Source organism: Bos indicus, chromosome 6, assembly GCF_029378745.1.
Source record: "Bos indicus isolate NIAB-ARS_2022 breed Sahiwal x Tharparkar chromosome 6, NIAB-ARS_B.indTharparkar_mat_pri_1.0, whole genome shotgun sequence".
NCBI classification, from domain to species: Eukaryota; Metazoa; Chordata; class Mammalia; order Artiodactyla; family Bovidae; genus Bos; species Bos indicus.
In genome coordinates this window covers 117719900-117858033 of record NC_091765.1, presented here as the reverse complement: position 1 = coordinate 117858033, position 138134 = coordinate 117719900, and the positions used below count along the sequence as shown (strand labels likewise).

The 138134-nt window shown below is 57.1% G+C and overlaps 4 protein-coding genes, 2 long non-coding RNA genes and 1 pseudogene across 19 annotated transcripts in view; 3 read left to right on the top strand and 4 right to left on the bottom strand.

Annotated features, from left to right (window-relative positions):
* IDUA (alpha-L-iduronidase) overlaps window positions 1-1871 on the top strand; it is a 15373-nt gene extending 13502 nt beyond the window's left edge. For 6 of the 12 annotated variants that reach the window (XM_070791964.1, XM_070791963.1, XM_070791965.1 and 3 more), the window contains 2 exons: window positions 321-421; window positions 543-1871. In XM_070791964.1, the coding sequence (XP_070648065.1) occupies window positions 321-421; window positions 543-1094 (653 nt within the window). In that variant the 3' untranslated portion in view covers window positions 1095-1871. Of the gene's footprint in view, window positions 1-320; window positions 422-542 lie in introns of those variants that run through there. The other 6 variants (XM_070791968.1, XM_019963168.2, XM_019963166.2 and 3 more) reach the window with 3 other exon arrangements.
* Window positions 1872-15684: 13813 nt separating this feature from the next.
* Window positions 15685-28802, top strand: FGFRL1 (fibroblast growth factor receptor like 1). Of its 2 annotated transcripts, XM_070791960.1 has the most exons (7): window positions 15688-15970; window positions 16551-16642; window positions 24733-25005; window positions 26079-26159; window positions 26256-26540; window positions 26626-26979; window positions 27107-28802. In XM_070791960.1, exons 2-7 carry the CDS (start codon window positions 16567-16569, stop codon window positions 27541-27543), a joined length of 1506 nt encoding a protein of 501 aa, XP_070648061.1. In that variant the 5' UTR covers window positions 15688-15970; window positions 16551-16566; the 3' UTR covers window positions 27544-28802. The 2 variants fall into 2 exon arrangements, with proteins under 2 accessions (XP_070648062.1, XP_070648061.1); XM_070791961.1 differs by lacking the exon at window positions 26079-26159 and having other exon boundaries at window positions 15685-15970.
* A 20998-nt stretch (window positions 28803-49800) lies between these two features.
* Window positions 49801-74614, bottom strand: RNF212 (ring finger protein 212). 2 transcript variants are annotated; one of them, XM_070791958.1, is made up of 12 exons: window positions 74460-74614; window positions 72095-72156; window positions 69849-69923; window positions 66797-66853; window positions 65882-65940; window positions 65037-65089; window positions 64889-64952; window positions 64047-64092; window positions 62570-62702; window positions 51506-51575; window positions 50386-50507; window positions 49801-50304 (listed from the first exon to the last, which is right to left on the bottom strand). In XM_070791958.1, exons 1-12 carry the CDS (start codon window positions 74566-74568, stop codon window positions 50192-50194), a joined length of 963 nt encoding a protein of 320 aa, XP_070648059.1. In that variant the 5' UTR covers window positions 74569-74614; the 3' UTR covers window positions 49801-50191. The 2 variants fall into 2 exon arrangements, with proteins under 2 accessions (XP_070648059.1, XP_070648060.1); XM_070791959.1 differs by having other exon boundaries at window positions 49803-50304; window positions 62570-62633; window positions 74460-74610.
* On the bottom strand, window positions 55312-62478 carry LOC139183705 (bleomycin hydrolase pseudogene; annotated as a pseudogene).
* A 2427-nt stretch (window positions 74615-77041) lies between the features above and the next one.
* On the bottom strand, window positions 77042-101108 carry LOC139183704 (uncharacterized). Its single transcript, XR_011567329.1, has 5 exons — window positions 100977-101108; window positions 93447-93547; window positions 79013-79138; window positions 78170-78316; window positions 77042-77143 (listed from the first exon to the last, which is right to left on the bottom strand). It is a non-coding gene; the product is annotated as an uncharacterized lncRNA (long non-coding RNA).
* Window positions 101109-101415: 307 nt separating this feature from the next.
* On the top strand, window positions 101416-111638 carry LOC139183703 (uncharacterized). The gene is made up of 2 exons (XR_011567328.1): window positions 101416-102801; window positions 107325-111638. It is a non-coding gene; the product is annotated as an uncharacterized lncRNA (long non-coding RNA).
* A 6278-nt stretch (window positions 111639-117916) lies between these two features.
* On the bottom strand, window positions 117917-121582 carry SPON2 (spondin 2). Its single transcript, XM_019963172.2, has 6 exons — window positions 121349-121582; window positions 120749-120974; window positions 119881-120104; window positions 119597-119788; window positions 119305-119479; window positions 117917-118234 (listed from the first exon to the last, which is right to left on the bottom strand). Exons 2-6 carry the CDS (start codon window positions 120969-120971, stop codon window positions 118050-118052), a joined length of 999 nt encoding a protein of 332 aa, XP_019818731.2. The 5' UTR covers window positions 120972-120974; window positions 121349-121582; the 3' UTR covers window positions 117917-118049.
* Between the last annotated feature and the right edge of the window lie 16552 nt (window positions 121583-138134).

Genomic DNA, 138134 nt, shown 5'->3' with positions numbered 1-138134 from the left:
CCTCAGCCCCCAAGTCCTCCCCGCTGCAGGGCCCCAGCGCCCCTCGGACTGCTCCCGGCAGGATATGCCCCTGTCCCCCACACTCACCTGCCTCCACTGTTGGCACCAAGGCCCATGGCTCTGCGCCTGTCTGATGTCGTAGGGTAGGGGCGCCTTCAGGGGACCAGCCTGGGACACTTGTGTTCCAGCTCTCTGCTCCCAGCCAGGGTGGCCGTCGTCACTGCAGGGAGAGTGTTCAGAGCCTGGGAGGGGGAGGGAAGGGCTCTGGGCCTGCCCTTTCTGCAGCCCCCTGGACCCCAGCCCTGGTCTGACCTCCCCAGGTGCCTGTGGACCTACGAGATCCAGTTCTGCCCGGAGGGTGGGGTGTTCGCTCCCATCAGCAGGAAGCCTTCGACTTTTAACCTGTTCGTGTTCAGCCCAGGTGTGCCCACCACCTCAGCACAATCCCTGGGGGGAGTGGGGTGGTCCAGGGCCTTTTGACACCTGGAGTTTGGGGGGATAAGGGGTTCAGGCTACAGACAGGCATGTACCTCTGTCCGCAGACACAGCTGTGGTCTCCGGCTCCTATCGGGTTTGTGCTGTGGACTACTGGGCCCGGCCAGGCCCCTTCTCCAGCCCCGTGCGGTACCTGGAGGCCCCTGCCTCTTGAGGGCCTCTGCTGCCCAGCGACTGGGCCTGTGCTGACCGTGAGCCTGGGCGGCCAGGAGCCAGGCTGGGCCCAACTGCCAACAGCCTGCCAGCCAGTCCTCCCTTCTGTTGGTCTCCTCCCACCCCTCACTCACCCCTTAAAGTGCTTTACGACTCACAGTCTCGGGGACAGCCTTCACGGTGGGCACTGGGGACGCGCGGCCTGGCTGGAGCACGGCCATCCCCGCCGGCCCACCCGAGGCCTCTGCCCACCCGTGGGAGCAGGACTCCGCTCGGCTGGGATGCAGACAAGTGTTGAGTTGGAGTGCCCGCCCTGCCTGTCTGGGGTCTCCGCTGTCACCACTGGCTGTAGTGAGCCCACCGTGTCCCCTGGAGGGCGGGACCTGAGGCTCTGCCGGAGGGGGTGGCCTGGGGCAGACAGAGCCCAGAAGAGTCACTCTTCCTGAGGCCCAGCCAGACTGCCCCCTGGACCCGCCGGCGGGGCTTTCCAGGCTGCCTGGGCCAGACTGTCCAGCGGAGAGAGGCTGACAGCGTCCACTCCACGGCCATCTGGGCTGCTTATCTGGCCCCGAGAGGAAACAGATGGCATGTCCAGACGAGGACACCCTAGGGGCCGTGGACGGACGTGTGGGCAGAGGGCAGGGAAGCCACAGGGGTGGTGCAGAACCCTGGGGCTCCTCCCCACCTCACCTGCATCCCAGGACAGATGGAGCCCGCAGGGCAAGGTGTGGAGAGGCCCCCGGTGAGGAGAGGAGCGCCCCCAGCAGAAGTGGGCCCGACCCCTGCCCCCGCCATCTGCTGCCCTCCCAGAGCCGCCTCGGCTCGGGGGGCGGGGGGCAGTGCAGGCCTGGCTGAGCAGATGGAAGGCAAGGTCTGGTCGTCCCCCGAACCGCTCTGAACCTGCTGCCCCGTCCACACGAAGCACACGGGTATCCGGGCCCACCAGTTGCCTTATCCTGGGCAAGGGTTTTGGTTTGGCCATTCTCCATGTGAACCCCAAGATCAGCGCCCATCCCCCTGCCTCAGGGCTTGGTGCCCAGGGCCCCACTGTTACCAGTCGCCTTTTTAAAGGCTCCCACTCCAAACAGCACTCACATTCCAAGGTCCTGGGGGTAAGGATGTCAGTGTTTGAACTGGGGGAGGCAGTTTACCTGCAGCAAGCCCTGACCCTGTTCTCTGTGGTGGGAACACCTAACCCCAGCATTAAAGCAGCCTCTTCTCCACTTGCTGGCTCGGTGGCCTGAGCACCCCAACCGTCAGGGGCCATCTCAGCTCTCAGCATCCTGGGAGGGGTACCGGGCTCCCGGGTTCCTTTCTCAGACACCGTGCGCCCCACCTAGCCTCCAGGGAGCAGAGATCACCCCCTGCCTGTCCTTCTAGGCCCAGAGCAATGGCCCAGGCTCCTCCTCAGTCTCCCGGCAGGAGCCCGCTGCCGCCTGGCTGCCGGGAAGAGGGCACCTCCTTCGGAGACAGTTGTGGCTCCGCAGCCATCAGTGGGGATTTGGCCCTGGCCCCTGGGTCTCATTGGGACGGTCAAGCCCTGGCTGTCTCCAGGGGCAAGTCACCATCTCCACTTGGACCGTGGCTGGGGTGCCATCAAACAGCCCCAAGCTGCGGGCATGTCCTTACTCTCTGACCATGTTTTGGTCCTTGCTGGTTCGGGGTTGGGCTGGGAGCCAGGCTGGGAGTTCTGGAAGGCCACGTCCTGGGCCCCTGCACAGTCTTCATCATCCTTGCTGCCATGGCCGTCGCGCACGTGTGCCGTGGAACGGCCCGCGACGGCAAGAGGCTGCCCTGTCCGGCGGCAGGGGTCCCTCCCTGGACCCGTGCGGCCTTCCTGCAGGACGCAGAGCCCTCTCTGCCCCCCTCCCCAGGCGTTTGTCCCCAGGTGTCTCGTCTTCGTCATCCTGAGTCTGGCCCGCTGGGCGTGGCCTGCTGGAGCCAGACTTGCGCCTCGGTCCTGCTGCTGGTGGGCGTGCCCTCGGACCACCCTCCAGGGCCGCTGGAGGCTCCCAGAGCGGGCCCACGTGGCGGGCAGCCTCCGGGTCACACTTCCTGCTTCCAGACACACGGGGCCCAGGCTCTGGACGCATGCTGCGGGCACTGGCTTCTCACTGGCCTTGGGGTCGTGCTCCTCTGTAAATGCGGCTGGAACCGCCCCGGAGCGGCTTCTCGAGAGCAGAGTCGGTCCTGACCGATGAGGAGGCAGCTGTGTTCCGGGATGCTGGGTCCTGGACGAGAGCACTTGCGGGGGGTCAGCCTCAGATGCTCCTGCCAGCAGGGCCCTTGCGGGCCATCCACCCACAGGCGGGACCTGTGTCGTCCCTGGCCAGCAGGCTTGTGGGCCAGGGGACGGGTCAGAACGGCACGTGTACATGCAGTATCTGCTGCACCCCACCCCGAGCCCCAGCAAGTGCTGGGCTCCCAGAAGTGGTGCTAGAGCAGGAGAGCACCCCCACTTACACAGGACACCCCGGCACGGCCAGTACCCCACATTCAGGGACACTGCAACACTGACAGTACCCCACCTTCATGGACACCCCAACCCTTCCAGTACTCCACCTTCAGGGACACCCCAACACTGCCAGTACCCCACCTTCACGGACACCCCAACACTGCCAGTACACCACCTTCAAGGACACCCCAACACTGCCAGTACCCCACCTTCAGGGACACCCCAACACTGCCAGCACCCCACCTTCACGGACACCCCAACACTGCCAGTACCCCACCTTCACGGACACCCCAACACTGCCAGTACCCCACCTTCACGGACACCCCAACACTGCCAGTACCCCACCTTCACGGACACCCCAACACTGCCAGTACACCACCTTCAAGGACACCCCAACACTGCCAGTACCCCACCTTCACGGACACCCCAACACTGCCAGTACCCCACCTTCACGGACACCCCAACACTGCCAGTACCCCACCTTCAGGGACACCCCAACACTGCCAGCACCCCACCTTCACAGACACCCCAGCACTGCCAGCACCCCTGCCTCTACAGGATGCCCCAACACTGCCAGTACCCCACCTTCAAGGACACCCCAACACTGCCAGTACCTCCACCTTCAAGGACACCCCAACCCTTCCAGTACCCCACCTTCACGGACACCCCAACACTGCCAGTACCTCCACCTTCAAGGACACCCCAACCCTTCCAGTACCCCACCTTCATGGACACCCCAACACTGCCAGTACCCCGCCTTCACGGACACCCCAACCCTTCCAGTACCCCGCCTCCACAGGACACCCCAACACTGCCAGTACCCCACCTTCAGGACACCCCAACACTGCCAGTACCTCCACCTTCAAGGACACCCCAACACTGCCAGTACCTCCACCTTCACGGACACCCCAACACTGCCAGTACCCCACCTTCACGGACACCCCAACACTGCCAGCACCCCCGCCTCTACAGGACACCCCAACACTGCCAGTACTCCACCTTCAAGGACATCCCAACACTGCCAGTACCCCACCTTACGGACACCCCAACACTCCCAGTACCCTGCCTCCACAGGACACCCCAACACTGCCAGTACCCCACCTTCAAGGACACCCCGGCACGGCCAGCCCTCGGACTGCAGACTCCCCTGGAGTCACCCGGACTCTCACGGGGCTCACTTACCTCCACCTCCCTCGGGAGGACCGGCCTCCAGGGTGCGTATCATCGCTCCGCCGCCCTGATGGGCATAATGCCATTGAGATCCCTGGACTGAATGAATGAAGACATCGGGAGAGGTGGTGCCAGCAGGTAAGCTCTGATGGTGAGTTACCATGCTGGCCACCTGAGGGCTTTGCTGGTCTCGTCACGAGGGCTGAGAAGCAAGCACTTGCCAGTCAGCTGCATATCAGTGCCACGGGCTGTGAGTTAGTCCAGTAAAGGTGCATGTCCAGGTGTCAGCTGATGGGTGTTGCCACGGGTTACACTGTGATCATGGGTTACCCACACCTGTCTGGCAAGTGACACGGGGACCAGAGGAGTCCCTCAGTCACATGTCCTCAGTTTCTAATGTGGCACCTAATCACTGTTCCCAACGTGGCTGGCAGGCCTGGGGGCTTCCACGGTACACCCCCTCCTCCAGCCAGGGGGCCATGGGGGAACTGCCGCTGGCTGAGTATGGACACCCCAGCCTATGTTCTGGGGAGACAGGGATGCCCAAGGGAAGGGCTGCACCCCATGGGCTCAGAGATTCAGGCCAGAGCCCCGTCTGACCGGCACCGGCGGTTTTCAGGAATGTGGCTTTGCCTCTAGTCAGAGCCGTCGTCCGGGAGCCCCCAGGATGTCTGAGGGTTCCCCTCCGTTGGACGGTCACTGGGTGCCTCGGGTGCCCCTCCCACAGCTGGGGGCGCAGGCTCCTGACTGCATGGGCACCCAGCCTTCCCTCCATAGAGGCTCTGGGTCCCGGATGCAGTTTCAGAGCCCCGCCCACAGACCTACAGCCTCCTGCTGCCTGTGCCTTAAGCAGCACCTCAGAAGGTGCCCGTGTGTCTCTTTGCTCAGGGCTCTGCATGTAATCGGCCTTCTCACCTTTGCCAAGGGCCCCAGGAGCCCACGGCCTCACACGCTCACATGTGTGAGTCACCTGGGGGCTTGGCAAAGGTGGTCTGACTCTGGTCTGTCTGGGATGGGGTCCCAGACTGCATTTCCAACCACCCTGGGTGCTCTTCGTCCTGGGGAGCAGGAGACCCCAGAGGGTCCCCTGCAGAGGTGGGCACTACCCCCCCAGGCAGGAAAGAGGAAGAATGGGCTGCCCACGGACCTGTGACCTCGGACCCCAGCCTTAGGCACCTTCCTGGTGTGCCACCAGACACCCAGGGGTGACCTGGGCCCAGCACAGGAAGGGGGGCAGTGGGCCCCCTGCGAGCAGGGGTCGGGGCCCTTCTTGGGGCCTCTGGGGATGAGGGGCTGTAGGGGAGGCAGCCTGGTGCCCTCGCCCATGACCCTGAGAGGGCCCCGGGCTGTGTGGGCAGCGGGGTGCATAGATGAGGTCCAGCCCTTTGCTGTGATGGGACCTCCCCAGAATGAGAGTCCTGAGCGCAGCGGCTGGGGTTCATGTGCCTACCTCCGCCTACACATTACCGTGCAGGAGACCAGCTGTCTTCTGGGCACTGGGGCAGAATCCCCCTGCAGCCTCCTGGTCAAGGGGCCCCACCTGGGTCGGCACAGGATGCTGGGAGCAGCCCCTCCTTGCCCAAGGTAAAGTGAGTGGCGGGCACCCCTGCTGCAAGAAGAGGCCATGGATGCCAGCATTGACTCAGCCCTCGCCCCCAGACTGCCACATGGCAGGCTAGTGATGGTGGCCGGCCAGGCTTCCCCACCAGGGAGGCTGCTCCACCCAACAGAGCTGGCAGGACGGGCTGGCATGACCAGTGTCCTGCTCTGACTTTGGGGGTTCGGAGGTGCCCATCTGCAGGAGTGGGGCCCAATCTTGGCAGGGGCGCTGGTCAGCCCGGCTGGCGGGACTCGCTTGGCCTGCAGTCCTGCCCAGCAGCCACATCCAGCAACTCCAGTCCCGTCCTATAACCACCCGCTGTGAAGCAGGCCTGGGTCATGTCAACACCCCGTGAGCTCCTGTGGGGCAGCTCACCCTCTGGGCGGACCTTAGGTCAAAGCTTCGACCAGGGGCCACCCTTCCAAGCTCGCCCACGCCTACGGTGTCCGTCTGAGTCACCAGCAACACACCGGTGTCCCCCAGGATGGAGGGTCCCTCCCACGAGGGTCTCAGTAGAGAAGGTGAAGCCAAAAAGAGGTCTTTGGAGCCTTTCAAAGTCTAGCTGATGTCACCCCATTTGGGTGTGATGCTCACTCCGCAGTTGCAGTCAGAGGGGCCACGCGTGTTGACTCCTGTGGCCTCGGCCACCCCCCAGGGCCCTCCATGGAGGGCTCTAGTCTGTCCAGCAGGTCAACCTGTTTGTTTTTTTTTTAATACCTTTATTATGGTAAAGTTGACACTATTTAAAGCATATGATTTGATAACTTTTGACCTATGTCCTTGACACTATGACCACAATCTGGACACTGGATGTTTCCCTCACCCCCAGGGGTCATCTCAGGCCCCCTCCCAGCACCCACACAGGCAGCCCCAACATCTGCCTCGATCGCTGCGGACCCCTGCCTCTTTCTAGAATGTGGTACAGACGCCACTGCATGGTACCCACATCTTTCCCACCAGCATGACTGCCTTGAGACTCACCTGCGTTGTGTCGACAGATGGTTCATGTTTTTATTGCTGTGTCTCTCCTCGTAGGGACCTGGAATGGTTGGCCCTGTGGCCTGTTGATGGACATTTGGGTGGTTCCCAGTCTGGGGGTATTACCAATAAAGCTGCCGTGAACATTTGCATGCAAATATTTGAGTGGACACGTATTAATACGTCCTTTCCTGTTGGGTAAATACCTATGAGTGGGAAGCAGGCCTGTCTACAGTTCATCAGGCATTCTGTCTAGCAGATCTAGCTCCTTAAATCTATTTCTCACTTCCACTGTATAATCATAAGGGATTTGATTTAGGTCATACCTGAATGGCCTAGTGGTTTTCCCCACTTTCTTCATTTTAAGTCTGAATTTGGCAATAAGGAGTTCATGATCTGAGCTACAGTCAGCTCCCGGTCTTGTTTTTGCTGACTGTATAGAGCTTCTCCATCTTTGGCTGCAAAGGATATAATCAATCTGATTTAGGTGTTGGCCATCTGGTGATGTCCATGTGTAGAGTCTTCTCTTGTGTTGTTGGAAGAGGGTGTTTGCTATGACCAGTGTGTTCTCATGGCAAAACTCTGTAGCGTTTGCCCTGCTTCATTCTGTACTCCAAGGCCAAATTTGCCTGTTACTCCAGGTGTTTCTTGACTTCCTACTTTTGCATTCCAGTCCCCTATAATGAAAAGGACATCTTTTTTGGGTGTTAGTTCTGAAAGGTCTTGTAGGTCTTCATAGAACCGTTCAACTTCAGCTTCTTCAGCATTACTGGTCGGGGCATAGACTTGGATTACTGTGATATTGAATGGTTTGCCTTGGAACCGAACAGAGATCATTCTGTCATTTTTGAGATTGCATCCTTGTACTGCATTTTGGACTCTTTTGTTGACCATGACGGCCACTCCATTTCTTCTGAGGGATTCCTGCCCGCAGTAGTAGATACAATGGTCATCTGAGTTAAATTCACCCATTCCAGTCCATCTTAGTTCACTGGTTCCTAGAATGTCGATGTTCATTCTTGCCATCTCCTGTTTGACCACTTCCAATTTCCCTTGATTCATGGACCTGACATTCCAGGTTCCTATGCAATACTGCTCTTTATAGCATCAGACTTTGCTTCTATCACCAGTCTCATCCACAACTGGGTGTTGTTTTCACTTTCGCTCCGTCCCTTCATTCTTTCTGGAGTTACTTTCCACTGATCTCCAGTAGCATATTGGGCACCTACCGAGCTGGGGAGGTCATCTCTCAGTGTCCTGTCTTTTTGCCTTTTCATATTGTTCATGGGGTGCTCAAGGCAAGAATGCTGAAGTGGTTTGCCATTGCCTTCTCCAGTGGACCATGTTTTGTCAGAACTCTCCATGACCAGTCTTGGGTGGCCCTACACGCATGGCTTAGTTTCATTGTGTTAGACAAGGCTGTGGTCCATGTGATTCGATTGGTTAGTTTTCTGTGATTGTGGTTTCAGTCTGCCCTCTGATGCCCTCTCTCAACGCCTACCGTCTTAGTGGGGTTTCTCTTACCTTGGACCTGGGGTAAAAAGAAATGAAAAAAAAAAAGAAAAAGAAATGCAAAAAAGCAAAATGGCTGCCTGAGGAGGCCCTACAGATAGCTGTGAAAAGAAGAGAAGCGAAAAGCAAAGGAGAAAAGGAAAGATATACCCATTTGAATGCAGAATTCCAAAGAATAGCAAGGAGAAGAAAGCCTTCCTAAGTGATCTGTGCAAATAAATAGAGGAAAATAATAGAATGGGAAAGACTAGAGATCTCTTCAAGAAAATTAGAGATACCAAGGGAACATTTCATGCAAAGATGGTCTCAATAAAGGACAGAAATGGTATGGACCTAACAGAAGCAGAAGATGTTAAGAAGAGGTGGCAAGAATACACAGAAGAACCATACAAAAAAGATCTTCATGACCCAGATAACCACGATGGTGTGATCACTCACCTCGAGCCAGACATCCTGGAATGTGAAGTCAAGTGGGCCTTAAGAAGCATCGCTACGAACAAAGCTAGTGGAGGTGATGGAATTCCAGTTGAGCTATTTCAAATCCTAAAAGATGATGCTCTGAAAGTGCTGCACTCAACATGTCAGCAAATTTGGAAAGCTCAGCAGTGACCACAGGACTGGAAAAGGTCAGTTTTCATTCCAGTCCCAAAGAAAGGCAATGCCAGAGAATGCTCAAACTACTGCACAATTGCACTCATCTCACACACTAGCAAAGTAATGCTCAAAATTCTCCAAGCCAGGATTCAGCAATACGTGAACCATGAACTTCCAAATGTTCAAGCTGGTTTTAGAAAAGGCAGAGGAACTGGAGATCAAATTGCCAACATCCACTGGACCATCAAAAAAATGAGAGAGTTCCAGAAAAACATATTTCTGCTTTATTGACTATGCCAAAGCCTTTGACTATGTGGATCACAATAATCTGTGGAAAACTCTGAGAAAGATGGGAATACCAGACCATCTGACCTGCCTCTTGAGAAATCTGTATGCAGGTCAGGAAGCAGCAATTAGAACTGGACATGGAACAACAGACTGGTTCCAAATCAGGAAAGGAGTATGTCAAGGCTGTATATTGTCACCCTGCTTATTTAACTTATATGCAGAGTACATCATGAGTAACACTGGGCTGGATAAAGCACAAGCTGGAATCAAGATTGCCAGGAGAAGTATCAATAACCTCAGATATGCAGATGACACCACCCTTATGGCAGAAAGTGAAGAGGAACTAAAAAGCCTCTTGATGAAAGTGAAAGAGGAGAGTGAAAAAGTTGGCTTAAAGTTCAACATTCAGAAAACTAAGATCATGGCATCTGGTCCCATCACTTCATGGGAAATAGATGGGGAAACAGTGGCTGACTTTATTTTTGGGGGCTCCAAAATCACTGGAGATGGTGATTGCAGCCATGAAATTAAAAGACACTTATTCCTTGGAAGGAAAGTTATGACCAACCTAGACAGCATATTAAAAAGCAGAGACATTATTTTGCTGACAAAGGTCTGTCTAGTCAAGGCTATGGTTTTTCCAGTGGTCATGTATGGATGTGAGAGTTGGACTGTAAAGAAAGCTGCGTGCCAAAGAGTTGATGCTTTTGAACTGTAGTGTTGGAGAAGACTCTTAAGAGTCCCTTGGACTACAAGGAGATCCAACCTAAAGTTTAAGAGTCCATCCTAAAAAAAAGAAAAAGAGTCCATCCTAAAGGAGATCAATCCTGAGTGTTCATTAGAAGGACTGATGCTGAAGCTGAAACACCAATATTTTGGCCACCTGATGAGAAGAACTGACTCATTTGAAAAGACCCTGATGCTGGGAAAGATTGAGGGCAGGAAGAGAAGGGGACGACAGAGGATGAGATGGTTGGATGGCATCACCGACTCAATGGACATGATTTTGGGTAAACTCCAGGAGTTGATGATGGACAGGGAGGCCTGGCGTGCTGCAGTCCGTGGGGTCGCAGAGAGTAGGACACGACTGAGCAACTGAACTGAACTGGGAAGCGGGCCATACGACTGATTAGATGTGTGCTCGGCTCTTTAAAACCTTGCTGATCCAGCTGTGTGTGTGCAGCTCACTGCTCCAAGGCCAATGGTGTTGAGTGCTGGGATGTCTCACCACCTTGCTATGTTCACCAATACTGTTCATCTTGGTGACTTTTTCTTGTCAATTCCATAGACTTGTTCCCATAGGTGATTGTGTCATTTACAGATCAAGACTTTACTTCTTTCTTCCCAGTCTGAACTGACTTGACCCTCTAGCATGATGCTGAGTGCCAGGGAAAGAGAAAACCCCAGGTCTGGCTCTGACATAAGTGGGGAACATCACTCTTTAACAGTCAAGTGTGATGGTAGCTGGAATGTTTCCGCAGATGCCTTTTGTGAGGTGGAGGAAGGCCTTGTCTTTGCCAGTTTGCTGAGAGGTTTTTTTTTTAAAATAACATCAGGACCAGGTGCTGGATTCCATCCAGAGCTTTTTCTGCATCTCTTGAGATAATCATGTTTTTTTTTCTGTTGATATGGTATGTTACAGTGACTGATTTTCAAATGTTAAACCAACTTTGCATCCTTGGATAAATCCCACCTGATCATCATATATTATCCTTTTTTTATATATATTGTTGGATTTGATTAAGCAACATTTAAGATGTTTTGCATCCGTGTTCATGCCTGATGGTGTTCTGTGGATTTCTGGATTTAGCATCATGGACGGAGTTGGGAGGTAGCCCCTCGTCTCCCCTTTTGGGAGTGTTTTCATAGAATGGGTGTTATTTCCTTCTTAAATGTTTTGTAGAATTTCTTGGTGAAGCCATGTGGGCCTGGTGTTTTCCTTGTGGGAAGGGTTCCAACTAAAAATTCAAATTATTTAATAAATATATTCAGATTTTCTATTTCTCCTAGAGTGAGCGGGGGTCTCTGCTCTGGCTGCTGGATGCAGGCGCTGTTCCTGCCTGCGGGCTCCCAGCCTTCAGGGAGGCTCTTCCCCAGCCTCCAATGCTTCCTGTCCACTCCTGGGCTGATCGGTCCTCAGCTGCAGCCTCCAGGCAGCCCTCTGTGGGCCCCTGGGGCACTGTCTGCACGGCTCTCTCCTCTCCATGACTCTGGCCCTTGAATGCCAGCCATCACGTTCTCCGGAACCGCCCTCCCTCTGGGCTCTGCCTGGGCCCCCTGGCCTGCTCTGGAAACCGCAGGGAGGGAGGGAGCGGTGACCCGTGACCCAGCTCTCGAGGATGGCCATCTCCTGTTGTCTGCTCCCGTCTTGGCTGCCGTCCCCAGCCAAGAGAGATCCAGGCTCGCTCTCTCTTTCTCTCTCACACATATATATATCTGAATTTTTAAAAATTATTTCTTTTTGGCCGCACTGGGTCTTTGTTGAGTCCCACGGGCCTTCTCTAGCTGTGGCAAGCGGGCTTCTCCCTGTGGTGGCTCTCCTGCTGTGGAGCACAGGCTCCGGGCTCCAGCAGCTGTGGTGTGGGGAGTCAGCAGCTGCAGCTCGCAGGCCCTAGAGGGCTCAGTGGTTGCGGTGCCCGGGCCTAGCTGCTCCAGCCCGTGGAATCTTCCGGGACCAGGGATTGAACCCGAGTCCCCTGCATTGGCAGGCGGGTTCTCATCCACTGCGCCACCAGGGGAGTATTCTGAATTTTTAAAGTTTAAATATTTTTTAACGTGCAGAGAGCATGTAACTCTGGTCCCTGTTGCTTCATGGGGAGCAGAAGCTCGTGTCAGGGCCCTCAGCTCCCTGGTGAGCACTTCCCATCCTCAGAGGTGATTCTCGGCCTCTACACCTGCTCCTGAGATGCCATTTCTCCAGGCTGTGGACCTGCCCTGTCTGCCCACCCTCACCTGTCCCAGCCTCTGGCACACAGCCAGGGCTCAGCTTGTCCTGGTGGAAAGAGGATGGTAAGAAGAGCAGCAGATTAATACCTCCTGGGGCTCGCTGTGTCCAGCAGGTGGGATATGGAAACTTGCAGTCCCCAAGATCATTCGACGAGGTCGGATTGCAGATGAGACGACTGAGACCAGGAGCTTAGCTAATTGCCCAGATCTCAGTTTTAAAAGTGTTCATATTCCGGGGCCAGTCTCACGGAGGGGGAGCGGGGGCCGCTGGTGGGAGGCCTCGGTGGAGGCGGCAGCTCGGGCAGCGCGCGCAGGCCGGTCTGGCGCCGCGTGGGGAGCGCCGCCTCCCAGGCGGAGAGGGAGGCCAAGGTCCGGGGTGGGGAGGGACTCGGGCGACCTCGCGGCCCACCGCGCCCCGAGCCTCCGCCAGGGGGCAGCGCCTCCCCGCGCAGAAGCCCTACCCGGCCGGGACCCTCGACCGCACCTGCGGCCGCTCCCCCGGCGAGACCCTTTCCCCCCGTCCACCTTATCCCCTCCGCGCACGGGGCCGCCTCGGCCACTTCCTGCTTCCGACACCCACCTCCCCACACCTGCTGCAGGCAGCCTCCCCGCTGTGTCAGCTCTGCACACCCTGTGACGTCTCCCCACAAACCTCCCCGCGCGGCCCTGCGTGGCGCCCCCAGGGCCCACCTGCCCGCTTTGTCCCAGGGCTCCTTTCTGCGATCCACCGCGCTGCCGCACCATCCTCGGGTAGGCGCTGAAAGCCCGCTCCTGGCTTCCTGCCCGCTGCTGCGGAGCCTGAGTCCCAGTTCAGCTGAGTTCAGTCGCTTGGTCGTGTCCAAAGTTCTGTGACACCATGGACTCCATGGACTGCAGCATGCCAGGCCTCCCTGTCCATCACCAACTCCCGGAGATTACCCAAACTCATATCCATTGAGTCGGTGATGCCGTCCAACCATCTCATCCTCTGTCGTCCCCCTCTCCTCCCACCTTCAGTCTTTCCCAGCATCAGGGTCTTTTCCAATGAGTCAGTTCTTCACATTGGGTGGCCAAAGTATTGGAGTTTCAGCTTCAGCATCAGCCCTTCCAATGAATACTCAGGACTGATTTCCTTTAGGATGGACTGGTTGGATCTCCTTGCAGTCCAAAGGACTCTCAAGAGTCTTCTCCAACACCACAGTTCAAAAGCATCAATTATTTGGTGCTCAGCTTTCTTGACAGTCCAACTCTCACATCCATATATGACTACTGGAAAAACCATAGCTTTGACTAGATGGGTCTTTGCAGGAGGACTACTCGGGTCTGCATCTGGGCCTCCACTCAGCATACAGGCAGGATGGTGAGCACCCAGCTCACCACCACCACCACCCCCCCACAAGGTGGGTGCCCTACAGGCCCAGAGACAGGATTGAGGAACCGCCTATCGCTGGCTTGGAAGGAGTGGGCAGCCTGGGTCTCCACAGGCTAAAACCCTGATGGCTCATACCCCCTCATCCAGCTCTCCTCTGCCCTGGGGATGCTGACCTGCAAGACCTCTCCAGTTCCAGTTTTCCCTGGAAGGCTTCCTGGAAGAGGGAACCCTAAGAGGAGAGCGCTTGTTCCGGAAAGGGTTCTCAGAGGAATAGCAGGAGCAGAGGTCCAGAGGGGCTTCGGGGAGTGCTACGGGGGAGTGGGGGTGGGACTGGGCAGGGCCCAGGCATCCAGGGCCTCCGGGCTGGTAGGGTTTGTGTTGAGGGCACTGGGGAGCCAGAGATGCATCAGGATTGTGTTTTTAAGTGATGAGTCTGGGACGTCCCTGGAGTCCAGTGGTTGAAAATCTGCCTGCCAATGTAGGGTGCGTGGATCACTGATCTGGGAAGACCCCACATGCTGTGGAGCAACTAAGCCCACGTGCCCCAAGTACTGAGCCCATGTGCCGCGATTACCGAAGCCTGCACACCTAGAGCCTGTGCTCCCGAGAGAAGCCGCCACAGTAAGTCTGCACACCCCCAGAAGAGTAGCCCCCACCAGCCACGGCTAGAAAAGCCCTCGCACAGCAATGAAGACCCAGCACAGCCAAAAAGGAAATTAATAAATTTAAAATATGTTTTTTAAAAATGATGATTCTCAATTTCAGTGACGGGACAGTGAAGGGGAAGCCAGGGGAGACTGGCCCAGTGATTCAGGCCAGTGAGCCTGGGTGTGGTCAGGTGATGGACGGAAGGGGGGCAGTCATGGGGGCCAGTGTATGTCGGTTGCTGAATAGGAAAGGGAAGGGCAGTGGGGCAAGGTGGAGAAGAGCCACAGGGCAGGGGCACGCTGCAGTGCGTGGTCCAGTCCCGGGCATCCCAAGTGCCGGGGAATCTTGGGTAAACTACTTGCTTTCTCCATGCCTGCATGTCTTCATCTGCACGGTGACAGCAAGACGTTTGACTGATTATGAGGATTAAAGGTGGTGCTGAGTTATTAATATCCTTGTGTTACCCTCACTGGGCTTCCCACCTGGTGCTAGAGGTAAAGAATCCACCTGCCAACGCAGGAGACCCAAGAGAGGCAGGTTTGATCCTTAGGTGGGGAAGATCCCCTGCAGTATGAAGGGCAACCCACTCCTGTCCTCTTGCCTGGGAAATCCCATGGACAGAAAAGTCTGGCGGGCTACAATCCAGACTCGGACACGACTGAGCGCACACGCACACCATCGCTAGCGGATAGGAGGCCGCAAACCGCCAGGTGGGCGGTGGGAACACGTCTGCTCTCCGTCAAGCCGATCTATGAGCCGAGGCGCCAGGGCGGGATCTCTGTACCCCACGTCATGCCCGACTTGGCTCTCCCTGGAGTCGCCTGGGGTCAGAGCGGGGTCTTGGATCTCCCCTCCGTTCCCGACGACCACCGGGGGGCTCAGATATCGGGACTCGGACTGCCCAACTGGAGCTCGATCAGGGACGACTCTAGAGGCGCGCGGGGGGCTGTTGGCCTGAGGTTGGGGGCTCGGATGCAGGCGCCAACGGGTGCAGGTGCGAGGTGGACGGTGCGGGACCAGGAGGTACGCGAGGCGGGGCTGGGCCGGGGCTGGGTGGGGGCGCAGTGTGCTGCCCCGGCCGCCAGCGGGTGGAAACAAGCCGGGGGTGAAGCCAGGGGCCTGAGGGGGAGAGGCGGACGGGCTGGGGCGTGGCCGCGCTCCGGGGAGCCGCCCCGCCCGCGGGCGTCCCGTACTGCTAGGGTTAAGGCCGCGAGCCAGGCGGTGGCGGGGCGGGCGCGCTCGCCGATTGGCAGAAAGTTCGGGCGCGGGGCGGGGCTCGGGGCGGGGAGCGGGGGCGGGGCGCGGCGGCCAGGACGAGCCGATTGGCGGGAAGTTCGAGCGCGGGGCGGGGCGCAAGGCGGGGCGCGGGGGCGGGTCGTGGGGGGCGGGGCGCGGGGGCCACGGCGCGCCGATTGGCGGGAAGTTGTGTCGGGGCGGGGCGCGCGGCGGGCTCGGCGCTCGCTCCGGGAGAGTTGACAAAGCCCCGCAGGGAAGGACGCCTCGCGGCGTGGCGCCCCGGGCCCCTCGCCCCGCCGCCCCGGGATCGCGGCCCCGGCCCGCGGACCGCCCTCGCCGCCCTCCTCGCCCCTCGCCCCGGCCCCGGCCCCCGATCCCCGCCCCGGCCCCAGCCCGAGCCGCCAGCGCGCAGGTAGCGCCGCCCCGTCCCGAGGCCGGGCCCGGGGGCGCGGGGCGGCGGGGTGCGGCGCCCGGGGCGGCAATGACCGCGCAGCGCGCCCCGCGGGCCCGGCCCTGAGCCCCGCCGCCCGCGAGCCCCGGCGAGGTGAGCCCCTCCGCGCGCCTCCGATTCCCGGGGCGGACTGGGAGGGCCGATTCCGAAGGGCCGGGGGCCGGGGCCGCGGGCGGGGGCGGGGGCCGAGCGTCCGGGTCCCCGCTCGGCGGCGAGGGGCCGCAGGCACCGGCACGCGCCGCCGCGGCTCCCGCCCGGCCCGAGGTCCTGCCCGCGCCCCGCCCCCGCCCCTGCACCCCACGTGGGCCCCCCCAACGCAAATTTGTCCGCTAATGGCGCAGGCGATTATCTGCGGGGCCGCCGGTGTTGTGTGTCCCGCGGGCAGGGCCCGAGTTACAAGCGCCAGGAATCCAGACGGTGTTTGGAGGGGGGGCGGGGGAGGTCGGTAATTAGTGTAAACCCTTTGTCTGCCTTTGATACCCACGGTTACCCTGCCGCCGCTTCCTCCGCCCGGAGCGCGCCAGGGAAGGCGGGGCGGCCCGCACCTCAGTTCCCCTCGTCCAGGGCCGGGGTGCTGGCGGCTCCGGGGCCCTCGGCCCAGGGGAGGGGGAGCGGGGCGGAAAACCAGCCCCCCCACCCGCACGCAAGTGCCCAGCCTTTGAATAACCCCCAGGTCCGCACTGGCCGAGATGACGCCGAGCCCCGCGTTAGTGCTGCCGCTGCTGCTGCTGCTGGGGGCCCTCCCGCCGGCCGCCGCCGCCCGAGGTGAGTGCTGGCGCCCAGCCCGGCGCCCCGGCCTCCGCCAGCGCCGCCCCTTTCCCTCAGGCCCTGAACTCTGCCACAGTGCCCGCCTGGCGCGCGTGCCTGCGCCCCGCCCCTGCTGGCCGCGCGCAGCCCGGCCCCTCACCCACTGGGCCCCCAGCTCACCCACGGGCCAGTGCAGCTCACGCGTCGGCCCCACACCCAAGGGGCTCCTCAGCTATCTGTGGGGCCTCCCCTCTCATCATGAGGTCCCCCAGATCACCCACAGGGTGATCTCACTGTGTGGGCTCCCCTAGCTCTGGCACGGGGTCCCACACTGGCTGGCAGGTTGGGCTCTGGCCCCAGTTCCCCTCAGAACACACACATCCACCCGCCGCTGCAGTTGAGGGCAGCCACTGATGGAGGATCCCTGGGCACTGGGCAATTTGGCCACAGTGGACCCAGTTAGGCCCCTGAAAACCTACAGAAACCCCCCGGTGGCCAGGGTCGGGTGTGGGGACAGTGGGGACCTTCTTGGTATGTGGGACTAACGACCCAGACCAGTGCGCTAGGCCTGCCCGTCTCCAAGAAGGTGCAGGGTTGGGGCCAGGGGACAGGACCCAGCACACGGGGTGGGAGTAAGGGCCTGTCTTAAGGCAGATGCTGAGACCACCTGCTTCAGGCACACAGTGCGTCCCTCAGCACGGCATGTGCCACAGTGGGGCCTGGACGCGGGCAAGAGGGCAGCCTCAGATGCCCCTGGAGGGACCCCTCCCCCAGCAAGTGGCGCCCTTGGCTGACGGGCGATGGGTGATGCGTGCCCATGGACTCCCACTGCCGTGTTCTGTGCTGGACTCCTTCAGCGAGGCGGGACCTGTGGCCAGGCCAGCCCTGTGGGTGTGTTGACCACTCAGGATTGTCCTTGCCCTGTCCACCAGTCCTCTGAGGCGTCGCACCCCGCCCCCGCCGCTGCCCCGCAGGCGCACCGAGCCCAAGCTGGCCTTATATGGCCACATTCGGGTGTGGGGTGGCGGGCGGCGGCCCAGGTGGGCCTCATGCCACGGTACCCCCCCGCCTGCCCTGCCGGGGACTGGCTGGCTCGCTTGAGGGTGGGGGCTGCCCAGGCGTGGCCGGGATGGCAGTGTGCAGGGTGCTGCGGACACTCGGGTCATGCCCAGCAAGGCTCCCCACCCCCGGGGCCAGCAGCTCGGCCTCCGATTGCTCTTTCGTCTGCTTGGACTCCCCCATCCCCGAACCTGCCTGTCCTCTGGCCACTTGGCCAGAGAGGCTTGGGAGGCCACTGGCCTGACCTGGCCACTGGCTGGAGCCTGAAGTGGAGGGGCGGGTGGCAGTGGGCCGTGGACGGCTGTGGGCAGCAGGGCCTGCCTTGGCACCGAGAGGTCCCCCAGGGGCTACACCCCTCTTGGTGCCCTTTGGCTGAGGCCTTGGGCTGCGTGCTGAGGGCCCTGGCGGCCGTGGGGAGGTGGGATCCGCTTTCCAAGGGCCAGGGCCTCTGTGGTTTCTGGTGGGGGGTGCTCTTCCTGAATCGTGTTGGCTTCTCCTCCAGGCCTGGACTGGAGGGCAGAGCCGTCTCAGGCCCTTCCCACTTGGCGCGTGAACAGGCTGAGTGTGGACCTTCTTCAGGCAGGCAAACCAGCGCAGAGAGAGTTTGGGTGGTTTTTTGAAGCCGCTTTCCCCGTGGTGTCACAATTTCTGGAATCAGTACATTTCTAGACTCAATATTTTTAAGGTTCCCCTTTTCCCAAAGTTTCACAATCTTGGTGGGTTAGTCTTAAGCTTTTTTTTTTTTTTCAAATTTGAAAAAAGACTTTGGCTTTCTCCGTTTCCACTTTACTTCTCAGTGTGAATTCGAGAGGCTCCGAATGAAGTGCCTTTTACAATTTACTTTGAAAGAAGTCATTTCAGGGTTTTCTGAGGAGTGCCACGTGTGGACTTTTCTGAGGATGGTGCAGTGGACGGTCTCTGAGCAGCTGGCCCTGAAGGCCCCTCTCCCTCCCCTGGACCTGGCCAGCGTGCCGGCCACCTTCCGCCTGTGGGATAGTGCAGACTTCAGGCCGACTTGCCTGGGGGCTGTGGTGGAAGGCTCTGCCAGGGCCTGTGAGTCCACAGGGAGGCGTTTGGCCGTCAGAAAGGCTGTGATATGTGTGCTGGTAGACCTCAGCGTCTGACCAGGCTGCGAGGGGCCTCCTCCTCGCCCCCCAGGCCCCTGCAGGTGGCACTGGCCAGTGTGCAGCCGGGCCAAGGTGGACTCACGGGAGCCCGGCCCCGGCTCTGCGAGGTGGACCTGGGCCAGCGGCCCACTTATGTCTTGTCTTCGGCCCCACTCCTGGAAAGAAAAATAAACCATTGCCCCCTCTGCAGGGAGGAGGGAGCGAAGAAAGTCGCCCTTGGCTGGGCCTGGAAGTGCTGCCTACCAGGCTCCGTCTCCAGTGCGCCAGGATCAATGGGCCCCCGAGTCCTCCTGGCTCTGCGGCGGCCCTAACGAGGGAGTTGCTGGTTTTCTCCAGCAGCAGCCCCAGCCTCTGGATCGGCTGGGCAGCCCAGGCCCCACAGACGTGCGGGGGAGGCGGGCGGAGGCCTCCCATCGTGGCCTGCTTTGCCCCATTCTGTGCCTCCATGGGTGACCGCAGCCTGGTGTGTCCGGGGGACAGCCTCAGTGAGCAGGTCAGCACGCAGAAGGAAGGGGTGCCCACCCCATGGACACTCTGTCCATTGCGGCCCCCCACTCTTCCTAGCGGTGGTCACGGGTGCTCCAGTAAGTACAGTCTGCCTTCTCTCAGGGCCCAAGGCGAGCAGGGGCCGCCGTCCTGTGGGTTTCACAGCCCAGGTCCCCTGGAGAGGCTCAGGTGTAACAGGGCCAGGTGGGATGGGCCTGGAAGGAGAGGTGGTCCTGGTCAGGTGAGGCGAGGAAGTCCTCCAGCGGTGGGAGTGTCGTGGGCAGAGGTGGGCAGCTCACCAGGGCCGGGGTGGGCATGGCGCCTTGGCCTAGCAGGGCAGGGCCCTTGGGTGGGGAAGGGCTGGGCTGGTCGGCTGAGGGGGGCGTCTGGGGGGTGGCCCACTGAGGCTTTGTGTGCTGGGGCCTCCATTCCCACCCTGTGCCCCGCCGAGTGGCTGGGGCAGGGCCTGGAGGCGGCATGCTGGGGTGGGGGGGCGCATGTCCGCACCGAGCACAGACTGGCCTGGGGGGGGGACTGGCCCAGGGTGGGGGTGCTTCTGGAGCTGTCCCCGAGCTGGAGCCAGGGCAGGGAGTTGCCCTAGCCTCGGGGCTGCCGAACCCCAGGGTTTCCCATCTTGGCAGGAAACACAAGTCCTCTTCTTCCTGCCGGGGAGTTTATTTTGTGTGAGATTTTCACAAGCTGTGTGCTGGATAACGGGGCCTGGGGAGCCGGCAGGGAGGAGGGAGGCCCCGGCTCCCGTGACACTGCCCCCGGGCGCCCTCGAGTCCAGGGCCGCCCCCGCCTGCGCAGCAGCCAGTCTGGGTCCTGGCTACACTGTGGGGCTGGTCCTGGAGCTCACCCTGAGGGTCCGGTGGCCCACCCCATGGCGTCCGGGGCCTGGGGGTGCCCAGTCTGGGTCACTCGGGCCTCAGAGCCTCGGGCCTTTCCTGGAGAAGCCGCTCAGACCTCAGTGGAGCGGACGTGGGACCCGGCCGGCTGCTGGGGGTTGGTCGTCTGCAGCTGTAGCCTAGAGACCCCGCGTTCGCCCTGAACACCTGGGGGCTCCAGGCTCGGGAAGGGTCCTCTCACCTCCTAGGCGACTGCCCCTGGGTGGTCTGGGCCCCGAAGCGCGTTACCCTGTCCGCTGCGTCCAGCAGGGCAGGCGTGGGAGGCCCCAGTGGACAAGGGCCCTCTCCGCCCTCTGACAGCTGGGAGCGCGTCTGTGAGGTGGCAGCGGGGGGCAGGCACGGGCAGGTTTGCAGGAGGGTCAGCACTGAGTCTGTGGACCCAGTGAGACCTTGACACTGCACCAGGGCTGCCCAGCGCTCAGCTGTGCCCCGGGCGGGTGCCCCGAGGGATGTGGCACCATCAGGGTGATGCTCTGGGCCCCCCACCGGGGTCCTGGGGGTGGTGAGGGTGAGGTAGAGGAGCCCTGAGGCTGGGCTTCCCCTGGAAGTGGAAGGGGCCCCTGGTGCCCACTCCCCTGCCGGGCGGCTGGGCAGTGGGTGGTGGGGACGCTCCCGCCGCCTTGCTCGGTGGGTCAGGCCGTCCCTTTGCCACGCCCAGAATGGCCTGGTTTCTCAGGCAACCACCTGTCCTGCGGGTCCTACCAGTTCCACTGTGGATCCTGTGGGTCCGGCCCCCGGGGCCGCCCCGGGCCAGCTGGAGAGCAGGAGCCTGTGTGCTTGTGCGGCTGTGCAGCGGTGCTGGGCGGGGGTCTGCCGGCCTCCTGGCAGCCACGTGGTGGTCCTCCCCTGTGCCCACCCCCTGCGCCGGGTGCTCCTGCCCTTCCCCTGGGGCCTCACCTCCCTGGGGAGGGTGCTGGGCCCAGAGCCTGGCACTCACCATGGGAAGCACCTCGTGTGTCCCACCCCCTAGACAGCCTACCGCACCAGCGTCCAGGCCGGCCCTGTGGGCCCGCCTCTGGGGCCCAGCCCCCTCCCCACCTGCTGGCTTAGCTGGTCCTGCACAGAGGATGGCAGCTCCCGACCGGCCAGGCCCACTGTGGTCAGCTTGATCCAACCCACCCGAACCTTGCCGCGGCCAGAGCATTCCTCAGGCTGGAAACCTGCGGGGCTTTGCGGGGCTTGCTGGGGACAGGGCTGCCCTGACGTGCAGGCTAGGGGCTCAGGCTCCATCTCCTTACCTGCTCTGAGGCCTCTGGCACCTGGGGCTTGGGGGAGGGCTGGTGTCTGGCTCACCCACCTTGAAGGTAGCTTAGGGTCGCAGGCCAGGGCCCACTGAGCACCCTGGGTGGCTGGGAGGGGTGAGGGCTGACCTTGGGGTTCCCCCGCTCCCCACGGCCAGGCCCCTGGCAGACTGTGAACAGAGCAGGGAGTGTGGATCCAGATGGAATGGCCAGGGCAGCTCACCCCACCCCAGGGGGGCAGAGGCCACGAGGCACGGGTGCTGCACTTCGGGGTGGCCCCCAGGCCCTATGATGATGACTTGGGGGGGTTTGGGGGGCTCCAGCTGGGGGTCCCTTCTCCATCTGCCCAGCACCTCTGCCCTGGGTTGCAGCGGGGTCTTGTTTTGGCAAACGTGGGGAAATGGAGCCCCCATCCAGGTGGGGGAGCTGCAAGCCTGGGGGTCTCTGGTGCTCAGAGGAGGGGGTCCGCACCCCCTCTTGGGGTGTGCGTCTGGGGGACAGTGTACGGGGGGCAGCATCGCAGCCGTGTGTGGCCCCAGCTCTGGGTCCCCAGTGGCTCAGGGGTGAAGAGTCCGCCTGCAATGCAGGAGACTCAGGGTTAGGGTTAGGATATTCCCTGGAGGAAGGCATGACACCCGACTCCAGCGTCTTCGCCTGGAAAAGCCCATGGTCAGGGGAGCCTGGCGGCCTACAGTCCGTGGGGTTGCAAAGAGTCCTACGGACTTAGCAACTGAAGCAACGCCCGAGCAGCTGCAGAGCTCGAGGAGGAGGAGGGAGAGGAGGAGGGGCTCTGCTCACTCTGCCCATGCCCGTGGTGCTCAGCCCGCGTCCTGGGTGAGACCCTGCCCAGCCTACCGCCTCCACACCCACTTTGCACCCTGCCTGTGCCCTGAACCTCCCAGCACCATGGCTCTGGGAGGTGCTAGGTTGGGGCTTCCTGGAGGCCACGCTCTAGGGAGGGGCGGCAGCTGGGCGGAGGGCCTGCGGGGAGCTGAGGGGCAGGGGCGGCCCCCCGGGCCCCACCCCCCACCAGGCCCTGCAGGGGCCCCCAGGTCCCCATGTGAGCCTCAGTTTCCCATGGCAGAGCATCAGGATGCCCCGTCCAGGTGGAACAACGGGGCTTGTGTTTCCTGGGCTAAATATAGAGCTGCTGCAGCCATGCTGGCGGCCAAAACCCCCAGGAGTCTGGGGGGCTGGGCCTCCCGCCTGTGAGCCTGCAGGGGTCTCTGCAGAGGCTGCGGGGCTGGCCAGGCGGAGCACAGGTGGGGGCGGGGCGGCCGCGCGGGAGGGGCTGTTTGCTTTGGGATGCGGCTGGCTCCGCAGGCCTCCGTGGGCACTGCCTCGTCCTCCTCCGCTCAGGCTGGCTTGCGGGGCCACACTTCCGGCCCATCTGGCGGTCACTGGGCCCCGTCCCTCCTCTCTGCAGTGACCCCGGGCAGCGTCCGCACCACCCGCGGTTGCCCCACTCCCCCTTCTGAAGGCCTCCTTCTGGGGGATGGGGAGGGCCCGCATGGTTGGGCCGGCCCCTTCTTTGCCACTGAGGCAGGCTGCTCAGGGTCTGGGGGTGTTGGCGAGGGCCCAGTGGTGCCTGCAGGTTGCGGTCGGGACAGGCAGAGCCCCAAGGGGGAGGCTTCGCATACACGTGTGTCTGTGTGGACACGTGTGGGTCCATGTGTGTGATCCTTGTGTCCAGGTGTCAGCCTGGGGGACCGGGGGCAGGCTGGGGGTACCCTCTTTGTCCTGCAGCCTGGGAGGCCCCTGGGGATGGTGGAATTTCAGGCAGTGACAGGTGGTGGACAGGGTCTGCCTGGGAATGAGGCTGGACCCTGGGCAGCCTGGTTGGGTCCTCCTGGGGTCCACTTGTCTGGGGCCTCCGATGCCCCCCCGCACTGTGAGCTGAGTGGGTGCCTGGGGGCGGGCCCTGTAGACTGCCAAGTCATTAGGGAGAGGTGGTCAGGGGAAGCATGAGGGCTGGCTGGCTGGGGCAACTAACTGCCTGGGGGGGGGTGCGGCCCCCCGAATAGGATCTCTGTCGCTCACACCCCGGTCCCCTGGAAGCAGAGCCTCGGGACCCCCTCCCCACTTGGGGCCCCAGAGAAGCTGAGCCCGGGGCCGTCAGCTCGTCCATCCCCAGGGGCACAGCCACCACCCTCCCTTGGCACCCCAGGCAGGGGCGACGGGGGTCCACGCCCTGCAAGGGCCCTGGGAGCCGCAGCGTCTGGGGGACCCACAGGAGCACTCTGGTTGCAAAGCAGCGGTGGAACCAGCTGGCAGCTGCGTGTTGAAGAAACACCAGCTGGTTATTGAAAACACATGCCGCCCCGGGCCCCGAACGATAGCGTCTCAGAGCAGCCGCGCCAGGCCGGCACCTCCGCGCAGTCAGAACACTCGGACGCGGCCCTCCTGGCCTGAGTGGCGGCCTCGAGGGGTGGAGGCACCTTCCAGTGGCTGGTGGCTGGAGTCCCGGGAGCCCAGCCCGGCCAAGCCCCTGAGAAGGGCAGCTGAGTGCCCACGGCTGCCTCTCCTGGTCTGGAGGGACAGCGGGTGGCTGCCCACGAGAGAGGCCCGAAGCCCCCGTGGTCTTCCCGTGGTGCTGGAGCTGCACATGGGCCCCGGCTCCGGGCCACAGGCACGGCGGGGCTGAGGGTCCCCTTGGAGGCAGCTCCGTAGCCTTGTGGTGTCCGCGGTGTCCTTCCCCCGGGCCGTCTCCTGTTGCCGTCTAGACCTGATCACCCCCATTGTGCCCACACTTGACCCTGGAGGAACTGAAGCTGGACCCAGGCCGGGGGATCAGGGACGGTCAAGGGCACCATGGCCTCAGCTCAGGACTCTGCCTTTTCCCACGGGAGAGAGTGGTCACCCATAGTTGGAGTGCCCAGCTGCTTGCCCTCTGACCCCAAGGCCTTGGTGACCTGGTGTGGCCTGGCTGGCAGCAGGGAGGCTCTTGTCCGGGCAGACAGACCTGGTTCAGTGTAGCCCAGGCACACACGGGCACAGATGCAGAGACACTCGCGTGTGCACACCCTGTCCGTGAGGGGCTGTCCTTACTGGTCTGTGCACATGAGTCCTGGGTGAGCCGGTCCTCCCGACTGTGTTCTGGCTCCTGTGCGAGAGCGCGCAGGGGCCCCCGTGGTCTGGGGGGGCAGGCAGGAGTCTCTGCATGGGGTCCTGGGTGGGCTCCCGGCAGGGACAGCCCTACCGCCAGCTCCTAGTGCCCACACTGCCTTTGCCCTGACCGGCCCGCTGCCAGTCCCCTCCTCCCTGACAGAGCCCTCTGACCCCCGCAGGGCCCCCGAGGATGGCGGACAAGGTGGTCCCGAGGCAGGTGGCCCGGCTGGGCCGCACGGTTCGGCTGCAGTGCCCCGTGGAGGGGGACCCGCCGCCACTGACCATGTGGACCAAGGACGGCCGGACAATCCACGGTGGCTGGAGCCGCTTCCGCGTGCTGCCCCAAGGGCTGAAGGTGAAAGAGGTGGAACCGGAGGACGCTGGTGCCTACGTGTGCAAGGCCACCAACGGCTTCGGGAGCCTCAGCGTCAACTACACGCTCATAGTGATGGGTCAGTGTCAGGTCTTTCGGCGCCGGCCGGGAGGCAGCACTTCCCGAGTGCCCACCGCCACCCCCCGTCCTGCCTGAACTTGACCACTGTCCCCAGGACCCGGGGGTCCCGCTGGCTGCCTCTAGTCCGGGACACCCCCAGCCCGGGCCTGCCTCCTCAGGCTGCACCTCGGGGAGGGGCCTTTCCTCCCGGCCTCTTCTCCCCCAGAGTTCTGCTGGCTTGAGGGGCCAGGGCTGGCTGGGAGACAGCAGGAGTGGGTGGGGGGCCCCTGCTCGCACCAAAGTGCAGCCTGGTGGGCCAGGCTGGCCGGTAGCCTTGGCGTCGGCCGTGACTTTGAGGCTCAGGTTTCCAAGTTCAGAGGGGCCGCTGGGAAGCAAGGGCCTTGTGTTCTCTGCCTCCGGGGCCCGGGCTTGGGGACTGGGCGGTGCCCCAGCAACACGCCCTTCACTCGCTGGTACCAGGCGCTGGCCCGGCCCTCCCCCACGGGCGCCGGAGCAGCACAAAGGAGGAGCCCGACCCACACACCCCACCGCTGGGTTTCCAGGGTGGGGTCCGAGAGCCGGGCCTTGGTCCTGGGCCCTGGAGGCGGCGGCTGTCCCGGGGAGGGGGCATTCCTCAGCATTCCCCGCCCCCCACCCAGGTCCCCTCTGGACTGTGGAATGGGAATACTGTGGGTGTCCCCCACCACGTCCTTTCAAAGGGGAGGATGACCAGGCGGTATGCGAGCCATGTCAGTTCACCGAGCCCTCGGCCCCTTGATGTGGGCTAGGGTTACTGCAGCTGCTGGCAGGCCCCGGCCCCCACCACCCCCAGGCCCTGCAGACCCCCGGGAGCCAGGGTGGGAGAGCCAGACCTCCGTCCCACCCACGCCTGGCGGGGTCACCTGCACCCAGGGAGTGGGCCGGGAGGCGGCTCCCGCCCAGCTGTCCCTGGGATTCTGAGCTGCGGGCGTGCATCCACGGCCTCCTGCTGGTGTGCTGGAGCCTCCAAGCTGGGCCTGGGGCTGGGGTCCATGCTGGGGTCTCACAGGGGCTACTGAGGCCCCTCTCACGTGCCCCGCCCGCCCCGCCCAGATGACACCAGTCCAGGAAGGGAGAGCCCCGGGCACGACAGCTCCTCTGGGGGCCAGGAAGACCCAGCCAGCAAGCAGTGGGGTGAGCAGAGGGGCGTCAGGTGGGCTGGGGGCTGGGCCTCACCGCTCCCCCGACCCTACCCGGCCCTCTGACCTCCACATCTCCCTCCCTCTTCAGCGCGGCCCCGCTTCACGCAGCCCTCCAAGATGAGGCGCCGCGTGATTGCGCGGCCCGTGGGCAGCTCCGTGCGGCTCAAGTGCGTGGCCAGCGGGCACCCGCGGCCCGACATCATGTGGATGAAGGATGACCAGGCCTTGACCCGCCCGGAGGCTGGCGAGCACAGGAAGAAAAAGTGGACGCTGAGCCTGAAGAACCTGCGCCCGGAGGACAGCGGCAGGTACACGTGCCGCGTGTCAAACCGCGCAGGCGCCATCAACGCCACCTACAAGGTGGACGTGATCCGTGAGTTCGGGCGGGGCCTGGGTGGGGCGAGGGCTGGGGGCGGGCTGCAGCCCCGGGGCCGCGCCCAACGCTTGTCCCTGCGCAGAGCGGACGCGCTCCAAGCCTGTGCTCACGGGCACGCACCCCGTGAACACGACGGTGGACTTCGGGGGCACGACATCCTTCCAGTGCAAAGTGCGCAGCGACGTGAAGCCGGTGATCCAGTGGCTGAAGCGCGTGGAGTACGGCGCCGAAGGCCGCTACAACTCCACCATCGACGTGGGCGGCCAGAAGTTCGTAGTGCTGCCCACCGGCGACGTGTGGTCGCGGCCTGACGGCTCCTACCTCAACAAGCTGCTCATCACGCGTGCACGCCAGGATGACGCGGGCATGTACATCTGCCTGGGTGCCAACACCATGGGCTACAGCTTCCGCAGCGCCTTCCTGACAGTGCTGCCCGGTGCGTGGGCCTCACCCCGCCCCCAGCGGGTCCCGCCCCGCCAGACCCCGCCCATGCGCACCAGCTGGGCTGTGGGGTGCCCGCGCCTGACGGTTCCCTCCCTGCCCCTCCTCGGTTTCTCCTACAGACCCAAAGCCACCAGGGCCGCCCGTGGCCCCCTCGTCCTCCACCACCAGCCTGCCGTGGCCGGTGGTCATCGGCATCCCGGCCGGCGCAGTCTTCATCGTGGGCACCGTGGTCCTGTGGCTCTGCCAGGCCAAGAAGAAGCCGTGCGCCCCGGCCCCCCCGGCGCCTGCACATCGCCCGCCCGCCACAGCCCGCGACCGCGGCGGGGATAAGGACCTGCCCGCCCCCGCCACCGTGGGCTCCGGCCCCGGAGTGGGGCTGTGTGAGGAGCTCGGGCCCCCGGCCGCCCCCCAGCACCTGCTGGGCCCCGGCTCGGCCACCGGCCCCAAGCTTTACCCCAAACTCTACACAGACACGCACACGCACACACACTCACACACACACTCACATGTGGAGGGCAAAGTCCACCAGCACCAGCACACCCACTACCACTGCTAGGGTGCCTCGGGCGGGCTCGTGGCGGCACGGCCAGCGGCAGGCTGGGGCCGTCTCCCCGTGCCCCATGAGGCGCACACACGTGGACGCGCGCGCACACAGACACACACAGTCAGACTCCATCTCCCCGTGCCCCGTGAGGCGCACACACGTGGACGCGTGCGCACACACAGACACACACACACACAGTCAGACTCCATCTCCCCGTGCCCCGTGAGGCGCACACACGTGGACGCGCGCGCACACACACACACACACAGTCAGACTCCATCTCCCCGTGCCCCGTGAGGCGCACACACGTGGACGCGCGCGCACACACACACACACAGTCAGACTCCATCTCCCCGTGCCCCGTGAGACGCACACACGTGGACGCACACATACACACGACATACCTCTGGACACACATAGACACACACACACTCACACACACACTCACATGTGCAGGGCGGAGTCCACCAGCACCAGCACACCCACTACCAGTGCTTGGGTGCCTCGGGTGGGCGTGCGGCAGCACCGCCAGCGGCAGGCTGGGGTGGAGGGCCACAGGGGAGGACAGACCGTGGGGCCATCTCCCCGTGCCCCGTGAGACGCACACACGTGGACGCGCGCGCACACACACACACGTACACGCAGACTGAGAAGCCTTTGGGAAGGCCTGTATTGTAACCGCAGTGCGCATGTGGCGACCGGCTAGCTCATGAAGGAATCCCTTGGCCCCGTGAGAAGGATTTCACGGAGGCCATGGTCACCCCCCCACCCTGGCCTGGCAGGAGATCTGAGAGGCACCCTGGCTTTGCAAACCAAAAACTCCGACCCCGTCCCCGCGCCTGCCTGCCCGTGTCCCTGCCCTGGCTATTTTTGCCACCACCTGTCCTGGTGTCCAGGAGTCCACCAGCACCCTGGAGGGGGTCGGGCGGGGCAGTCCTGGGCCCTGTCCTGAGCGGCTGGAGCCAGCGGGGGGTGACTTTTGTCCCACGCGGCCTCCCACTGCCAGAGAGGAGGGGCCTCTGATATTTATATTTAAGAAATTAAGATAATAATATTAATAATGATGAAAGGAGGGCTGGGCCACAGAGACTTGGCCTCTCCCGGGGCCCAGGACCCACCTGGCCTTGTGGCCATGCTGGATGTCCACCCTGGCCTGGGCACCCATCACCCCGTGGCCCCAGACCTCTGTAATTTTATATAGAGTTTGAGCTGAAGCTTCGTATATTTAATTTATTTTGTTAAACAAGAAAACGTGCATCCTTTTCCTCGAAGCTGGTGTTCTTCCTGTGTACGTGTGTGCACCTATATGCCGGGAGCCGCGTGGCCAGGCCGCAGGCTCGGGGCCCCCGGAACCCACCATCAGTGTCCTGGACGCTCACCTGTACGCGCGTCTTTGGCCAGTCCAAGTCTGGCTGGCTGGGGGTCTGCTCTCTGTACTGGTGTGGCCCCCCGCCCCCAGTCCTCACCGCAGGGCCCGTGCTCCTCCCGCCCCACATTCTGGGGCTCGCCTCATACCCTCGGTGGGCAGGTGGGCTGGGGGCTGCCGCAGGGCCCCACCCACCCTTGGTGGGGCAGCAGTGCCTCCCTCGACAGGGAGACAGGCTCTAACTCGCCTGCCGGCCAGCAGGCACAGCTTGGGCCACCCTGGCCCGCAGGTTCCGGAGCCTCTTAAGGAGGAGCACGAATAGCTTGTGGGATTTTCGCAAGGCCCCCAGCGGGACCACGGTGGCCAGCCGGCAGGAGGGGTGAGGCCAGCCTGATTCTGGTTCTCAGCACTTCAGGCCAGGAGCATGGGCCCCGCCTGATGCGTGGCTGGGTATCTTCCACCTGACCTGGAGGCTGGGCCTTCTTGTCTCCTCCATGTCCCCCTGCTGGGCTGCTGCCCACTTCCTCTCCCCGGCTCCGAGCTGGACCCCCGCCTCTGCTGCTGTCTCTCAGGCTTCAGTCCCCTCTCCCTCCTCTGCTGGGACCCCAGGCAGGGCAGGACGGGACCCCCTGTCCTCTTCAGTGCTGTGCCCCCAGCCTCTGGCCTCCCAAGGTGGACCGCACTCCTGTCTCTAAGGAGGCAGGGGCCGGCCCTGAGGGACCCCTCACCAAGCTCAGGCTGGATGACGGGGGCCACCCACAGCCCCAAGGGAGACCCAGGGCCTGGCTGCGGCGGGAAGCCGGGCGGCAGAGGGGGCTGCCGGTGGCCCACAGCTGGTGACCAAACAGATGTTCCCCAGACAGGACTGGCTGCAGCCGACGCCTGGCTGGGTTTCAGTCTGAGGGGGAGGGTGGAGAGAGAGGAGGCCCTGGGCAGTGGGGAGACCTCAGGCAGTGGGCCGTCTCTGGGTCATAGGAGTTGAGCTGCCCCCTCTCCAGCGTGCGGGCAGAGGGGCAGGTTCCTGGAGCGTGCGGTCCCTCGTAACCTCAGAGGAGACTCTGGGACCCCAGCCCTGTGCCCTTGGCCTGAGGCCGGTGCTTTCCACCTGGCTCATGGGGACCAGCCTCACCATCTGCCCCAGAGAAGGCGGGGGACTAACGACCTGGCCACCCTTAGGGCCTGTCTCAGCCTGAGAGGTCTGGTTCTCTGGAGACCAGTGTCCATCCCCCAACGCCCTTCCTGGAGAGAGGGCTGCTGGGGGGCTGGTCATTCTGTAGACCTGCTGGGGTGCCGGGAAGGGCATGGGGGCGGGGGTGGGGTCTGGACGACTAGACAGGTCCATCTGCATGGGGCTGGGCAGCCACCAAGAAGCCCAGCCCCGGATTACAGGCCGGCCACACCTTGGCGCTCAGAGTCCTCAGCCACGCCATCTCCCGCTTCCAGCTGTGAGGGGTGGGGGAGAGGCAGGAGGGCACCACATGGCCCCAGGACGCCCAGCATCCTTCTCTGGGGTGCCCCGCGCCTCTTGCGGGACTAAGGCTCCCAGGGCCGCCCTAACCGGGCGCGGAGTTATCCGGACTCACCTGCCTACCTGGGGCCTCTGGCCGGCCCCGCCCCCTGGGGACCCTGCGAGACCTGGGAGCCCCGAGTGGGCGGGGCGCCGGGGGACGGGGCGGGGCCGGTGGGAGCGCGAGTGGGAGGGGCCGATAGGAGCGCGAGTGGGAGAGGCCGGGCAGCGTGAGGGTAGGGTCCTGGGGCGAGAAGGGCCGAGGGTCTCGGAGTCAGGCCCGCTCCCGGGGTAGGGTCAGGGCTCCCGGGGTCGCACCAGGAGAGGCTCCGCGGCAGGGCTTTGCCTCTTGGGCGCTTGGGGGCCAAGCCTTGGTCCCCGCTGGCCCTCCACAGTTGCCCCTCCATAAATACCAAGGCCAGGACCTAAAATGTGCCCTTGGTCACAGGCAGAAAGACCAGCTAGCAGCCACCCATGATGCCATTGGGGTCCCAAACAGGAGCACAAAAGCTTCCCTACCCCCAGCTTCGTGAGTTCCCCGCGGGGTGGGAGTGGGCCCTGCACCTTGTCCTAGGAGGGTTCCAGTCTCGAGAAACAGGAGGGGGACCCAGCTGTGTTCTCCGTAATTCCCAGGCCAGACTGGGCCACCGGGACCAAAACCCCTGATATCCATGGCGGGGTTCTGGGTGCTGAGTAGGTGGGGGTCCCAGGAGGGTAGAGCCCCGGAGCCAGACCAGCACCTTCCCTGTGGCCTGGGCTGTGACAAGCTGTCTTCTTCAAACCTGCCAACTCGAAAGGGCAGCTCAAGCCCTGATGCCTGGGGGTGTGACTGGCCCTTCCCACCCCCACCCCTGCCTCCCAGCCGTCCCGGTTTCAAAGGGGCGGCTGAGAGCCTTCTGCAGCTGTCCCAGAGGGGGGACCCTGAGACCGATGTCCAGGGACCCGGCGACGCGGCAGGAGGGTGAAGATGGGGGAGTGTAGGGCCACACACCTGTGGGGCTCGGTCGGGAGGGCCTGGCAGGAGAGCAGAGCCTCGTCCGGGGGCCTGGCCAGGGGGCCTGGAACAGGAATGCAGGATGTAAGGCTCAGGAAAGGGGACAGGAACATGGGTCGTGGGTTCAGGACGTGGGACGAGGACACCCCGCACAGCACAGACTCACCCAGGGCTCGGGACGTGGGGCCAGAGACTGCAGGTGCCAGCCAGGTTGCCCAGCCTCCTGGGCAACACCGCATAGGGCTTGCAGGGGCCTGGGCCTGCTCAGGGGCCAGGGTGGGGTGGAGGGGCTGCGATGTCAAGGGGCTGAAAGGTGAGCGCCCAGACCCAGGGCACAGGCCAGAGACGCGGGGATCCCACAGGGTCAAGCCACCCGGGGCTGGGCGGGGCCAGGCAGCAGCCCTCATCACATGCCTGGGGCACCAGCCCCCCCATGCAGCCCTCCTGCGGGCAGTGGGCGGGGCCAAGGCTGCTCATCACGCGCAGGGGGCGGGGCCTGGCAGGAGGCTCCCTCTGCGCCGCTCTGACCTCACCCAGGGGTGGGACCCCGTCCTACTCAAGCACCCAGGGCTGACTGGGCTCAGGACCCTCAGGAGATGGGCCGGGCATCGGGGAGCCTGGGGCCAGGGGCTCTCCTGGGAGCCCTATAAAGGTCCATGCAGTCCTTCTCCCGATTCAACCCCCACCCTGCCAGTCCCACCTAGGTGCCCTCCCCATGCCCACCTTGACAAGCCCTCTTCAGTCTCGCCTTGGCTCAAGAGGCCTCTGCAGGCCGGTGATCCCCCTAGCCCAGCCACCCTGACTCCTGGACTGCTGCTGTCTGTGGAAGGAAGGATGGGCTTCCCAGCAGGCCACAGGTATTAGTGAGCCCAGGCGGGCAGATGGGAGTTCGTAGGGGTCCCCAGACTGGGGAATGTAGTGGCTGGGAAGGGGGCTCTGCCTCCCATGGGGCTTCTCCCGTGCAGACCCCTGGGGGGGCCCCCGATGGAGCTCTGGGTCGGCAGCTTCCAACGCCTTGTTCTGGCTGTGCTGCCTGGGGTCACCTGGAGCTGTGCCTGGAGGGCGCAAGAGCCCGCTGTCCAGGGCACCTCTGCTGGGCAGCAGCTGGCACCCTGGTCAGCTGCCTGCGCCCCTGGCATCGCTGACGTGAGGTATGGGAGCCTTGACACGGGGCTCGCACCAGCCCTGGGTGGCTGCGCCCATCCACCACATGGCTACTGCCAACTGGGCCTGGAGTCTCACACCCCCGCCCTGGCACCCCGGGAACTGGGCGAGGGCACTCGGCCAGCACTAGCTCTGCATCCGCTCCAGGGCGAAGGAGGCCCTGGGCCAGGGGCCTTCAGCGCACTCCTGCGTTTAGGGGTGCGGGCTGGCTCCTTGGGGGTCTTGTCTCTGGCGCCTGTCGGGGGTGGTGACACGTAGCGTTGCTGTCTGGCGCCATGGTCAGTGCTGAGATGTGCGGCCTCTCCTGCCTGCATCTGGGCTCAGTCCCACTCCGGCCTTGCCCGGGGCTGGCAGGCTTGCTCCCTCCCCTCTCCAGGGCTGCAGGGGTGAGGGCACCTCCAGAGGCTTCACCGATGCCCACCTCCTCCCCCACTGCACCTTCAAGACTCCGTGGAAGCTGAGCTCTGCAGGACCCACCAACTCCACAGACAAGCCCGGGGAGAGGGTACATGTGGGCCTGCCTCGGAGCAGCCTCAGGTTAGGATCCATCCCCGTGGGGGCTGGGATGAGACACACCCTTGGCCCCAGGGCCGGATGGAGGGACCAGTGAAGGGTCTGCAGCAGCCCCAGGTAAGGGTGGGGCGGGCCCAGCGCCCAGCACCCGGAAACTGTGTGCCCTGTCCCCCTTGCCCTGCAGCCACGGGGCGTCTGGCTCCGGGCCTGCAGGTGCGGATAGCTACCAGCAGCTAGCTGGAGGGGCCCCTTCTCCTGAGTCTCAGGGGTTGGGGAGAGCGTTCGTTTGGAGGAAAGGCTGAGCCATCCTTGTGTCCCCAGAGCGCCACCCCCGGGCCCTAGAGACCCTCGCAGAGAGGACACGCAGGGGTGTCTTGGCCCTGGTACTTGGGCTGTGCCCCCAGGAGCCACCATCTGCTTCTGTGGGCCCCAGTGATGGGGGCTCCATGCGGGGGTGGGGCAAGGACACCCCAGCGTCACCCTGATGGAGGCAGTGAAGGTGGGCTTCGGGGGGAGGCCCTGGGGAGCGTGGAGGCGCCCCACCCCTCCCGCTGACACTGTCCCCTCCCCGCACTCAGGATTCCTGACCTTCCTGGAACCTGGCAGTCTCTCTTGTGGGGCCCTGGGTTCCTGGGCTCTTGCTGGGATGCTGCCCCATCCCTCCTGCCCGTCCCTAGGTCTGCCCCAAGGTTGTCCCAGTGGGCTTTTCATGAAGTCCTGTGGCCTGCCCACTCCCTGCTGGGACCCACTCTCAGCCCCACTCTGGGGACCCGTCACTGGGTGTACAGCTCCAGCACAGAGGGCTGGTGCGGTGAGGGGCAGGGCAGGGGGCTCTCTGGGTCCCCGAGCCCTGCCTCCTGCCCTCGCCCTCTTCCGTCTCGTGGCGGGGACAGGGGTCTGCCGCCTCCAGGAGGACTGCAGTGTGGCCGAGAAGAGCGTGTAGCGGTCAGCAGCCGTGGCCTGGCCTGCCTCTGACCTCTGATGTGGGCTGGGACAGTGGGGGTCTGGGGTCACCACCGTATCCCCTTCCAGCCCTGGGCTGCAGGCCCCACCTTAACCCTCACCCTGCTCTCTGCCGCCTGGCAGCACCCCAGGCTGACCTCCCACCCAGCGCACATGAGCTGTCTTCTCAGGCAGCAGACCTTCCCATCTTGAGGCCCCAGGCAGCTCCCTGCCACTCTGACCCTCAGTCTCCTTCTCTGTGGCAGGGATGAGAGACCCCAGCCAGCAGGAGCCCCTGTTACTGCGTGGGTAGGAGGTTAGCGCAGGCCCGGGACCAGAGCACACGGAGTGGACCCGCCTGGACCGGGGCCCGGGGCGGGGCGGGGTGGGCTGGGGTGGCACCGGACTCCACAGAAGCAAATTCCTTCTTCCTTCACTTTTTCCTCTTTTTTTTTTTTCCACGTTCTTCCAAAAGCCGTCCTCTGCTGTTCATTCCTGGAGCCCCTCCAAGACCGTCGGCTCCAGCTCCACTCGTGGCCACAAAGCTCCTTTGATGGCAGAGGCGGGAGCTAAACCAGCAGTGGGGGAGGGGGCTGCGGGCCGGCGCGGCCTCAGGGTGCCTTCAGGGGGCAGGGCTGGGCCGGGGTGGGGGTGGGGACCCAGCAGGGACCCCAGCCCCGGGCTCAGCCTTGTTCCTGGCTGGGAGGATGGTGGCCCCTGAGCCCAGCACCCGCGGTTGAGGCGCCCTGGCTGTTCTCGGGGCGGCTGTGGGGGCCTTCGTGTCCACCTGGGTCTGCCGAGGGCGGGTGCCAGCCTGCTGGGAGGTCCGCGGCCGCAGGACCCTGTGCCTGGCTGACGGATGGAATGGCGTTTGCCTTGGATTGTCTGTCCTCTGCCAGTGTCTCCACCCACGGTCTGCGGGGCCCAGACGGGCACACAGCAGCACTCACTGAATGTGTGGAGAGAGGGGCTGTTGGCAGCAGAATGTCAGGGTGTGGTTCTTCTCCTTTCTGCCCTCTTGGAAACCGAGAGGCCTGGCCCCCCTTTTTGCCCCCCAGAAGCCAGCTCGGAGCGTTGGGCACCCTCAGTTGCCAGGGAGGCCTGGATGGGCCGCAGGGTGATGGGGAGTCACGGGCATCACAGGGCAAGGGGGTGCCGGGCTGGCCTGGGGCTGGACAGCCGCATGCCGTGGGCTGGTGATGGCAAGAGTCTGCACAGGAGGAGGCGCAGGGCAGGCACGGAGCTGCCTGGCTGCTGCCTCGGGGCTTCGGGCGGCCAGGGCGGGGAGGGTGGCAGGCCAGCTGGGTCCGGGACAGGCTGCCGGCTCCCGGGCTCCTGGGCCTGCGGCTGGTACCCGAGGCTGTCCGTGCACTGAGCCCTCGCAGCTTGGCCGGAGGACTCTCGCTTGGCTACAAACACAAACATCACCCCCGGGCCCCGCGGGGGCAGCGGCCGGGCGGGGAGCAGGCCCAGAACGAGGCACAATCCACCCTTTGTTCCCGAGGCCGCCCGGAGCCTGCGGGCCAAGAGGAAATGAGGCCGCGCCAGCCAGCAGCCCTCACGGCCAGGCCCCATGGACACCGGGCTGGGCCCGCAGAGGAGTGGAGGGGCCCTGGGGAGGGGCCCCGGGGAGGGCGCTGGCAGGGCTGAGCGGTGTGGACAGAGAGCCCGCACCCCCACCCTGCACGCCCACCAGAGAGGCCTGCCCTGTGCCCTGGGGAGGGCCATGGCCGGAGCATGTGTCCTGGAAAGGCCCTGCTCCGGGCTGAGGCTGGCCCGCTGGCGGCCTCCTTCCCCGCCAAAGGCCGCAGACAGGCGCTGGGTCTCTCCTGGCTGAGGGTGGACAGTGGGAGGCATGGCCTGACTGGCCAGGGACTGGCCCACGCCCCATCCCACCCCTCACCGCTTCCCAGAGCCCCCTGGACAGGACCGAGGGGACAGGGTCTGCAGTCCATCCCTGAAGCATTCGAGCTCTCCCTTCCCCCTGAGTGGGGCGGGCCTTGGGCTTAGAGTCCTGTCCCAGGCGGCCTGGGGCCCCTGATGGGAGCGTGTGCACACTTGTGCGTACTCTGTGTACACACGTGCAACTCTGCATGTGGGTGTGTGGGGCTTGGGGGCGCTCCCTCACATTTCCCTTCATCCACACACCCTTCCGAGAGGCCTCCTGGAGTCCTCGTTTGTAAGACTCCCTGGTGGGGGGGTCCCCTGGGGTCTCCAGCCAGGCCTGCAGCAGCGGGCCCCAGGCTGCCCCGTGTCTCTAACTCCGGAGCATTTCAGCCCCGCCTTAGCCTGTGCTGAGGCTGAAATGGGACCCAAGTCCCGCTTGTCTCTGAGATCTGCGTCTCCCCTGGGGAGGGCTGACTCCACCAGCCAGGCACCTGGCAGGGCCCACTTTCGTGCTCGCAGGCAGCGATCCCACCAGGCCCGACCCCACGGCGGGGGTGGCCTGGGGTCCCACCGGAGTGCCGGGCAGGAGCTCAAGGGGTGACATGCCTGCCTCAACTCAGGTCTGGGTGCTGGACCCTTGGGGTCCCCGCAGAGAGAGGGGGCCGTGGGGCAGGGGCTGTTGCCGTATCCCTGAGGCCCAGGCTCAGCCCGGCGGCCAGGGTGGGTCTGGGGGGTTCTCCTTCCCCCGACACCAGGCCCGCGTCCACTCCCGGGGTGCCGTCTGGGTCCCCAGCAGGGACGGAGCAACGGTGGAGGCCCTGCTCGGACTGGGGTCCTCGGGGGCGGGGGGCGGGGCTCTGAGGCCTGGGCGTCTGGCCCCGCCCTGCGACGTACACGCGCACGCCCGTGCGTGACGACCACGCCGGCCGGCGCGCTCGAGGGGCTGCGCGGACCCGCCTAGACCGCGAGCTGGGGGCCCTTCCTGGGGGTGGGCGGAGCCCGGCCCGAGGCTCGTGCCTTCCCGCAGCTCCGGGGAGCTTCGCCGTGTCCCAGCCCCAGCCCAGACCCCGGCTGCAGCGAACACCGGTGGGCCGTGCTGCCCCCAGCCCGGAGGATGCGGTTCTCCTGGGGCAGAGATGGGGCCGGGCCCGTGAAGCCGGGTCCCCAGCAGGCCTGGCCTCCGGCAGCTTCCTGCCCCAGTGTGGCCCCCGCTCGCCTCGACTGGGAGACGACCACAGCGTGGGGTCCCCGGCCGCCCCTCGCATCCGCCAGGGCCTCCCAGAGCGACACCCGCTCTGGCTACCGGGAATGCAGGGGTACCTCACACTCAGGACTAAGGAGTGTGGCCCCCACTTTAGAGGAGGAACTGCCCATACCACTTTCCCCAGAGTCCACGAGACGGTTGCCCAGCTGTGCCGGCCTGCTGCCCAGGCCCCTGCCACCCCCAAGCCCACCCACAGCCCCCTGGGCCTGGAGGGGACCTCAGTTCAGGTAAGGAGCCTGCAGGTCCCACGGTGCCCCAGGGCCCACCCCCGCAGGGGGCTGAGGGTGGTTTGTTGTTCTTCCTGGGAAGAGGTTGGGGCGGGAGGGGCCTGCCTCTGCCCGCCAGCTGCCCTGGAACCAGGGGCCCGCAGGCGGTACACGGGTGTGTCCAGCCCGTGGGGGTCTGTCCTCCAGGGCGTGTCTGTGTCAGGGGCCTGGGGCTCAGGGCCCAGGGCAGGTCGCAGCAGGCATCCCTGGGGGTGGGGTGATGGTGGTTCGTGGCCCCCACCCCTTTCCTCAGGTCCAGGTACCTAGAGAGCATGGTGGGGGGCGGGCAATAGGTCTGGAGGCCCAGGCTGTGGGAGGACCTCCCCTGGGTGTCGGGGGCTCCGCCCCGTGGCGGCCCCATAGCACCTGCCTTCGGGCCGGGTGGCCATAACGACCATCCTGCGTTTCCGTGGCTCAAGCCGACGCAGGTGGGGACGGCCGTTCCTCCAAGGAGGACAGGTGGGTGCAGGTGGGCCCAGCCTGGGGTGCCGGGAGGGCCATGGGAACTTGAGGGCAGCAGGCTCCAGGGCCTGGCTGTGGGGGTCAGGTGCCCGCGGTCAGCCTCGCGCTCCCAGACCGCCTGGGTGAGAACCGTCCGGCACCTCCTGGGGTCTGAGCTGGGAGGGCAGGGGGACTGGCTGCGGGGCTTCAGGGCCCCCTCCTGGCCCCGCGCCCACTGGCCTGGTGGGCAGCCCTGCCTCCCTCCCAAGCTGGGCTCCTGGCCGGTCAGGAGGCCAGGCACGGTAGCAGGACCCCCGCGGCAGGGCGGTGGACCGGCCTGGGGTGGCCCCTTAGCGGGCACCGGCCTCAGAAGCCGACGGCGTGAGCGGGAAGGTTCTGGGCTCACGTTACAATTTCCAGTGGAAAAACAGCCCCGTTTTGAATGCTGGCTCCAAGCTTTTAAAAAATTACAAATATATCCAGTTTCCTCACGTGCGCTCAGCTGGTGATGGCTGAGGCCCAGAGCGACCAGTGGAGGGCCCATTGGCAGGGCTGACCTGCAGCTCTGGGGAGACACCCCCTCGGCCTGGCCAAGGGGCCCTGGGGTGCAGGCCCATCCTGGAAAGTGGGGAGGCTGAGGCTGCGGTGGCCAGAGTTGCAGGGATGTCAGGAAGGGCCCTTCTGTCCTGCGGGGTTGTCCTCTGCTCAGGCCTTTGACGACTGCACCTGACCCCAGGTTGAGGGGCGGGAGCTCTGGGGGCCGCCGGCTCCCAGGGCCTCAGGGTGCGGGGCGGTGGGGCTGTTCCGGGACTCAGCGCTCTGTTGCCTGCCATGGCCATCGTCGGTGTGGAGGGGGCTGGGCTGGGTGCGCGCACACATGTCTGTACTCCCGTAAGTGTGTGTGTGGTGTGAGTCTGGGCATGTCTGCAGCTGCCCCCACACTCGGGTCAAGCCTGGACTTGGGCACAACAGGGTGAGCAGGTCTTCTGGGAGGGTGCAGAGGTCCTGGACTGCCTCTCTCTGCTGCCCTGGTCCCTGTGTATCCTCCACGCTAGATGTCCCCAAGCCGGGGAGGCGGGCCCTGCCCAGTGGCCTGTTTGCTTCGCAAAGCAGCAAACATCCTCGGTGCCATGTGGCCGCCCGTCCAGAAGTGCCACGGGGTCAGTGGGGACCCTTGCCTCCCCCGGCCACGTTCCTGGGTTCACGGAAGGCTCTTCCTGGTGCTAAAAACATCTGGAATCGCTTCCACGGGCTGGATTCGAGCTTCCTGCAATTGGAAATGGGGCTGTCTCCTTCAGGAGAGGAGGCTGGCGGGTCCGACCTCTCCCCTGCTGGCCGCACTGCCCGAAGGGTGCTCCCAGCTTGGCCGGTGTGGACAGGAAGCCGGCTCGGGTGGAAGTTCTCAGCCTCCAGTGGAGGCTCCTCTGGGCAGGAACTGGAGGTGGACCAGGGAGGCCCATTGCAAGCCTGGCCTTCGGCCCGGGGGAGCCACATGCCCCCGTGACCCTGCAGGGGCGTCTAGGAGCCGTGGTAACCCCAGATCCTCCCTGGAGTGGGGACAAGCGGAGTGGCTGGGGGGCCCAGCACCAGGGCACAAGCCAGGAAACCACAGCTGTGCTTCCTCACCGGGGACATGACGACCTCTGGGTTTACGCAGGAGCTGCAGATTCCAGCTCCACCAAAAAGAAAACAGACTCCTCGGCAAGGACGCGCCTCCCGCGTGGAGACCCGCTCACTCGAAAGCATCCACCTGGGGTGGTGTGGGGGAAGAGCCCTGAGGTGGAAGATGTGAAAGATGCGGAAGCCGGCTGCGATAGAGGAGGAGACGCCCAGAGGCGTCGGCTCGGGAGAAAGGTCCAGGAGGGCCTGGGCACTGACTGCCGCGGAGGACGTGGAGCGGGGGACGGGGAGGGCGTAGCGTGGGGGCCTCTCCTGGGCATCTGCCCGCGCCCACCAGGCTCCCTTCCTGCTGGCCTGACACTGGAGTCAGAGCCAAGTCACCTGAGGCCAGAAACAGCAGCTGCCCACCCGGTCCACATCCCCAGGACGGTGTACGGAGCCCCAGCCCCGCATCCGTGTGTCCCTCGGTCTGCCCAGCCCTGGCGCCGCCCCAGGGGCTTGGGGACAGCGTCGGGGGTGCCCGGGGTGGGGAGGGGTTCGCCTGACAGGGTCCTGGAGGTGCCAGAATCGGCCAGCAAAGCTGCCAGCTGGGTTCCTGGACGCAGTGACCCAGGCCGGTCACTCACATGCAGTGCCTGTGGCCGGAGCGTGTCCCGGGGCCACATCCTGTTGGCCCAGGTGGCTCTGGACACCAGGCGGGGTACCTTACCTGGGCAGGGTGCCGCCCAGCATAGGTGGTGGAGCTGGCCCAGCCCTGAGGCCACAGGGCAGCTCTGCGCCCCCCCACGGACCCCGCACCTGGTCCTGTCCTGGCTCCCGACCTGCTGCGCCTCCCGGTCAGCCCACCCCCCTGGGGGCGCCAGTCACCCCCATGCTGCTCTGGCTAGCGGCAGGGAGACTCAGCACGCCCATGGCCGGCCAGCCCCTCGCGGAGGCAGGGCAGAGTAGGGAGGTGGGTGGGGCAGCCCTGGCTTCTGGGCCTGGGCCGGGTTGGGGGGCGGGGCTTCTCCACGTCCAGTCGGGCTGCCTGGCCTGGCCTGCAGGCGGTGCTGCGCTCCCTGGTGGCAAGGCCACAGCTCTGGGGTCCTCTGCCGGATAAAACACATATTTCTGAAAACGGGTTGTGACCCCAGTTATGGGACTCTTCCTGCCCCTGCTGTGCTTCCGCGGCTGCACCTGGATCCTCTTCTGGGGGCCAGGTGCTTCCATGCGACAGCGGGAGTGCTGGCCAGGGGAGGCACTGGGCAGGCTGCGGGTGCCAGACCCCAAGTGCACGGGCGCCCTCTGCCAGGCCCCCGAGCAGTGCTGGTGCTGACTCTGCCATGGAAGGTGCTCAAGGGGAGTGAGGCTGAGCTGCCGCGTGGCCCTGGGCTGGGGGGCCGTACCGCCAGCCACCTGCAGCCAGAGGGCCGTGGACTGGTCCCCATCCTTCCTGAGGCCCGAGGGGTCCCGAGACCACCACCCTGATGAGTCTCAGCCGTTCTCTGCTCTAGACAGCACCTGAGCCGCCAAATCCAACTTGAGTCCCGCGGCATGAGCGCTGGTATGGCTGCCCAGTGCGTCCCTGCTGAGCGCGTCTGCAGGTCCTCGGGTCGGGTGGGCTCTTCTGAAAGTGGTTTTCCCGACAGAGAGGACGATGGTGGGAGAGAGGAGGGCTTTGCCCTCTGTGCCCCGTCCCGCCGCAGCCTTGCGGGAGTGCACTGCCTCTGGGGTCTGCCAGCCCCATCCAGCCCCTTCCAGTCGCCTGTGCCCACCTGGAGCACACTGGGCTTGTGGCTGCTGGCCCTGCCCGGCTCCTGGGAGCAGCTGTGCCTGCCTGTGCTGAAGGCCTGGGCCGTGAGTCCAGTGGGCACAGAGGTGACCACTAGTGACTCAGGGCCCTCAGCTGCCCTCCTGACTTGCATATCTGTGGTCCGTGCTCATCTCTGGGGCACCTCTCGTGGGACCCAGTGCTCTAGACGACACAGGAGCCACAGTCCCCCAGCCTCTGGGCCTGTGGCTGCCAGCCTGGCCCAGAAGCCATGGGCGGGGATGGCGCTGGGCTGGAGGGCGTTTTCCTCAGCAGGAGCATGTCCTGTGTGAGAACTCACAGGCACCCGCCATGGGGCAGGAGCAGGGCACCAGGAATGAAAGTTGCTGAGCACCTGGTTGCTGTGTCTAGAGAAATAAATTCGGTAACAAACAAGGTTTTGAGGCACAGAGTGAAAAGCCCTGGGAGGGGCCGGGGCAAACGTGTTGTTGGCCTGAGTCCAGCTGGTCCCCTTGTGTCCTGAGCGTGGCTGCACTGGGGTGCGTGGTCACTCAGCATGGCTGCCTGCCCCTGGACACTGCCAGCCACCAGATGCTGGGTTGGGCCCTGGCTCCAGAGCCAGCTAGGGCAGGCACCGAGCGTGGTCGAACGGTCACCCTGGGGGGTCCCTGGCCCCTCCTCAGGGGGCTGGCCGTCCGCCTCCCCAGCCCCACTGCCCATTGTCCCCTCCCTGGACCTCTGGGATCGGGGGCCACGGGGGTGGGGCCCTGAGACCACGGGCAGCTGAGGCACCGAGGGCTCCTATGGCCCCTCCAGACAGGCGCAGGCCTTGCTCCCCTGGCCAGCAGCCTTCCCTCCCACTTACGAAGGTGTCCCCAGAAGCAGGTATGTGACTGCACTCCACACGCACAGCCTAGGGCCCCACTGTCCATGTCGGTATAAGTTACATGGAGCCTTTCAAACTGTGAAAACATTGCTGTGTGTCAGCACCTTGAAGTAAATTTCGGCGTGCCTTCAGTTTATTACGGTAAACTCTACACTGGAAGGATGGATGCTGAAGCTGAAACTCCAAAACTTTGGCCACCTGATGCAAAGAACTGACTCATGGGAAAAGACCCCAATGCTGGGAAAGATTGAAGGCGGGAGGAGAAGGGGCAACAGAGGATGAGATGGTTGGATGGCATCACCGACTCGATGGACGTGAGTTTGAGTAAACTCCGGGCGTTGGTGATGGACAGGGAGGCCTGGCGTGCTGCAGTCCGTGGTGTTGCAAGGAGTTGGACATGACTTAGGGACTAAACTGAACTGAACTGAAGCTCTACATTTCACAAAATGTACTGCTGTAAGCATTTTAAAGTGTGCAGGCCCGAGGCCTCCGTCATGTCTCCAGTTCTGGGACGCTTTCTGCACCCCAGGCGTAAGCCCGACCAGCAACTCTGCTGCCCAACCCTGGCCCGGCCCTGCAGGGTCTTAGCGTGTGCCTGCTGTGTCTGCACGACACCCGCACCAGCTTCACGGTTGCGGTGGGTGAAGACGTGTGCTCAGTGTTTTGCTCGCTCTCTGTTCTGAATCACCGCTTTCTGTGTCTGCCCTAGGTGGGTCAGCTGGTGACATGTGCACTCGCTCTGCTTTGCTGTGTGCAGTGCCCGCCCCACACCATCCCGTGTGCCTGTCTGCACCAGGTGTCAGGAGGACCCCCAGCAGAGAGCGTATTACTGCAAGGCAGTGGCATCCCTGGAAGGTGAAGAGGCAGAGGGAGCCATGTAGAGCATGGATATGTGTCCACGTGGAACTTGTGTGTCCATGCAGAGCTTGTGTCCACGTGGAGCTCATCACCAGCTGGTGTGCCAGCCCTTGGTGCCTGGAAGCACGTGAGTGGTCCTCTCTCTGGACACCTGCACCGGCCACAAGAAAACGTCAGACGAAACTAGAATGAGAACCACTCTGCGTGAAAGACAGACCTGGGCAAACGTGTGCATGTGCAGACATGCAGGTGCATGCACAGATGCGTGTGTGCAGACATGTATGTGCGTGTGCAGACGCATGTGCATGCACAGATGTGCGTGTGCAGACATGCATGTGTGTCCACAGATGTGTGTGCATGTGCAGACGCATGTGCATGCACAGATGTGTGTGCGTGTGCAGACATGCATGTGTGTCCACAGACGTGTGTGCATGTGCAGACATGCATGTGTGTCCACAGACGTGTGTGCATGTGCAGACGCATGTGCATGCACAGATGTGCGTGTGCAGACATGCATGTGTGTCCACAAACGTGTGTGCGTGTGCAGACATGCACACACAGCCAGAGTGATGGAGCAGATGGACCCTGTCCACACGGAGCGCCCAGGGACAGTGTGGCGAGTCCTCTGCACCCGTCTTACGCTGTAGCTTTTCTGTGAGGGCCTGTCCACGTTGGAAGCTGAGCTGAAGCTCAACAGTGGGGCTGAGTAGACCTGGGGTGGTGACTGGCCTGCGTCCAGGTGGCTGGTGTCGGGAGCCTGGGGGACGCGTGCTCTCTCTGCAGCGGGGCTGGTGGCTGTGCCTAGATGCACACGAGCTGGGACGGCTGTCCGTCTCAGGCCTCTCCGGGTTTCGGACACTGGCTCATGTAGAAAGCAGTGGGGCCCCGTGTCTCCAGCCAGTGGTCACCCGGAGTGGGTGGTGAGCCCAACAGGCTGGCTGCCTGCCTTTACCGCCAGACCCTGGGTGTCGGGGGTCCCAAGATGCCAGCTCCCTCCCGCCACGTGTGTCCCGGCTCTGCGGCTCCCTGAACTCCACGCGGGAGCCTGGATTTACCACCGAAGAATTCCAGGAATTTCCTATTAGTCTGAAAAGAAAACCCCTTCAAGACCTCCTTCGTGGCTCTGAGGGGCGTGGAACGGCCCTGTGCTCTCGGAGGGGGCCATGAGTGCGGGGGTCGGCCCTGGGGGTGCCCAGCCTCCTGCCTGCTCCCCTGGGGCCGCCCGGGTTGGGCCGGGGGGCCTGGGGGCTCCTCTCCGGGGTTCACAGCCCCCTGGGCTTCCTGTCTGCCCCGAGGCCTTTGGACGGCTCTGTAAAGCTCCCTGAGGGCTGGCCCGGGCGCCCGGGCTGGCGGCAGTTCACTCACTGTGCCGGGAAATGGCGCTGCTCGGAACACTCTCTCACTCTGGAAAACACATCCAGCGACTGTAAATTATACGTAACTCGACGCTATTTGTTCATGGAAATTTTATGGCTAAAGTGAGGCTTCTGCCAGCCGTTCTCGGCTTTGTCTCAGACGGGTGATGCCCGGGACGCCTGACAGCAGCGGATCCTGGACCCCGGGGGCCGTGTGGGCGGAGGGGCTGGGACGCCCTCCAGGGGCAGCTCGCGGGGGTGGCAGGAGGGGCAGACGCTGGGCGCCCTCTGAGATCTCCCTGGGAGGGTGTTGCCTCAGAGGCACGTAGTATGCGATGCGCCTGTGAGCAGGGGGGCTGAGAGCAACGCCTGAACACAGAGAGCGGGGACACGAGTGCATCCCCAGGGGTGTCCCTGGGGGGGTCCCCGCTGTGGGCACGCCGCCCCTCCTGGCCCCGCTCTCTGACCTCCCCTGCTGACCGCTCAGGCCCCTGTGGGCCCTCCTCCCCTCTCGGCACCCCCCCACCAGCCCGACCCACACCAGAACCCCTGAATCCCGCCGTCCTGGGATGCCCCAGACCCTGCACGCCCCCGGGTTGTCTGCTGGCCCTTGCAGGGCACCCCGGCTGCGTCCCCGGGTCAGGGGCTTGAGGACCCTTGTGACCTGCGGGGGTCTCAGCCCGACGCCCCCACCCGCCCAGCCTGTGCACCCTTCTCCAGCCTCGTCCCGGGGGCGCCCCGTTGTGGGCACTGAGGACTGCGTGGCCGTGGTCCGACCGCCATGCTGTGGACGCCCCATGATGAGAGCAGCACAGCGAGTGGGGACGCAGCCCAGGGGAGCCACAGGACGGGCTCCCCACCAGCTGGCCCCAGGAGCCCCGCAGGGCGAGCCCAGGTTTTCACTAAATGCACAGCCAGTGACCTGACCCACTGAGCCAGCTTCTGAGGAAAGGACACTCTGGGAACATGCTGTGTTTCCAGCGTGGGTGAGGCGGCCGAACGCGCCTGAGCTGAAGTCAATCCAGATGCCAGAGGGGCCGCCGGAGAGGACACGCCTCCCACCTGCCATCCTGGGCGCAATGAACAGATTCAGTTCAGTTAGTCGCTCACTCATGTCTGACTCTGTGACCCCATGGACTGCAGCATGCCAGGCCTCCCTGTCCATCAACTCCTGGAGCTTGCTCAAACGCAAGTCCGTTGAGTCAGTGATGCCATCCATCCATCTCATCCTCTGTCGTCCCCTTTTCCTCCCGCCTTCAATCTTTCCCAGCATCAGGGTCTATTCCAGTGAGTCAGCTCTTTGCATCAGGTGGCCAAAGAATTGGAATTTCAGCTTCAACATCAGTCCTTCCAATGAACATTCAGGACTGATTTCCTTTGGGATGGGCTGATTGGATCTCCTTGCAGTCCAATGGACTCAAGAGTCTTCTCCAACACCACAGTTCAAAAGCATCAATTCTTCGGTACTCAGCTTTCTTTATAGTCCAACGCTCACATCTGTACATGACTACAGGAAAGATCGGAGAAGGCAATGGCACCCCACTCCAGTACTCTTGCTTAGAAAATCCCATGGATGGAGGAGCCTCGTAGGTTGCAGTCCATGGGGTCGCTAAGAGTCGGACACGACTGAGCGACTTCACTTTCATGCATTGGAGAAGGAAATGGCAACCCACTCCAGTGTTCTTGCCTGGAGAATCCCAGGGACAGGGCAGCCTGGTGGGCTGCCGTCTATGGGATTGCACAGAGTTGGACACGACTGAAGTGACAGCATAGCATAGCATACAGGAAAGATATAAACATCTGAATGCAGAGTTCCAAAGAATAGCAAGAAGAGATAAGAAAGCCTTCTTCAGCAATCAGTGCAAAGAAATAGAGGAAAACAACAGAATGGGACAGACTAGAGATCTCTTCAAGAAAATCAGAGATACCAAAGGAACATTTCATGCAAAGATGGGCTCGATAAAGGACAGAAATGGTAGGGACCTAACAGAAGCAGAAGATATTAAGAAGAGATGGCAAGAATACACAGAAGAACTGTAGAGAAAAGATCTTCACGACCCAGATAATCACGATGGCGTGATCACTGACCTAGAGCCAGACATCCTGGAATGTGAAGTCAAGTGGGCCTTAAGAAGCATCACTACGAACAAAGCTAGTGGAGTTAATAGAATTCCAGTTGAGCTATTCCAAATCCTGAAAGATGATGCTATGAAAGTGCTGCACTCAATATGCCAGCAAATTTGTAAAACTCAGCAGTGGCCACAGGACTGGAAAAGGTCAGTTTTCATTCCAATCCCAAAGGCAATGCCAGAGAATGCTCAAACTACCGCACAATTGCACTCATCTCACACGCTAGTAAAGTAATGCTTAAAATTCTCCAAGCCAGGCTTCAGCAATATGTGAACTGTGAACTTCCTGATGTTCAAGCTGGTTTTAGAAAAGGCAGAGGAACCAGAGATCAAATTGCCAACATCTGCTGGAACATGGAAAAAGCAAGAGAGTTCCAGAAAAACATCTATTTCTGCTTTATTGACTATGCCAAAGCCTTTGACTGTGTGGATCACAATAAACTGTGGAAAATTCTGAAAGAGATGGGAATACCAGACCACCTGATCTGCCTCTTGAGAAATTTGTATGCAGGTCAGGAAGCAACAGTTAGAACTGGACATGGAACAACAGACTGGTTCCAAATAGGAAAAGAAATACGTCAAGCCTGTATATTGTCACCCTGTTTATTTAACTTCTATGCAGAGTACATCATGAGAAACGCTGGGCTGGAAGAAGCACAAGCTGGAATCAAGATTGCCGGGAGAAAATCAATAAACTCGGATATGCAGATGACACCACCCTTATGGCAGAAAGTGAAGAGGAACTAAAAAGCCTCTTGATGAAAGTGAAAGAGGAGAGTGAAAAAGTTGGCTTAAAGCTCAACATTCAGAAAACGTAGATCATGGCATCCGGTCCCATCACTTCATGGGAAATAGATGGGGAAACAGGGGAAACAGTGTCAGACTTTATTTTTTTGGGCTCCAAAATCACTACAGATGGTGACTGCAGCCATGAAATTAAAAGACGCTTACTCCTTGGAAGGAAAGTTATGACCAACCTAGATAGCATATTCAAAAGCAGAAACATTACTTTGCCAACAAAGGTTTATCTAGTCAAGGCTATGGTTTTTCCAGTGGTCATGTATGGATGTGAGAGCTGGACTGTGAAGAAGGCTGAGCGCCAAAGAATTGATGCTTTTGAACTGTGGTGTTGGAGAAGACTCTTGAGAGTCCCTTGGACTGCAAGGAGATCCAACCAGTCCGTTCTGAAGGAGATCAGCCCTGGGATTTCTTTGGAAGGAATGATGCTAAAGCTGAAACTCCAGTACTTTGGCCACCTCATGCGAAGAGTTGACTCATTGGAAAAGACTCTGATGCTGGAAGGGATTGGGGGCAGGAGGAGAAGGGGACGACAGAGGATGAGATGACTGGATGGCATCACTGACTTGATGGACATGAGTCTGAGTGAACTCTGGGAGTTGGTGATGGACAGGGAGGCCTGGCGTGCTGCGATTCACGGCGTCGCAAAGAGTCGGACATGACTGAGCGACTGATCTGATCTGACAGGAAAAACCATAGGTTTGACTAGACGGCCCTTTGTTGGCAAAGGAGCGTGTGCATAGGCCTTATCTTGGAGTCAGAAGATGAGAAAGAAGGTAGTCACCGCAGCAGAAACACCGTCGGAGGCTGGCCGAGCATCCCCAGCCTGCTCCGTGGTCCTCTCTCTGCAGACCCAGCCTGGGGCACGGCTACGTCGCCGGCCTATCTTGTGGCTTGCCTTGCTTTCTTGCCTGAAGCTCTCGCAGGCTCCCTGCAGCCTGGAGGCAGCCCCCTTTCCTGGAAACGGGACCCACGTGGCGGGAGGTGACCCAGGAGGATGTAGTCTGAGCGGCCTGCTCACCCTGGACGGTTCCACTCGCTGGGAAGAGCAGCATTATTAACAGCAAGCTTCTCGAAGGAAAAGGGCAGTGACCAGCGGAGGCTCACTCTTCACTCTTCCCAAGCTGTCTCATGGACGGGGCTCCGCCCGTTGTCCGGCCTGTCTGAGCCCCTCCCCACAGGCCTGCGCGGTGCTGGCGTCTCCTGCCCCCGCGTGTTCATTTCAGTCTCACATCTTTCCTTAAAATGCAGATTTCCTTTAAAACTCACGAGCAGACACGCTTAACTCCCCTGGCCCTCGAAGGAGGGTTTGTGTGACACACAGTCTTGTCCACACCAGGCCCTGCTGGGTTGGCCAAGCTCAGGCCCCACGCCAGACCCCCCCCCCCCCCCTCCCCGAGGCCCGACTGCATGGAGGCTGCAGGAATGGAACAACCTGCGGGGTAAGATGTGGTCACATGTTTCCCGGGCTGCAGGTGTCCTCATGTGACACATGGGGTGAGTCGCACCTGACTCCACGTCCAGGGCGGGGTGAGGGCCCCACGTAGGCTGAGAGGGAAGGTCACACCTGACCCGCATCCAGGGCGGGGTGAGGGCCCCTTGTGGGCTGAGAGGGAAGGTCACACCTGACCCCACCTCCAGGGCGGGGTGAGGGCCTCACCTGGGCTGAGTGTGGCTGCCACACCAGGCGGGTCCAGCTCTCCCTGGACATGGCCACCTCTAGGCCACTGGCCACCAGGCAGGACGGCGCAGGCCTGAGCTGCCAGGACACGTGGGGCCCAAAGCAGGCCGAGGCCGTCGGCGCTGTGGCCTGCCCCCTCACGCGGCCCCCCGCCTGCCGGGCGTGGGCTGACGCTGGTGCTGGCGCACCCCTGGACGGGAGGTCTGAACGGGAGCCTTGGGCGCTGGGCTGTGTGTTTTCTTTGTCCACAGCAGCGTGTGCACTACTGTTCGGATTTGTATTCAATTTTGCCTTTCCAATGAAGAGAACTGAAAAAGGAAAGTAGATGTGCTGGTGTTAGCTGTCAGCCAAGCGGAGAAGGCAGGAGGTACAAGCCTGATTAGACGCCCACGGGGCTGAAACTCCAATGTGAAAAACACCAAAGGTAAACAACGCTAAAACGTGGCATCGGGGTTTTTCTCTGAAAAGGGAGACGAGGTGATGGAAGAGGGGAATTGAGAGCTGAGGACGGACGACCAGGCCCCAGACCCACGGAGCCAGGGCTCCACCTGCAGGAAGCCTGGAGGCGGCATCACGAGGGCTCCTCTGCAGCCGCCGAGTCCCCTCTGGTCCTGCCGCCCTCGCCCCTCACCCCTCCTGCCGAGCTGTCCACCCTGGGACCTTCTGGCCTGCACAGCGCCCACATCCCCGTCTGGGGTGTCGTGCTCACCCTGCAGGCGCACACCTAGGCACACCGGCACGGCGCCACCTGTGCCCTCAGGAGCACTTCTGACGCCCGCAGCGTGGAAGCCAGAGCGAAGTGCCCCCTGCCTTGCTCAGCTCCCCAGGGTGGAAGATCGCCTGCGTTTGGCCACGGGCCTGACCCAGATGAGAGGACCTAGGGCTCTGGGGGCAGGTCTCAGCGAATTGTGACGTGAGGACTGTAGTTCTTTCTTTCCAGCCCACCATGTCCCAAGCTACGTGGGGCGAGGAGGGCGCACCTGGCCCACGGGAGGTCACGTGCAAAGCCCACGGCTGGAGACAGATGAGCCGCACATGACAGGGCTCAAGGGCGGGTCCGACCCATGAGGCCACCCTGCCGGCCTCATCCCCACAGCGGCCTGGACCAGCCCACCACCTCCCAGAAGCCTGTTGCAGTCCCCAGCAGGGAGGCGGGGGCTGGCTGCCTGTAAGGAGGTTCTACGGCATAAAGAGCAGACACGTCACACTGCTGCTCCAGAGAGCCCGAAGGCCATTTATTCACTCTCGTGGCCAAGTCGCTCCGTCAGGAAGAGGCAGGCTAGCGGCACGGACACCCAGATTAGGGTGAGCCTTCTGGCACTCGCGTGCAAGCCCCCCGAGGCCTGCAGGTCCTGCAGAGAGACAGGGTTACTGAGAGGGGCTGCGGGGGCTCTCGGGGCCTGCACCCTGGCTGCTCCCTGGGCCCCACTCACCTGGACGCTGCCTCTGCATCAGCCCTGAGATGCTGATGGGCTGCCTGGGTGCTGGCCCTCTGCTCGCCGCAGGCGCCAGGCTCTGCCTTGGCCACTCACAGGGCATCTGCAGGACCGGGATCCTAGCAGCAAATTTGATAGATAAAATCAGCAGTGCCTTTGACTCCATGGTCATTCAAGGGTCGGCTGCTTCTCAGTTTCCAAGGGCACACAGACAGCCTGGGGCCACGGGTCCAGCAGGAGCAGTGCCCAGCAGGCAGCCTCGTGCGAGGCCCACTCTGGACTGTGGTGACCCTGGCAAGGCCCCAAGGACCGCTGCTCACTCCTAGGGCCCAGAGCATCCACATGGGACTCCCAGGGTCCTCTGTGCTGATGCTGAAAAAGTCAAGTTACAGTCAGGGGGCGTGGAGCAGGGGACAGCTCCCTGGGGGTCAGAGGGCACAGAACGGAGTGGGGCTGGCTGTCTGGGGGTCAGAGTGTGTGCAGCAGGGGGCTGGTTCCCTGGGGGTCAGAAGGCATGGAGTAGGGGGACCGACTCTCTGGGGGTCAAAGGGCATGGAGCTGAGGGCTGGCTGTCTGGGGGTCAGAGGGCATGGAGTGGGGTGAAGGTGCCCTCACGGAGGTTTGGGTTGCAGCCTGTGTTCAGGCAGGTGAGGGGATGGCTTTGTCAGTCATGGGCAGGGGGCCAGGGGTCTGGACAGTGCTAAATGGCAAAGTGTAGACAGGCTCTGGGTGAGGGATGGGAGGGAAGGAAGGGTCTGCTGTCTGCAGAGACTGCCTGGGCTCCCAGGGCTGAAGAGCCCCCGGGAAGGCGGCCCGCGCCTGGCACGGCTGCCCCTGCACATGGTGCTGCTGGGCTGGGCGCGCCGTGGGCCCTTCCAGCTGGAGCCCCTCGGGGCAGCAGGGGCAGCACCTGCAGAGTGGCCACCTGCCTGTCAAGAGACCCTGCTGCCCCCGGGGTCCTGCAGCCAGGATGCTCCTCCAGGGTTTTCGTGACGGTGATCCATGTCTCCTTTCAGCTTCAAGAACGTGAAACAGTGCCCATAGCACAGCCTCCCTCAGAGCCCAGGACGGTATGGGCAGGGTCCTGGCGCCCCCAGGAGCCAAGGGCAGGACCTACCTGGGAGACTGGGGCTCGCTGGAGCATCGGGGCGTCAGGCCAAGGTGCTGAGGGCGGTGGGCGATGCTGCCTGCAGTGAGAGGTCAGGGGGGCTGTGCCCATCGCCGCCCCCACCCAGGACCCCCTGAGTGCCCATCTTTACATCTGAGCAGGCGGTCTGATGCCACTGCCCCCCACCCAGCTGCCCGCGGCTCCGTTCGGGAAGGACACTCCTGTGTGCGGCAGCTCTCAGTCCACATCTGGACCCATGCCAACCTGAGGGCCACTGGCAAGGAGGCCCCTCTGGCTCCGAGGAGGGTGGCAGCCACAGGCAACGCCAGGTGCTGGGACCGTTGCGCGGTCTCCACCCAAGGCGCAGAGGCTTACCCTCCGACTTTTGCCGTTGACCCCTCCCGGCTAGTAAGAATCTTCTGTTAAAGATGTAAATGGTCCCTGGTGTGCTTCAGCCACACCAGGGGGCAAGTATGAAAAAACTGTTCTTTTCGAATACCTGAATTCTCCTGCATCTCAGTTCTGGAGTTGCAACAGGAGGAAGCAGGAAAGAGGACACCAGCGTTTAGCTGAGGCTCCTCTGTGTCCCCTCACGTACCCCTTACGTGACCAACCTGGACCAGAGAGGGTGAGTGCCTCTCCCAGCACTACATGGCCTCAGAGGTCTTGTCTCTCTGCCTGGGGCAGTGTGCACAGTGAAGACGCAGCCCACTGCAGATGGCCGTGGGAGACCCCCAGAACGGCTGACAGCCAAGATGAGCCATCTCAGCAGCTGTGTTTGGGGGCTGCTGTTTTGGGGGCTTTACAGGGTCTGACAACCTGGGGCCTTGCTGACCCTGGAGGGACGGCACCCCCCCTCTCCACCAGGCGGGCTGGCTCTCAGAGGTAGGCCCGCTGTGCCCATGACCTGTGCACACCTCTGACGTGAGCAGCCAGGCCAGGGCTGGCTCCTGTCTGCGGTGACACTCAGCCCAGACAAGTGGGGCAGCCTTGCCACCTGCCAGCCTGTGTGCCCAGCTGGCGCTCCAGGGCCAGCCCCCACCCTGGCTCTGTCCCAGGCCTGCGCCCATGCCTCCCAAGCAGCCCTGCCTCCTGCTCCTGGGGACTGCAAGCCCGTCCGGCCCGCAGCACCCCGCCTGCTGGCCTCCCAGCAAGGACCCTGTGTTCGGCGCTCACGCGCTTGAGCCCTGATGGCCAGCGGCAGCAGCTTCTCACCCGTGCTTTACAGGACTCTGTGGGGACGACTATCGTTAACACCGCCGAGAACCCCAAGGCCCTAGGAGCTCAACAACTCACGGGCTGTGTGGGCAGCGGTCTGAGCCCAGTAAGAGAGGCGCCAGGCCCACAGCTGGTGGTCTTTTGGGTCTTGCCTGAGAACCAGGGACCCTGGGGTCTCTGTCCTGAGGGTGCTGACCCCAGTGCTCAGCAGGCCAAGGCGGCGGCAGGGCCGGGAGGCACCGAGGAGCTGTTGCAGAGCCGGAGCTGCAGCCCGACTGGAAGCTAGTGCCCTGCTGAGGACGTCCCCAGGTCAGGGCCAGGTTTCGGTTCAGGAACGCAGGGGGCATAACTGAGGGCGTTTGGCAAGATTTCCTTTTGAAAGATTCAGATGGAAACCATGTTGACACTTAAAGAGAGTACATTTCACTGCCGGGCACGTGGGGTGCTCGTGCCCATGACACCAGGACGGGGGTCCTCTGGACAAGGCCCTGGGCGCTGACAGCTGGGCAACTGAGACAGGTGAATGGCTGGCCTTGCACACAGGCTCGTGGATGGGGACCGGGAAGGGGATCGAGCCACGGTCCCATGGCTTCGATTCTTCCAGGGGTGCTTGCCAAGAACTGATTTAAGCTGCCATGGAGCTGAAATCCGCGAGGAGACTGGACCATTCCAGAACACCGCCAAGGCAGCTGACAGCCCCACACCTGGACACCCACTGCTGCAAGGCTGGGGAGGGGGCTCCCTCGCCTGGGCCGAGAGGGCGGCGGGGACCCTTTGGCTTTGCATCTGGGGTCACGAGCAGGAGGAAAGGGCACGGCACTGTGGCCAGCACGCAGACCCCCAGACCAGCCACAGCCATCCCGGGAGAGCGGGGCGAGGCCTCAGGACTCGCACCATTTTGAAAAGCCCTCCAAAATGAGCAAAGGGCGGAGAGTCCTCAGCAAAGAAGGTATTTCCTCACACACAGGGACATGGGGACATGAGCACAGGGTTGATGGCGACTCCTGGTCAGAAACTCGGGGCCAGACAGCAGGACAACCCTGCCCGATGCTGTCAACTGAGACTCTGCCCAGGGAGTGCATCCTCAAGACAACGTTGTTCACAGGCAGCCAAAACCTCGGAGAGCTCACTACTGGCCAAGCTGCCCCACAGTGAAACCGTGCTTGGGTCTGAAGAGTGACGCCACAGGCACGCGGCTCCACAGGGAAGGAGGCAGGCGCAGACGCCTGTGAAGCAGGCTTGACTCCTCCTGCCTCTAAGACAGTGAGCATCTCTAAAGCAAGCAGGAGAGCCGGACTGCGGGCTCTTGTCACCCGCGGCTCCACATCATCAGAGCCTCCCGGATTGGGGGGTAACCACTTGATCAGAACTCGGTCGGGTGGCAGGAGAGGCTACGGCTCCCGAGGCACGAGAACCACGGGATGGCATCCCCTGGTTGGCTTGGCTCCGCGTTGCTCTGCAGGCTCGGCTTCAGCCACGACCATCTCTGTTTCCCAGAGTCCCGAGGCGGGCGTCCCAGGGAGGGCACAGGCAGATCTGAGTCCTGGTGATCCGGTGGATCCCGGTTCCCGCCTGCAGACGCGCCTTTGGGCTGTGTCCTCACGTGACCTCTTCCCACGTGTGCGTCTCCCGGGGAGGACACAGATCCAACGGGATTAAGTCCCACCCTCAGGGCCACGCTGACCTCCAGAAAACCCCAGCTCCAAACAGAGCCACAGCTTCGAGGGGACACAGTCCACGGCAGATGGTGCACTAAGAGTGGTGACCGCCAGAGGAGGCAGCTAAGGAGATCCGGATAAACACGGAGCCCCACACGGCAGACAGAGCGCAGCAGAGGCAGTCCAAACCCATTAGCAGCTGTGCTGACCCAGCAGACTGAACTCTCTACTCAGAGGCGGAGATCACGGGCATGACCCAACCACGTGTGTCCACGGGACACACACTTTAGGTCCAAAGACGCATGCTGTACCCAATCCGAAATTCAACGAGGAGAATTCCACTGTCAAATAACTCATTCCTCAGGTTCCAGTTTTTGAAAAAAGCATAAGACTCATTAGCTGAAAATGACAGCTCTTCAGGTCACTTAGGAACCAAGAAGTAGATAGATCTGTCAGGTCTCATTGAGAGGACAATCCCCCAAACCATGAGCTCCTACAAAATCCCACAGGAACAATCTGATCAGTGGATCTTAGGATTCATGTGGAAACGCACTGCACTTACTCTTCAGTCACTGAGTCATGTCCAACTCTTTGTGACCCCACGAACTGCAGCACGCCAGGCTTCCCTGTCCTCCACTATCTCCCAGAGTTTGTGAAGAATCCGCCCTGGTTCAATTCCTGTGTTGGGAAGATCCCCTGGAGAAGGGATAGGCTACCCACTCCAGTATTCTTGGGCTTCCCTTGTGGCTCAGCTGGTCAAGAATCCGCCTGCAATGCGGGAGACCTGGGTTTGATCCCTAGGTTGGGAAAATCCCCTGGAGAAGGGAAAGGCTACCCACTCCAGTATTCTGGCCTGGAGAATTCCATGGATTCATGGGGTCACAAAGAGTTGGCCACGACTGAGCAACTTTCACTTTCCCTTTCTTTCCAAGGAACATCTTTTTTTTTTTTTTTTTTAGCACAGTGTTTTATTCAAAAGCTTCTCAGCAGGGGAATGAATGATATCCCCTTTTTGTGCCCACCCAACTCCCAATTCGAGAGGCAGAAGTTGAACCATTTGGCGAGAGCTCCCTCTAATGATTATGATTCAGATCATGATAAGGTTTTTGTTGTTCTCTCACCCACTTTCTCTAACCCTCTACTTAACCAAGACTCAAGTAGAGCCGTGTTTTCCACAGTTCAGAACAACTGGAAGGCATCATGTCAATTCTGATCAACCTCCCATTCCTGGGCTATTTGAGGCACATAGAATTACCTTGACAAAAACTGACTTCAGTGACTGCCACCTCGGAGGAGCAGAGATACTGTCAGGCAGCATGCAGTTCTGAGCTCTAATGTCAGGGCGCCACCCTCCCACTCTGCTCCAGGAGCAAGGAGCAGTCGGTCTGCTTTCTCTCCACACACCTCAACTGCTCATCCTCTCCGGCCTATTAACACAGACACAGCACCACACCGGTGTGACAGAGTTAAGACAGACAATTAGATCTGATTAAAATGCTAACAGATCCTGAGCTGTTGGAGATGACGGGAGTAGACAGTGTGACCTGAGCTTTCCCTTTTTTTCTTTAAGAATATTTTGTTTCAGCATAAAGCACACTTTCCCAAAGAGGTTCCTGGAGTAGAAATCCAAGAGTCTGACTGTCCCGTGGGAACACACAGTCACCTATGTCACTTTGGCTTCAGTCCCTGGATCTGTCTTTTGCAGCTACTTCAGGTCCCACAGGAAGAGGAAAAGCTGGAGGCAACATCACTTGGCCAAAGCACCCACAAGGTCCCAGGCTGGCAGGACAATGGGCTCCTGCTCTAGTACAGCTGGCACCTCTTCAGGGACATGCTTCTTGTCCACCACCACTTCGTAAGTGTACTCAGAGAACCTCTTATCCGTCTGCACAGGTAACCTTTGTGGCCACGGTCTTCACCCCAGGAATTTTCCACTCTCCATCTTATGAACACGCCCTCCTGATCATCCTTTGCTGAGACAGCAGTGAAGGTCATGGCGTGGGTCATGTGACTCGCCGAAAGTCAGCCTCTCAGCTTTATTCACGTTCTCAATGGAGACGCCAAACACCAACCCATGGTCACAGATGTTCACGTCACTGAGGCCCAGTTTGCCACTGAAGTGTTTCCCAACATCACAGCCAAACCATACAGCCTCTCCATCTCTGATGGAGGCAGCAACCATCTTTTTCAAAACTCAACGGGCTGGTTGTTATAGAGGTTTTCTCCCTCTGACCATATTGCTTAAATAGTCCACTGGGTAAAGTTTGTTGTACTTGTGCTGAGGCCGAGGGTCATTCACTAAACGAATCTTATCTTCCATATTGAACAGCAGCTTGACATGTTCCCTGTAAAACTTCAAGGATGTTATAGGGCCAGTCTTTTGATAGTTTTTATCTTTGTCTCCATACTTCCAGATGAATGTCTCTGGTGGATTACCCAAACAGATGCATACAACTCTGAATATCTCCTCCATCATGGAGTCCTGTGTGGCTGAGATTTCTTCTTTGGTTGCACCAGTGTGTACCAGGTTCCGTAGTCATATGCAGAATTCTCTCATCTTGTGATCCAGAATATCATTCATCCTTCTGGTTGCCTCTGTGGTGTAAGTTTCAGGGAAGCACTTCTTAGGGATAACACCATATTTTTCAACAATATGACAAGCATATCCCATTGTCCTCCATCATTGGTAGGATTCATAAGCAAATACTGCACCAGCCTACCATCCTCAGGCTCCTTTTTCTGAGCTGTGTCCACAAAAGCATTTAAGAATAACAGCGTTCAACCTTGTCCCAGAAAAAGAGGTAAGACTGACTAAATTCAAATTCTTCAATATTGAATTTTCTCATGAATGGAAGTCTCATAACATTCAGACAAGAAAAGATCCAGCATCGCCCTGAACTCTTCTGGTCAGTGACGGGCTTGCCGTTCTGGTGCATGGCGTGCTGGAACACATGCTGAGTACCCTGGACCCCGGCCCTCTTCAGACAGATGTCCAGCAGGTTGTGAGTGGTGCCGACATTCTGGGCCAGTACGAACTGAGCGTCGGAATTCAGTTTCTGAAGCAGAGCCGCTACCTTCTCCAAATTCAGTCCTGCTGGAATACCCGCTCTGTTCATGGCGCTGCCCAGTGAGGGAATGGTAGTTTCAGGGTCCTCAGGCCGGCGCCGGGACAGCACAGCGCCTTGCAGGCTGGGCGGTCCGACCTGACTCTCACACCTGGAGCGCCAGCCAAGGAACATCTTTTAATGTCAGTTATACTTACCACCTGCAGTGATTTTTGAGCCCAACAAAATAAAATCTGCCACTGTTTCCATTGCCTCTCCATCTATTTGCCATGAAATAATGGGACCAGATGGCACAATCTTTGTTTTTTGAATGTTGAGTGAAGCCAGGTTTTTCACTCTCCTCGTTCACCCTCATCAGTTTCTTTTCACTTTCTGCCATTCAGTTCAGTTTAGTTGCTCAGTTGTGTCCGACTCTTTGCGACCCCATGAACCGCAGGATGCCAGGCCTCCCTGTCCATCACCAACTCTCGGAGTCCACCCAAACCCCTGTCCGTTGAGTCGGTAATGCCATCCAACCATCTCATCTTTTGTCTTCCCCTTCTCCTCCTGCCTTCCATCTTTCCCAGCATCAGGGTCTTTTCCAATGAGTCAGCTCTTCGCATCAGGTGGCCAAAGTATTGGAGTTTCAGCTTCAGAATCAGTCCTTCCAATGAACACCCAGGACTGATCTCTCCTTTAGGATGGACTGGTTGGATCTCCTTGCAGTCCAAGGGACCCTCAAGAGTCTTCTCCAACACCACAGTTCAAAAGCACCAATTCTTTGGCACTCAGCTTTCTTTATAGTCCAACTCTCATATCCATACATGACCACTGGAAAAACCATAGACTTGACAAGATGGACCTTTGTTGACAAAATAATGTCTCTGCTTTTGAATATGCTATCTAGGTTGGCCATAAATTTCCTTCCAAGGAATAAGCGTCTTTTAATTTCATGGCTGCAATCACCATCTGCAGTGATTTTGGAGCCCAGAAAAATAAAGTCATCCACTGTTTCCACTGTTTCCCCATCTATCTGCCATGAAGTGATGGGACCGGATGCCATGATCTTAGTTTTCTGAATGTTGAACTTTAAGCTTTTTCACTCTGTTTCACTTTCATCAAGAGGCTCTTTAGTTCTTCTTCACTTTCTTCCATAAGGGTGGTGTCATCTGCATATCTGAGGTTATTGATATTTCTCCCAGCAATCTTGATTCCAGCTTGTGCTTCTTCCAGCCCAGGGTTTCTCATGATGTACTCTGCATAGAAGTTAAATAAGCAGGGTGACAAGATACAGCCTTCACGTACCCCTTTTCCTATTTGGAACCAGTCTGTTGTTCCATGTCCAGTTCTGTTGCTTCCTGACCTGCATACAGGTTTCTCAAGAGGCAGGTCAGGTGGTCTGATATTCCCATCTCTTTCAGAATTTTCCACAGTTTATTGTGATCCACACAATCAAAGACTTTGGCATAGTCAATAAGGCAGAAATAGATGTTTTTCTGGAACTCTCTTGCTTTTTCCATGTTCCAGCAGATGTTGGCAATTTGATCTCTGCTTCCTCTGCCTTTTCTAACACCAGCTTGAACATCTGGAAGTTCATGGTTCACGTTTTGCTGAAGCCTGGCTTGGGAGAATTTTGAGCATTACTAGCATGTGAGATGAGTGCAATTGTGCGGTAGTTTGAGCATTCTTTGGCATTGTCTTTCTTTGGGATTGGAATGAAAACTGACCTTTTCCAGTCCTGTGGCCACTGCTGAGTTTTACAAATTTGCTGGCATATTGAGTGCAGCACTTTCATAGCATCATCTTTCAGGATTTGAAATAGCTCAACTGGAATTATCACCTCCACTAGCTTTGTTCTAGTGATACTTCCTAAGGCCCACTTGACTTCGCATTCCAGGATGTCTGGCTCTAGGTGAGTGATCACACCATCGTGATTATCTGGGTCGTGAAGATCTTTTTTGTACAGTTCTTCTGTGTATTCTTGCCACCTCTTCTTAATATCTTCTGCTTCTGTTAGGTCCCTACCATTTCTGTCCTTTATTGAGCCCATCTTTGCATGAAACATTCCCTTGCTATGCTATGCTATGCTATGCTAAGGCACTTTAGTCGTGTCCGACTCTGTGCGACCCCATAGACGGCAGCCCACCAGGCTCCCCCGTCCCTGGGATTCTCCAGGCAAGAACACTGGAGTGGGCTGCCATTTCCTTCTCCAATGCATGAAAGTGGAAAGTGAAGTCGCTCAGTCGCGTCGACTCTTAGCGACCCCATGGACTGCAGCCTACCAGGCTCCTCCGTCCATGGGATTCTCCAAGCAAGAGTACTTTTCTTGAAGAGATCTCTAGTCTTTCCCATTCTATTGTTTCCCTCTATTTCTTTGCATTGATCACTGAGGAAGTGATCTCTCCTTATCTCTTTATCTCCTTATCTCTCCTTGCTATTCTTTGGAACTCTGCACTCAAATGGGTATATCTTTCCTTTTCTCCTTTGCTTTTCGCTTCCATTCTTTTCAAAGCTATTTGTAAGGCCTTCTCAGACAGCCATTTTGCTTTTTTTGCATTTCTTTTTCTTGGGGATGGTTTTGATTCCTGTCTCCTGTACAATGTCACGGACCTCAGTCCATAGTTCATCAGGCACTCTGTCTATCAGATCTAGTCCCTTAAATCTATTTCTCACCTCCACTGTATAGTCGGTATAGTTCTGCCATTAGGGTGGCATATCTAAGGTTATTGCTATTTCTCCCGGCAATCTTGATTTCAGCCTTTGCTTCATCCAGCCCGGCATTTCACATAATGTACTCTGCACAGAAGTTAAATAAGCAGGGTAACAATATACAGCCTTGATGTACTCCTTTCCCAATTTTGAGCCAGTCCATTGTTTTATGTCCAGTTCTAACTGTTGCTTCTGGACTTGCATACAGGTTTCTCACGAGACAAGTAAGGTGGTCTGGCATTCCCATCTCTTGAAGAATTTTCCACAGTTTGTTGTGATCCACACGGTCAAAGGCTTTGTGTTTTTCCTTTGATCCATAAGGTAGTTATAATTGTGTTTTCAAATATTTTTTTTTTTTTTTTTTCTGTTGCTGATTTCCAACTTAATTCCACTTTGGCCCCAAAATACCCTCCGTGTAAACAGTTCTTCCCAAGTGTGAGGGCCTGTCTCACACCCCACTGCAAGGTCCTCTTCACAGAATGTCCGAGCTGACCTTGGGAAGCCCCTCTGCGCCCCGCCACTGCGGGGGGCACAGTGCTTATCAGGTAAGTGGTGCTGACCTTAGTGTCACTTGCCTAGTAGTTCCATCAATCACCAACAGTGAACGTCCATATAAGTGCTGAAGGGATAATTCCTTTTAAAACTCTGTGGTTTTGGCCTGACGCGCTTGAGGGCGTCTGCACTAACGACTGTGTCTGACAAGCCGACTTGAACCGTCCAGAAGGGGCCCTGCCCTCTGGGTGCACGGGCGCCTGCTGCGGGGAGGATGCTGCTCGCAGAGGTACCTGAGTTGTGTCTCAGCCTGTCTGCACCTGCGGGCACGAGGCGGGTCCCCCACGGACAGCGCACATCAGGCGCAGGTCTCTGCTCTGGCGGGCACTCACACCAGACACTGTCCAAGGCCCACGCTGCGTGTCCACTTCACTGTTTGTCTCCGCCTCTGAGCAGGAGCGCTTGCTCCCGGAATGCACTCGGCTCTTCCCGGCACCCGCCAGCCTTTGCTTCGGGCACCTGCGCCGCGGCCTGGTGTGCACACCTTCGTGAGCGCTGCGGTCCCGTCACCAGGAGGCTACCCCGCTGCTGGTCGGTTTCTCGGCGTCATCCCGCGCGGGCTCACTCCTTTCACCCGGACCGCGTCTGCGCTGCCGCTGGAGCGCGTCTCGGGGGTGGGGTCGCCTCTTACTGGCAGACCGGCTGCTCAGCGCGGGATGGGAGGGGCCGGCGCGCGCCTGCTCCCGCCGCCCAGCCGTCTGCTCTCTGCCTCAGTGCTCTCCGCCCGTCGGCCTCTGTTGCCCTCTAAATGCCTTCTTAATGCTTCCATTCCTCCAGATTTAAAACGGTCCTTTCCCTTGTTTTTTAAAAACTGAAGTACAGTTTACTCACAATGTTGTCTAGTTCTAAGCGTATGATGTGTGTCTCAGTTACACATTAATCTATTCTTTTCCATTATGGACTCTGACAAGATACGGATAGAACAGAGGAAACAAGGTCCTGCTGTGATCCGCAGCGGGGAGCTGCAGTCACCATCTGCCAGGCCCCGGGCTCCCAAGGGGAAGGCGCCCCTAGCAGCAGGCTCGGTGCCTTGGGCCTGCAGACACTGGTGTGAGACCGACCCCTGCAGGGCAATGCCAAGGTGGGGGCCCAGAATGCCCATTGCCCAGAGGGAAGGCTGCCTCGGTCACCAACGTAACGGGTCAGCAGGAAGCAGGCAGTGCTTGAGAACGGGGGAGAGGAGGCTTCACAGGGGCTGAGAGGTGCTGCGCCCACGGAACAAGCGGCTGGAACCCTGACCGGTGGACATGCCAGCTGCACACGATGGAGGTGGGCAGGAGGCGAGGAAGCGCCCGGGAGTGACTGACGGTCTGAGATCCCAGGAGCGCGCGGGCAGGGAGACAGGAAGGCGCAGCCCTGACCTGCACGCACGGTTTCCTTCTGAGGCTGGGCAGAAGGAAATCAAGCGCCAGCCAGGTGCTCAGGTGCCAGGGTGGCACCAACAGGCCCTGGACGAGGCAGCACAGAACACCTACACTTCAGGGGTGATGCTCAGGACCTCAGCCTCAGCGAGAGGACAGAAAACCAAGGGCGGAGATCCAACAGCCACGGCGAGAGAGAGCCAAGACCCTGAGGCTGAGAGGAGCCAGCGCTCGGCTCAAGCGTGTGCGTTTCCACCACCACGACACCAACACCGAGGGAACTTCCAGAGAGGGACTGAGCGTGAGCCTCAGCCTCAGCCTGGTGCTCACGCTGACCCCAGGAAGGGCCGAGCGCTCACCCGCGGCCATGCCGCCAGCCGCCAGGAGGCGCAACGGCACTGGAATGTCTGTGCCCGGAGACAGGACAGCAGGGCTGGCACCCTCAGCTGGGCCTGCAGGAGTGGCCCGCTTTGGGGCAGGGTAGGCCCTGCAGTGCGTGCGGTCTGGGCGAGGTGAGGCGTCTCCACTTACCCATGCGTCCGTCCCGAGGTGGGCTGAGCAGGGAGATCCTCGGGGGGCCAGTGGCGACCTCAGGCTGCCTTGTAAAGAGAAAACAACCGCTGACGCTCCAGACTGGCTCAGGAGCAGAGACTGTCCCTGTTTGCTAAGAACACAGATCCTCAGTCACATCTCCCTGACACACGTCAACGTTGTGTGCGAGAACACAGCCGCTGGCGGCTTTGCGCCTGCAGCCCCAGGGGCCCAGGTGGTGAGTGGATGAAGGCTCCACTGGCGACTTTAAGGATCTCACAAGAGGAAAAGTAAACGAAGTTCTTGGCTGACATTAGGAATTTGAAAATCCTGAGTAATCCTCACTTTGGGAGCGTCTTGTCACCTTGAAATCCAGATGCTGACAGATGCTGGCAGGCAGCAGTGAGGGCAGGCCCGCTCTGCACTGCGCACCCGCCAGGCGGGGCCCCACCCCACCCCAATGCCCCGAGCCCTCCCACTGTGCGGTGGGGCCTGGTGGGGGGCACACAGCTGGTGGGGGCCAGGAGCCTGAGCCTGGCACTACTGCTGCTGCCCGCCAGCCACCACCCCTGGTGTACCCGCTGCACCCTCGCCCCGCTCCCGTGCCTGGCACCACAGGGCTCCTTCGCTCCACCATCACGTGGTGAGTGCCAGCTGTTGGCGGCCTCAATCCAGGGCCCCCTCTGCCAACGCCCCCACCCCAGCCTCACCTCTGCTGGCAGGATGACAGCCTCGGAGGGACTCCCAACACTCTGCAAGGGGGGTCACACTGCCCAGCAACCCAGTGTCCACCCACGGGAGCACCTCCCCGCCTCTGGGCTCCAGCCCCCGCCCACCCAGGGCAGGTTGACACCTCGCAGAGCCCGAGAGGACCGCTCCCTGCATCCGCGGGACAGCCGGGCTGGCTCCGCATGACCCTCGCTCACCGCCAAGGCTGCAGTGTGGCTGGCTGTGAGCAGGCCCCTCCTCACGGCTTTCCCGCGGCCGCTGTGCTCAGAGCCCCTCTGATTTGGCCCCTCCCGGGCCCTCTGGCCCCCTGCTCCCACCCCCACCTCTGGCCTGTCCTGCACTTGGTGCCCCGTGTCCGGCACAGGCCGACTCTGAGAAGTCAGTCACAGCACAGGGACAAAACTGCTCCTGCCAGGCAGAATCCGAGCGTCGTCTCTCCTCACAGGCCCGGGCCCTCTGTTCGCAGGAGGGTCCATGACGGTACACAGCAAGACTTTGCAGGCGCAGGGCATCCAGTGGGCACTGCCGCTGCCCAAGCTGGAGGGGGCGTGAGCGCAGCAGCAGCAGGAACTGAGGCGTCACGAGGCCACCAGGCCAGCGAGAGAGGGGGCCTCCCCACCAGGCCTCTCCTTGGAGCCGCCTGGCGACCAGCCGCCTCTGCGCGTGGGCCATGGGACAGCTATCTACGCTGGGAAATACCATCCATGCAAAGTGCCTGGGACCACACGCGTGATGTCAGTGCACTCACCTTTCTCCTCGGAGAGGGCATGAGGTCAACTTCCATGGACTCTACCCTGTTACACAGACAGCAAGCCAGTCACGGGCTGACTGCACTAAAGTAACAGAAACACGTATGCACGCACATGTGCAGATGTGCACACACGAGCCCCTGCAGGCCCCCTCCCTACAGCTGCTCAGCACTCCCAGAGTGTGGTGATCACAGCCCCGCCCAGGCCAGCAAAGCCCATAAAGCGGACACACTTGCCCACGGACACAGAGGCGCCCGCCGTGTGGCTGGAACGGGCCTCCTGTCTCCAGCCCCCATCCTTCCCGGGAAGGTCGTCCCCTCTGGGCTCCTCCTCGCCACCTGCACCGTCCCAGGGCTCCTCCACCTCCTGCCGGACGTCCGGGGCGGGACCACGGTCTCTGTCCACCCCACCGCCCAGCCCACGTGTTTCACATGTGTAGCGCCTGGCCACGCCCACTCCCTAATTAAGCTGCTCCAGGCTGGTGGGGACAGGGCCAGGCCTTCCCGCAGGTGCACAGGGCAGCTGGGAGGAGGGCCTTGCTCCCTACTTTCTGAAGAGCTGGGAACGGGGGTGTGGCCTGCGGGCACAGCCAGGGCATCCCATCAGCCTTGCTGCCCAGGGGCCCAAGTGCAACCTTCCAAGAGAAACACTCCCCCAGGGGCTTTAGGTCCCAGAGGCTGCCAGCGGCCCAGCCCACCCAGCCCTCCCATCCCAGTCAGGGAAGGGCCCAGCCCGGTCGCGTGGCCACCCTGCCCACCCCTCTGCTTGGGGATGGGAGTGAGCGGCGAGGGGGCACCTGTGCCCAGTGCCTGCGCTGGGGGCGGGGGCTGAGGGTGCAGACCTCTCAGAGGCTGACGAGCCACAGGGCTGGAACAGAAGAGGTCCGCTCGGCTTTGCTGAGGGTGCTGTGACGAGAGGCGCAGTGCTGGAGCCTCAGGCGCACCCGGCACCTCCGCCACCCTCCCCCTTCCAGGCCTCACTTCACTTACTTGAAGCTGTAGTGTTTCCTGTGCTGAAAGATGTTTGCTGTGACGACCTCACCCTAAACAGATGGAGAAAAGGCATTATTGAGTCGCAAACGTTTACATCCAGCTAATTCCTTCCAATCTGAAGTAAGGAAAACAGAAATGACCCATTTCTCCATGACACGCCCTGGCCCCTCCTCACCTCGGGAACCTGCACGGGCCTGGTCCACCCCAGAGGGGCTCCCCTGAGTCCCCAGAACCCACAGCAGGCAGCGCTGAGAACACAGTGCTTGCTTGCTTGCCTAAGTCGCTTCAGTCGTGTCCGACTCTGTGCGACCCCACAGACAGCAGCCCACCAGGCTCTTCCATCCATGGGATTTTCCAGGCAAGAGTACTGGAGTGGGGTGCCATCGCCTTCTCCGCAAGAACACAGTGGGCACTCCCTAGAAGCCTGCTGAGCAGGACCGGCTGCTCGGCCCAGCTCCCAAAGGACACTCGTGCCTGCTTCCAGGTGACCTCGTGAAACAAGTTGGGTGCTGGTGTGTGGGGTGGACAAGCGTCCACGGTCCCTGAGACAGAGCCAGAAGCAGACACACCACTGGGGCAGGTGGGAAGACCCGGGCAAGCGTGGTCTGGGGTGAGGGTGCCAGCTGTGGAGACGGGGGGCACAGGTCCCTCCTGGAAGGAGACGCAAGCCACACCAGTGCAAGCGGAGTGAAGTGGTCAGAGGCGGGGCCTGGCCCAGAACCCACCACTCCAGAAACACCCCACCTGGAGACCGAGGCAAACAGGCAGACTTGAATCTGGAGACACCAGGCCTTCCCACCCGCCGCGCGCCCCCTCCCCGCCACGCGCCCCCCAGGACTCACCTCTGCAGCTGCTCCACCCGCAGCGTCGACTTCCTGAGGGACTCCTCCAACTGAGAAATCTGAACACAATCGAGTGACTTCCCGTTACCACACAGGCCAGGTGACAATTTAGAGGTAACAAGAGAATTCTCAAGTTCTTAAACCAGGAATCAGAATGCAAGTGACATGACCGTGGCCCTTGCACTTTTTCTAAGAATTTGTACCAAATCCATTTCACTTTTACTTTTCACTTTCATGCACGGGAGAAGGAAATGGCAGCCCACTCCAGCGTTCTTGCCTGGAAAATCCCAGGGACGGGGGAGCCTGGTGGGCTGCCGTCTCTGAGGTCACACAGGGTCGGGTACGACTGAAGCAACTCAGCAGCAGCAGCAGGTCACCAGGTATGTCGGAAACCGGCTCTAGGAATCTCTCCAGGAAGTGCAAAGCCCAGCCCAGCACCGGTCCAAACCAAACCACGGAGCGCCCTTCGGGCAGAGCGCCTCCCGATGCCCACCCCCTGCTCCTCTCCACCCACACGGCCCAATAGGAGGCTTCAACCCAAGTCACAGCTGAAGCTCCACATCTGTTTTCACTAAAGCTTTACTTTCCTTCTTTTGAGTTTCAAAACCAAGTGAGGAGGATGCTTTGGGGACAAGCAAATGGGCACTAAACCTCCTTTTGTGAAGATCGGCCAGAACAACTTCATGCTCACATTTATGAAAAAGCACCACAGAAACTGTGGGGTGATCATGGGTCTGTACTGATGCCCAAGGTGGAGGTGAAACCACAGTTGGGTCCCCAGGTGGCTGCATGGCTGACCTCAGAGAGGAACCATGCAGCGGGCTGAGCGTTTGCAGACAGACACCACCCAGTGGCCCATGCCAGGATGGGGTAACACAGCCACCTCGCTCCCTGTGGCCTGCTGACTGGATTTACCTTTTCTCCATAGAAGGCTAACAGTCTCCTCCTGTGCTTTTCTTGAAATTCTGAGATCTGAGAAGACAACATGTATCAGCTGCTGCAGAGGCTGAGGCCAGGGGCTTCCCAAAGCCCCAGCTCCTCCCCAGACACTGCCCCCCTGCTGCCCGGCAGCCAGAGCGGAAGCCAGCAGACCCCAGGCTCAGTGGGCAGCCGTGGCCGGGCGAGCTCCACCCAGAAGTGGTGAGTGCCATGGGTTTCACGTGAAGACCACGTGGGCGTGATGGCTGCTCTGCCTCCCTTCCATGTGGCTTCAGTGGTGCTCAGGACTTAGGACAGGACACAACCCACACACACCACGTGCCATCCGTCAGGTAGCAGCCACTGGATCACAGTAGCCCCCCAACCAGGACTTCACTGGGCAGGGATGCCACCAGGCCGGCTGGCAGGGCCACACTGCTCTGAGAGCCCAGTGACCTTTACTAGCCAGCTGGTCAAGGCCAGCAGTGCCTGAAGCCAGCACCACCCTTGGTCTCCTATGCTGAGCCCCAAGCTCCATGTCTATGGAGCAGAGCCTGGACTGTTCCTGGAGGCACCGACGGACGTTAGGAGAGAATGACGGACTCACTTGTGGGAAGGGGGAGCTGTTCGTTCATGTATTTATCTGGCTGTGCCTAGTCTTGGTGGTGGCATGCAGGGTTTTTCCATCCTTATAGGATTCAGAATCCACAGTGACAGCATGCGGGGTCTAGTTCCCTGACCAGGGATCAAAGCCAGGCCCCTGCACTGGGATCGCAGAGTCTTAGCCACTGGACCACCAGGGAAGGCCCCAGAGAGAGAGATTCTGCAACCTTGGGGTTTTCACATGACACGCACCCTCCTGAAACACTGAACTGAACTGTTTGGGCCTAATTCTTGTTGTCATCTCTGCACAGCTGAGAGACAGCGGAGACAGTACTGAGCAAGCTGGTTGAGGCAACACCATGTAAATGCCCCCCAGTCACTCCCTGCCACCAGGGCTCTGCCCCCAGGCGTGCACACGGCAGGGCATGCTCCCAGGGCTCACTGGTCTGGTCCAGATGGAGGGAAGACGTCCTTCTGTGCAAATAGGCTGACCGCCTTGGAGCGGGGGAAGCCGCAGGTGGAGGGCAAACACCCTGCCAGAGCCCCTGCCGTCCTAGCTGCTGCCTCATCAGAGGGGTTCAGAGCCCTTGCCGTCGGGGACCCACCCCACGGGACAAGGGATGTGCGTCTCCACCCACAGGAGGGGCAGTGGACACAGGCTCTGCCTGGAGTGCCCGCCCGTGGAGAGGGTGATGCGAGTGCACCCAGGGCTGCCACTGCACGAGTCCTCACAGCTCCCGAGGCCCCGTCCCAGGAAGGCTCCAGATCACACCGATGGTCCTTACTTCTGCTGCCCCCGCCAGGGCCCTCGCAGGCAGGCACCCAGTCCTCATTCGTCAGCCCGGGACTGTTCCTGCCTCTCCCTCTACCTCCCGGGTGGGACTGGAGGTGAGGGCCATGCCCCTGGGAGGGGTCTGAACAGGTCTAAAGCTGCCTTCCTGTCACCGAAGCAAGACAAGGTGACAGTCACCTCTCTCAGCTCACTTCTCCCGAGGGTCCCAAGCTCAGGGCAAGAGAGATCGATGTCCGAAGCTGACCTCTGAGTGCGTGCCTTGGAGCAGGGCCCAAATTGAGGAGCAGCACCGCTTCTGGGTGTGGCCCCGGGCTCCTGCTCAGCAGCGTCTGGGAGCCAGTCACGGGGAACCCCACCCGAGGCACTGAGCCCAGCAAGGCCCACGGGCAGGCTGCTTCCAAGGGGGACCTTGGTGAGGACAAGCACGCAGGGCTCCGTGATTCAGACGCATCAGGACAGGTGAGGCCACAGCAGGAACAGGGCCATGGGCAAAGCTGACCATGGGCAAGAGGCCGGGCAGGGGGTGGTCCCTGAGCATCAGGTGGCAGCAGCCCCACTGCGGGCAAGGGCTTCGGGTGTGCTCGGGCGCAGCCACGCGCCACCTGCCCTGGGTGGGGGCCAGCCTCTGGGACTCAGTGTCGGCCTGACCAACAAACAAAACAAAAAAGGGCTTGAGCCCCCAGCTGGAGTGAGACAGGAGTGAGACCTGATGACACTCGCACAAAGTCTGCAGGCCGTGCCCAACAGCAGCCCACCCTGGGACTTGAAGGAAGCCGAGGAGGAGCTGACCACGGCCATGCCGCCCTGGAGCCTGGGAGGTGGGAGAACGCGTGTCCTCGGGCCAGGTTATGGTCTGGGAGCAGCACAGGTGGAGGGTGTCTGTGCTGAGGGGTCAGGAGGGGACGTGCAGGCAAGAGAAGTCAGGACAGGACGCGCAGGCATGAGGGGTCAGGAGAGGACGTGCAGGCATGAGGAGGGGTCAGGAGAGGGCGCGCAGGCATGAGGAGGGGTCACGAGAGGGCATGCAGGCACGAGGAGGTGTCACTAGAGGGCGCGCAGGCACGAGAGCTCAGGAGAGGGCGCATAGGCACAAGGAGGGGTCAGGAGAGGACGCGCAGGCACGAGAAGTCAGGAGAAGAAGACGCGCAGGCACAAGGCGGGGTCAGAGGAGGACATGCGGGCAAGAGGAGGGGTCAGGAGAGGGCACGCGGGCACGAGGAGGGGTCAGGAGAGGGTGCGCGGGCACGAGGAGGGGTCAGGAGAGGACGCGCGGGCACGAGGAGGGGTCAGGAGAGGACGTGCAGGCACGAGGGGTCAGGAGAGGACGCGCAGGCACGAGGAGGGGTCAGGAGAGGACACGCGGGCACGACGAGGGGTCAGGACAGGATGCGCGGGCACGACGAGGGGTCAGGGAGGGTGTCAGGAGACACAGCGTGAAGAGGCAGCCCCCTTGCCCAGTGTCTGGACGCCCCCAGCCCACTTTCCAGACCCAGAGCTGAGGCCCAGCCCTCAATCCCCTAGGCAGCATGGGCGTCCTGACCAAGCAGCCGCTGTGTCTCACGCCCTCAGACACGGGAGCGGTGCCCAGCCTTCCCACAGTGGGGGCGGGCGCAGACTGGGCTCCCACCCCACCTCCAGGGCCTGGGGACTTACCTGGGAGGTCTCCTTGGCGTACTTCATGCACAGGCTGTCCACGCCCATGAAGAGCGCCTGGATGTTGGGGTCCGTCTGAAAGAGAAAGGGCTGCTTCTGCCGACACTGCCTCCTGGGTCCAGAGGGCCATGTGCCTTAGGGCCGAGACCAGCCAGGACACCATCACAGCAGCTTCCGGGGCCCCGAGGACGCCATGGTGCGGGCGAGGGGCAGCGCCACCTCCTAGGGGACCAAGGGCTGCTGACCAAGGGTGGTGCTGAGGAGTTCCGGGCGGCTGGGGTTGGGGCAGCCGGGTACAAAGCAATCGGTGGAATCAGAAGCAGGAAGAGCAACCGGCACAATCTCTAACTCTCACAAGTATGTGTTGAGCTACTTTGGCGTAAATGTGACAAGAGGGTGCATGAACTGGCACCTGCCCACTGGCACACCTCCTGCAGGCACGCCTGCCTGTCCTCTCCCCCACGCCAGCACCAGAGACACAGGTGCACGGACAAGGACACACACGGGCCCATCCCCACTGGAGTGACAGTCACGCTGCACTCGGGGAGAGAGGCCCGCAGAAGCCAGGAAACACCCGAAGGGCCAGGGCCCCAGGAGCTGCTGGAGGACCTTGTGGTGGGGAGGGGGCGGCCGCTTCATTGGAGAGGCGGGCAGCTGCTTTGCGGGTGGGGGCAGCTACAGGGGAAGCGGCCCCAGACTCCGCTCAGAGCAGGGGCTGGGAAGGGTGCCGGCAGGGCAGGGGACTTGCTGCGGGCACTCGAGTACACGCGAGCCCCCGACTCGGATCTCCACCCGAGACCCTGGACAGCACCCAACACCCCAAGCCCCGTACTTCAAAGGAAACAAGACAGAAGGCTGCCCCCATCTCCACGGGCCCCGGTGAGCCCTACACACAGCAGGCAGGGACCCCAGTGATGGAGACTGGACTGACGCCCACAGAGGACCAGGCCCCACAAGGAGACCTTCCCAGGCCTTGGGACAGGCGAGGGCGTCAGTGCTGACCTGCCACAGCCCAGGGCTTCCCTGAGGGGAACGGATGGGGACCCCCAGTGGCACAGAAGGGACGACTGCACGCCCCACGCACAGAGGAGGAAATATTAATAGAAAAAGTCTGAGTGTCATTTCATTTAATCTTTTCAACAATGCAATGAGGGCCCCAGAGTAGACGGGAAAGAGACTTTTCCAGGAGCCCACAGCTAGGACGAGAATCTGCTCTGGGTCTGCTGGACTCCAGAGCTGGGCTCAAGCTAAGACACACTGGTTACTCCCTAGAAGTTTATACGGGAGAACAGTTCCTCCAAGTGTGGACCGTGGGATATTAATATGTGTTCCTTGAAAAAGGGTTCTGTTGCAAACACATTTGAGAAGCACTCAGTGGAGGAGGTTTAACGAAGTGATGCCCTCTATTTTGAAGGCAGTGTGGTGGCTAAGAGCCCTGGCTGGCTTTGGAATCAGTCAGACTTGGGTTCTCAATGCCCCTGTGTCTCTCTCTTTTTTTTGTTTGTGATGGTTAGGGAGACACCCTCCCACCCCATCAGGCCTCACTTTCCCCCACTTCTAGGAATTTATGTTCCAGAAATATTCTTACAAGTATGCAGAACTGTGGTAAAAAAAAAAAAATGTTCATTTTAAGACTGAAATAGTAAAAAACTGAAAAAAATGAAAGGTTTTTTCCTATCACGCCAGGAAGTCATTTTCAGAGAATGTGGGTGTATACACTTTAAAACATCAACTGGGAAACACCACTTTGTTAGAATCCCACCGACACCCAGAGCAGGGCCCACACTCCTGGCTGTTGTTCTTGGGAAGCAGGAGTTGGAGACTTTCACATTCTGTTATGGTTTTCTGTTATGTTTGAGGTTTGAGGTAATTTTATGTTTGTAATCAGAAAAAGAACTTTTACAGATTAAACATTAGATCAAATACACATCTTGGAACCTAAACTTGAAGGGATCAACTTTACTCCCTCGACCCTCTTAACTAGAATGGACCCCAGAGAGACCAACCCCACCACCGTGAGGAGCTGCAGGAGCCGGCGCCCCCCAGCAGCGCTCAGGCTCTGGTGAGGAGACAGCCGTATGAAGTATTCAGAACCACTAGTGGACTTTATACAGAAAGTCTGCACGATCTCCTAGCACACCAAGCAAATCAACAGAAGTTGTAGACACCACAACTGAGTAAAAATTGAACGTGATACTTAAAAAGAATCACTGGTTAATATTAACATACTATAGACTTCAACTTACATGTTTTGAAAGTAGAACTGTACGACAAGCAACTTTACAAATCAAGCATTCATCCCTTTGACCTACAAAAGAAAGCAAACTTTATTATAGTGAATAGTGCCTTTAAACACATATAAATGCAGACCTTAAATTATAGTACTTCTTTTAAAAGTATACAGGATCATAGGACTTACCGTGGACAAGCCTGGGGCATGCACATAGTTGAAAAGAATTACACAGTGACAATTTTTCTTATTTTCTAAATATGCTCCAAAACAGTGGCCACACAGATCTACAGCACTTAAACTTAGATCAGCCCACGTTATTTCCCACAAGCATATTTTATAGGAATAAAATGGGGATAACTTAGCTGAAAATTTTAAGCACTACAAAATGAAAGCTCCCCCTGACCTGACAGTTCCAGGGTTTTGCTCTGCCCCTCGGCCTTGGCAGCAGGGCTCCTGCGAGGGCCAGACCACGCTGGGAGCTGAGAGCCGAGGTGGCTCGACCCCTGGCCACCCCGCCGCCCCGCCCATGCTTGGCCTCCTCCCACCCACTCCCCCCTGCCCCTCCTCCACCGCCTGGCCCTGGACCCCAAAGCGGTCCCTCTTCAGCCCCGTCGCTGCCAGCTCCTCTCTGGCCCTGCCCAGAACTCACAGCCTCTGATCTCGGTTTCTCCACCAGGCACCTGGGAGGCCAGGTGTCCACACCCGACTGGCCCAAGTCCTCCTAGGCAGCATCAATGGCCCAATCCCAGGGCTGTCCCCTCCACAGTCATCGCCTGAGAAAGAGGCCCCATTAGGCGTGCCTCTCTCCCCCTGCCCACACCAGGGCTGATGGGCTCGGCCCACTTCCTGTGTCTTGGCGGGATGCCTCCCCTTCCCCACCCCAGGCCTAGTCTTCCAAGGGAGGGCTCGCCCTCCTCTCCCACCCACTGCCTCCGAGAGGGCTCCTGCCCTCCCACAGACCCCCTAAGCTCCACCCCAGCCCTCCCTCTCTCCTCCCAGCACCCAGCCAACCCCTCTTTCCTCTCCGCAGGGCACTTAGGCAGGTAATCCTCACACTAAGGCCGGTGCCCTGACTGCCCTGGGAGGCCTGGTTTGACATTTCGGCGGTCTCTCCCCACCCCAGCCTCCTCCTGGCCTCACCCAGCTTCTTTAGAAAACGCTCTTGCCCAGGTGAGAACAGGCTTGCGTGTCTCCTGCCTCCCGCCCGCCCCTCACCCCAGCCCCTCCAGTCCCCCCCACAGCACTCCACTGTCTGGACCACCAGCCCCTTGTGTGCTCACAACCCTTTGGAGTCTCCCTGCACGGCTGTCCCGGGCACCTCTGTTCCACACGTGAGGTCCTGAGCCTCAGCTCAAACCTGCTGGCACTCTGGATGGCCAGGGGAGCCGCACCCCCAATCCGGCCAGCTGCTGCCCAGACTCAAGTCTGCCCAGCGTGAGGCCTGCTTCTGTCCAGCCGTGGTGGCTGTTCCGCTCCTACACGTCTCTGTGCTGGGCTCTGCTTCCTCCCGGAGCGCTGCCTGCCCCCTTCCCGCGTCCTCCGGCTGCCAGGATCTAGACTCGGCCAGCCCACTGGGCACGCGCCTCTGCCCCCCACCCCCAGAACCTGCGAGCCCAGCACCCGCGCACCTGTGGCACCACCACGACGTCGAGCCGGAGCCTGGAGGAGCCCGAGGGTCGGCGGCGAGCTGGGAAACGCGCCAGGCCGGAGCAGGCGGGCTGGGGAAGGGGCGCGAGGGGCAAGCGTGCCCCGAGGGTCCTGAAGGGAGAGGCCCAGACACGGGCCCGCGCGGGGAGGAGTGTGGGTGAGCCTGGCACCGGCTGGACGCCCGCTCACGGCTGCCCAGGCTGATGGGCGCCATTTCCTCCAGAGGGTCTGGGGGCGAGGCGGGGAGTGATGTTCTGATCCTTCACCTGTGAGCTGGAATCACAGGTCAGTCACTCTGTGAGAACTCACTGCGTTGCCATTTAGGCTTTTTTCCTGCCTGAGCTCTCTAGGTCAATAGAAACACTTCCGAAACGGAAAATGCCGGTCAAGGCGGTGCCACAGGCGCGGGCGCTGGGCTCGCAGGTCCCGGGGCGGGGGCGATCAGCTCGCGGCCCGCCCGGGTCCCCTCCGCGTGCCTCGGGCCTCACGCCCACCGCCGCCTCTGGAGACCGCTCTGCACCCGCCTCCCCGCGGCCCGCGCCACGCCCGTCGGCTGCGAGCGGCGGGCGGTGCTGAGGTGCCGGGCCCGCGCTGCCCACTGAGCCCGCGGCCCCGCTGCCCCAGCCCAGAGGCGTCCGAGCCGCGCGCGACCCCGGGCCTCGTGCCGCCAGCCCTGCCCCAGGAAGCTCGCCTCAGGGCGCCTCCTCAGGGGGCCGCCGCCGCGCCCTGACCTTTGCGCAGGCAGGCGTCACAGTACACGTGGCCGCAGTTGGTCAGGCTGAAGCACGACGTCGCCCGGGGCGGCTGGAAGCAGCGGTTACAGAACACCCAGCTGGCCATGTCTGCACCGGGGCCGTGCCCCGCCGTCACGCGAGAGCCACGCGAGACCTGCGCGCGGGATCTGAGCCCGGCCCGAGGCCGCGACTCCGCGCCTGCGCGCCAGAGCCTGCCGCTCCCGCCAACAGGCGCCCGTGAGGCACCGAAGCAGGAGGGGACGGGGTGAGGGTTCCACTTTCCGTCTGCGGGTTGTCTCGGCCGCACTCACTCCAGCGCTCGGCGCGTGGTACTCCCGGACCCGTGTGGGCCCCCCGGCGGCGCCGAGGTGGGCGCCGAGGCTGCCGAGTCTCAGGGACCCTCCCGGGGGCCGTGGCCTCACAGGAGGCAGTGCCCGGGCGGAGGGTGGAGGTGGCCACAGGGAGGCGGGACGTGTGCCGGCCTTGAGCGCGCTGCGCTGAGCTGACCGGTCACGAGGCCCTTGTTCTGTGGTGGTGGTGGTGGGGAAGGCTGAGGGGCCTTGAGGGCTGCAGACTGGAGGTGGGAGAGGAGAGGGCCTGGGCCATGAGGGACCAGTGGGGTCAGAGGAACAGGAGGTGAGGGGCCGGGAACCCTGGGGTGGGGTTCTAAAAGATCAGTGGGCCAGGACAGGGTGACAGGAGGGCTTGGTGGATCAGGGCAGGGTGTCACTGGGGCCCAGGACCAGCTGACCTGGTCACATGGTGAAGATGGGCTCGGCGGGGCCAGGGCCTTGCTTGCCTCTGGCATGGGCATATGGAAAGTCTTGACCTAAAAAAGATTGTTTCCCATTTACAAAGAGATAGGAGAGCTGATGGAAAGGACTGTTCTATTTTTTGTAGCTTCTAAGGAACTTGTAGGAAAAGGCAATGGCACCCCACTCTTGCCTGGAAAATCCCAGGGACGGAGGAGCCTGGTAGGCTGCAGTCCATGGGGTTGCTAAGAGTCAGACATGACTGAGCGACTTCACTTTCACTTTTCACTTAGATGCATTGGAGAAGGAAATGGCAAACCACTCCAGTGTTCTTGCCTGGAGAATCCCAGGGACAGGGGAGCCTGATGGGCTGCCGTCTCTGGGGTCGCACAGAGTCGGACACGACTGAAGTGACTTAGCAAGGAACTTGTAATTAATTTAGAATTTAGAGAAGGACTTCCCTGAGCATCTAGTGGTTTAGACTCTGGGCTTCCAGTGCAGGTGATGTGGGTTCCATGCCCAGTTGGGGAACCAAGATTCCACATGCTGTGCAGTCCAAAGGAAAAAGAAAACTAGAGAAAATGAAGGGAAGCTACCTTCATATTATTTCACACCTCATGGAATGCCCCATGCTCTCCATGGAAGAGCCGTTTCCATCACCCTGATCCAGGTGGAGGGGGATCAGGTGGGACCTGCGGAACAAACTTAGTTCAGAGGAAGTCTCTGTGCAAAAGGAGAAAAGTGGCCTTCTTTCAGGGAAACAGGAAGACTCAGAGATTCAGGATGACTCTGACTGGAGTGGTTTAGGGAAAATATGTACCCCTCTGTCCCAGGCTGCAGCTGGGAGCGTCCTGTGGCCATTGGACCTTGAAATGGGACTGGGTCCAAGTTCAGATGTGCTTTGATTGCAAAATACACCTGAGTTTCCAAGACTTATCAAGAAAGAAAAGTAAACTATCTCATTCGTCATTTTGTATTGATTACATGTTAAAATGGTAATGTATTTGATGTACTGGGTAAGTATATGTCACTAGGGTTAATTTTACTCTTTAAAAAACCTTGTTTAATGTGGCAACCAGAAAACTTTAAATTTACGTATATGGCTCACATTTTATTTCTATTGGACAGGGCTGATCTAGTCCAAATTTAAAAACAGGGTCATGTGTTTATTCTGTCAAACTCAGAAGCTGTATTGTTAAAATGACATTTTATCAGTGTTGTTCAGTCTGTCGGTCATGACTGGACTCTGTGACCCCATGGACTGCAGCACACCAGGCTTCCCTGACCTTCACCAACACCCAGAGCTTGCTCAAACTCATGTCCATTGAGTCGGCGATGCCATCCAACCATCTCATCCACTGTTGTCTCCTTCTCCTGCCCTCAATCTTTTCCAGCATCAGAGGCTTCCAGTGAGTCGGCTCTTCGCTTCAGGTGGCCAAAGTAGTGGAGCTTCAGCGTAAGTCTTTCCACTGAATATTCAGGGTTGATTTCCTTTAGGATTGACTGGTTTGATCTCCTTGCAGTCCAAGGGACTCTCAAGAGTCTTCTCCAACACCACAGTTTGAAAGCATCAATTCTTCGGCGCTCAGCCTTCTTTGTAGGCCAGCTCTCACATTCATACGTGACTGTTGGACATTTTATCAGTGTTACAATGCTATAACATCAGTTCCAACCTTAGATATCTTTGAAATCAGACAATAATGACACTTACGAATATATTTTATTAACTCAAACATTATGCAAGGTAGAAGGTAATTATTTGCTTTTATTTTTTTATTTTTATACAAGTTTCTTAGCTATGAAGAAGTCTTTAAGGGACTTCATTTGGAAAATTCCAACTGAGATAAAGATTAATGTTTGTGTAAATGCCCACCATAAGACGTTGCTGTTTGTATCTTCACTGGTCATTCGAAATTTTTCTTCACGGTCCTATATAGAAGAGAAATATGCAGGTTAGGTTTCTTAAGGTGCTTCATGCATGAATTTGAGGGGAAGGTGCTGTATACATTCAAGGTACTTAATGTCACTCAGGTAATATCTTATGCCAAAGAGCAGTGTCTGATTTTTCTAAGTTAAGGTGTGTTTTTAGCCAAAGATAAGGAGGAGGCGTCATATTTTGGTGTAAAATATCAAGTACTTGATCTGTTACTTCATATGTTTTATTTGTTAGCATCAAAGTGTATGTTACCTAGTTGATACTTTTTTTTATCATTCCAGTTCTTACTTTACTTTAAGCTGGGCACTGGGCTCATTTTATTTTCCAGATAAGGAAGCTGAAGCTTAGAGACAACAGAAGGTTAGTGAGTGGGGGCAGATTCAGGCCCACATCCAACCTGGGTCCGCTGAACACAGTGACCTGGGAAACACATAACGTCACAGGAACAAAATAATGCTGTAGAAAGTGGGCACCCTCGACTGCAGATGCACAGGGTGTGTTGGACTGCTAAGTCGCTTTAGTCGTGTCCGACTGTGCGATCCCATAGACGGCAGCCCACCAGGCTCCCCTGTCCCTGGGATTCTCCAGGCAAGAACACTGGAGTGAGTTGCCATTTCCTTCTCCAGTGCAGGACAGTGAAAAGTGAAAGGGAAGTTGCTCAGTCGTGTCCGAGGCTTAGCGACCCCACGGACTGCAGCCTACCAGGCTCCTCCATCCATGGGATTTTCCAGGCAAGAGTACTGGAGTGGGGTGCCATCGCCTTCTCCGGGGTGTGTTGGAAGCCCTTATATATTCATCTGTGAGCTCACAGCCCTGAGGCAAGCGAGCCGCAGTCCCTTTCCTAGAGGAGCTCACAGGCCAGCAGACGGCGGAAGAGCACGCCCACCAGCCCTGCACATCCACACAGCCCTGGATAAACCCAGGAAACAGGCAGCTTACTCTTTCCCTGGTTCTGGGGCTTAGTCAAGAATCATGTTCCTGGCAGGAAGAGGGATTGTAAGCTGATTAGGCAGACTGACCCTTTGATAGTTCTGTTCTTTGACTATTTGCTCAATTTGCTCGATTAGATGTTCAAGCTTGAAGCTAACTTCATTAACTTTGTCCTTTGCTTGAGTAATGGCTGCATCAAGGTCATGTTCTCCGACTCGAATATCTAAGTGGATCCGCTGTACAAACAGTAAAAGGGAAGAAACATGTTTTCCTGTAGCTGCTCGTTTTCCTTACTTTGCCCTCATTGTGTCCTACCAGTCCTTCCTTTTTCTCCACCCCAGCCCCCGCCACCTTTCTGAGAGTAAACACTCCTTCGTTCTCTTATTGCCTCCCCGCCGCTCCATTCCAGGTTATACTCGGGAGTCTTTCATGGTCACAAGAATGCCTTAAATGGCACCTGCTGCCCTGAAGGAGCAGCTGCAGCTTCCTGAGCTGCGTCCTCTAGACTTCCGGGCACATGCCTTTGACCCTGAGACAGTTTGATTACTCTCAGGAAAAGGTGCTCTGCATGTAACTAAATTTCTGATGCCTCAGAACCTTTAGAAAATATCCAATCACCATCTACCGTGTAAGAGTTCCATTTATTGGGATTCCATTATTAATTCACCCTTCAGCCTTCAATTGTTTTCAAGCCTGAATAATCACAGTTCTCTCAACCTTCCCTCCCAGTTCTCATTTTTCAAGCCCTTTAATCAACTTCGTGGCTCTGCTTTGAACCCCTTCCAAGCTCTCCAGCTCCCTCTTTAGTTGCTGTGCTGAGATCTGGGTGCAGGACTTTAATATGGCCTGGGCATAATGGTTCTGCATATCATTGTCACGCCCGAGTAATGCTGACGCTGTTCATTTGCAAGGACACGGGGGCATTTACTTACCAGCTTACTCCCTCCAAATGACACAAGCCTTGTAGAATTAGATTGTAAGCAAATGATGTGTTCACCGGGTGAATGTGAAGTGAAATAGAATGTTCCTTGTGGGCCATATAACTTTGACAATAATACCTAGGATTAAGGATTTCCATAGTGTAAGTTCATTATTCTCTATACTCCATTAAAAAAATAAACCATCCCTATGTAATCTAGTGAAATTTGTGCCATTCTTAAAGAAGAAATCAAATTACCGATAACATGAAAAATATTCAGTCTTCCTCCCAATCAATGAAGTACAAACCACAGTTAGATATTCCTTGTTATCAGATTGGCAAAGACTTAAAAGCATCTGGGGTGGGGATAGTATTGAGAAATGCTGCCTCTGAACACTGTTTTGAGAATGTACATTGAACAGCCATTTCAGAGAATGGTTTGGTAGTACATATGAAAAGTTAAAGTGTATCTAACCATTGACCCAGCAGAGCTACCTATAGAAGTTTATCCTATGGAAATGCTCAAGTAGACAAAGTTATATGTAAAAGCTATTCAGTGTAATGGTATTTATTTTAGTTTGCATTTCTGAAATAACTAATGGATTTCAGTAGGGACTCATTAAGTTTCAGATCAGTTCAGTCGCTCAGTCATGTCCGACTCTTTGCGACCCCATGAATCTCAGCACGCCAGGCCTCCCTGTCCATCACCAACTCCTGGAGTTCACTCAGACTCACGTCCATCGAGTCAGTGATGCCATCCAGCCATCTCATCCTCTGTCGTCCCCTTCTCCTCCTGCCCCCAATCCCTCCCAGCATCAGAGTCTTTTCCAATGAGTCAACTCTTTGCATGAGGTGGCCAAAGTACTGGAGTTTCAGCTTCAGCATCATTCCCGCCAAAGAAATCCCAGGGCTGATCTTTAGAATGGACTGGTTGTATCTCCTTGCAGTCCAAGGGATTCTCAAGAGTCTTCTCCAACACCACAGTTCAAAAGCATCAATTCTTTGGTGCTCAGCTTTCTTCACAGTCCAATTCTCACATCCATACATGACCACTGGAAAAAAAACATAGCCTTGACTAGACGGATCTTTGTTGGCAAAGTAATGTCTCTGCTTTTCAATATGTTATCTAGGTTGGTCATAACTTTTCTTCCAAGGAGTAAGCGTCTTTTAATTTCATGGCCGCAATCACCATCTGCAGTGATTTTGGAGCCCAAAAAAATGAAGTCTGACACTGATTCCACTGTTTGCCCATCTATTTCCCATGAAGTGATGGGACTGGATGCCATGATCTTCGTTTTCTGAATGTTGAGCTTTAAGCCAACTTTTTCGCTCTCCACTTTCACTTTCATCAAGAGGCTTTTTAGTTCCTCTTCACTTTCTGCCATAAAGGTGATGTCATCTGCATATCTGAGGTTATTAATATTTCTCCTAGCAATCTTGATTCCAGCTTGTGCTTCTTCCAGCCCAGCGTTTCTCATGATGTACTCTGCATAGAAGTTAAGTAAGCAGGGTGACAATATACAGCCTTGATGTACTCCTTTTCCTATGTGGAACCAGTCTTTTGTTCCATGTCCAGTTCTAACTGTTGCTACCTGACCTGCATATAGGTTTCTACTACTGCAGGCAGGAATCCCTTAGAAGAAATGGAGTAGCCATCATTGTCAACAAAAGAGTCCAAAATGTAGTACTTGGATGCAATCTTAAAAATGACAGAATGATCTCTGTTCATTTCCAAGGCAAACAATTCAATATCCTAGTAATCCAAGTCTGTGCCCCAACCAGTAATGCTGAAGAAGCTGAAGTTGAACGGTTTTATGAAGACCTACAAGACCTTTTAGAACTAACATCCAAAAAAGATGTCCTTTTTATTATAGGGGACTGGAATGCAAAAGTAGGAAGTCAGGAAACATCTGGAGTAACAGGCAAATTTGGCCTTGGAATATGGAATGAACAGGGCAAAGACTAATAGAGTTTTGCCAAGAAAATGCACTGGTCATAGCAAACACCCTCTTCCAACAACACAAGAGAAGACTCTACACGTGGACATCACCAGATGGTCAACACCGAAATCAGATTGATTATATTCTTTGCAGCCAAAGATGGAGAAGCTCTATACAGTCAGCAAAAACAAGACCAGGAGCTGACTGTGGCTCAGATCATGAACTCCTTATTGCCAAATTCAGACTTAAATTGAAGAAAGTAGGGAAAACCACTAGACCATTCAGGTATGACCTAAATTAAATCCCTTATGATTATACAGTGGAAGTGAGAAATAGATTTAAGGGGCTAGATCTGATAGATACAGTGCCTGATGAACTATGGACGGAGGTTTGTGACATTGTACAGGAGACAGGGATCAAGACCATCCCCATGGAAAAGAAATGCAAAAAAGCAAAATGGCTATCTGAGGAGGCCTTACAAATAGCTGTGAAAAGAAGAGAAGTGAAAAGCAAAGGAGAAAAGGAAAGATATAAGCATCTGAATGCAGAGTTCCAAAGAAGAGCAAGAAGAGATAAGAAAGCCTTCCTCAGCAATCAATGCAAATAAATAGAGGAAAACAACAGAATGGGAAAGACTAGAGATCTCTTCAAGAAAATTAGAGATACCAAGGGAACATTTCATGCAAAGATGGGCTCGATAAAGGACAGAAATGGTATGGACCTAACAGAAGCAGAAAATACTAAGAAGAGGTGGCAAGAATACACAGAAGAACCGTACAAAAAAGATCTTCATGACCAAGATAATCACGATGGTGTGATCACTGACCTAGAGCCAGACATCCTGGAATGTGAAGTCAAGTGGGCCTTAAGAAGCATCGCTACGAACAAAGCTAGTGGAGGTGATGGAATTCCAGTTGAGCTATTTCAAATCCTGATTAAGTTTAGGTGAAGACAAATGAAAAATTGCTAGTAAGAGAGACTGTTACAACACCTATATCTGTACTAAAGGTGTCCACGATATTAGGGGTAGGCCGTATAGGGTCCTATTTTTGTGAAACCTATTATTTGTAAAAGTACATGTGCTTAGAAGAAGATTCTAAAGGTTCCAAATATTCTAAAGATTCCAAGCTATTAGGCAAGTGTTTGTTGGGGACATTGACTTTTCTGCTTAGTACATTTCTGTAATGTTTGATATTTTAAAAACAGCATAGGACTTCCAGTCTGGTACATGAGGAGCTTGGAAGTTGTTAGTCTGTCTTAACAAGTAAAAAGCTGCATGAAAAGAAAGTCAGTTCTTAGATCTGTCAGAGAATTGAGGTCCCAGGGCAAGCTACTTCCCTCAAAATTGGAGACACAGACAAATGCAGACATCACAATGTACCAGAGCAAAAGGACCAGCACTGGGTTCCTTTACCCAGCATGTCATGTCTAGCTTCCAACAACAACAGAAAAATAGCAAGGCATATGAAAAAGGTGAAAAACATAGTTTGAAGAGACAGAACAAGTCTCAAAACTAGGTCAGATATGGCAGAGATATTGGAATGATCATGTCAGGAATTTAGAAAATCTGTGATTAATATTCTGTGGTCTCTAATGGAAAAAGTAGACAATATGCAAGAACAAATGTGAGGAGAAAGATTGAAATTCTATGAAAGAATAAAAAAGAAGTGCCAGAAATGAAAAACACTAACAGAAATGAAGAGTGCCTTTGATGGGCTCGGTGGACTGGACAGGGCTGAGGAGAGACTCTTGAGCTTGAGGATACGTCCACAGAAATGTTTAAAGCTGCAAAGCAGAAAAAGATTGGAAGTAAAAAGGAACAATATCCAGGGACCACAGGATGACAGTTAAAGATGTAACATACATGCGTTGGGAGTACCAGAAGGTGAAGAGAGAAAGTAACAGAACAAATAATAATAGCAGAATTTCGAGTCAGCATCAGACACCGAGCGGCAGAGCTAGGAAGCGCAGAGAACACCAAGCAGGAGGAGCGCCGATTGAGCCGCACCGCGGAGAGTCACAGAGGCCACAGACGCCAGAGGTGAAGCCTGGGAAGGGGCCAGAAAAGGCCCTTCTGTATAGGGGAGACGAGAGTCAGGCACAAGTCCTCAGAAACCATGCAAGCAGGAGAGTAAACATTTAAGGTGTTGAGAGGAAAAAAAAAAAAAACCATCAATCTAGAAATTCTGTATCCTGCAAAACTCTCCTTCAAAAGTAATAGAGAAAGCTTTTCTCAAACAAAAGATGAGGGAACTTGTCACCAATAGACCTGTCTCACAAGGAATGTTAAAGGCTCTTGACATAAGTATAATGATATTGGTCAGAAACTTGGATCTATGTGAAAGTTGTAAATGCATTAGAGAAGGAATAAGTGAAGGTAAAATTAAAACTTTTATTTTTCTTACTGTTAACTGAGTTAATAGATACTTCTTTCAAAATCATAGCAATGTGTTTGATGTTTACAGTTTATGTATAAATAAAATTAGTAACAGCAAAGATGCAAGGGATGGGAGATAGGGATTAGGACTGTTTTGTTATTATAAGGCACTTGTGTTATCTGTGAAGTGAAACATTGTTATTCAGAAGTGGACTTGGATTGGTTGTAAAGGTAAATTGCAAGCACTGACAGAAAGTTAAAAGAAGTGTAGTTGATAACCAAGAAAAGATAAAATGAGTCATAAAATAATTAAAACCACAAGAGACAGAAAAAGAGTGGAAAACAAAAATAGGAACAAATAACAAGGGTAGTAACCAGAAAACAGTAATAAATATGATGATATTAACCCAGCTATATCAATAGTCACTTTGAAAGTCAGTGGTCTAAATGCACCATTTAAAACAGATTGTCAGAGTGGATTAAAAAAAACAAAAACAACCATCTACGTATTGTCTATAAGAACCCCCACTTTAAATGTAAAGACACATATAGATTAAAAGTTAAGGGACAGAGGAAAATGTATATGTTAACTTTCAGCCAACCTTAATCGAAAGACAGCTGGAGTCATTATGTTAAATTCAGACAGAGTAGACTTCAAAACAAGGGAAATTACCAGGAATGATTACGCAATAGAGCATTATGTAATAATAAAGAGGTCAGCTCTCCAAGAAGACAAACCTTAATGTGTATGCATCTAATAACAGAGTGTCAAAATATATGAAGCAAAAACTGATAGAACTGCAAGGATAAATGGAGGAGCTCAGTGTTATAGTCAGAGACATTGATCCCCCCCATCAGAGGTGGACAGGTCCAGCAGAAGATGAATAAGGATACAGTTGAGCTCAACAGCATGGTCAACCAACTGGATAATCAGTATCCATAGGCTACTTCATCCAACAAAGCAGAATACACATTCTTTTCAAGCTCACATGGAACACTCACCAAGACAGACCACATCCTGGGCCACAAAACACACCTTAACACATTCAAAATCATAGAAACCACACAGTGTGTGCTCTTAGACCATAATGGAATTAAAGTAGAAATTAATAAAGATAGCCGGAAAGTCCCCAGATACTTAGAGATTAAACAGCACACTTCTAAACAGCTCATGAGTCAAGGAAGACATCTCAAGAGAAAAAGTATTTTGAATTATCAACACGAAGATTCTGGGAAGGTGGTGGTCGAGGAGGCAACAGGAATCTGTGTTGAGACAACAGTTATCCTGGGAGGATCTGTCTGATGGAACTATGTTGGAACTCTGGAGTCTGTTGAAGTCTTGCCACTTCCAGGGGGAAGACTTGGACAGTAAACTGTGATTGATTTTGGTGGATTTCAGTTCTCAGACAGTAGCAGCCACTCCCCCTCCCCCCGCTCCCACCCCAGCCTCATGGCCGGCAGCTGTGCAGGCTTTCCTGGGGCAGCCTGCACACAGCCTTTAGAAGCCAGGGTAGGCATAACAGACCCTGTCCTCCAAATGTCAGGGACTTTTGAGGTTATTATATAGAAAGGATTCTCAATAAAATTACCAGCAGATTTCTCATCAGAACTTTGGAGAACAGAGGCAGTGGGCAGATACATTCAAAGTGCTTAAAAACAAAAACAAAAAAAGCCAATAAGCACATGAGAAAAAAAAGCTCAACTTCACTGGTCCTTAAGGGAATGCAAATCAAAACTACAGTGAGCCTACCTCGCACACATTAGAATGGCTGCTATAAAAGACAATAAGTACCGGCAAGAATGTGGAGAAAGTGCAACCCTTGTGCATCATTGGTGGGAATGCAAAATGGTGCAGCCACTGTGGAAAATAGTGTGGTGGCTCTTCAAAAGTATGAAAGCAGAATTTCTGTTTGATCCAGTAACTCTGCTTCTGGATATATACCCAAAAGAATTCAAAGCAGGGTCTCAAAGAGATATCTGTACACTCAGGTTCACAGCAGCATTATTCACAATAGCTAAAATGTGGAAGCAACTCAAATGTCCATTGACAGATGAATGAATAAGCAAAGTATATGGTATATGTGGTATATGCATACAATGAAATATTATTCAGCCTTAAAAAGGAAGGAAATTCCAACATGTGCTACAACAGGGATGAATCTTGAGTGCATTATGATAAATGAAATAAACTAATCATAAGAAGACAAACACTATGTGGGACAACTTTATGAGATACTTAGAGTGGTTAAAATAATGGAGTTGTTTAAGGGGTGTAGAGTTTCACTTGAAAGACTGAAGAGTTATGAGGGTGATGATTATACAACATTATGAATATATTTAATATCACTGAACCATGTACTAAGTAATTATTAAGGTGAATTTTATGTATTTTTAAAATCTCAAAAAATATTTGAACTAAAATGAAAATACAACATAATCAAAATTCGGAAGTCACAGTGATAGAAGTATTCAAAGGGGAATTTATAATATTGAATGCATGTATTAACAAGAAAGTTCTAAAATGTATTATCATCTAAGCCTAGGAAACCAGAAAAAAGAAGAGCAAACTAACTCCAAAATAAGCGTAAGAGGAGAAATAAGATCCATGCTAATAGAAGCTCATGCAGAAATCAATGAAAACAGGAAATAAAGTAGAGAAAACCAATAAAACAAAGCTAGTTCTTTGAAAGTATCAATACAATCAATAAACCTCTAGCTCAGCTAACGAAGAAAAAAAGAGACCCAAATTAATAATATCAGAAATGAAAGAAGAGTGTTACCACAGGTCTCATGGGTATCAGTAGGGTCGTTGAGGAATACGAGGGAATGAGGTCATAGAGGAATACTATGAACCATGCTGTGCCCGCACACTTGGTAATCCAGATGAAATAGACAAATTCCTCGAAAGGTGCAATTTGTCACCAGTCACACAGAAATAGACAACCTACACCTAGTACCGAAATTGAATAGATAACAACTTCCAAGCAGGAAGCCCCAAGCCAGGATGGGTTCACTGGTGAATTTCACCAAAGATTTAAGTAAGAAATCTGACATATTCTCTGCAGTCTTCCAGAAGACAGAGGTAGACAGAATACTTTTTACACTGTTTTCTGATGTCAACACCACCCTAATACCAAAGCCTGAGAAAGACACAAGAAAACTATGGACCGTTATCTCTCATGGACATAGATACAAATAAACTCAACAAAATATCAGCCAACTGAACCCAGAAATGTATAAAAAGAATTATACACCATGGCCAAGTCAGATTTATTCCAGATATGCAAGGCTAGTTTGATATTTTTAAATCAATTAATGTAATTCATCACATCAGCAGCTTAAAGAACATGATGTGGTCATATCAATAGATGCAGAAAAGGCATTTGACAAAATCCAACATCCATCATGGTAAAAACTGTCAGCAAACTACGAATAGGGGAACTTTGTCAATTTGATTTAAAAATCTACAAAAACCTTACAACTAACATACTTAATAGTGAACAACTAGAGGTTTTCCCACCAAGATCAGAAAGAAGACTAGCATTTCCCCACTCGCTATTCCTTTTCAACATCACAGTTCAATTCCTAGGTAATTCAGTAAAAGAAGAAAAGAAAAAATGGTATATAAGTTGGGAAGGAAGAAATGAAGATGTGTTTGTTCACAGATGATAGGATTGTCTATGTAGAAAATTCAAAATAATAAAAAACTTACCAGAACTAATAAATGATTATAGCAAGGTTATAGGATACAACGTTAATATGTTAAGTGAATCAGTTTCTATGTGTCTGAAATGAACAAATAGAATGTGAAATGAAAAACAATACCATTTACTTTCAGTTCAGTTCAGTTCAGTCACTCAGTCATGTCCGACTCTTTGCAACCCCATGAATCGCAGCACGCCAGGCCTCCCTGTCCATCACCAACTCCTGGAGTTCACTCAGACTCACGTCCATCGAGTCAGTGATGCCATCCAGTCATCTCATCCTCTGTCGTCCCCTTCTCCTCCTGCCCCCAATCCCTCCCAGCATCAGAGTCTTTTCCAATGAGTCAGCTCTTCGCATGAGGTGGCCAAAGGACTGGAGTTTCAGCTTCAGCATCATTCCCTCCAAAGAAATCCCAGGGCTGATCTCCTTCAGAATGGACTGGTTGGACCATTTACTTTAGCATCCACACAAATGAAGTACTTGGATATAAACAAAATATGTGAAAGATACATGAGGAAAATTTTAAAAACTGATGAAAGATATCAAAGAAGGCAAAATACATGGAGAGATATGTGTTCATGCCAAGAAGACATAATGCTGTGGAAATCTCAGTTGTTCCCAACTTAATCCATAGATTCAACAATCCCAGTTTAAATGTCAGCAAGTAATTTTGTGAGTATCTACAAGCTGATTCTAAAGTTTCTGTGGAAAGGCCAAAGATCCAAAATAGCCATCACGGTATTGAAAGAGAAGAATAAAGTCAGGGGCTTGACACTCTTGATTTCAAGACTTACTGTAAAGCTACAATAACCAAGTGGGATGTTGTTGGTGAAAAACAGAAAGACCAGTGAACCAGAACAGGGAGCCCAGAAACATAGCAACACAAAAGCGGTAGCTGACCTTTGACAAGGAGCAAAGGCACTTTAGTGGGAAAGGCAGTCTTTCCAACAGATGGTGCTGAAAAATGGACGTCCACAGGCAAAGAAATGAATGCAGATGCGGACCTTACACCTTTTACAAAAAGTAACTCAAAAGAGAGCACGCATCTAAACGCAAAATGCAAAACCAAACTATTGAGAAGGTAACACAGGAGCAAGTCTAGATGACCTTGGGTTTGGTGATGACGTTTTAGGTGCAACACCAAAGGCACGATACATGAAAGGATTGAGAAGCTGGGCTTAGTTAAATTAAACTTCACTCAGCATTTAACATTGATGTTTAAACACTGGATTTCATTAAAATTGAAGAGTTCTGCTTTGCAAAAGAAAGCGCTGTCTGTCAAGAGAGTGAAGAGATGAGCCACAGACTGGGAGAGACTGCTTGTAAAAGACATATCTGATAATGTACTGCTATCTAGAATCTACAAAGAATTCTGAAAACAGCAAGAAAATGAACAAATCAGTTGAAAAATGGGCAAAAGATCTGAATAGACAACACACCAAAGAAGACATACAGATGGCAAATAAGCCATATTTGCCATCAACAAGCATCATATATCGTTAGGGCCTTGCCAATTAAAAACAACAGTGAGATGCTTCACACCTATGGGAATGGCAAAAATACAAAACAACCCACAACACTAAATGCTGGCAAGAATGTAGAGCAACAGCAACTCTTGTCATTTCTAGTGGGAATGCAAAATGGCGTAGTCTGGTGGTTTCTTAGGAAACTAGACACACATTTACCATACAAACCTGCCATTGTGCTGTTTATTTACCAAAGTGAGATGGAAACTTATGTCCGCATGGAAACCTGCACACAAGTGTTTATGGCAGCTTTATTTATAAAAGCCAAAATTAGGGAGCTATCAAGATGTCCTGCTGCATGTGATTGCACCAGGCAGCCATGGTTTGCATCTTGACAATGGAATATTATACAGCGCCAAAAAGAAACGAGCTCTCAAGTCATGAAAAGACATGGAGGCGGCTTAAGTGCGTATCCCAAGTGAAGGACGCCAACTTGGGAAGTCTGCCTACTGTATGGCTCCAGCTATATGACAGTCTGGGAAAGGCAAAACTATGGAGGCAATGAAAAGATTAGTGGTCGCCAAAGGTTGGGGGCGGGGGAGGGGAATGAAGAGACGGTTCCAGAGGATTTGCATGGGAGTGAAACTGTTCCGTGTTGATACGGTGATGATGGACACGTTCGTCACAGCCGTAGATGTACGACCCCAAGGATGAAACCTAACATGAACTCTGGGCTTTGGTGAAGAGGATGCCTCCGTGCAGCTCGTCAGTTACACCACTGCAGCATGCGGTGCTCCTGCTGGGAGAGGAGGGAATGTGGGAATGCTGTGCTTTCTGCAGAATTCTGCTGTGAACCTAAAGCTGCTTGAGAAGACTGTTAAATCACTTCAAAAACAGGTATATGTTGCACATAGAAAAATGCAGCCAAGATTCTCCTTTTTTAAGTCTTTCCATTTTGATTTGAAGAAAATTAAAGCATCTTGCCATGTGCTTAATTTCACTTAACAGATTGTTGATAGGAAATTTTGTTAAATAAAACTGCACTCAAAAGTCAGATTTTCCAATTGATTTCTAATTTTTTATGAAAAACAGCACTCTTTCCTGAAAAAATATTCATGGATGATTCATCACCTGTTAACTTCAATTTCTGAGCCTCAGTGTCATGTCAGGGTTCTGCTTCCAGTGAACATTCGAGTCAGCAAACATATTTTGAGTCCCTGTTAGTTTGGCATGTTGAGAAAAGACGTGCTTGAGTTTAAACCTCAGTTTTTCCTCTTGCTGATGACATGATCTGGTACAGGTCGTTTCACCTCTCAGGACCTCAGGTTTCCCTTCTACAGAATGGAATAGAAATACGGACACAGAATAATGGGAAACGGAATATAAAATGCACAGTGTGAGTGAGGCATGTGTCTTGTCATCGTCTGCCCCAACAACCTCACCAGCCTGAAAATCACGGTGCCATAGGCATGGACACACGTTCATGTGAGCACCCGAGAGCACCGTTTGCCCGGCACACCCTCCCAAGTAGGAACAACCAGAGTCCTTGTGGGGTGCCGATCGAGGTCTTCTAAGGGGGTGCTCAGTTCAGTTCAGTCACTCAGACATGTCTGACTCTTTGCAACCCCATGGACTGCAGCACGCCAGGCTTCCCTGTCCATCACCATCTCACGGACCTTGCTCAAACTCATGTACATTGAGACAGTGATGCCATCCAACCATGTCATCCTCTGTCACCCTCTTCTCCTCCTGCCTTCAATCTTTGCCAGCATCAACTAACTCATTGGTCTTTTCCAATGAGTTAGTTTGTCGCATCAGGTGGCCAAAGTATTGGAGTTTCAGCTTCAGCATCAGTCCTTCCAATGAATATTCAGGACTGATTTTCTTTAGGATTGACTGGTTTGATTTCCTTGCTGTCCAAGGGACTCTCAAGAGTTTTCCCCAACACAGTTCAAAAGCATCAGTTCTTCGGCACTCAGCTTTTTTTATGGTCCAACTCTTAGATCCATACATGACTACTGGAAAAACCAAAGCTTTGACTAAATGGACCTTTGTCAGCCAAGTAATGTCTCTGCTTTTTAATATGCTGTCTGGGTTGGTCATAGCTTTTCTTCCAAGGAGCAAGCGTCTTTTAATTTCATGGCTGCAGCCACCACCTGCAGTGACTTTGGAGCCCAAGAAAAGAAAGTCCATCGTTGTTTCCATTGTTTCCCCATCCATTTGCCAGGAAGTGATGGTACCGGACGCCATGATCTTAGTTTTCTGAATGTTGAATTTTAAGCCAACATTTTTGCTCTCCTCTTTCACTTTCATCAAGAGGCTCTTTAGTTCTTCACCTTCTGCCATAAGGGTGGTGTCATCTGTGTATCTGAGGTTATTGGTATTTCTCCCAGCAATCTTGATTCCAGCTTTTGCTTCATTCAGCCCAGCATTTCACATGATGTACTCTGCATAGAAGTTAAATAAGCAGGGTGACAATATATAGCCTTGACGTATTCCTTTCCCGATTTGAAACCGGTGTGTTGTTCCATGTCTGGTTCTAACTGTTGTTTCTTGACCTGCATACAGATTTCTCAGGAGGCAGATAAGGTGGTCTAGTATTCCCGTTTCTTGAAGAATTTTCCAGTTTGTTGCGACCCACACAGTCAAAGGCTTTGGCATAGTCAATAAAGCAGAAATAGATGTTTTTCTGAAACTCTCTTTCTCTTTCTATGATCCAGCAGATGTTGGCAATTTGATCTCTGATTCCTCTGCCTTTTCTAAATCCAGCTTGAACAACTGGAAGTTCACAGTTCACGTATTGCTGAAGCCTGGCTTGGAGAATTTGAGCATTACTTTGCTAGCATGTGAGATGAGTGCAATTGTGCAGTAGTTTGAGCATTCTTTGGCATTGCCTTTCTTTGGAATTGGAATGAAAACTGACCTTTTCCAGTCCTGTGGCCACTGCTGAGTTGTCCATATTTGCTGGCATATTGAGTGCAGCACTTTCACAGCATCATCTTTTAGGGGGTGCTCAGTTCAGTTCAGTCACTCAGTTGTGTCCGACTCTTTGCGACCCCATGAATCGCAGCACGCCAGGCCTCCTTGTCCATCACCAACTCCCGGAGTTCACTCAAACTCACGTCCATTGAGTCGGTGATGCCATCCAGCCATCTCATCCTCTGTCATCCCTTTCTCCTCCTGCCCCCAATCCCTCCCAGCATCAGAGTCTTTTCCAATGAGTCAACTCTTCACATGAGGTGGCCAAAGTATTGGAGTTTCAGCTTTAGCATCTGTCCTTCCAAAGAACACCCAGGACTGATCTGATCTCCTTTAAATTGGACTGATTGGATCTCCTTGCAGTCCAAGGGACTCTCGAGAGTTTTCCCCAACACCACAGTTCAAAAGCATCAATTCTTCGGCGCTCAGCTTTCTTCACAGTCCAACTTTCACATCCATACATGACCACTGGAAAAACCATAGCCTTGACTAGACAGACCTTTGTTGGCAAAGTAATGTCTCTGCTTTTGAATAGGCTATCTAGATTGGTCATAACTTCCCTTCCAAGGAGTGCTAGCATGTGAGAAATACTAAAGCCAGAGCTGTGTCTTGTCCTCATACTGCCCAATGGAGAGAGCCTTCCTGACCACCAAGGCTTTGCAGTGAGGGTTTTCTCTCCTAGGCCATGCCAAATGTGGAGACATTGGTGGCGCTAATGGTAAAGAACCCGCCTGCCATTGCAGGACAGGCAGGAGACTCGGGTTCGATCCCTGGGTTGGGAAGATCCTCTGGTGAAGGGAATGGCAACCCACTCCAGTATTCTTGCCAGGAAAACCCCATGGGCAGAGGAACCTGGCGAGCTACAATCTGTGTGGTTGCAAAGAGTCGGATATGACTGAGCATCTGAGCAGCATGAAAAATGACAGAATAGGACAGCAGAGATTTGTGTTTTGGTTTAACTGGGCAGGAAGTGAAGGAGGAGGGTATCAGGTGGAACAGGCAGCTGTGCTAGAACTGGGAGAATGGACCCAGGGGAACTCTTGTCACAGGGTGCCCAGGGCACCAGGAGAAGGCTGCTACAGCCAGCAGGAGTCAGGGGTCCAGTGGTCCAGCTGGACTGAATCTCCTGGTCTCCACGTGCGTGGGGGCATCACAGGTCTGGCTTGAGCACAGCTCTCCTGAGGAGTGGAGCCCAGGCCCGTCCGTGTCAAGCACCCTCCTCTTCTTGCCGTCTGTGCTGCGGGGCTCTGCTCCACCACTAACCTGCCACCCTGTGAGCGCATTCCCAGGACAAGTCCAAGGGGAAGTGGCTCCCACAATCCTGTTGGAATTATTGGAAGGGCAGGCCACAGTACTGTACCTTGAGCCGGCCTGGTGGGGAACAACTTCGGCTACGACGTCGGACCAGGAGAAAACAGGCTTAAAGCAGTCAGACAGCTACTCAAGAGTCAGCCTGTAGATGGCCGTCTGCAGTGACACTTGGCCCTGACTCCAAGGTCCACGTTCTTCCCTTTTGACCTTGGTGCCTTTTCTCCCCTGCTAACTCCCAGCAAGGAAGAGCCTTAGGAGGCCAGACAGACGCAGAGACTGCCACGTGCCTACAGAGACCCCGCCGGATGGGAGGAGGGAAGGGTGGCCTGAGCAGCCCTTGTGTCTGGGTAAGGCACAGCTCCTGCAAGACCAGAAGCGCACGTTGGCCTGGTTCCTTCTGCCCGGCAAGAGTAGCAGGACCTCGGGGCAATGAGCGTGGGGCCTGCCCTCTGTACTGCTTTGAGCTTTCGCTTTGAGTAGTCCCTGCTGCTCAGCTGGACTGTAGGCACTTCCCACGTTTTGGTGTGGTCCTTTGTCAGGATCACACTCATTAAAAATGAAATGCTGGGTGGTGAGCACTTGTGTAGAGATTTAAAAAGTCTGTGGGCATACATGACACATGACTTTTTAGAAAATAATTTCAGTAACAAGACAAAAAGTGTGTTTTACCTCATCGCTGTAAGTTGTAATGGTCACAAACATTCCCAGACCAGGAGCAGATTCAAGGAAGTCGTGTCTGCCTAAGTCCCATTGTTGTATCTTGAAACTCCCTGTTTCAAAGACATGACATTTATTATAAAATAAATTAATAGTTATATATGGAGTTCCAGTTGAGCTATTTCAAATCCTGAAAGATGATGCTGTGAAAGTGCCACACTCAATATGCCAGCAAATTTGGAAAACTCAGCAGTGGCCATAGGACTAGAAAAAGTCAGTTTTCATTCCAGTCCCAAAGAAAGGCAATGCCAAAGAATGCTCAAACTACTGCACAATTGCACTCATCTCATACGCTAGTAAAGTGATGCTCAAAATTCTGCAAGCCAGGCTTCAGCAGTACGTGAACTGTGAACTTCCAGATGTTCAAGCTGGTTTTAGAAAAGGCAGAGGAATCAGAGATCAAATTGCCAGCATCCGCTGGATCATGGAAAAAGCAAGAGAGTTCCAGAAAAACATCTATTTCTGCTTTATTGATTATGCCAAAGCATTTGACTGTGTGGATCACAATAACCTGGAAAATTCTGAAAGAGATGGGAATACCAGACCACCTGATCTGCCTCTTGAGAAACCTATATGCAGGTCAGGAAGCAACAGTAAGAACTGGACATGGAACAACAGACTGGTTCCAAGTAGGAAAAGGAGTATGTCAAGGCCGTATATTGCCACCCTGCTTATTTAAATTCTATGCAGAGTACATCATGAGAAACGCTGGGCTGTAGGAAGCACAAGCTGGAATCAAGATTGCCGGGAGAAATATCAATAACCTCAGATATGCAAATGACACCACCCTTATGCAGAAAGCGAAGAGGAACTAAAAAGCCTCTTGATGAAAGTGAAAGTGGAAAGTGGAAAAGTTGGCTTAAAGCTCAACATTCAGAAAACTAAGATCATAGCATCTGGTCCCTTCACTTCATGGGAAATAGATGGTGAAACAGTGGAAACAGTGTCAGACTTTATTTTTGGGGGGCTCCAAAATCACTGGAGATGGTGACTGCAGCCATGAAATTAAAAGACGCTTACTCCTTGGAAGGAAAGTTATGACCAACCTAGATATCATGTTCAAAAGCAGAAACATTACTTTGCCAACAAAGGTCCGTCTAGTCACAGCTATGGTTTTTCCAGTGGTCATGTACGGATGTGAGAGTTGGACTGTGAAGAAGGCTGAGCGCCAAAGAACTGATGCTTTTGAACTGTGGTGTTGGAGAAGACTCTTGAGAGTCCCTTGGACTACAAGGAGATCCAACCAGTCCATCCAAAAGAAGATCAGCCCTGGGTATTCTTTGGAAGGAATGATGCTAAAGCTGAAACTCCAATACTTTGGCCACCTCATGTGAAGAGTTGACTCATTGGAAAAGACTGATGCTGGGAGGGATTGGGGGCAGGAGGAGAAGGGGACGACAGAGGATGAGATGGCTAGTTGGCATCACTAACTGAATGGACGTGAGTCTGAGTGAACTCTGGGAGTTGGTGATGGACAGGGAGGCCTGGCGTGCTGCGATTCATGGGGTCACAAAGAGTCGGACACGACTGAGTGACTGAACTGAACTGAACATGATTACTGAAAAATGAAGTTTTCAAAGTATCCAAATCAGAAAAAAGCTGCTATTTTGAACAGCTTAGTCATGTACAGGTGTGAGAGTTGGACCATAAAGAAGGCTGAGTGCCAAAGAATTGATGCTTTTGAACTGTGGTGCTGCAGAAGACTCTTGAGAGTCCCTTGGGGTGCAAGGAGATCCAACCAGTCCATCCTGAAGGAGACCAGTCCTGAGTGTTCACTGGAAGGACTGAGGCTGAAGCTGAAGCTCCAGTACTTTGGCCACCTGACGCGAAGAGCTGACTCATTGGAAAAGACCCTGATGCTGGTGGGGATGGAAGGGGATGGCAGAGGTTGATGGTTGGATGGCGTCACCGACTCAGTACATGCGTTTGAGCAAGCTCCAGAAGATAGTGAAGGACAGGGAAGCCTGGCATGCTGAAGTCCATGGGGTCACAAAGAGTCAGACACAACTGAGTGACTGAACAGCGACTTATCTTAGCGATCAGCTCCAGTAGTGGCGTCAGAAGATTCTAGCATGTAGAGTTTTGGGTGCGGTTCTCATTGTTCACCAGTCACTTTGCCACTCCATTGCATCTGTCCGAGGTCTGCTGACAATAATGAGCCCACAGAAGCTTTGCCCCTGAAGGGTACATGTCCTGTGGTGGGACCGTGCCTTGCCCACGGGCCTGCTGCCTCTGCCCTCCTCCTGTAGCTCTGCCTACCTGCTGCTGGCACAGTGTCGGAGGAGACTTGCCTGACTTCCCCACAGAATCCGTGCCCGTCCACCACACCCCTGCCCTGTCACCTGCTTCCTCTTACAGCATATTTAGCATCTTTGACGTCTTATGTTTCCTGTTGTCTGTTCTCTGTGAGAAGGAAGACACTGTCTGTGTTGCTCATCTGCCCTCAGCTCGTCCGGCTGCTGTCACCCTCTTGAAGGGAGCTGCTCGTCACGCGCCTGTCGGATGACCCGCTGGCTCTGAAGGACAGCTGGCCCCCCAGCAGCGCAGGTTGAGCCGTGCAGGTCAGCTTGTGTTCTATGTGGGATTTCTGCAGGGTAGTAAACTGCACGACTCTCGGCTGCCTGAACCCGGGGCTGTGGACCCGCAGACGTGGAGGGCCCCGCAAGTTACACGTGGCTTTCTAACTGCTTGGAGGGCCAGCGCCCCACCTGTTCTGTAAAGGGCTGGAGTCCGGGGATGCGCTGTGTCCTCTTTTAAGGGGAGGGTTACAGACAGTCAGGAGCAGGAGGAAGCAATCTTTAAATCTGTGCACGGGGTGTTCTGGGCACCTCCTCTGAGCAGCCTGTGCTTGCCACAAGCCAGAACAAACACAGCAAAACCTTTGCAAACCCAACCATGGTGTGGAAAACAGCCGGGTTTCAGATTGGCCTCTGGGTAGCACACGAGCAGGTAGGCCAGGAGAGTGGCACAGAGCCTCAGGAGAACGACGTTAGGGTGTGTTGTCTGGATCTAGATGGATTGTGCGTGTTTAGTCACTCAGTCGCGTCCGACTCTCTGTGACTCCATGGACTGTAGCCCTCCAGGCTCCTCTGTCCGTGGGCTTCTCCAGGCAAGAATATGGAGTAGGCTGCCATTTCCTTCTCCAGGGGATCTCCCCACCCAGGGACTGAACCCCCGTCTCTTCAGCTCCTTCACTGGGAGCCAGGCTCTGTACCGGTAGTGCCACCTGGGGCCGTAAATGAGTTGAATACTTGCTAAAATAGAACGTTTAAATAGGAACCAATGTCATAACATGATACTCAAAATGTCTAGGATACAGTACAAAATTACATACCATACAAAGAACTAAGAGAACTTCAACTTGCATGAGAAAAGACAGCTAATAGACCCCAGCATCAAAATGACATAGAGTTGAAATTATCTGACAAGAATTTTAAAGTCACCATAAAAGTACATCAGTGACTTTGAACATCCTTAAATGGAAAAGTAGGAAGTCTCAGAAAAAGAGTAGAGACATAAAGGGAAAAAAGGACACATTAGAACAGAAAAAATACAGCATCAAATTGAATGGACCCAATAAAAGAGTGAAATGAGAGGAAAGACTTGGCGAACTTGAAACTAGATCAATGAAATAATCGTCTGGTCAATGGGTAGAAAAGAGATGGGGACAGAGAAGAACCTCTAACAACCCCACGAACCCATGGGGCACTAACCGAAGGTCCAGGATTTGTGAGTCTGGAGGAGAGGAGAGAGCGAGGGGCTGAGTGAACACATGAGAAGTCAGGACGAGCGACTCCCCTAACTGGGTGAGAGAGACGCCCACAGACTCAAGAGGCTGAGCAGACCCCGCAAAGCCAGACTTCCCAGATTCACCACCAGACATGGCACGATTAAGCTCAAGACCAAAGGGAAAGAAAGAGACCTACGGAAAATAGCCAGAGAGAGACTTCATTGCTGAGTAGGGAAAGTGACCTGAGGAACAGCGGGCCTCCCATCAGAACGTGGAAGCCAGAGGAAGGGGCACGCTTCCAAGTGCTGAAAGGGGAAGAAATTGTCAGACGATTCTATTCCCACCAAAGACACCCTTCAGAATGAAGGCAGAGTATTCCTAAGGTCAAGCAAAATTAGGAAGACTTTTCACTAGGACACCTGCTGTAAAAAGATTGCCAAAGTAACTTCTTAAAACAGAGAAAATGGTAAGAGAATTTGGAATAGCAGCAATGAAGGAGGGAAAATGGGAAGGTCAGCCCCAGGGAAGGGAAACCACAGTAGAATTTTCTCTTCTATTAAAAAAAAAAAAAAAAGTTGTTTGACAGTTGAAGGGAGGTAGGTTAAAAGTAAAAGTATAAAAAAGATGTATCATTGCAACAATCAAAAGAAAGCTCATGTGGCTCCATAAATACCAGATAAAGAAGACTCCACAGCAAAGGGAGTGGCCAGGGACACACAGGGGCCTTATGTGATGACAAAGGGGTCAGTTCAGTACGAAGACAACCATCCTAAATACATCAAAACAACGTGAAGTAGACCGGCTGAAGAGACGTGGACAAGTCCACCGCACCCTGAGGGCTCCCCGCACTCCTCGCGTGGTGGGGCTGCTGGCCGTGGAGGAGCTGACTCGCACTGTCCTCGTGCCTGCTTGGCATTCCCACATGTCTCCCCGGACAGCAGGGTACACATTGCTCTTCAGGTGTGCATGGACGTCTCACCAAGTTGGGCAACAAAGCCCCAAGCCTGCCCTGGCACCTTTGCTGAAGCTGCTGAGTGTTCCTGGAGGAGCACACGGCCAGGCAGGTGGCTTTCCAGGCCCGCGGGCACCTGGAAACATCCGGCTTGTGGTTCCCGTCCTCTGAGAGGACCAGGGCACCCGGGTCTCCTGGGGGCCTCCTTCCGTGCCTCCCACCTCGCCTACGCGGACCTGCTCAGTGTCCCCCGCTTTCACCACGAGCACCTGGCCCCTGGCCACCCCCGCCTTCCCCGGGCCCGTCAGCAGCCACCCTCCCGACCCCCAGGGCCCTGCTGTGGTCGCCATCCCCACACTCACCACCCACGCTCGTCCTGTCCCCGAGCCGCCCCCACCCCGGGGCCTGGAGACACGCCGTGTCCTCTTCCGCGGGCCCCCTGCCTGGCGCAGAGGGAGGCTGAAGCTTGGTGAGATCTGTGGGGTGACTGGAAATCAGTCCTGGGTGTTCATTGAAAGGACTGATGCTGAAGCTGAAACTCCAGTACTTTGGCCACCTGATGTGAAAAGCTGACTCATTTGAAAAGACCCTGATGTTGGGAAAGATTGAAGGCAGGAGGAGAAGGGGATGACAGAGGATGAGATGGTTGGATGGCATCACTGACTCAGTGGACATGAGTTTGAACAAGCTCTGGGAGTTGGTGATGGACAGGGAGGCCTGGCGTGCTGCAGTCCATGGGATCCCAAAGAGTCGGACACGACTGAGCGACTGAACGGAACTGAACTGGACGAGTCCCCAGTACGTGTCCGGAGAAGGCAATGGCACCCCACTCCAGTACTCTTGTCTGGAAAATCCCATGGACGGAGGAGCCTGGTAGGCTGTAGTCCATGGGGTCACTGACAGTCGGACACGACTGAGCGACTTCACTTTGACTTTTCACTTTCATACATTGGAGGAGGAAATGGCAACCCACTCCAGTGTTCTTGCCTGGAGAATCCCAGGGACGGGGGAGCCTGGTGGGCTGCCGTCTATGGGGTCGCACAGAGTCGGACACGACTGAAGCGACTTAGCAGCAGTAGCAGCTGGTACGTGTTCAGTGGCCCGGGGTTCCTGGCCCCGGGAGGCGTCATGCCCCACGGCCGCCACCAGGTGGCAGGAGAGCAGCACTGCCGGCGGGCGAGTGGGCGTGGACAGGACGGTCCCCGCGGGGGGGGGGCGCGCAGAGCCGGCGCTGCCTGCGGCGACGCTGACGCATATCCCCTGCGGTGTGACGACCCAGTGACCGTTGGTACACGGCTTAATGCAGAGCGTAACACATGGTGAGCCTGATGCAAGCACTCGAAGAACTATTTCTTAGTTGTTCTTGGGCTTTTCACATGCGCTGTTTCCTGTCAACTCCCATTAGGTCCTACAACCCTGCAAAGTCGGTATAGTAATACCCACGTTTACAGCGGAGGAGAGCGTGAGCTGGAGAGCTTACTGACTTATCAACGCCCTCCAGACCGCAACAGGAGCGTGTGCGCTCAAGTTCTGCGTCGTGCCCGACTCTGCGACTCCACGGACTGTAGCCCACCAGGCTCCTCCATCCATGGGGTTTCCCAGGCAAGAATTCTGGAGTGGGTTGCAATTCCCTTCTCCAGGGGATCTTCCTGACCCAAGGATCAAACTTGACTCTCCTGTATTGGCACATGGGTTCTTTACCACTAAGCCCCCAGGGAAGCCCTAAAGCAAGATGACATGGGGTGAAAACGAGGGAAACCCGCACAGGCTGATTCTCTCAGGCTCGGCAGGTCGCGGGCCGCCTGGCCCCAGCGGTGTGGCGCGCGTGCTAACCCCGCCTGCAGACCTTCTGCGCTGACCTTGCCCTCCAGACGCCCCTCCTCCTGGGGCTCTACTCAGCGGCCCTGGCGGGGAGCCAGGCTGCCCCCCTACCCCGCCGAACACCCCCGTCCAGGGTACGCCTGTTGAGGCTCTCAGCTCTCCCCCCACCACCCCCCGACCCCCACGGTGCAGCCATTCAGACTCTCAGCTCTCAGCTCCCCCTCCCTGCCCCGAGGCAGCTGTGTCTTCTGCTCCAGACTCAAGTCCTGAAGACTGGCGCCCAGGGCCATTTGAGCTGAAACTGGACAAGTGAGACGCAGCCGTGGTGGGAATTTCAGAAAGTAAAAGCCCCCACCACAGGCTTCTGGTGCTTGGTGTTACCCTTCTAGCTTTCCCCATGGGGACACACAGTATATTTTATTAAAAAAATGAGCTCATACTGCACAGCTCTGATTTGATTTTTCCACCAGCTTTTTGCAGCCATCCTTGTGTGTCCTTAAATGCTCTTCTGTAACTTGACTGAGGTCTGTTCAGAGAGCTGAAGAGAGAACCACGTCATGTCCAGCACTGAGCCTGGAGCTCTGCAGACACGAACTGGCCCCGCCGTGTCAGGGGAGCCAGGGCAGGAGCCAGGACGGCCACGGGCGGGGGGGTCGCTCAGACCAGCTGTGCGGTCGACCCGGGAGGAGCCTGGCACGAAGGCAGGTGCTTTCGAGGTCACCGTGGACACAGAGCGGCCCCTTCCAGGTGCCCCAGGCTCCCGGGCGCCTTGCCTTCCTTCCAGCCTGTGAAGCTGGCTGAGGTTCTTTCTGTGCAGAGGGAGGGAGGGAGCCCCGGGCCGCTGACACTGAGTGGAGGCGCCCGCGCCCTGTCGGGCCCAGCCAACCAGCAGTCACCACCAAGTCTGCGGCCAGATCACAGCCAGCCTCCAGACGCCCGGTGCCCCTCAGCGCCACGCCCAGCCCTCTGGCCCTCCGACCTGTGAAGACGCAGCGCGTTGTGCCTATACTCCGTCCAGTGTGTGTCCTGTGAATGCGCTCAGCCTGCGTGCAGGGGCCTCCCGTGCGGACCAGGTGCCCATCGCCCCCCGTCGCTGCCGTGCAGTGTCCCGTCCCGTGAACAGATGACCGACTCTCCTCGCCGGCCTGGGCACTCCAGGGTCGGTGTGGGCCCTTTCAGGTCGCGCTGCTCTTAAGGGTCTCCTGAGCTCGTGTGCGTTTCTGTTGGGCAAGTCCTGCGTGTACCCGGATCCAGGCTGGGCGTGTGTTCATCTTCCGGGGGCGCCATGCGTGTCGGGGTGAGGGCTAGGCCCGGAGCCGGGGACCTACACCTGCCAGCACCCCAGCCACTTCCTGTTTTCTGACCCGTGGGTGTGCAGCCGCGTCTAGGGCTGGGCCTTGAGTCGCCGCCGGGCGTGGAGTCAGAGCCTTTCTGCCCGCCCCTGGCCGTTCCCGCATCGCCTCTCCTGTGGGCGGCAGCTGCTCCCCGGCCGGGCCTCCTCCCCTGACCATGGGACAGTCCTCCGTCCCGTGGTGTGCAGAGGTGTGATCTTCCTCGCACACTCGCTCTGCTGTCAGAACCATGGTGTTGCCAGGAGACGCCGGGAGAGCAGACGCTTCTCTGGGACCTGGGTCCTCGGATCCCTGGCATCTGGAGGGGCCTGAGGCAGGTGGGCACTGCAGCCAACATGGCACGAAACCTGTGCCCCAGAGACTTGTTTGGAAACTTCAGTCAAATCTGTCGTGTCCCTTTATTCTGCTTCTCTTAGTTCTTCTTAGCGACGCTCTTTAAAAACAAGCTCCGGGTTTTTTGATGAACTCGGGCAGCAAGGTCTCTCGAGGGGAGAGAGAGGAGAGGGACGAGGGACTCCAGGGAGCATCAGCTCAGTGACCGCCTGACGGGCACTGCAGCCACCTGCTTGCTGGTCCCTGCAGACACATTAAACCGGGCCGTGAGTTTCTACAAAGGCAGGCGCCAAGCGAGGGGAGAGGCGCCATGCAGCGCATTGACCATGTGCGGGAGACTGTTCGTTAAAAGGAAAGCCAGGAGGGAACTCCCTGGAGGTCCAGCCCTCAGGCCTGCACTTCCACTGCCGGGGGCAGCCCTTGGTCGAGGAACAAAGACCCTGCATGCCCCGTGGCCTGGCCAAGAAAAGAAAAGAATTAGAATTCAGAGGCAGTGAAGTCTCGCTCCTGGTCGCTCCCTTCTGAAATGTCCTTGAACGTGACTCTGGCGCTGGGCCAGCTCCTGGGGTTCTGTAGTTTCTTTCCTTCAAGTGCAAAGCCTCCCGGAGACCAGGAGGTGTGGAGGAGGAGGAAGTCAAGGAGGAGGAGGACCGTCAGTCCTCACCGCAGGGGAGCGTGAGGCCTGGGAGCCTCCCTCGCCTGAGCCAAGGATTCAGGCACAAGTGGTTCATTACAGGGGCGCCAGCCCAGGAGAGGGAGGGAGAGGGGCCAGGCGAGGGGAGCCTGCAGGTGAGGCCTGGCTCAGAGCTCAGAACCTGAGCCAGAGCCCCCACCACGGAGAGGACACAGGGGCTCTCAGACCCTGCACCCCCACACCGGGGTGGTCTGAGCCCTTCCCCTTTTAACCTTCAACACAGGAATTCCAGGCTCTTCTCAGAAATTTCCTCCCTTTCAGGGAAGGGTTGGAGTCAGAGTCGAGGCCACCCTGCTTCCCAGGAAGCCTCAGACAGACCCTGGGAGGCCAAGCTGGCCAGGTTGGAGACGGAGTCCAGGAGGGTGGGAGGAAGTCCGCACACACACCTGTGGCTGTCAGGGGCCACCAGCTGCTCCAGCTCACAGGTGAGGAGACGGGGCTCAGAGTCAACAAACGTTGGCGGCGGGGGCACCGCCTGCACACGCTGCCCGCCTGCGGTGCCCTTAGCGGCCTCCCCTGGGCACCTGGCTGCTGACTGCTCAGATGCCCTGCGGCCTATTTTTAGCCCCCAGGAGCAAAAACACACTTTCAGGTCCAGATTTGACCAAATGGCCCTGAGGTCACCTCCCTTCAGCATCTGGAAGGTGTGTTTCCCTGGACCCCTTTGGAACTCCAAGTTGGCAGGAGAGAAGGCAGCGCTGCCGCAGGCTCTTCCTGGACACGGGGTGTCTTGACCTGTTCTCAGGTCCCCACAGATCCCCAGAAAGTTTTAACATCTGTTTTCCCACTTTGGTGATCTAAGCATTTATTATAGCGTGTTCTTGATTGGCACTTCTTAACCGAGTAGGATCTGACCTGTGCTCTTATGACCCAGTGTCGCTGAGCGGAAGTCAGGGTGTGATAGGCAGCAAAGGTTTAGCGCTAGTTCAGTGAGGCAGGGAGTGGACACAATTGCCTGTGGAGCAGGCAGCCGCACCACGCAGAGCCCGCTGTGGTTGGGAATGAATGCACGCTGCCCGCAGACGGCTGAGGTGTAGACGAAGGGGCTTGCAACACCCGGTGAACAGAGGCACAGTAGAAGCGCAGCAAAGTTTGTTATAAAAGGATTTTTAAGGGAAATGTTTCGAGAATTGTATTTGGGGGTGTGCTGTTATACTATTTGGCGCATCAAAGTGGGCCGATGATTAAAGATCTGATCATAATTAAAGGAAAAATAATGACAAGAATAGAGACTTACGTGATGGTCCATCATGTTCAAAATTCTTCTAAAAGAAGTTCATAAAAGTAGGAAGCACCTCTGAAGCATCTATTACTAAACCTGGCCTCAGTGATTTTTGTCTCTTTAACTCTGGTCATATTTATTTTCTTAAAATCTCCTTTGATTACACCAACTTCGGTTTGGTTTATATTTACAAGGTATGTCTTTTCCCATTTGCTCACTTTCAACCTTTCCATATATTTAAAGTGGTTTGTTTGGAAACAGCGTATAGTTGCGCCTTTTTTGAAGGAAAATGGGTTGCCTTGTTTATTTTTGGCCGGGCCGGGCCTTTGTTGCTGCCCAGGGGCTTTCTCTGGTTGCAGAGCACAGCTCTCAGGCTGAGGCTCAACGGCTGCAACCCTAGAGCTTCAGTTGCTCCGTGGCATGTGGGATCTTCCCGACCAGGGATCGAACCCATGTCCCCTGCATTGGCAGGCGGATTTGTACTCCCTGTGCCACCAGGGAAGTCCCACGTGTTTTTTTTTTAAGTTTAGCATGACAATCTTTGTCTTTTCATTGGAGAATTTTGCCCATTTACACTTGAAAGTGAACGTGCTGGTCGCTCAGTCGTGTCTGACGCTCTGTGACCCCGTGGACTATACAGTCATGGAATTCTCCAGGCCAGAATATTGCAGTGCGTGGCCTGCCTTTCCCTTCTCCAGGGGATCTTCCCAACCCAGGGATCCACCCGGGGTTTCCTGCACTGCAGGCAGGATCTTTGCCAGCTGAGCCCTCTTTACTGTGAAACGTAGTTGGGTTTAAGCCACCGTGTCGCTGTTTGCTTTTCATTTGTCCTATTTGTTCCTTGTTCCTCTTCCCCTTCTTTTTTGCCTTTTAAAAAAAACTGAGCATTTTTTCCATTTTTCTCCTTTAGCATATTAGGACTCTAGGACCATATTCTCTTCTAGAGAAAAATTGAAACATATGTCCTGACATGTTTCACATTTTCCCTGTAGTTGCAGTAGACGACGAGTAGCTGACTCTAACTCTGTGTGGCTGCTGGGGGTGGTGGCTGAGGGGACCTCGGGGCAGGGGACAGAGACGGAGGCAGGCGGGAGGTGGGGAGCAGGGCAGGACAAGGAGGGCTGCGCGGAGCCGTGTCCCAGACTCTCGGGAGTCCCTGACTCGGGGCCTGTTCCCGCACAGCTGCCAGACGCCATCCTGCCGCACCTGCCTTCCTGCCTCAGACCCTCACCTGGGCCGGCTGTTTCTTGGGCTTGTGTTGTGGGCATGTCCAGGCCAAGTCTGCACAGCCGGCGGACCACCAGCAGGCTGGTGGGCAGGCCGCTCCTGTCCCTGTCCTCCTTCTCTGCCCCTGCGAGTGCAGGTTGGAAACCCCCCAGGTTACCAGGAGAACAGCCAGCTGCCGGAGAGCCAGGGACTCGGCGCGGCCTGGGGGCAAGAGGGTCCGGCCGGGGAACAGCAGCAAACACGGTGCCTTCTGTGTGCCTGCTGGCTTCCAGGAGCCGTGCAAGTATCAGTCCCATCCTCATCACAACAGAAAGGAATCGGTGTTGTTATTTTTTATCCCACTTTGCAAATGCAGCAGAGAGGCTAGGAGCTTGCCCAGGGCAGATGGCGATTCCCGGCAGCTCTGGGGTTAGATCCGGGTGGTTTTGTTAACTCCCTGCGGCCATAGACACAGCTTCTGCCCACTGCAGCCGCAGATGCAGGAGAGGTCTTCACCTGCGTTCTCCCCATCCCTCACCCCAGGCTCTCACCCTGCAGTCTCTCTCTTTGCATCCACGCTTGCTGCATCTCCTGGGGTTTTTTGCAGGATGAGTTATAACACTTTGCAACAGAACACTCAGATGTGATGGCCAAGATAAATTGAGAGGAGAATTCAACAACATTCAACGTAAGGCTGAGTTGTGTGTAAAAATACGTAATCAGCACTTGTGGAAAATGCTGCTAGATTGAGCTCCTGCTTCTCTTTTTATGTCATAAAATCAGCCTCCTGTTACGAGGCTGAAGTTCAGAAGACACCCTGACCTCTGCTGCTTTGTCTTGCGTTACTGAACCAGTCTAGAGACCTTGGTCATCTTGCAAGAATTCAACCACAATCAGCATGATTCATGGCATCAGAGATTGTTTAACTGAAGGAGACCTGACAACCGGAAAAACAAATCAAGCCTGGGTTCTGTGCTCTTGTGTCTGGCTTTCCTGTTTTATGAATTACGCAATTCACTCTTAAGCCTATTTTCAAGTCAGTTTTGCATAATTTGATATGCAAAAAACGTCTCAAGAGAAAACTGTACAGGGTGATTCTCTCTGCCAAATAACTTAAACATCAAGAAGTTAGCATAATAACCTTGATAGCCATAAGACAGCACCCTGAGTTCAATGTTCAGCAACTCATTTAACCCACCTGTTATCAGGGTGTCGCTCGGAATGTCTTCTATTATGCATTTCTCCTCTCGTTCCCCAGCGTGGAAGTAAAAAGCAGTTGAAAGCGAAAAACAAAAACTCAAAAGAAACGTTAACTTGTGCATTTCTGTTGCTTTAGCCACCCCTGTACTGCCTCTTTGGAAATGGATCAACTGCAGGCGGTACTACCTGCGGAGTATTTGTATTTCACTGGTTCGTTGTTTGTAAATTGATTTTTGTGAGAAGTGACACGTGGTGGCTGCACCTGGGCAGGTGATTGCAAGTCCCAGGGAGCCCCAGGGCCGCGCTCAGTGCGACATCAGCATTCCTTGGGACCTGCTACTGTTAAGGACTTTGAAGTGCTCCGAGGGAATGAAGGACGGTGAGGCTGAGGGACAAGCCGAGGAGGACTCCCCAGAGGGACCAGCCGAGGAGGACTCCCCAGAGTGCCACACCCAGCGCACGCCCAGTGATGGCCGCTTGGCAGGAGGTCAGGGAGGGAGGCTGGCGAGGATGCAGGGTGGAGGAAGACGCAGGTGCTGAAGGGAGAGCTTCCGGCCCGGGATGGGGCCAGACGAGAGCCTGACTGTGACCCCAGTCCTCACCTCCAAGGATCCGTTTCCTCATTAAAAACAGTTACAGTCGCCCGGTGTGATTTACTACATTTCAGCTCTGGCAGCCAATGTTTTTCCTTTTCTTTTTTTTTTTTTTTAACAAATGTTTATTCCCCGGTGGCTCTAGTGCTAAAGAACCCACCTGCCAACGCAAGAGATAAGAGATGCAGGAGATGTGGGTTCAATCCCCGAGTTACAAAGATCCCCTGGAGGAGGAAATGGGAACCCACTCCAGTACTCTTGCCTGGAGAATCCCATGGACAGAGGAGCCTCGCAGGCCACAGTCAATGGGATTGTAAAGAGTTGGACGTAACTGAGCGACTTAGCACAGCACGTTCTTAAATGTACACTGGGCTCCAAGACGACACTTCACTGTAGTTATAGGTGGCAACAGACGTGAGGGCAGGGGATCCAGATGCTTAAAGAGGATGGAACCAAGGGTCAGGAGGCACAAAGGGCAGCTCACTCTTTGCCAGATTTCTGAATTCCAGCTGGGGCCGGGGGCCTTTCCCGCCACCCGCGCTGTCGGCTCCTGAGCCTCTCCGGCGCTTCCTTCCTTCCTTCTTCCTCACCTTCTGTCCGTCTCCCTGGCTTGCTTCTTGGGCTGCTTCAGGGGCTGCTTCTGGCCACCTTCGCGGCCGACTAGCGCGCCTGCTGCCCTTCCCCAGACCCCGCCCAGTGTTCTCTCTTTATGTCTTTGGTTTTGAAGGTTTACAGACACGAGAAGTTGCAGAAACAGTCCCATCCCCCGAGCCCCCAGAGGTGACCTCTTCCACAACCAGGGGATGGCACCGCCCCCGAGGAGACGGGACTCTGGCCTTGGCGGAGTGCGCTGAACTATGACCATGGACTTACGTGGATCTCACCCGCTTCTGCACGTATGCATTGTTTTTTTAAAAAATGCAAGTATATCATCAAAATAATACATCAAGTACTTATGAGCACTCGAAACAAGCAGAAAAGGGGGAGAAAGCGCAGGCTTGCTTTTGGGTTAAGAGACGGGTCCTGTGACGGGGTTGTTCACTGACCGGCCTTTGAGCCGTGAGAACTCTGGCTGGCAGCAGGCCCCCTTCTGTCGGGCGGCGGCGGGTGGGGGGGCGGCTGTCTCCGCAGCTCGCGGTGCTGGGCGCAGGTGAGGCCCTGGCTGCGCACCAGGCACGCAGGGGCCTCCAGGACGAGGTGCGTGCGGCTGGGCGGGGCTGCACGCAGGCCTGGTGCAGGCCACGGCTGCTGAGCAGAGGTCCTCGGCAGTGTCTCCACCATGACCCGCCCCGGCCCTCCTGGCCCTGGGGGCCGTCCCCGCCTGTGCTCAGGGATCGTGCTGGGTCCTCCCTGTGGGACCCCGCGGCACCCCGGCCCCTCCCTGGCCTTTGTCTCTGTCTGTTTGGGCCATTACAGCCAAACACCACAGACGTTGCTTTCTCACGGTCCTGGAGGCCGGCGGTGTCTGGTGAGGGCCTGCTTCCGTCCACGGATGGCCGCCCTCACACTGAGTCCTCACACAGGACGAGGGGTGAGGGAGCTCTGAGGGGCGTCCTGTGAAGGCAGTGGTCCCAGCTGTCACCTCCTGGGGCCCCGTCTTGACACCATCACGGCGGGGCGTCGGGATTCCAGCATACAGATTCAGACCGTAGCAGCCGCCAGGCTGTCCCTCTGAGAAGCGCTACAGGGGGTGTCCACAGCCTGAACACGGCCTGTGAACAGTGCTACAGGGGGTTTTCACAGGCTGAACACGGGCCTGTGAACAGTGCTTCAGGGGGTGTCCACAGCCTGAACACGGGCCCGTGAACAGCGCTGCAGGGGGTTTTCACAGGCTGAACACGGGCCTGTGAACAGTGCTTCAGGGGGTGTTCACAGCCTGAACAGGGGCCCGTGAAGAGCACTACAGGGGGTGTCCACAGCCTGAACACGGGCCCGTGAACAGCGCTGCAGGGGGTTTTCACAGGCTGAACACGGCCTGTGAACAGTGCTACAGGGGGTGTCCACAGGCTGAACACGGGCCTGTGAACAGTGCTTCAGGGGGTGTTCACAGCCTGAACAGGGGCCCGTGAACAGCGCTACAGGGGGTGTTCAGAGCCTGAACATGGGCCTGTGAACAGCGCTACAGGGGGTGTTCACAGGCTGAACATGGGCCCGTGAACAGTGCTTCAGGGGGTGTTCAGAGCCTGAACAGGGGCCCGTGAACAGCGCTACAGGGGGTGTTCACAGGCTGAACATGGGCCCGTGAACAGCGCTACAGGGGGTGTTCACAGCCTGAACAGGGGTCCGTGAACAGCGCTACAGGGGGTGTTCACAGGTTGAACACGGGCCTGTGAACAGCGCTACAGGGGGTGTTCACAGGCTGAACATGGGCCCGTGAACAGTGCTACAGGGGGTGTTCACAGCCTGAACATGGGCCCGTGAACAGCACTACAGGGGGTGTTAGCCTGAACATGGGCCAGTCTGGGCTGCTCCGTCCACACGTGCCTCCTATGAGACTGAGGCGGCTCAGTCTCCTCACCGGCAGGACTGGGGTGATAATAGACTCTGCCTCATGGGGCATTGTAAAGCCCATGTGATACATGTGTGACGTGCTTAGAGTAGGAACCCTGGCTCATGGGGAACCTCCAGAATGTCTACTGTTACTGTGTCACAGCCTGACCCCTGGAAGACGTCCCGGCGAGGCATCTCTACTCCAACTCCACGCACTTCCACTGAACTTTCATTATGGAATTTCAACACATAAAACCAGGGGATTGCGCAATGAACCCCAATCTTATTTCATCTAACCCACACATGCGCACTCACACTTTTCCTGGCGTATTTTAAAGCAAATTCTAGATCAGAGGTTGTTTTCCCTCATCAGTTTTCAATGTGCATCTTGGACCAATGGGACGCTGCTGCCCCGTGGACCAGCTCTGAGGGCAAGGATTGACTCCCTCTAGATGCTCCACCCGATCTGGGCTGAGAACCGCATTGGGAGGAACAGGCATGGGCATCCTGCTGCCTAGCAACACAGGCCAAGATACCAGTGGTCCTGCTGTGGTCATGGTGTACAGCCTTTTCATATGCTGTTGAATTCAGTTTGCAAATATTTTGTTGATGATTTTTGCATCCATGCTCATAAAAGATATTTGTCTGTAGTTTTCCTGTAGTGTCTGTTTGGTTTTGGTTCAGGGTAATGCCTCAAATAATGAGTTAGGAAGTGTCCCTGCCTCTTAAGTTTTTATGAAAAGTTTGAGAAGGGTTGGTATTAGTTCCTCATTCAATGTTTCTTGGAATTCAGCAGTGAGGCTATTAGGTCCAGTTTCTTTGTTGAGAGATTTATTATTGCTGTTACTACTGATTCAATTTCCTTACTAGTTATATTTCTATTCCTGTGTGATCCAGTACCTGGTGGGTTTTGTATTTCCAGGAATTTGTCCATTTCAACTAAATTATCTAATTTGTGTACAGTTGCTCATAGTACTCTTGAGATCCCTTTTATTCTGTGGATTTTAATGCTCCTGCTTCCATCCCCGACTCTGGTAAGTTCAGTCTTCTCTCTTTCTTCCTTGGTCCGTCTGGCCTTTTATCCCGTGGATTTTAATGCTCCTGCTTCCATCCCCGACTCTGGTAAGCTCAGTCTTCTCTCTTTCTTCCTTGGTCCGTCTGGCCTTTTATTCCGTGGATTTTAATGCTCCTGCTTCCATCCCCGACTCTGGTGAGCTCAGTCTCCTCTCTTTCTTCCTTAGTCCGTCTGGGTGAAGGTTTGTCAGTTTTGCTGATGTTTTCAAAAAGCAAGCTTTTGGTTTCATTGATTTTCTTTACTGTTTTTCTCTTCTCGGTTTTGTTTATCTCTGCTCTAATCTTTATTATTTCCTTCCTTCTGCTAGCTTTGCGTGTAGTTCTTTCTTCCTCTTCTAGTTCCTTAGATTTTAAAGATATGTTGTTGACTTGACATCTTTCCTATTTTTCATGTGTTTATAGCTGTGCATGTGTGTGCGCTCAGTTATGTCCGACTCTTTGTGACCCCGTGGCTGTAGCCCACCAGGCTCCTCTGTTCATGGAATTCTCCAGATAAGAAATACTGGAGTGGGTTGCCATTTCCTTCTCCAGGGGATCTTCCCAATGCAGGGACTGAACCCACACCTCTTGCGTCTCCTGCATTGGCAGGCAGATTCTTTACCCCTTGCACCGCTTGGGAAGCCTGTTCACAGCTGCAGTTTCCCCCGTTAGCACTACTTTCGCTGCATTCCATATGTTTTGGTGTGTTGTATCTCCATTTTCAACTTCCCTGGTGGCTCAGTGGTAAAGAATCCGCCTGCCACACAGGAGATGTGGGTTCGATCCCTGGGTCAGGAAGATCCCCTGGAGGAGGGCATAACAATCCACTCCAATATTCTTGCCTGGAGAATCCCATGGACAGAGGAGCCTGGCGGCATGCATGCATGAATTTTCATTTGCCCCTAAGCATTTTCCAATTTCCTTGTGCTTCCTTCTTTAATCCACTGGTTTAAGAGTGTGTTGTTTAATTTCCACAAAGTTGTGAGTGTTCTAGTTTCACCTCTGTTGTTGTTGATTTCTAACTTCATCCTGTGGTGGTTGCAGAAGATACTTTGGATGATATCACTGTGAAGAAGGCTGAGCGCCGAAGAATTGATGCTTTTGAACTGTGGTGTTGGAGAAGACTCTTGAGAGTCCCTTGGACTGCAAGGAGATCCAACCTGTCCATTCTAAAGGAGATCAGCCCTGGGATTTCTTTGGAAGGAATGATGCTGAAGCTGAAACTCCAATACTTTGGCCACCTCATGCGAAGAGTTGACTCATTTCCATGGAAAAGACTCTGATGCTGGGAGGGATTGGGGGCAGAAGGAGAAGGGGACGACAGAGGATGAGATGGCTGGATGGCCTCACCGACTCGATGGACATAAGTTTGAGTAAACTCAGGGAGTTGGTGATGGACAGGGAGGCCTGGCGTGCTGCAATTCATGGGGTCGCAAAGAGTCGGACACGACTGAGAGACTGAACTGAACTGAATCTTTTAAAATCGATTAAGACTTGATATGTGGCCTGGGCTTCCCTGGTGGCTCTGTAGAGAATCTGCCTGCAATGCAGGAGATCTGGGTTCAATCCCTGGGTCAGGAAGATCCCCTGGAGAAGGGAATGGCACCCCACTACAGTATTCTTGCCTGAAGAATCCCATGGACAGAGGAGCCTGGCAGGCTGCAGTCCGTAAGATCGCAGAGTTGCACGTGACCGAGTGACTAACACACACACACGTGGCCTGATGTACGGTCTAGTCTGTAAAGCGTCCTGCGTGTACTTGAGAAGATGGTGTGCGTGTCGTTGGTAGAGTGTTCTGGGCACCTCTGTTAGATCTAGTTAGCTTGCTGTGTTGGTTAAGTCCTCTGTTTCCTGACTTACTTTCTGACTGCTTGTTCTGTCCATTACTGTGAGTGGGGTACTGAAGTCTCCTTCTATTATTGTCAAGCTATTTCTTCCTTCAATTTTGTCTGTTTTTGCTTCATATGTTTTTGATGTTTTATCATCAGGCGTGCAGATATTTATAACCTATATTTTGTCGCTGTATTGCAGGCTTCATTAGTATTTAGTGCCTTAGGCTCTGGTAACTATTTTCATTTAAGGCCTATTTTGTGACGCTTGTGTAGCCAGCCTTGCTCTCCTGGTTCCCATTTGCAGGAGTGTCTTTTTCTGCCCTTTCAGTTTCAATTTCTCTGAGTCTTTGGATTTAAAGTGAGTCTCTTGCAGACCATATATAGTTGGGTCATGTGTTTTAATCCATTCTGCCAGTGTCTGTCTTTGGATTAGAACATTTAATCCATTTCCACGTAAAGCAATGGCTGATAGGGAGGGACTTCTGTCATTTTGTTGAGCAAAGACTTTCCAAGGACCCAGAGGAGGAGGAGAGATCGCCTATACAGGAGTGTTTGTGGGAAAGACAGCAATTTCTCAACAGTAAGCAAGGGAGTCAGAAGGCAACCCAACAGAGCTTCTAACATACTGAGAGCAACGAGCTGGCAACCCAGAGTCGTGACCTCAATACCGTCTTTCAAGAATGAGGCTTAGATACATTTTCAGACCAACAACTGAGAGACTTTAACACCAAGGGACTTTAAAAGATGTGCTTCAGCACACGTGCCTCCTAGCCCGTCCGCTGAAAACGCTGAAAGGCAACGGCAGCCCAGTAGAAAACGCTTTTTACACCAGCTTTCCTGTGAAGAAACTAACACTATTCGCCCAACAGACACGGGAGTTGAAAGACAGGGGAAGATGGCGCAGCACGAAACACTTGGCAGGTCAGAACTTGTCTCCCACCCAGACAACTGCAGGGGCAGAATCCCCCAATGTGACACTCTGGAAACTCTGGAGTCTTCTGGAGGCTTGCAGCTTCCAAGGGAAGCCTTGCATGGCAAAGTGTAGTTAATTTTGGTCAATCTGTACTCTCAGTGGGTAGCGGCTACCCACCCCTCAACCCTGAGTCACTAGATGGGGTGCCACACACCTGCTACTTGAGCACCCTACACACGGCTTACAGGAACCAGGGTGGGTACAAAAGACCCCGTACAGATATTGGAGCCAGACATCCTGGAGTGCGAAGTCCAGTGGGCCTTAGGAAGCATCACTACGAACAAAGCTAGTGGAGGTGATGGAATTCCAGCTGAGCTATTTCAAATGCTAAAAGATTATGCTGTGAAAGTGCTGCACTCAATATGCCAGCAAATTTGGAAAACCCTGCAGTGGCTGCAGGACTGGAAAAGGTCAGTTTTCATTCCAATCCCAAAGAAAGGCAATGCCAAAGAATGTTCAAGCTACCGCACAATTGCACTCATCTCACACTCTAGCAAAGTAATGCTCAAAATTCTCCAAGCCAGGCTTCAACAGTATCTGAACTGAGAACTTCCAGATGTTCAAGCTGGATTTAGAAAAGGCAGAGGAACCAGAAATCAAATTGCCAACATCTGCTGGATCATTGAGAAAGCAAGACAGTTCCAGAGAACATCTACTTCTTTTTTATTGACTATGCCAAAGCCTTTGACTGTGTGGATCACAACCAACTGTGGAAAATTCAAGAGATGGGAATACCAGACCACCTGACCTGCTTCCTGTGAAATCTGTATGCAGGTCAAGAAGCAACAGTTAAAACCAGACGTGGAACGATAGACTGGTTTCAAATCGGGAAAGGAGTGCGTCAAGGCTGCATACTGTCACCCTGCTTAATAACTTATATGCAGAGTACATTAGGCAAAATACTGGGCTGGATGGAGCACAAACTGGAATCCAGATTGCTGGGAGAAATCTCAATAGCCTTAGATACGCAGATGACATCACCCTTATAGCAGAAAGCGAAGAACAACTAAACAGCCTCTTGATGAAAGTGAAAGAGGAGAGTTTAAAAGCTGGCTTAAAGCTCAACATTCAAAAAACCAGGATCATGGCATCCGGTCCCATCACTTCATGGCAAATACATGGGGAAACAACAGAAACAGTGACAGACTTTCTCTTCTTGGCTCCAAAATCACTGCAGATGGTGACTGCAGCCATGAAATTAAACTATGCTTGCTCCTTGGAAGAAAAGCTATGACCAACCTAGTCAGCACATTAAAAAGCAGAGATGTTACTTTGCCGACAAAGGTCTGTCTAGTCAAAGCTATGGTTTTTCCAGTGTTCAGATATGGATGTGAGAGCTGCAGCATTAAGGCTGAGCACCGAAGAATTGATGCTTCTTAACTGTGATGTTGGAGAAGACTCTTGAGAGTGCCTTGGACTGCAAGGAGATCAAACCAGTCCATCCTAAAGGAAATCAATCCTAAATACTCACTGGAAGAACTGATGCTGAAGCTGAAGCTCCAATACTTTGGCCACCTGATGTGAAGAACTGACTCATTTGAAAAGACCCTAACGTTGGGAAAGATTGAAGGCGGGAGGAAAGGGGGATGACAGAGGATGAGATGGTTGGATGGCATCACCGACTCAATGGACATGAGTTTGAGTAAACTCCAGGAGTTGGTGATGGACAGGGAGGCCTGGCATGCTGCAGTCCATGGGGTCGCAAAGAGTCAGACACGACTGAGCAACTGAACTGAACTGAGCAGATACTGGGGACTGTGCTCTCATCACCGCTGCTTCTAATAACAGGAGCAGACGAACAGGTGGGGGCCATGGTTGCTGCGCCTCCCTCATTGTTGGGACAGCCTCCCCCTCCAGCTGAAGTGACTCCCAGGGATTTAAAAGGGCAGCAGCCTCCCCACCCCTTCGTTTTTTGCTTTTTACCCGGATTGGACATGGGTCGCTTTCATGCATTCATCCTCTTTGAGACACATTGTGCTTTCTGTCTCTGAAGACACCTTTTCATTTCAGCCAGTTCTACAACTTCACACTTTTTTCTCTACGTATCACTTCTTCCCCATTATCCCCATTATATCTTTCAGAGTTTGATTTAAAACATTTTATCACTTGTCATTTACATCCCCTATCTTTTTTTTTTTAATTTGTCTACTCTTTTATTTTTTAAATTTTATTTTATTTTTAAACTTTACATAATTGTATTAGTTTTGCCAAATATCAAAATTAATCCACCACAGGTATGCATGTGTTCCCCATCCTGAACCCTCCTCCCTCCTCCCTCCCCATACCATCCCTCTGGATCATCCCAGTGCACCAGCCCCATGCATCCAGTATCGTGCATCAAACCTGGACTGGCAACTCGTTTCTTACATGATATTTTACATGTTTCAATGCCATTCTCCCAAATCTTTCCACCCTCTCCCTCTCCCACAGAGTCCATAAGACTGTTCTATACATCAGTGTCTCTTTTGCTGTCTCGTACATCCCCTATCTTTTTGAGTATTTCCATCTCTTTGTGTTTTTGTGCTGCGTTCTGGGTGGTCTATCTTCCAGTTCACTAATTCTTTCTCCAGCTATGCCCAGCTCAGCTGTTCAACCCGCTGAGGACTGTCATTCCACATGATTTTTCTTTTCCAGATTTGTCTGTTTGTTTCTAATTATCCCTTGTTGACTGGTCATTTTTTTATTGTTGTTCTGTGTTTTATTTCTGACAATTTCATTATCTGTGATCTTGGTTGTGTTTTTTTCTGCTGACTTTCCATTTTAATGACTTGTTTTCTTGTTTAATTGGTAGTTTTTGTGTTGCACTCACAGCATGGTTTTGATTAGGAAAGCTTTCTACAGAGAGATTAGTTTCTCCTCTTCCCTTATTCAAGGGCCACTGCTGACCTTGAGCGTTCAGCTCAGTGCAGGAGGGTCTTCCCCACCCTGTTGCTGACTGGAGCTGAGCCGCAGCCCGTGGGACTCTCAGGGACTCACGAGCCCCGTGGGACTCCACCCGGCCTAACCACAGCCCTCTCTGCTCCAGGCCCAGGTCCCTTTCTTGTGTGCTGATTTTTGGAAGTAGGGAAGGCGGTGAGCGTACGCCCCACCGTTATGAAAAAGGCAGTGTCTCAGAGGTGTGTCCCTCCAGAGTTAGGGGTCTGGTTGCACAGAGGGAATGGGAGAAAGCGCCTCAGGCCGAGGGGCAGACCTGGGGCCCGAGGCCGGCGCCTGGGTTTCGCCGCCTAGACACCCCTTTCTGTGGTTTCAGCGGAGTTTCGCTGGGAGTACAGTTGGATGTTTTCAGCCCTTCGGCTCGGAAGGCAGGCCCTCCCGTCACTTCTCAGTGTCCACCCCCAGTCCCCCTACTGCCCACCCCACCCGCACCACCTGCTTGCTGTCTCAGGACCCCCCCTTCCCCAGCAGCGGACATTCTGGCCACTCCTGCCTCCTCAGCAGGCTGGCCCTGGGTCCTGCCACCCACTGGGCCCAGCCAGCAGCTCCGTGTCAGGACAAAACAGAGGAGGCGAGTCAAGCTCCCTGTCCACTCCAAGGTGACCCCGCGCCTGCCCTGTGCCTCAGAGCCGCTGGCCGGGAGCCTGCTGCCCGCGGGAGGAACGTCTGCACTCCTGCTTCCCGAGGAGCCTGGCCCGGCGGGCGCGGCGCAGCGCGCAGGGAGGCAGGCCCGCTGGGCGGCCGGCGCCTGGCGGGGTTCTTCCTGAGCCCCTGGGGGTGTGGGCGCACCCCTGCCAGGGAGCACCTCTGCCCTGGGCATGCGAGTCTCCTCCTGGAACTCACGGCCTGTCGGCAGGCCGTCCAGGCGCTGGCTCACGAGGGCTTCCGTCCCCAACAGGGGTGGGCCGGGAGGAACGGGTCACAGGTGGCTGCTTTAACTCCGTCCCTGAGATCAGGGGTGACTGTTGGGGACAGAAATCTGTTGCAGAGAGGATGGTGAGGGGGTCCGAGGTCGAGCTCATGGGAAGAGGTGTCGGACAGGAGAGGCGCTGCCACCAGAGGAGACGGGTAAGAGGGTGTGAGGGCGGGGCCTGGGGGGTCACAGGTCAGAGGATGTGAGGGTGGGGCCTGGGGTCGTAGGTCAGAGGGTGTGAGGGTGGGGCATAGGGGTCACAGGTCAGAGGGTGTGAGGGTGGGGCCAGGGGGTCACAGGTTAGAGGGTGTCAGGGCGGGGCCTGACCTCAGACAAGGGCTGGGAAAGGTCAATGGTAAGGCCTCAGGGCCACAGCCCGCGCCGCCCCCACCCGAATTCAGGGGCCTCAGCGGTCGGAGGCCTGGGGGTGCAGCAGGTCTCATGCTGCTGGCCCTTCAGGCTCCCTGTGTGTGCGTCCTGTGTGTGTGCTGTGTCAGTGCTGTGTGTGGATGTGTGTGTGTGTCGTCTGTGTGTGTGCCATGGGTGCCATGTATGTGTGTGTACCCTGTGTGTGCCGTGTGTGTGTGACCTGTATGTGCCGTGTGTGTCCTATATGTGTGTGTCGTATGTGAGCTGTGCGTGTGCCCTGTGTGTGGTGTGTGTGCCGTGTGTGTGCTGTGTGTGTGCACCGTGTGTGCCGTGTGTGTGTGTACCCTGCGTGTATGTGTGTGGTATGTGTGCAGCATGTGTCCTGTGTGTGTGCACCGTGTGTGCTGTGTGTGTGTGTACCCTGCGTGTATGTGTGTGGTGTGTGTGCAGCATGTGTCCTGTGTGTGTGCACCGTGTGTGCCGTGTGTGCCGTGTGTGTGTGTGTACCCTGTGTGTATGTGTGTGGTGTGTGTGCAGTGTGTGTGCCGTGTGTGTGCACCGTGTGTGCCGTGTGTGTGTGTGTGTACCCTGCGTGTATGTGTGTGGTGTGTGTGCAGTGTGTGTGCTGTGTGTGTGCGCCTGTGCGCGGTGGTCCCCGGCGCATCCCTGCAGTGTGACACCTGCTTCTAGGGAAAGTCTGTGCGCCCTGTCCGCCCGCCCCGCTCCACCGGGGACACATGAGAGCAGGGCTGTGATGTGGGAGACACCGGTCTTTATTCTGCAGCTGGGACGGGACCCTGACGAGGCCGGGGGCCCGGGTCCCTGGGTCTGAGGTATTTCGCAGCCGGGCCGGGGGCCAGTCCCTGCGCCACCGCGCGGGCGCCGGTGTCAGACGCAGTTGTCGGGGTCGCACGGGGCCTCCTCCTCCAGGGGCGGGCAGGGCGCCCCGTGGTTGGCCGGCCGCACGCGGACGTAGCGCGTCCTGCTCTTCGCCCCCGGCCGCCCGCAGGGGCCTGCGCACAGCCCCCAGGACGACCAGAGCGAGACCTCGCAGTCCAGCGGCGTCTCTGGGTCTGGGGGGACAGCGGGGCGGTGAGCGGGGCGGGGCCGCCAGCGGGAGGGGTCCCCACCCCAGACCCGCCTCCAGACGGGCTGAGGACACGGGTGCTTTCCCCAGCGCGCTGGGAAGTGAGCCCCAGGGCGCTGCCTGCATGCGGGCCCCCTAAAAGCCACCGGGGCAACTGGCGGGGCTTTCTGTCCCGAGACCCCCCATCCGCGCTGGGGGCAGGAAGAGGGGCGGGGAACCGCGCGCTGACGATCACAGACCCGCGGGCTCTCCACCGCCCGCTCTGCTGTTCCGGCGCCCACCCTTGGGGAAGCTGACCCGTCGGGCGCGTGGCGACCCCACACTCGCCCCTTCTCCGCGGGCGGCACCGCCCCCAGCATCCGGCCCGGAAGACCTAGAAGGGCCTCCTGGGCGCGTCCTCCCGGTCAGCAGGGACACGGGGTGGGCACTGCGACCTCTCACCACTCACTTCTGGGCAGTGGAAGCCTGAAGGGCTTTCAGCTGGAAACGTTGCGCAGGTCTGCTCCCCAGCTTGGAGATGAGAGCACCAGCTCCCAAACCTCTCAGAACCCCCGTCCCACTCCTAGCGCTCCCCTCCAAACCCCCTCTGAAGTCAGGTACCCCTAGGGCCTGGGCATCTGAGCGCCAAGCAGCCTCTCCTGGTGTGACCTGTCCTCCCGCCCCACGTGGCCCCCCAGGAGCCTGGCTCAGAATGGACGGATCGCCTCTCCAGGCTGTGTGGCCTAGTGATCGGTACTCAAGTCTGGCAGTGGGGCTGAGCCAGGCGGGCCCTAGGGGGTGGTGCCCCTGGGGTGCCCATGTGCAGGCCGGGGCACCTCGGTGACCGTGGCAGCTGTCACGTCACAGGCATTCCCCCTGGGGTCAGTCTGCGGGGCAGACTCTTACTTTCAAGGGTCTCTAAGGGTGAGAGGTCAGAGTTGGAGGCCCAGGACCAGGTGGTGTCCCAGCATCCGCTCGAATGATGCCCACACGCGAGAGCCGCTCCTGTCTGCTCGGAGCGCCAGTGCCTGGCAGCGGGATCACGTGTGTGAAGGGTGGGGTGGGAACCACACTCACCTGGAAGGCTGTCCACAATCTCGTTGCCCCCGACCCCCAGGTCCAAGGCGGGTGGGACGAAGGCCCTGGGGCTCTGCCGGAGCCGCACCAGAGTCACTTTGGCGATGGGGGGCAGGGCCTTCAGCCTCGGGTAGTAGAAAGAGTTGGCAGGGTGGCTGGGAGAGGAGGCCGTGATCTGCAGGGGAGGGGGCGAGTCGGAACCTGGGGCACGCCGAGGGGCCGGCCCCCCGCTGCGGGCTTCCACGGGCCTCTCGGGGAGCCTCCTGGGTCCCAGAGAGCTGCCCGCCCTCACCTCTGTCACCGTGTCCTGCGGGACGGTGGCGAAATTGGGGGATGAGAAAGTGAAGCCACTGTCGGTCCCGGCATCGTAGGGGTACAGGTCCATGGCCACCTGCTCCCGCCAGCTGCCGCCGTCACACAGGTCCAGGCTGTCGACGCCCACGAACCAGTCGGGGCTGGGCACGATGCGGACCACGAAGGACACCTGGGGGAAAGTGCTCAGCAGGGGCCCCTCACCAGCAAGTGCTCAGCAGGGGTCCCCAAGGCCCCCGCCCGCCCACCACGCCGCCCCCTCACCAGCGAGTGCCTGGAGTGGGCCTCGAGCTCCGAGGACGTCTGCCCGGTGCCGCTGGGCACGGCGGGGGCGGAGAACACGCCGTGCACGCTCTGCAGCCGCTCCCCTGCCGCCTCCATCTCCCGCATCAGCGCCCAGGCCTCACCCCTCTCCGCAAACTCCCGCAGCCCGTTGCTCACATACTGGTCCTTCCGCCACAGGCTGTAGTCCGAGCTGTGCGCGGCCCCTGGGGAGGTTACCGCCAGCCTGGGTGAGCACCACCCCGGGGGTGCCGCCTGGACCCTAAACCCTGCACCCCAGGGGGCACCACCTGCCTGAGTGAGTGAGCACTACCCCAGGGACGCCATCCAGCCCCTCACCCCAGCATCCCCGGGGGTGCCACCCGCCAGCCTAAGTGAGCGCCACCCCAGGGATGCCTCCTGGACCCTCAACCCAGCACCCGGGCGGGGGTGGGGGGTTGGGGGGAGCACCACCTGCCTGAGTGAGGAGCACCTCATGGACACTGTCTGTCCCCCCACCCTGGCTCCCTGGGGGTGCCTCTCGCCCACACCAGTGAGCAGCACCCCAGGGACACTATCTGGACCCTAAACCCAGCACCCTGGGGGGGCACCACCTGCCCGAGTGAGTGAGCACCACCCCAGGGACACCATCTAGCCCTCCACCCTGGCACCTTGCTGTGTAATCCTGCCCCCCCATGTCCCTGAAGGCTGGGCACAGCTGCTGGTGCACAGAAGACCTTAGCAAATATCTCTTGCACTGAAGTGAGCGGTGAGGGTGCCGTCCGAACTGTGAAGTGTGGCGCCTCTGCTGAGTACCCAGCCCTTCGGTCCCCACGGGGCGCCCCGGGGACAGGGCCGGGGCTGCGCTCACCCAGCAGGGACGACCACTGTGCGGGCGGGCGGAACAGCGGGTACTGCTTGGGGAAGGACGCCTGGCTCCACTTGCCCGTGAAGGTGATGCTGTACCTGGCCAGAGGCTGGGCCGTGCACATGGGCTCTGCCCCCAGTGGCTGGCCGGCCACGCCGCCCAGTGAGGCCAGGAGGAAGGCCCAGAGGGCAGCCCCCCGGGGGAACACCGGGTGTGGGGCTCCCATCACCTACGAGAAGGGGGCACATGCTCACCTCCAGCCCCCGGCGTGGGGCCCCCAGGACGCCAGGCACCTCCCTCCGAGTTTCCTCTCTGCCTTGGGCTGGGCCAGACCCGACGGCTGGAGTCCCAGGCCGTGTCGGGTTACAGGAGCCCAGGGTGCTGGCAGGTCACGCCTGGCACGGGGCTCGCAGCCGGCTCAGTGCCCTGGGCTTTCCCCAGCGCCGCGCCTCTGGCGCTGCCGTCCCAGGGAACCCCAGGAGCGGGAGGGTCGCTGGCCCAGCCTCGATGGAGGGGCCTCCCTGGGGGCGGGTACTGCCGGTTTCTGGGGGGCAGCGCCAGGCGGCCCTGGGGGCCGGGGGCCAGGAGGGCGTGCATACTCACCCAGCAGGAGGCAGAAGGGCTGGTGCTGGGCTGTGGGCAGCTGAAGTCCCAGCAAGAGCCCAGGGCTCCAATTTATGCCACAGACGGCCCCCGGCCGGCCAATGAGGCCCCAGGCCCTGCACCGCGGCAGACGGGACGCGGGGAGAGAGCCGGACCTCCGTGCTGGCCTGGCTGCCCGCCGGCTCTGACGCGGAGCAGATGCTGCTCCAGCGCTGAACTCACTCCTCCCCTGGCGCCCGCCCGTGCCGCACCCCTTCCTTTGTCTTCCCGCCCCCCGCCCCCCCACCCCGTTCCCATCAGGCCTTCCCTGGTGTGTCCCCGCGGGGGGGTGGGGGCGGCCTGCCAAAGCCAGCGCTGGAGGAGGGCTGGGCCAGGGCCACTGGCGTGTGCTGCCCTCGGGACAGGGTGGGACGTGGGGGGCCGGGGTCAGCCTGACGTCAGGCCCAGCGCTGGGGACACTCTTGGGGCGGGGGTGGGGGGGCTCTGGGCTCAGTGGACACAGCTCCTTCCTGTGCACAGAGTGGCCAGGCCTCTGGACGCCATCCCTCCGGAGGCAGTGCGAGCCAGGCGGCTGCCCTTCCCTAGGGGCTGGGAGGTGACCCCAGGGCCCCCCACTTTCCCCCAGGGGCTAAGACTCCCGGCAGGAGGGAACCGCCAGCGCGTCCTGGAGTTTGTCTCTGCTCAGCGTCAGGAAGACATTTCCAGAGCCCTCATCACGGGGCCGAACCGGAGGGCAGTGGGGGGGTATCGCTCTTAGGAACCGCCCAGCAAGCTCCAAAGCTCAAAAGAAAACATTCTGATTTCTGAAACCATGTTAATGTTTTACATGCTCCAAATAAAGAGAGAGAAATAAACAGAATCAACGAGGACAGAACGCCAACAAAAACAGATAATCTAACCTGTATTTCAAGTAAACGACCCCACCACGGAAGCAGCTGTGAACCCGACCTTCAGACCACGTGTCCTCAAGCCTCGACAGCACCCAGGGCGGTGGCCTGCCACCCCCGGGCCCGGGGACCCTTACACTCTGAAAAGTCACTGGGACCCCCCACAGCGACATCATTGAGCTCACCGTGTTTGAGATGCTCGAAGTGTTTGAGTGGAAAAGCTCAAAAGACTACTGACTCACTGAAAAACAAACCTATTTCACGTTAACAGAGCAGTGCTTTATGAAAACAACTCTTTTTCAAAAAGAAAACCGCTGGATGTATGGGTGTTTTGCTGCCGGGCTTCCTGGGAGACCGAGCCTGTCCGTGGGGTGTGTCATGGTTGGTGTCCTCACAGAAAGGCCGGCCGTGCGTGGACTCAGCTCGTCCTGCGGATGGGACATCCCCACACCCTTCCAAACTCCCATGGAACGGCAGAGGTGTCTCTGCTCACACCCTGCCTTCGGGGAGGTGGTGGCTCAGGTTTGAGGAGGGAGGCAGCCGGGGCGCCAGGCTGTCTCGTGGTGGGAGCGAGGACGCACTCGGGCAGCCCCGGCCTGCTGCCGCCCGGGGCTTCCCGCCTTTGCAGGAGGCGCCTCTCCCAGCCCGTCCACGGGGGCGGCCTCTGACTTACAGCTGTGGACCCTGATCTCAGTGTCGGCCAAAGAACCAAGTAGTCACGGGACAAGGGAGTGCTCCCAGCTGCCAAGTGCTCCAGGCCCCCCGCCCCCGCCTCGATGGGCGGCCCGTGGGGGACTGAAGTCTGGAGCCTGTTTTCTCAGGGCTCCCCCAGGGAGGGCGAGCAGGGAGCTCCTTCCTTCCGTGGTGGAGAGAACCCGAGAGCACCTGGGGTCCTGGGACACAGCAGGGCAGGGGAGGGCCGGTCCTCCGCCCTGTTCTGAGGGGCCCAGCTTACCTGTGGGTCCCGGGTGCATGGCAGACACTCTGACCCTCAGGCTCCTCCTCCGACCTCCCCTGGAGCCAGGCCTGGGAAGCACTTGGCAGCCCCACAGACACAGGTTCCTCTGCACACGATTCCGCCCGCCCCGGTACAGTCATCTGTCCATCAGCATGTGTCCGGTCCCCCCAGGTCTCGGTATTCCCCCCACCAGCCTCCCCTCCCCACCGGTCTCAGCATCAGGATCACAGGAGTGACCGCAGCCATTGGACGGGGGCGGGGGGCCTGGAGCACTTGGCAGCTGGGAGCACTCTGGAGCCCTCCGGTGTCCCGTGACTGCTTGGTTCTTGGTGGACACTGAGACCAGGGTCCACTCCTGTAAGTCAGCCCATGTCGTCAGTCACTCCTGAGGTGGCTTCGGGGGCCGAAGCTCGGGGCTGTGCTGAGGCCAGGCCTCTGCAGACCCCAGGCTCCCTGACCGCCCTACCCCCGCCCTAGCGGCAGAGCACTGTCTGCGCCCCCTTCCCACAGCGGGCGCCCGACCCCAGACCCCACCGCAGCGCCGCTGTAGCTCACATGGTGCTCAGCACAGGATGAGCCGTCGACGGCCCATCCTCCCAGGCGCTCCCGTTTTAGGAGGTGTCTCCCAGCCAAGTGCTGCTCACGGTGCACCTGGGGCCGAGTCTGGGCTGCCCCCAGTGGGGCTTGCGGTTCTCAGGAGTGTGAGCTGCTGAGGGTGGGCCAGGCACACAGGGACGCTACAGCCATGTCTGTGCCCGGGCTGGGCCCTGCCACGGCCCGGAACCTGGGGGGCCCGAGGGGCCAGGGTAACAAGGGCTCCTTCAGGCAGGGCCCCGGGGATGGACAGGCCACCAGGCTGGCTCAGCTGGGTGTCCGTGGGGCCGCCTGTCTCCTTGGGAGCGCACAGGCGCAGCGTGGAGTCTGACTCCCAGGGCCTGGCCGGCTGACAGGGGCACGTTTGTTTGCTGAGTGGCCAACTCACCAGACGTTGACCAAGGGCTGCGTTCCTGCCAGAGGCCACAGCCAGATGCCACACGGGCTTTGAGCCCGTGAGGCTGAGCGCTCCCAGGGGCCCCTCGACGCCCACCTGTCCCAGCAACCCCCCCGCCCTGGGCACCCTAGGGCCTTTGCTCTGCGGCTCCCTCTGCCTGGGCAGCTCGTCCCCTCCTGACAGGGCCCCTGCCTGGATTATAGCCAGGGCTCCTGCACAGAGGTCAGTCTGCCCAACATGCAGGGATTTGTCATGAGAGTCCTACAGCTCGCCACTGGCTTCCCCCGGGACCACCCCCGTCTACTCCATCCTGGGTGCAGACTTCTCAGCACTTCTGGTTGGTGGGCCTGTGCCAGGTCAGGGAATGCTGGGTCCAGGGTATAACTTCAGGGCCTCTGTGGACCCAGCGGGCACTGGAATGGGTGCTGGGTGAGCTGACCCCCTGAGAGCAGCCGGCTCCCCTCGCTCCTGCAGGGAGGCCCTGGGGGGCCTTGCCGCTGCTCAGCCTCAGGGGGTGTCACCCCTGTGAGCGAGCATGCCTTGCAGGAGGCTTCATCTTCCCGGGGGAGGCCCCGCGGCTGCCCGCAGGCCTCAAGAGACCTCCGCCTCCGTCTGGTTGGAAACCGGACTTTCTCTCCTTGTGCAGCAGCCCGGCCCCTGAACACAGGCCTGTCTGTGCAGCGGAATTTGCCATGTGTCTTCACCCTGGTTCGGATGCCAGGACCACGGCAAGAGCGAGGGCCTCAGAAAATGCTCCCCGTTGTGGGAGCAACGAGGAACGGGCAAATGGTCCGAACTGACCTCCTCAGACCCTGGGATCAAGCAAAGGCTTGCAGCAGTCTCAGGAGAGCTGGGTTTGTTTCTCAATCAAGAAAATTAACTGAATCTTGGTGAGAACAGCTGTGAGATTTTGTTATTTGCCGTCTTAGCCAGTTCTCCGTGACAGCTCTGGCGTTCAGTACATTCACGTGGTCGAGCAACCCCCATCCACTCCAGAACCTTTGCGTCTTCCGAATCTGACACTCAGTCTTTCCGGCAATAGCTTCCCATCCCCCTCCCTCAGCCCCGTCTGTCGTCCTGACGACTCCTGGAACGTGATCTGTGTGGAATCGTGCAGGGCTTGCCGTTTGGACTCCGGCTTATTTACTGAGCGTAATGTTCGCGGGTTCATCCACTTTGTAGCAGGTGTCAGAATCTCCTTCCCTTTTTTTTTTAAATGTCCCTATAATGTATGTTTTTCTTTGTAAGTAAATGTTTGCAATGTGTAATGTACATAAAGAAAATCACATTTTCCTTTGCATCTGGCTCAGTGGATTTTCAGAAATGGAAGGCATTCGTGTTGTCAGTAATTGGACCAAGGAATAGAAATTTAAGAACATAAGAATTTCCAGCCACTACCATCCCCAAAGTGAACACCAGCCAATTCCCAAATTTATCCATTATTTTTGCCTCTTTTCATACTTGATACAACTAGTCACATAATGTACTGTTGGTGTTTGGCTTCCTTCACAGAATTTCCTTCCTTTTTATGGCTGAATAATATGCTCCACTGTATGGAGACCACATTTTCCTTATTCATTCATCTGACAATGGACACAGGTTTGCTTCTACGGTGGGCTGTTGGCATCGTCAGTTCAATGGACGTGAGTTTGAGCAGACTGCAGGAGGTGTGAAGGACAGGGAAGCCTGGCCTTCCCTGTGACCCTGTGGGTCACAGAGGGTCTCACACGGCGTAGTGGCTGAACGGCAGCGCTGTGAACCACGGCTACTGTGAGCGTGGGTTAGGGATGTCTCTTCAGGACCTGCCTTCAGTTCTCATGGGCGCCACTGGAATTGCTGAATCATATGAAGGTTCTTTTTTTTCCATTTCTCTGTGGAAGTATAGTTTGTAGTTCTATTTTTAATATCTGGAGGAGCTGCCACACTGCTTCCCACAGCTGCTGCGCCGATTCACAGCCCTGCTAACGGCGCAGTTTCTCCACATCCTCTCCAAGCCGTGAGGGGTTTAAGCTGCCCCGGACCCACCCCCCACCCGCCCCTCTGTAGCCTTGAAAGCCAACACCCCAGATTCATGGTGCAAACCGATCGCCTGTCCTCCCCACTGGAGAGAAGAGTGGGGCCAGCGGCCTCAGACGACATCCCCTGAAACGACAGCACCCAACCGTCTCGTCCTCTGTCGTCTCCTTCTCCTCCCACCTTCAACCTTTCCCAGCATCAGGGTCTTTTCCAGTGAGTCAGCTGTTCACATCAGGTGGCCAAAGTATTGGAGCTTCAGCTTCAGCATCAGTCCTTCCGATGAGCATTCAGGGCTGACTTCCTTTAGGATGGGCTGGTTTGTTTGACCAGCTGGTGGTCTCCTGGAAGACCCCCCTTGCAAGGCTGTCTGCAATGGACTCTATCCAGAGCCCACCCAGGAATGAAAAGCCCTTTCCCAGCTGATTGTTGAAAATGTGTCCAGGCCATTAATGAGCTGTGCAGTAGCCCGAGGTGATGGAGAACGTAGGGATGAACAAGAGATGAGCCGGGACCTGAGAGGGAAAGCCTGAGGGGCACCGACTGCCTGGCCGAGGGGTGACAGCCTGGCCCGAGACCCTCGGAGTCCCACACCAAAGCCCGGGAGGCTCGCCAGGCATTTAGGGAACTCTCCATTCAGTCATGAGCTGACCATTAAGCCGATGAAGCAAGACTTAGTGACCACATGGCAAAGAATACCAATTTTACAGAATTAATTCAGAAATACCACTAAACAAACTACAGCAGGCAGCAGCAGCAACAAACCCCGGGGAAACCACTAAGAAAATAACTTAAAAAACATACTGGGTTGGCCAAAAACTTCCTTCGGTTTTAAGTAAAAATAAAAGACACATTTTTCATTTTCTCTTTTTTTAGTTTATTTTTATTTATTTATTTGGCTGCACCCAGTCTTAGCTGTGGCACTCAGGATCTTCAGTTGAGGCATGTGGGATCTAATTCCCCAACCAGGGATCAAACCCAGCCCCCTGCATTGAGAGTGCAGACCGCAAGGAAGTCCCCGTTTTTTCGTTTTCACCAAGGACTTTACTGAACAACCCGCTCACCATTTTGCCCACCACCTTCTGCCATTTTTTGGGCTGCTTCATAATTCCATCTTTCCAGACCTTTTTATCAGTTTAAGCAAAGAACTATTCCAGGTGCCTCCTACAGTCTTCCAGGGAATGGAAAGTTTTTCCATTAAGAGAATTTTGTACAGACCAAAACAAACGGACATCCCAAGGTGCAACGTCTGGTGAACACAGCGGATGAATCAGAACTTCCCAGGCAAGCTGTGACAGTTTTTGCCTGGTCATCAAAGAAACGCACTGTCTTGCATTATCCTAGTGAAAGGTTATGCGTTCTCTGTTGATTGATTCCAGACGCTTTTCGTTGAATGCTTTCAGTTGATCTAATTGGGAGCAGTACTTGTTGGAATCATTTGGTTTCCCAGAAAAGCTCATAATATAGGGTTCCCTTACAATCCTATCATATACACAACACTACTTTCTTTAGATGAAGACTGGCCTTTGGTACGGTGGCTGGTCATTCATTTCACTTGCCCCATGATCTCTTCCATAACCCAGACAGTGTATTAAAAACCAGAGACGGCATTTTGCTGACAAATGTCCGTATAGTTAAAGCTATGATTTTTCCAGTAGTCATGTACAGATGTGAGAGTTGGATCACAGACAAGGCTGAAACTCCAATACTTTGGCCACGTGATGCAAAGAACTGACTCATTGGAAAAGACCCTGATGTTGGGAAAGATTGAAGGCGGGAGGAGAACAGGACGACAGAGGATGAGATGGTTGGATGGCATCACCGACTCAGTGGAAGTGAATTTGAGCAAGCTCCGGGAGATGGTGAGGGACAGGGAGGCCAGGTGTGCTATAGTTCATGGGGTCGCAGAGTCAGGCATGACCGAACGACTGAACAACGCAAAGGGAGGCAGCATAGAGGAACAGAAGAACAAAAAAGACACAATCCATGTGGACATCAAACGGCAAATGGCAAATCTAAATCCTACCTTACAGTTAAAGATTCAATAGGAATTAAATATCAGTTAATTGACACCAAATGGCAGAGTAGACAAAAATAAAACCTGATCTTATCACATGCTGCCTGCAAAAGACCGATATCAGAGACCCAAATCAGCTCAGTTCACTTCAGTCGCTCAGTCGTGTCCGACTCTTTGCGACCCCATGAATTGCAGCACGCCAGGCCGCCCTGTCCACCTCCAACTCCCGGAGTTCACCCAAACTCATGCCCATCGAGTCAGTGATGCCATCCAGCCATCTCATCCTCTGTCGTCCCCTTCTCCTCCTGCCCCCAATTCCTCCCAGCATCAGAGTCTTTTCCAATGAGTCATCTCTTCACATTCAGCATCAGTCCTTCCAAAGAACACCCAGGACTGATCTCCTTTAGAGTGGACTGGTTGGATCTCCTTGCAGTCCAAGGGACTCTCAAGAGTCTTCTCCAACACCACAGTTCAAAAGCATCAATTCTTTGGTGCTCAGCTATGTTCACAGTCCAACTCTCACATCCATACATGACCACAGGAAAAACCATAGCCTTGACTAGCCAGACCTTTGTTGGCAAAGTAATGTCTCTGCTTTTGAATATGCTGTCTAGGTTGGTCATAACTTTCCTTCCAAGGAGTAAGCATCTTTTAATTTCATGGCTGCAGTCACCATCTGCAGTGATTTTGGAGCCCAGAAAAATAAAGTCTGACACTGTTTTCACATCTATTTCCCATGAAGTGATGGGACCAGATGCCATGATCTTCGTTTTCTGAATGTTGAGCTTTAAGCCAACTTTCTCACTCTCCTCTTTCACCTTCATCAAGAGGCTTTTTTTTTTTTTATTAAGAGGCTTTTTAGCCTCTTCACTTTCTGCCATAAGGGTGGTGTCATCTGCATATCTGAGGTTATTGATTATTTCTCCCGGCAATCTTGATTCCAGCTTGTGCTTCTTCCAGCCCAGCGTTTCTCATGATGTACTCTGCATAGAAGTTAAATAAGCAGGGTGACAATATATAGCCTTGACATACTCCTTTTCCTATTTGGAACCAGTCTGTTGTTCCATGTCCAGTTCTAACTGTTGCTTCCTGACCTGCATACAGGTTTCTCAAGAGGCAGGTCAGATGGTCTGGTATTCCCATCTCTTTCAGAATTTTCCACAGATTATTGTGATCCACACAGTCAAAGGCTTTGGCATAGTCAACAAAGCAGAAATAGATGCTTTTCTGGAACTCTCTTGCTTTTTCCATGATCCAGCAGATGTTGGCAATTTGGTCTCTGCTTCCTCTGCCTTTTCTAAAACCAGCTTGAACGTCTGGAAGTTCACGGTTCACATATTGCTGAAGCCTGGCTTGGAGAATTTTGATCATTACTTTACTAGCGTGTGAGATGAGTGCAATTGTGTGGTAGTTTGACATTCTGTGGCATTGCCTTTCTTTGGGATTGGAATGAAAACTGACCTTTTCCAGTCCTGTGGCCACTGCTGAGTTTTCCAAATTTGCTGGCATATTGAGTGCAGCACTTTCACAGCATCATCTTCCAGGATTTGAAATAGCTCTACTGGAATTCCATCACCTCCACTAGCTTTGTTCGTAGTGATGCTTTCTAAGGCCCACTTGACTTCACATTCCAGGATGTCTGGCTCTAGGTGAGTGATCACACCATCGTGATTATCTTCATCGTGAAGATCTTTTTTGTACAGTTCTTCTGTGTATTCTTGGGAAGACACAAACTGCCAATACTGACTCAAGAGAAATAGCAAATCTGAATAGAATTATAATAAAGAGATTTAATTAATAATTTAAAAAACTTACCATAAAGAAAAGCCCAGGATCATATAACTTCATCAGTGAATTTCACTAAATATTTAAAGGAAAATTAACACCAATCCTTCTCTAAATCTTCCAAAACCAATAGAAGAGGGACTACTTCCCAACTCACTCTATAAGCCTAGTTTTACCCTGATACTGAAACTAGACAAAGTCATTGCAAAAAAAGAAGACAACAGAAAATTTTTCCCTTGAAATTAGGAACGAGACAAGAATGCCTGCTTCTGTTACTTCTATTCAGTGTTGGAGGTTCTAGCCAGGAAAACTCTGCAAGAAAATGACACAAAAGTTGACAAAGATGAAGTAAAACTATCTCTGTTTGCAGATGACATGACCTTGTGTCATGAAATCTATACAAAGATATTGGAACTACTAAGTGAGCTCAGCAAGGTTGCAGACAGAAGGTCAGTCCACAAACATTAGCTGAGTTTCTATGCCCTGTGTGCTAACTGCTCAGCCATGTCCAGCTCTTTGCAATCCCAGGGGCTGTATCCTGCCAGGCTCCTCTGGCAAGAATACCGGAGTGGGCTGCCATTCCCTTCTCCAGGGGATCTTCCCGACCCAGGGGTCAAACCTGGATCTCCTTCATTGCAGGCACATTCTTCACCATCTGAGCAACCAGGGAAGCCCTTCTATACACTAGCAATGAATAATCTGTGAGTAAAACTAAGAAAACAGTTCCATTCATAATAGCATCAAAAAGGATAAAATACTTAGGAATCAATTTAAACAAGTGGAAAATACATACACTGAAAACCACAGAACATGGTTGGGAATTAAAGAAGCTGCAAACAAGTGGAAAGACGTGTTCACTGATGGGGAGAGTCGGTGTTGTTGAGATGCGGACACCCCCCGACTGACCTCCGGATCATTCCGTGCGGGCATGCTCAGTGGCTGCGGTAGTGGCAGGTCTCTGCGATCCCAGGGACGGCAGCCGCCAGGCTCCTCTGTCCTTGGGATTCTCCAGGCAAGAGTACTGGAGTGGGTTGCCATACCCTCCTCCAGGGGATCTTCCTGACCCAGGGGACTGAACCCACATCTCTTGAGCCTCCTGCATTGGCAGGTGGGTTCTTTACTACTAATGCCGCCTGGGAAGCCCACAGATTCATTACAATCCCTATCAAAATTCCAACTGCTGTTTTTTTTCCCTCAGAAATGGAAAGGCTGATCCTGAAATTCATATGGAATTGCAAGGGCCCCAGAAAACCAAAATAACCTTATAAAAGAAGCACTAAGTGGGAGAACTCCCATGTCTCAATTTCAAAAACATGACAAAGCTACAGGAGTCAAGACAGTGAGGCAGTGTTGTGAGATGAGACCAGTGGAGCATGACTGACGGCTCAGAAACGGACCCTTACATTAGGTCGGCTGACTTTTGACAAGTGTGCCAGAACCGGCACTAGAAGAAGGGACAGCACCTTCGCAGATGTGCCCAGACACACGGACGTCCCCATGCAGAAGACAGAACTCACTCCCACCTCACACCGAGACAAAAACCCAGACGTGAAAGCTAAAGCTATACAACTCTAAAAGGAGTCTCAGCAGCAAAAGAGACACTGATGTATAGAACAGTCTTATGGACCCTATGGGAGAGGGAGAGGGTGGGAAGATTTGGGAGAATGACATTGTAACATGTAAAATATCATGTAAGAAACGAGTTGCCAGTCCAGGTTCGATGCACGATACTGGATGCTTGGGGCTAGTGCACTGGGATGACCCAGAGGGATGGTATGGGGAGGGAGGAGGGAGGAGGGTTCAGGATGGGAAACACATGTATACCTGTGGTGGATTCATTTTGATGTTTGGCAAAACTAATACAATTATGTAAAGTTTAAAAATAAAATAAAATTAAAAAAAATAAATAAAATAAAAGGAGTCTCAGGTGTAACCTTTGTGACCATGGATTGAGGCAACGATTTCTTAGATTTGACACCTGAAGCACAAACAAGTAAAGGAAGAATAGATAAATTATGCTTCATCAAAACGAAACACGCTTGTGCTTCAGAGGACACCACTGAGAGGAAAAGACAGCGCGTACAGTCAGTGGCTCCCACGCGCCAGAGTCCCCAGCACCTGACGGGCCAGAGGGCAGAGCCCGGTCTTCAAGACCAGATGCAGAGGAGAGACAGCAGGGAGGAGGTGAGACAGGCCCAGGGGTTCTTCATACACTGCTGGTGTTTGCAGAGAGCATAAGACGCGAGGAAGACTCGAGAAAGAACCACTCCTCCTGGGGAGGAAGCTCTGGTCTGCAGGTGCGCACAGCACCGCCAGCTCAAGTAACCGAGAATCTGGGTGTCTCGGGGGCGGAGGAGGGGAGAGGTACGAGGGCTCCGAAGAGAAAGAACCCAGCAGACCCGTGGGCAACCATTCTGGGGGAGACCTGACTGCCCACACACTTCCCTACAGAATGTTCTGGAAGACACTCCACCTGGGGCTTTGGACTCCTGGCTAGAAGCCTTCTCGGGCCCCTGAGAGCCCTCGGACCCCCAGCGCTGCGGGGACGGCTCAGGCCTCCAAGGGTCCGGAAGGAGCCGTAGCCACGAGCAGGGAGCACCCAGGGCCCCGCTGGGATCGGCTCTGGTTACCGGCTGGTGTGTGACCAGCCACCGGGAACCTGGCACCCGGAACCCATGCTGTCTGCTCTGTCCGCACACCTGCACACGGGCAGGGCTCCACGGGTAGCGGGTCCCGCTCCCCATGGGGTCACTGGGTGGCAGGAAGGCCACTGCTGGAGTCGTCCAGAGGCCCCTTGGCTCACGGCAGGGGTTTCATGCTGGGCTGGGGCCTTGGCAGGGCCTGGAGCCTTTGCCTGCGGGCTCTGCCTGGCCCGCGCTTCCTCTCGGATGGAAGCTGGGGCATCCTGAGAGCAAGAGCGGGGGGAGGCCGCACGGCTGAAGGGACCTGCCCTCATGAGACGCGGAGCCACAGCCCCGGTCACGGGGAGGAGAGCAGACCCCGCCTCTCACGGGGGTGGCGTGGTCCTAGACGACACGGGGCTGGGGGGCTGGCGGCCCCTGGGGGAATGGGGGCTGCCACCCAGGCCTCCAGGCCCCACAGGGACAGGCCAGCTCTGGGATCACCACGCCCAGGGGCCAAAGCGTGGCCTGTTGAAGGGGCTCCAGTGCCCAGGTTTGTTCGCAGCCCCCAGTCCCAGTGCAACCTGCCAGTTGGAGATGGGCTCCCAGGGCGACTCCAGGTAAGCGGCTGACGTGCACCAAGCCGGGAGGGAGTTTCAGAGCAGGCAAGGGGCCAGAGGAAGCTCACCCACAGGACGGGCCCTCACCCGCACCCCTCCACGCCCAGCGCAGGACAAGGGTGCCGGGTGGGGCTCCCGGATGCGAGCTGCCCCTGGCCTCTTCCCGGCTCCCCCAGCAGGACACGGGCGGGTTGAGGCTATGCTTTCCTGTCTGCTCGTGGTTTCGGCCATGAGTGTAGACGGACTGTGCGGAAGGGCTGGCACCCGGGAAGGACCCAGCAGGTCTCCCCAGGAACACTGGCCCCAAGGGCCTCCTCTCAGGCCGTGCACTCTGCCACCTGCTACACCCTCCCTGGGTCCCTGTCCAGCAGCGCTCGGCCTCGGGAGTGGCTGTGAGAAGGACAGGGACGGCCTGAAGGTCAGGGAGTGGAGTGCGGGCTGGGGTGGAGACGGGGGCTGGTGACTGCCACGGATGCAGAGCCCAGAGGGGCCGCCAAGCCCCCTTGTGTGGGCTCCCCACACACGCGGCGGGGTTTGCACCACGGCAGGAGGAGGGGGCCAGGTGCCCGGGACAGCAGCCATCCGGGCCTGGCCGCCCAGCACCGGGGCTTCTGGACTCTGACGGGGCAGTGGAAACTCAGCACCAGGGTGGGCTGGCCCGAGGGGCCCTTGAGCCTGAGTCGCCTCAGAGTCTGCCACGTGTGGGATGTGACCGCTCCCCAATGGCCTTCCAGCCCCTCTGACTGCACCCCCATGCTTCCCCACAGAGATGACCCCACAGGCCAGCCCAGCAGCCGTGCGGGAAGGGAGCTCCATCCAAGCCCTGGCTCAGCAGCTCCCTAGTGGCCAGGCTGGCTGTGGATCCCTGGGAGCGGTTTGGGATTTGGGGATTTACGCTTTAATTTTCACATTTGCTTCCTCCCCTTGGATTTCCTCTTGCTCTCCATGGGGCTGTGGAGTCGTCAGCTGTATCTGAACCTGGAGCCTGTCATGATGTGCTCAGGGAGCCCCCTTCCCAAAGGACACATGGTGGGTAGGGGGCCAACATGGGAGAGCCATCAGAGGGAGTGCTCCCAGGAGAGGGTGCTCCCAGGAGAGGGGGTGCTCCCAGGAGAGGGGGGCGCTCCAGGAGAGGGTGCTCCCCGGAGAGGAGGTGCTACCCAGAGAGGGGCACCCTCAGGTAAACCTGGGGTCCCGGGGCAGAGAGCACCTCCATCTGTGCCTCCCCCTGTAGTTCACAGGACTTGCAGGCTGGGTAGCAGGGCAGGGGGTGGTGGGCACAGCCTGTCCTGCTAAGAGCCTGGATGTTTCTTTGCCATCTGGGGGCTCGGCCTGGGCTTGTTTGTCTCATTGCTACCTGGTCCAGCAGGCGCCCAGGGGCCACAGTACCCAGCCATCCTGTTGACAGGGAGACTGAGCCCCGGGGAAGAGGCTGGCCAGGGCTGCAGGGCAGGGGTGACAGCTGGGGGTGAGCCCCAGGCTGGGCTTTTCTGGGGAGCAGCGTTGGCCCAGCTCCGGGGGAGGGAGCTGCCGGATCAAGGGTTTTGGATGGAGAACATGTGAGTCACGGACCTCAGTGTCTGGCGGGGCTGGGGTCCTGGGGCCTCCACTCCCACCACACCAGGGTCCAGGATGGCACACGTGTGCACACACCCCTCACACGCCTGCCAGGCGCTCCCCATCGGAGACGAAGTCCCAGGCTGACCCTGCAGCTGTTTTTAAGGACACACCTGCTCAGGAGGTCCGACTCTGGACTGACCCCATGGGCCTGCGTGCCCTGCCCAGGCCTGCCCTGCTCCGCCAACCCCATGCCCCGCTCCTTGTTACTCTGCGGGGTAGCTGTCCTGAGATGTGTCCAACCTGTCTGTCCAGGGGGAGAGGCTGCCCTGCAGCTCAGGGACCCGGCCCTTCTCCCGGAGCCCCTGCCATCCCCCCGGCCCGGCCTTGGGGCTGGTAAGTGAGGCTGTGACACCCCTGCTGGCCTCATGCGCCATGGCCCTGAGCATTGCGGGGGAGGGGGGTGTCTACCGCAGCCTCCTTGGGCATCTTGGGGCAAGAGGCAGCTGGGGACAGCATGTCGAAGGGGAGACACACGTCCTGGGCTTTGGGCTACCAGAGAACAAGGAGCCCTCCCCAAGCTGTGGCCTCTGGCCACCATCCACCATCCCCCAGAATGGCCAATGGCCCCACATCTGGGGTCTGGGGTGTCGTGTCCAGGCCGTTCTGTCCAGTCAGGGAGGCAGGTTCAACCGAAAGAGCCCCAGTTGAGGGGCTGTTTTCAGTCCCGTGGACAGTGCCAGATGGGGGCTCCTGGACCAGCCCCGGTGGGGAGGGGCCACCAGGTGGGGGGGGGCTGCAAGGGGCCCCGGGCTCTGCCCAGGCAGCCCCCACTGCCCGCCCCCAGCCGGGCGAGGCCCCTCCCCCGGGGACCCACTTCCCAGCCTGGAAATTCTGAGTCCACAGCCTTGCGGCCGGACGCCCGGCTCCAGCCTCACGGTGGCCTGCTTTGCGCCGGGCGCAGTGGAAATGTGGGTCAGCGTTTGCTCACCTGGCCGTGGGCCAGAGCCACTGGTAGGAGAATCACTGGCACAGCCTGCGGCCGGCGGGGCCCCCGCCCCCAGCAGCTGTCCCGCCTGCACACTGACCCCCAGACCGGGGCTGCCTGTCGGGGGGCCCCTACCACCCAGCACCTGCACCTCTGCTGGGGGCCTGCCCCTGGGGCCCCATCCTCTAAACAGCTCTGCTGTTGGGAGATGCCCCCGGTGTGGTGCCTGCTGCAGCCCCTGCAGACCACGGGGCACAGAGCAGGTGGGCGGCACTAGGAGGATCAAGAGCACTTTGTGAAATGCCCCCCTTCCTTCCGGGACTCCCCAAAGGACCTCTGACAGACGTGGGAAGTGAGCCTTATTCGTGATTTAAGCTGCCCCTTCCCCCAGCCCCAGCAGCCCCTCGTCTGCCAGTGAGGGGTGAGCCCGCCTGGGGTTCCCAGGGCCTGTGTCTGATGAGGAGGGGCTGGAGCAAACACCCACCCTCCGGGGAGCCAAGGGGCCCCGGGTGACCTCTGGGGAGAAGCAGGGGTGGCCAGCAGGACGTGGGTGACAGGCTCCCACAGGCACATCACAAACCTTCACCCCCACCAACCCTACCACAGGGACACTTGTTTAAAAAAGGCTGCTTCTGAGATAATTTTAGGCTTACAGAAAAGTTGCAGAAATAGTCCAGTTGCCTGTACCCTCCACCCTCCGCCCCACATGGTGGTCAAAACCAGGATGCCCAAGCCAGCTCCTGTTGCTAGCCCAGCCGGGGACCCGCCCAGACGTCAGCAGCTTTCTGCTGGGTCCCTCCATGCGGGACCCCCTGGGGAACCCCACACTGCCTGAAGAACCCGTGAGTCCTGGGCAGTTTGAAGGGCATGACCAGGCATGGGGCATGGTGTCCCAGGCCTGGTGTGTCTGCTGATCCAGGTGTGAGGCTGGGTTGGGTGGAAATCCCAGGGGAGCGGCTGCGGTGGCCGTTGCTCTCAGGGGGCAGGCTAATGTGTGGACCCCGGCATTAGACTTCGGTGACGTGTCCTCTGGGCCCAGAGCTGCTGGGGTGATAGCCCAGTGGGCACAGCTCCTGGCGGAGCAGATGGGCTTTGCTTCTCCAGGTCCTCCCCAGGGCGACCCTGTCCTTCTCCCTTCTCTGGGCTTCACCCTGTGTGGGGGGTGCCATCCTCGGTGGGGTAGGGGCTGGCAATCAAGCCCCTGATGTCCCGGATGTCAGGACCACACTGGGCCTGGGAGGGTGACAAGTGACGAGGGCTCTGGGGAAGCCCTCCCTGGGGAGAGCAGTGCAGGGAAGGGGGTACACTGGGGTCCCGCCGGGCCGGGCAGGGGCTGCCATCCACTGCCCTTGTAAGGCAGTGAATGTCCCCTTTGCTGTGGTGGTCTCAGTGGGCTCCTCTGACTAATACAAGAAGGGACCAGCTGGGGGATTCCCAGCACTCTCACCTCTTAGGGGCCCACGGAGGCTGCCCACTCTCCCGCTGACCCAGCCCCTTCACCCACCCGTCCTCTGCCTGTCCTCTCTGTGGGCAGGGAAGGGGTGGCCACAGGGAACCCAACCTGGGATGCGCTCAGGGAAGAGGGGCCTCGGCCTCCCTGCAGGGCCACGCCCACGAGAGACCACGCCCACGGGAGCCACACCCAATCGGACCACACCCATGGGATGTCACGCCCACGAGATAACACACCCAATAGGACCACGCCCACGGGAGACCACGCCCACGAGAGACCACGCCCATGTGGGACCACGCCCACGGAGTCATGCCCAAGGAAGTCCAGTGCTCCAGGGTGAGGGACAGTGCCCTTCGCGCACCAGCTGTGCCCCCTCAGGGAGGCTGTCTGCCTCTCGGGGCCTCCCTTTCCCTTTCTGGACACGGGGTCTGCAAGGCTCTAAGGAGCCCTCTTAGGTCGCATCCTCTCACCTCCAGCGCCAACCACTGGGCAAACACACGATGTCCAGTGGGGGTCACTGACCGCGAGAGCGCAGAGGAAGGTGGGGGACCGCCCGGCGGGTACCAGGCAGAGGCCCGCGGAAGCTGCTGGGGGTTCGCCAGCGCCCTCCTCGCTCTCACAAACCCCCAGGAGGGAAAATTTTCACGCCTGTCATCGGAACATGTTACTTCAAGACAGAAAATATGAAGAGGCCTGGAGTTCTCATCAGCAACCCGGGAGCTGAGGACAGTGCGATGTCATCCCCGCGGGCCACGGGGGCGGGGGACGCCGCCCAGGCTCCTGGCGAGCCCAGAAGCAGCTGCTGTGAGCTTGGCACCCACGTGGCCCATCCAAGGAGAATACCAGAAAAAGGCCAGCGCTGCCTATGAAGCAGAGCGGAGGCACACGACGGTGTC

Bases quoted from the DNA above. Each gene is read 5' to 3' on its own strand.
- FGFRL1 (XM_070791960.1), top strand. From the start codon at position 16,567: ATGACGCCGAGCCCCGCGTTAGTGCTGCCGCTGCTGCTGCTGCTGGGG. The intron at 25,006-26,078 runs GTCAGTGTCAGG...CGCCCCGCCCAG, and splicing joins CTACACGCTCATAGTGATGG to ATGACACCAGTCCAGGAAGG. The intron at 26,160-26,255 runs GTGAGCAGAGGG...CTCCCTCTTCAG, and splicing joins CCCAGCCAGCAAGCAGTGGG to CGCGGCCCCGCTTCACGCAG.
- RNF212 (XM_070791958.1), bottom strand. From the start codon at position 74,568: ATGGCCAGCTGGGTGTTCTGTAACCGCTGCTTCCAGCCGCCCCGGGCG. The intron at 66,854-69,848 runs GTAAGTCCCCAG...TTGTCTTCTCAG, and splicing joins ACGCCAAGGAGACCTCCCAG to ATCTCAGAATTTCAAGAAAA. The intron at 64,093-64,888 runs GTCTGCACCCTC...TCTGTGTAACAG, and splicing joins GGCTCGTCAGCCTCTGAGAG to GGTAGAGTCCATGGAAGTTG.
- SPON2 (XM_019963172.2), bottom strand. From the start codon at position 120,971: ATGGGAGCCCCACACCCGGTGTTCCCCCGGGGGGCTGCCCTCTGGGCC. The intron at 120,105-120,748 runs GTGAGCGCAGCC...TAACCTCCCCAG, and splicing joins ACAGTGGTCGTCCCTGCTGG to GGGCCGCGCACAGCTCGGAC. The intron at 119,789-119,880 runs GTGAGGGGGCGG...ACTTTCCCCCAG, and splicing joins CCCACTCCAGGCACTCGCTG to GTGTCCTTCGTGGTCCGCAT.